Source organism: Myxocyprinus asiaticus, chromosome 8 (genome assembly GCF_019703515.2).
Source record: "Myxocyprinus asiaticus isolate MX2 ecotype Aquarium Trade chromosome 8, UBuf_Myxa_2, whole genome shotgun sequence".
Classification (NCBI taxonomy): Eukaryota; Metazoa; Chordata; class Actinopteri; order Cypriniformes; family Catostomidae; genus Myxocyprinus; species Myxocyprinus asiaticus.
The window spans coordinates 12,138,528-12,241,193 of NC_059351.1; the positions used below are offsets into that span (position 1 = coordinate 12,138,528).

General features: G+C 37.3%; 4 protein-coding genes across 8 annotated transcripts in view; 2 read left to right on the plus strand and 2 right to left on the minus strand.

The window, feature by feature from the left end:
- tspan5b (tetraspanin 5b) overlaps positions 1 to 1,398 on the minus strand; it is a 10,553-nt gene extending 9,155 nt beyond the window's left edge. For all 3 annotated transcript variants that reach the window (XM_051705162.1, XM_051705163.1, XM_051705164.1), the window contains exon 1: positions 1,058 to 1,398. In XM_051705162.1, coding sequence (XP_051561122.1) covers positions 1,058 to 1,138 — 81 coding nt within the window. In that variant the 5' untranslated portion in view covers positions 1,139 to 1,398. The remainder of the gene's footprint in view (positions 1 to 1,057) is intronic.
- A 6,048-nt stretch (positions 1,399 to 7,446) lies between these two features.
- On the plus strand, positions 7,447 to 56,963 carry grk4 (G protein-coupled receptor kinase 4). 2 transcript variants are annotated; one of them, XM_051705134.1, is made up of 16 exons: positions 7,447 to 7,755; positions 23,055 to 23,150; positions 28,671 to 28,783; positions 29,542 to 29,619; positions 29,773 to 29,873; positions 33,036 to 33,128; positions 33,996 to 34,059; positions 34,476 to 34,616; positions 43,695 to 43,885; positions 44,772 to 44,809; positions 45,076 to 45,165; positions 45,524 to 45,732; positions 46,250 to 46,387; positions 47,163 to 47,300; positions 47,719 to 47,850; positions 53,213 to 56,963. In XM_051705134.1, exons 1-16 carry the CDS (start codon positions 7,704 to 7,706, stop codon positions 53,258 to 53,260), a joined length of 1,722 nt encoding a protein of 573 aa, XP_051561094.1. In that variant the 5' UTR covers positions 7,447 to 7,703; the 3' UTR covers positions 53,261 to 56,963. The 2 variants fall into 2 exon arrangements, with proteins under 2 accessions (XP_051561094.1, XP_051561095.1); XM_051705135.1 differs by lacking the exon at positions 29,542 to 29,619.
- A 3,053-nt stretch (positions 56,964 to 60,016) lies between these two features.
- On the minus strand, positions 60,017 to 86,934 carry snx8b (sorting nexin 8b). Of its 2 annotated transcripts, XM_051705146.1 has the most exons (13): positions 86,916 to 86,934; positions 70,336 to 70,438; positions 69,866 to 69,936; positions 68,701 to 68,846; positions 67,841 to 67,961; positions 67,601 to 67,737; positions 66,749 to 66,829; positions 66,289 to 66,449; positions 64,608 to 64,737; positions 64,279 to 64,347; positions 63,640 to 63,771; positions 63,059 to 63,208; positions 60,018 to 61,562 (listed from the first exon to the last, which is right to left on the minus strand). In XM_051705146.1, the coding sequence occupies exons 4-13, from the start codon at positions 68,833 to 68,835 to the stop codon at positions 61,458 to 61,460; spliced, it is 1,221 nt and encodes a 406-aa protein (XP_051561106.1). In that variant the 5' UTR covers positions 68,836 to 68,846; positions 69,866 to 69,936; positions 70,336 to 70,438; positions 86,916 to 86,934; the 3' UTR covers positions 60,018 to 61,457. The 2 variants fall into 2 exon arrangements, with proteins under 2 accessions (XP_051561105.1, XP_051561106.1); XM_051705145.1 differs by lacking the exon at positions 86,916 to 86,934 and having other exon boundaries at positions 60,017 to 61,562; positions 67,544 to 67,737; positions 70,336 to 70,476.
- Positions 73,194 to 97,765, plus strand: iqce (IQ motif containing E). The gene is made up of 22 exons (XM_051705127.1): positions 73,194 to 73,647; positions 73,728 to 73,772; positions 76,969 to 77,014; positions 77,269 to 77,418; positions 77,883 to 78,017; positions 80,533 to 80,603; positions 81,065 to 81,178; positions 81,334 to 81,384; positions 81,501 to 81,571; positions 82,760 to 82,832; positions 82,935 to 82,975; positions 83,057 to 83,226; positions 83,523 to 83,578; positions 84,284 to 84,504; positions 85,301 to 85,408; positions 86,751 to 86,841; positions 86,982 to 87,122; positions 87,204 to 87,275; positions 89,376 to 89,479; positions 95,212 to 95,333; positions 95,420 to 95,506; positions 96,097 to 97,765. The coding sequence occupies exons 1-22, from the start codon at positions 73,597 to 73,599 to the stop codon at positions 96,213 to 96,215; spliced, it is 2,139 nt and encodes a 712-aa protein (XP_051561087.1). The 5' UTR covers positions 73,194 to 73,596; the 3' UTR covers positions 96,216 to 97,765.
- Positions 97,766 to 102,666: the final 4,901 nt, after the last annotated feature.

A 102,666-nucleotide genomic window follows, 5' to 3' on the forward strand; every position in this document is an offset into this window, starting at 1 on the left:
CTCAAACAATGAGTTTGAAATGTTCAATCAGCATTTTCTTTGCCATTATAAGTGCATTTGAACGTTCAAACAGTGTGCAACAAAAAATGTTGGTATCAGAAGTGAATTTGAAACATTGTTTGATCATCATAAACACGTTTGGAACGTTCAGACATAATTTTGGCAATCATAAAGCTGTTTAAATGTTCCATAGCAGTTTTGGCCAACACATGCTCATGAACATTCGAATAGAATTCGAATAGAACTCGAATAGGCCTCATAAATGAGTCTGAAATGTTCAAACAGCATTTTCTTAGTCATTACATGCACATTCGAACGTTCAAACAGCATTTTGAACATCATAAGTAGGCTAGGTTTGAACGTTCCACAGCACTTTGGGGCACCGTTAGTGTGCTAGAACATTAGAAAGCACCAGCATCATGATAAACATGTTTGGAACGACAGCATTTTGGGACATCGCACACGTTTACGATGTTTGACAAAGTTTTGGGGCATCAAAAGCGAATTTGATCGTCATAAGCACGTTTGGAACGTTCTAACAGAACTTAGGTCATTATAAAGCTGTTGAGCGGTGCAAAGCATTTTGGGTATGATAGGTGTGCGAACGTTCAGTTGCATTTTTAGGCATCAATGTTGAGTTAGAACGGTCAAAAGCATCGTAAACACATCATTGAGGCATCAAAATCGATTGTGAAAAGTTAGATCAGCATACTTTGGCCATCATAAGCGCGTTCATACATTCAACAACAATTTTTGGCCATCATAAGCGCGTTACAGCGACAGAATCGTAACGCGCCCCAAAATGCTATCTAGATAGTGAGCTCAATTGGTTTTAAGACACGGCCAATGTGTCAGACGACCAGATGTGGTTACAATGTACGCCCAATGTTGACATTAAAAGAAAGATACGAGTTTATTTCAGCAAACAAACCAAACTAGACATACTGACATAACGAATAGAATGAAGTATTAAGTTAATTTGACTTGACATAATTGACTTGACATGATAGGCTATATTCACAAAACACACATATATTGTTAAAAATGCATAACTCACCCAAAATATAATATTAAATCCGAATATGAAGTATTTGATACAACAGCCCACTTCGTGGACGTTGAAATGTTTTCCTGACATACTTGCGTTTTGATAAACCAGTGAGAATCTTTCCGATGATTGTTAATAATGGAGACAATTTTCGCCCACCGACTAGAAAACTGTTATCTCTATTTATATCATTTTTACGACATGTCGATATCTTGCCATGCAATGCCACACGGGGCTTTGCCTATTCCACCGAAACGATGATTTTCCCTCTTCTAGAAAACACAATTATTTTCGCTATTGACAATTAAAGCGAATAACGGGACGAGCGCTCCTTCAGATATGAGATAGAGAGTCACTTCCGGTTAAATTAATTATGTCATAGCACGAATTTTCAAAATACAGGTTCGACAATTAAACCTAAAATGGTTAAAAAAAAAAAAAAAAAAGTATATATATATATATATATATATATATATACATATATATACATATATATATATACATATATATACATATATATATATACATATATATATATATATATATATATATATATATATATATATATATATATATATATATCAGCATATGAGGCGGATACATCTTGTGTAAATATTTTTCTTAGGCTTTTCTTAATTGTGTGATGATGAGATTAGAAAAGTCTAATTCTCAGCTTTAAGCATTTTTCCTCATTTCCACATCCCTTTTCATTGTTGTTTTCTTGTTTTTATTGCTTTCTTTGACATGTGAAACACTTTGAGCTGCAGTTTATGTATAAACATGTGCTATATACATCAATTATTGTATAAATAATAATTATTATTGCTATTATTTTAACTATATATTGTTGTCAGAATTGTAATTATTATAGCTGCAGTTATAATTACTTAAATATCTTATTACACTCAAAATCAAACAGATGGTTTCATGGTTAAAAACCATCTGTACATGGTGAATACTGGACTGTCTGGACTGTCACTTTAACATATAATATGAATGTTCAATTAAACACAATTTAACAATGTAATTCCTATTATTAATATCACCAGCATTATTATTAGAAGAAATTAAATATTTCTAATTAGCATAAATAAAAAAAATTTTTTTTCTAAATTACCTTTTGAGACTCAAAATCACACAGCTGGTTTTGTAGTTAAAAAACTTCAATACATGGTGAATACAGAGGTAATGTAGTGTACATGTCGCAGTATAATCTCATTACAGCATCTGGACTGTCACTTTAAGATATAATATGAATATTCAATTAATCACAATTTAACTGTCACTGCCACTGTAATTAGTATAACTAAGGTAAGACATGAATTTCAAAATAAAAGTCACACAATACTAAAATTAATCCGAACTGTATTCTGATGTGATTGGAGCTAAAAACACTAAGACTGCTTCAATAGCCACATACGTTTTAAAACTGTGAGCATTTAGATTATACTAATCTCAAGAGATGTGTCAAGAGTTTGCCAAGAGGCATGATTCTGTCCTAAACACTTGTTAAACAGAACACTTTTTGTCCATCTTTGAAGAACCACTTAAACTATTTAGCTTGAGACACATAGAGATGGAGCACTGGTAGTAAAATTAATGGGAGAAATTAGAATGCCAGTATGGTAGAAAAGGACGTCCCGCCTAACAGGTAAAAGAGCCAAATTAGCCAATCATATTTCAGATACAGACATCGCCTATCAGTAAATGCGCATGCGATTTAGCTGAACCAGTCTGAAAAATAGTTTTTTGTGTGTGTGTGATCGGAGCTAAAGAAGCACAATTTATGATAACATTTTTGTCAGATTTAAATGCTGATTTTAAATATATTCTTTGATTGTAATCTTGACCAAATTGTAATCTTGCAGATTTCAGTCTTTCCCCATTTAAGCAGATATTAGCATTATTTTTATGCTGTCTGAATCCATGGAAAATAGCTGCCCCAGAAGTGCTCCAAAGATGGCTGCTGAGTGGAGTGACTTGCCTTGAGTGACCTGCCATAAGGAAATGCACTTTATTAGATAATTAAGGAAGGTCCCAGATTTGTGGGTCACTAAATGTACAGTACTAAATGAGAACACTACAATGCTCTTTAATGCTCTTTTCTCATTTGATGCTCAAAGTTGCTGTCTTCAGATTTTGTCTTGTGGCACTTTAATAACCTTTTTAAACCAACAGTACTTTGATGTGAACCTTAAATTAATGCTGAAAAATTGGATTACAGAATCACTCTGATGTAAGTAGGTGTGTTATCTCCGGCACATTTATTGGCTAAAGAGCTTTGCCTTCTATAATTATGAATTTTAAATAGATCAAACAAGGTTCACCCAAATTCCACCTCTTTTCTCCTTGAGCATCAATATTTCATTCACGGAAATCTTTAAAAAGCTTGTCAGGTATTAATTCCAAGTCCTTCTGAGACGCTAAATGCAACTGATCGTTTTTGGGTGTCTAGTGTCTTCTTAAAGGTGAAGTGTGCAATTTCTGTGACACTGGTTTCATCAAATGGAAGTGCAAAAAAATACTGACTATTTTCAAAGAGCTGTCCTTAACACTCCCCTTCTTTCATTGGTTGACAAACAGATAGTCCCACCCCAATCTCATGCCATTGGTTGAGCTTATGTTGCTGTGTGGGGCTGGTTGGGATCCTCAAAAAGAGTTTTGATTGCACAACAGAGCCACAGTGTTTACACTTTTCAGGTTTATTTTTTTATTTTTTATTTTACCATTCTCATACCAGAGGCGTAGCCAAGGATGGGCCAGGGTGGGCCCGGGCCTACCCAAATTAGACCCAGGCCCACCCAGAATATTAGAGATTATTCTTTGACTTCTTAAATAGTTTTCAAAAATGCAAGTATTCTGATTTCTGAAAGTGTGAAAGAACTGTTTGATTGTGCCGCTTCTTTGTTGTTAAGGAAAATTTGGTAAAAAAAACATTTAGGCAAAAACTTGGTCCATCCATTTTTATTGAGGCCCACCCAAAAGTAATTTCCTGGCTACGCCCACATGTGGTGTGTAAAAATGACACACGTCACCATTAATGTTGGCCTTCCAACTGCACATTTTCACTTTTTTCACAGTGAGTGTCTGCAGCCACAATGCTCCATGTAGATAATTTTGAGAGCAGTGCATTGTTTTGGTGTGCAGGGTTACTATATAAGTCGTTAGCTAATTTATGGATAAAGTCTTAACCAATTAATTGCAATATTAGCCTGTTGAGTGTGTGCAGTCTAGACAGACTGTAATGTGTGTGTGTCCTTGCGTAAGATTGAAGCAGGCTCTAATATGCCCAAGGGTGTTGGAAACCCAAGGCCCTGTGTCTACCTTACTGTTCTTCATTAAGGCCATCCACAATCACCTCCATGAGTCAGCAAATCACTGCAGTCATTGTATAGATACCCCCTCATCACTGTACAGTGATTGTACTGAGCATTTGTACTCATCTCGTTCATTATATAAAGCTCACTACAGGCAGTCAATAAATCATCCTTTTACATGAAATAAAATGGTCATATATTATTCTACAGATTATACTACTTTTCACAGATCAAGTTTAAACTGTTTTTTCAAGTATAAACTGTAACATTTTTTCAACCTGGGGTCCACGAAGGTATCTATTATATAAAAAATATAAACAATACTGTGGTGCAATGAATTCGGAACATGGCAAAAGACGGTAAATGTAAAACTGGATGTAAAAAGTAGACAAAAGTGGTGAATATTTAGAGAACACAAGTTAAGCATAATGTAATAATGTTTGTTAACATTTATTATACAGTGAAAATACAGCATTTTTATATTAGGGGGCCCCTGGCTTGGTTAAGAATTTGGGTAGGGGGTCCCAAAAGATGCAACCCTGTTACAACATCCCTACAGAAATTTCTCCTCCTTGCCCAATGCACAAAGAATGCAAATCACCAAAAACAGTTTGAAAGTGGAGATTTACAGTAAATAAAAAGACTTAAATATACTTTTATGCTGCTTTTAATTGTTTTGGGTTTTTTAGCTTTAAAGTTTTGGACCCCTGCTGACTTGCATTGCATTTGGGTGAACTATTCCTTTCATTTTATCCTGAAAAAAATACTGATACTAAGCAATACTAAGACCTTATTCACGCTAGTGCAGTCTTTGATTTTTACTGTGAATGACAACGAGGCAGTGAGGGATAGACTTACCATCTCTTCAATGGCAAGGACAGTATAAAGCTGTATAAAGATCACATCTGATTTTTTTACAACTCATGTTGTCTGGAGTTCTTTGTATACTGAATATTCTTGCACAGATATTTTATCAATGTTTTGTCCGTGGAACGATCCAAAAACACCTTAAACTGCAGTGCAGCCCATTGAAGAGACTTTAAGTCTATCCCTCACAGCCTCGTTGTCATTCCCATCAAAAATCAAAGATTGCGCTAGTGTGAATAAGGCCTTTAGGTGCAAAATATGTATAATGGTATATGTAGTTGATTCAGATATAATCTTATTCCCTGCAAATAATAATAATAATAATAATAATAATAGTAATATATATATATATATATATATATATATATATATATATATATATATATATATATAGATGTGTGTGTGTGTGTGTGTGTGTGTGTGTGTGTGTGTGTGTGTAAAATAACTAACCAAATACCACCTTTGGGAGGCAGAGGTACTCTGTTAGAATAGTTCTCAAAAAGTGGTTTGTGACCCCAAAATAGGGTCTGTTTTGATAGGATCGCAGACAGCAGGGAAAAACAATGCTAAACGCCAATGATAATATGTAACTAACCGTAGTGTACATAGTTAGGATTACAAACTATATAGGCTTGACAACTTTTGAAAGGGAGAAGGCAAATTCATCTGTCTCTTTGTCACTGTCTGTTACTGTAATGTAATATTAACACAACGTTTTTTTTGTTCCATGTCCTGTATTAGTCTGGTAAATCACACTTCTGCTGTTGTATATGCACGTACAAAATTTAAATTGAAAAAGACTTTCTATTAAGCCTGTGCTTTGCATTTTGTTGGGCCTATGAAACTCAATGTTTTACTTCAAGGATATTTTTGTTTGAATTTTGTATGACAAAAATTTTGGTTCCGGGAACTTGGATCGTCTACTGAAGTTCAATGTAAAATCTGAGTCCTGAGGTTCTAGAATCAGTAGCAAATTTAATTTATACTCAAGGATGTTTGCTATTTGAAGAAGAGCCTGTTCACTGTAATCTACCTGGCCTTTGGTAAAGGCAGAAAAAGATCAATGTGAGCATGTGTGTGTGTGTGTGTGTGTGTGTATGTGTGTGAGAGAGAGAGACAGAGATTTTTTAAAATACTTTTATTTCATTGTATTTCTTTTTAAACTGTGTGTATTGTGTGTAAGCATGTATGTAGCCTATGTATATTTAAAGGGATATTTCACCCAAAAATGAAAATTCTCTCATCATTTACTCACCCTCATGCCATCCCAGATGTGTATGACTTTCTTTCTTCTGCTAAACTCAAACAAAGATTTTTAGAAGAATATCTCAGCTCTGTTGGTCCTTACAATGCAAGTGACCAAAACTTTGAATTTCCAAAAAGCACATAAAGGCAGCATAAAAGTAATCCATATAATTTCAGTGGTTAAATCCATGTCGTCAGAAGCTATATGAAAGCAGTGGGTGAGAAACAGATCAATATTTAAGTCCTTTTTTTTAAAATTATAAATCTACTTTCACACAGCCCTCAGTCCATGTGAGTTCTTCTGTTTTTTTGCCAATTTGCATTTTTCATGCATATCGCCACCTACTGGGATGTTGTGCAAATATTATTTAATTACTCTTTTTCTTGGCTTTTTCCCTCCCTTTTTTTCATCCTCCTCCTTGCCCAGTAGGTGGCGATGTGCACAAAGAATGCAAATTGGCAAAAAACAAAAGAAGAACGCTGGAGGGCTGGCGAGAGTCTAGATTTATAGTTAACACAGACTAAAATATTGTTCTGTTTCTCACCCACTACTGTACCACATTGCCTCTGAGGACATGGATTTAACCACTGGAGTTGAATGGATTACTTTTATGCTGCCTTTATTTGCTTTTTGGAGTTTCACAGTTCTGGCCACCATTCAGTTGCATTGTATGGATCTACAGAGCTGAGATATTCTTTTAAAAATCTTCGTTTGTGTTCAGCAGAAGAAAGAAAGTCATTCACACCTGGGGTGGCATGAGGGTGAGTAAATGTTGAGAGAATTTAAATTTGGGGTGAATTATCCCTTACTATGCTTTGGCAATATAACGTTTCTTTTTAACCATGCCAATAAATCTATTTAAATCTTGAGAGAGAGAGAGAGAGAGAGAGAGAGAGAGAGAGAGAGGGAGGGGATACATTCTGGTTGTAAGACGATCCCTCCTACAGAGCTGACGGTGAATAGTGCTCGAGACAGGAAGGTGTGCTGAGCACTGAATGCTAACAAGGGGGAGAGTACATGTCCACGGCGAGCGGAAAGGTGGGGGGTTCAACAGCGAGATATGGAGAAAAACAATTAATCTGCAATGTGCCAACACCAAATTCACGCCGATCATAACCATTCTCGCCACCGATATAATAATCACCACCATCAACAGCGCGAGCGTCCTCATCTTTTTTCTCTTAAGTGAAATGTATCGGGACTGTATGGGATCCTTCTTCTGACAATGGAGATTGAGAATATCGTGGCCAACACCGTGCTGCTGAAGGCAAGGGAAGGTAAGAGCAAAGGAGGGAATGGCGCACTGAATTATCGGTGAAGCGTTTGGCATCTGGCAAGCGTCATGTCTCTAAATGAATCCCATAATAACTTTCTCATTGGCACACTGCTGGTGCGTCGATTGCTTCATGAAAACAGCAAATAATGCAGCTGAATTAATCCATAGGTGTGAAAAATGTAGGCCTTGCGGTTGTTACAATGTAACTATGTTGGGACGCGTCACAATAGCGTTACGCGCACCGATACAATGTTAGAATTGTTAATAAATCGCTAGACGCGTTAAATAGTCTGTGCCATTGTTATTGTACCGTTAAGCTTCGCCACATCTCGATCCAGTCTTAAATGAGATTAGAAGAGTCCCCTCTCTCTCATACATCGTTATATGGATTCGATCTTAGGGGCCGTTCAGACCGAACGCGTTCTTGCGCAAATAAATCTAGTCACGCAGCTCAACGATTAGAACAGAACGCAGGTATCTCGAGACGCGTTTTTTTTTTCGTTTCTACCTGACACGGCGTCTAATGTCCATCTAACGCATGTTTACATAGATAAACAGTTTAAAAAACGCGTTTGGTGTGAACGGCCCCTTCGTAATCGCCAACACGCACTTACTTTACCTTCCGTGTCAGACCCACAATGGGGGTTACAATGCATTTTTCTTAGAATTTATAACGGTGAGAACGCAGTGTACTCCCATCCCCGTCTCTTTATCTGAAAGGGAGGTTGAACTGCAGATGTAGGCCGCAAGGTTACCCCTCTGTCTGAGCGCAAAGTAGTGGGGATACTGAGGCTTGCTCCTTGCCTGACCAATAAATAGGATATTGTGTATCACTGGGAGATATGATATGATTGCACACCTTTACAAAAATGTCTGTTGCATTTCACTTAAAACCTCAATGAAAGTGTGAGAGTGTGTCAGGAATAATTTACTTTTCACATGGTCGGAATAATCAAGACTAACTAATGTTATTAGATTATATGAGAATAACTCTTTAAAAATAATAGTCTTTTTTTGTCCTCAGTTGTTCTCTTTTTGTCTGTACTTTTTTCCTTTTTTTTTTTTTTTTGTTAAAGTAAAAAACAGGTTGTGCACAGTTTTCTCAGAGGTGCTTTGGTTCTTTTGTCTGGTGGAATGGCAGAAATAGGATGATTCTTCAGGTAGCAGCATTTCCAAGGTTATCTTAACTGTTATTGAATTTAATAGTTTAAAAAATATGGATGCGTGTGTCGGGGTGGGATTTGATTGATAGGTTCTCTCTTCGTCTGAATGGGGGGGTTCCCCGTTCCCCTGCGCCTTCCGACCAGAGGTGGGTAGTAACACGCTACATTTACTCCGTTGCATTTACTTGAGTACATTTTTGGAGAAAACGTACTTTTAAGAGTAGGTTTAATAGTGGGTACTTTTTACTTTTACTCAAGTAAATTTTTTATGGAAAAAAATGTACTTCTACATCATTACAATGGGTGACGTTCCTGTTGTTACATTACTGTTTTTTATTAAATACATTTTAATAAATAAGTAATTTATTGATTGATTTTATGAATGGAACTTTTACGACAGCAGAACTTTATACAGTAATTGCGCATTGTCACTCGTTCCACCACTGCAGCAGCAGCAAGCGCTCTAAACAAACACTTTCTTTCATCACTCGATGCCTTCATTTTACACCAAGACAAGAGGATATTTCAAGATTAGAATTGCAGCTCCAACTTAAGAAAACTTGTTGCGGTGAGTTTTGGCGATTGTGATAATGTGAGCTTGTCTGTGTTGTGCCGATGGTCATTTTCAAGGTGATTCTATAACTATGGGCTCTTATGACCTCAGTTTTTAAGTGTACATTTTGATATCAGTGCCTACTGTATAAATCCGTGTAAAATACGCGGTAAGCGTAAATGCCTTTTGCTCTGCCTATCGCATGCGTGCACGACTACTGGAGCGCATCTCTGCGCGTGCACACTGCACAGCAACTTTGCGTTTGACAGATGCGGTGCGTTTTTCTCATGGACAACAGAGAACAAGCCCTGAACTTAAATAAGCCTTACACGCTTCCAAATGGAGAGATAAGGTGCAGTTTACCCTTACAGTACTTAACTAATGATCTAAATTATTTCTACACTGAAAATACTGTAACTACACTGAACTAAGAATCCATACAGAACTTTAAAAAGCTGTGGAATATCGAAGGTAGCCATTAATAAAGCATGATCTTGCTTAGTTTTATTAAGCATTATATATGATTGGGCCTGTGGAATATTGTTCTCATTTTTCACAGCAATAATTACTAGTAATTGTTTTCCAAACTTCTCTTCTAATTGACGGAGTCATCCAAATCTGACAAGCTTCCTTAAAGTGATAGTTCAGCCATAAATTAATATTCTGTCATCATTTCCCCATCCACATGTTGTTCCAAGCAAACCCGTGTGACTTTCTTTATTTTGTGGAACCCAAAAGATGTTAGACAGAATGTTAGAGACTGACAGTCACCATTCCCTTTTAAACTATGGAGGGAAAAAAAACATGCAGTGAAAGGAATTTGTCACGTGGCATCATTGTCCCATGTCTGTCTTGTGTTTCATTGTCTGTCTTTGTGTGAGCGCATGGTTTCGGTTGAATTCTCTGCATGCGCTCTTCGGTTTGTCTTGTTTCATGTCCGGAGCATGGTGTCTGGATCCTAACTTTCTGTCTGGTTCAGTGTCGGTCTGTGTCGGGATCCGGACATGCTCCATGTTCTGTCTTTTATTGACGTGGGTGCATCGCGCTTATGTAACCTTGGCAGCATGCACTTGCATCAGTAGTTTATGGCTGTCTCTCGCGAACACGGGTGCGCCTGGTGTTGGGCGAGCTGTCTTCACGTTGTGCTGAGGTTCGGTCACTTTGGACTGAGATTTTGGGTTTTTGTGTAGCCGAACTCTCCACTGGTGTCCTGTCTTGTTTTGGTCGCCTGTTTTTTTTGTCTTGTTTGTTGGTTGGCATGAGCATATATTGCCTTATTGTCTTGCCGATGTGTGCTCATGCCATTCGGGTGTTTTGTTGTCTTGTGAGAGCACGTGGCTTTGTTTTGTTTCTGTATCGCCATGTGTTTCTGTGTCTTACGTCATACCCCACCTCCTTGTTTGCTTATTATTCGTTCATTTGCCTCACCTGTCCCCTGTTAACCTGTTTGATTTCCCCTGCCACTGCTAGCATCTATGGCCACGGAGGCCGTTCCCCTGCCACCGCTAGCATCTATGGCCATGGAGGCCGTTCCCCTGATGCTGTCAGCGCTCATGGCCACAGAGATTGTTCCACTGCTGCTGCCAGTGCCCACGCCTCCCAAGGTCAATGAGCCAGCGCCTATGCCTGCCACTTTCAACGAGCCAGCGCCTACGCCTGCCATGGTCAACGAGCCAGCACCCATGCCTGCATGGTCAACGAGCCAGTTCCTGAAGCCTCATCTGTTCCAGAGCCAGCGCCTGAAGCCTTGGCTGTCCCAGTGCCAGCATCCTCGGTCATGAAGGCCATTCCCACAGCAGTGCTCCCGGTCCAGAAGAGGAGGAGGAGAAGGGCCCCTGCTCCCCAGTTGCTGCCAGCACTCCCGGCCACGCAGTCTGTTCTCCCGGACATGGAGGCTGTTCCCCAGTCGCTGCCTGCGCTCCTGGCCACGGAGATTGTTCCACTGCTGCTGCCAGTGCCCACGCCTCCCAAGGTCAATGAGCCAGCGCCTATGCCTGCCACGTTCAACGAGCCAGCGCCTACGCCTGCCACGGTCAACGAGCCAGCACCCATGCCTGCACGGTCAACGAGCCAGTTCCTGAAGCCTCATCTGTTCCAGAGCCAGCGCCTGAAGCCTTGGCTGTCCCAGTGCCAGCATCCTCGGTCATGAAGGCCATTCCCACAGCAGTGCTCCCGGTCCAGAAGAGGAGGAGGAGAAGGGCTCCTGCTCCCCAGTTGCTGACAGCACTCCCGGCCACGCAGTCTGTTCTCCCGGACATGGAGGCTGTTCCCCAGTCGCTGCCTGCGCTCCTGGCCACGGAGGCCATTCCCCAGTCCCTGCCAGCGCTCCCAGCCACAGAGGCCATTCCCCAGTCGCTGCCAGTGCCCACGACCATGGAGGCTGTTTCCCTGTCACTGCCAGTGCCCACAACCATGGAGGTCATTCCCCTGTCACTGCCAGTGCTCACGACCAAATGGGTCGTTCATCTGTCACTGCCAGTGCCCACGACCACAGAGGTCATTTCTCTTTCACCGCCAGTGTCCACGGCCACGGAGGCTGTTCCCCCTTCCCTGCCAGTTTTCACAGCCACGGAGGCCGTTCCCCAGTCTTTGTAAGTGTTCACGGCCACGGAGGCCGCTCCCCTGCCACGGCCAGTGCCCTAGCCTTCTATGGCTCCACCCCCTGAGCTGCTCCCTGCTGAACCCTGTCCAGCAGCCGCTATCCAGTTCATTACCCCCATCCAACAGCCGCCGTCCAGTTCACTGCCCCCTCTCCAGGGGCCGCCACCCAGTACTGTCCCACCTCTGCCCTGAGGCCTCCTCTCAGGCCGCCAGACCCTGCGTTTGCCCTGAGGCCTCCTCCCAGGCCGACAGACCCTGCCTTTGCCCTGAGGCCTCCTCCCAGGCCACCAGACCCTGCCTTTGCCCTGAGGCCTCCTCCCAGGCCACCAGACCTTGCCTTTGCCCTGAGGCCTCCTCCCAGGCCGCCTGAACCTTCCTCAGCCCTGAGGCCTCCTCCCAGGCTGCCAGAACCTGCCTCTGCAGATCTGTTTCATCTGTTTCATCTGTTTGATGTCCCCAGGCCGCCAGACCCTGCGTTTGCCCTGAGGCCTCCTCCCAGGCCACCAGACCCTGCCTTTGCCCTGAGGCCTCCTCCCAGGCCACCAGACCTTGCCTTTGCCCTGAGGCTTCCTCCCAGGCTGCCTGAACCTTCCTCAGCCCTGAGGCCTCCTCCCAGGCCACCAGACCCTGCCTTTGCCCTGAGGCCTCCTCCCAGGCCGCCTGAACCTTCCTCAGCCCTGAGGCCTCCTCCCAGGCTGCCAGAACCTGCCTCTGCAGATCTGTTTCATCTGTTTCATCTGTTTGATGTCCCCAGGCCGCCAGACCCTGCGTTTGCCCTGAGGCCTCCTCCCAGGCCACCAGACCCTGCCTTTACCCTGAGGCCTCCTCCCAGGCCACCAGACCTTGCCTTTGCCCTGAGGCTTCCTCCCAGGCTGCCTGAACCTTCCTCAGCCCTGAGGCCTCCTCCCAGGCCACCAGACCCTGCCTTTGCCCTGAGGCCTCCTCCCAGGCCGCCTGAACCTTCCTCAGCCCTGAGGCCTCCTCCCAGGCTGCCAGAACCTGCCTCTGCAGATCTGTTTCATCTGTTTCATCTGTTTGATGTCCCCGTTTTGGGATGGCAGGAGGTGTACCTTTGCTGGGGGGGGGGGGGGGTGGGGGGTAATGTCCTGTGTGAGCGCACGGTTTCGGTTGAATTCCCTGCCGTACGCTCTTTGGTCTGTCTTGTTTCAAGTCCAGAGCATGGTGTCTGGATCCTGACTTCCTATCTGGTTCGGTTTCTGTCTGTGTCGGGATCCGGACACTCATGCTCCATGTTTTGTCTTTTATTGACATGGGTGCATCGTGCTTATGTCATCTTGGCAGCATGCATTCACGTCAATAGTTTGTCTGTCTCTCACAAACACGGGTGCACCTCACGCTGCGCTCGCGTTGTGCTGCACACCTGGGTCACAAGCTATCTCTTGTTGTGCTGAGGTTTGGTCACTTCGGTCTGAGATTTCAGGTTTGTGTGTGGCCGAACTCTCGCACAGGTGTCCTGTCTTGTTCTTGTCGCCTGTTGTGTGCATTGCATGCCGTTTGCCTTGCGATGTATGCTCAGATATAGTTTAGTGTGAGAATTCGTGGCACCGCTTTGTTTGGTGTTGCTACATATTCTCTTGTCTTGTTTGTCAGTTGGCATGAGCGTATATTGTCTTATTGTCTTGCCGATGTGCGCTCACGCCATTCGGGTGTTTTATTGTCTTGTGAGAGCACGTGGCTTTGTTTTGTTTCTGTATCGCCGCGTGTCTCTCTCTGTCTTACGTCATACCCCGCCTCCTTGTTTGCTTATTATTATTTAATTTGCTTCACCTGTCCCCTGTTAACCCATTTGATTTCTCTCCCTATTTTAGCCTCCTCATGTGTGCTGTCCAGTGCCAGTTCATCTTGTTTGTTCCCCTATATTGGTCCTGTTTGTCGGTACTGTTTCGTCCCAGCTCGGTCCGGTCGGTCCTGTGCCCCGTTTTCCTCTGCCCCACCCTGGATTGTCTGTTTCCCCTACGGGGTAGTTTATGTTTGTTTTTTCCCTCTTGTGAGAGTTTATGTTGGATTTTGCCTTTGTTTTTCTGACATCGCCTTAATTGTGTTGCATTGAAGAAAGAAAGTCATATAGGTTTGGAACAACATGAGGGTGAATGATGAAAGAATTTACAATAATAATAATAATAATAATAAAAATTATTATTATTAAATTATTATTATTATTATTATGTAATACATGTTAAATGTATCAAATTATACAATGTATAAATCTATACAACTCCAGTTGTTAAATCCTTGTTCAGAAGTGACGATAGGTGTGGGTGACAAACAGATCAATATATAAATAATTTTTTACTCTCCACTTTCACTTGCACTTTCCTAAGTGCTCTCTTCCAGAGCCCTTCTAAGGGGAGCTTAAAAGCTTTGCATAAAATAGCATGATGCGGCGGTCCCATAGACATTCTATGGCGGGACACTGCCGAGGAAACAAGAGGCCGTTTTTTTGAATAGATGTCTTTGGAGGAGATGCTTCAGTGTAATGATAAACTGCTTTTGTGAGGAAACAGCTCATCACTTAATGAATTGACCACCTGTCCGCTAATCCTCAACATGTTTTACACTAAACAATCCTTTTGGAATTAACTATGTGTGGAGTTTACTATGATAAAATTGCTGTTTCATAAGAGAAGACAAAGACAATTTTGCGACAGGTAGGTGTCAGTTTACGGCTCTCCCCATTCATTTGTATGGTATCCGCAAACGGTGACTTACAGTCGCAATACGCTACTTGACCTTTACGCTCTCTCCTAAGTTAGAGCCGCAAATGTTGTTATCTCAGTAATTCAAATAATCTGTAGGTGCTCCCAAAACCGCACACTTCTGCACTATTTTATGCCATTTTGTTGTGTAAGTAGTGCAAGTAGTATGTTAACACTTAAAATGCAACAAAAAGAAGTGCACTTTAAGTACCCGGATGATGCACTTTTTCAACTGTCAAAACGGAGTGTGGAATGTTGGACACTTCATGCACTCAGCGCACACCACTTGCCATACATAGTGGAAGGGGCAGAGTTACCTGGCTGCGCTGCTTCAGTAGATACAGCACCTTGCAAATGTGAGTTGAATGCTTTACCATCACCCCAAGCTGTGTGAATATGAACAAGTTTTGAACTGAGTTTCAACACATCACGTGTGCTTGAAATGTCACTTCCATCAGCTGTTAAATGGCAAATGCTTCCGTGTAGTAAAACAACATTAAGTGTTCCATTTGGGATGATACTACACTTTGAAAATTCATACACTACATGGCTGAGTGCATATTATATTTTGTAAGTGCATAGTGTGTCGTTTGGGGCACAGCATCTGTCTCTTCTCTCCTAAGAGTTCTTCTTCTTTTGTTTTTGGCAATTTGCATTCTTCGTGCATATCGCCACCTACTGAGCATTTAGGAGAATTAATGGGAAAAAATTACTTAAATATTGATCTGTTTCATGTCCACACCTATCATATCTCATCTGAAGACATGGATGTAACCACTGGAGTCATGTGGATTACTTTTATGCTGCCTTTATGTGCTTTTTTGAGCTTCATAGTTTTGGACCCTTTTGACTTGCATTTTATGGACCTACAGAGCCGAGATATTCTTCTAAAAATCTTCATTTGTGTTCAGCGGAAGAAAGAAAGGTCATACTCATTTCACGAGGGTGAGTAAAGGATTAGATCATTTTTATCTTTGGGAGTACTATTCCTTTAACAAGCAATATTACCTTCTGTAATCGTCAATGTACCACATTTAAAAATTCCAGGTTGAAAACCAGGTTTCAATCTTGTGATGAAATTTCCCCATACAGCAACCATACAGCCTAAATCTTAACCGTTATGGTTTATAGCTCTTTATCATGTGTGAATTTAGAAAGGAAAAGTTAGAAATTTAGAGTGGTTTGCAAGTCCATCCAATGTGTGTAGTTGTTTTCTTTTCTCTTGGGTAAACTGGCCTGACTGAAAACAGCTGAGGAGTGACATAGTTTAAAACCGCACTGTGACGAATTACATAGGACAAACAAACACCAATTCAAACCATGTAATTGTTCTTGAAAAATATGCTCTAATGGATTACATGTTCCCTTTTTTTCTGTATTTCCCACCAGTCCCGATACTGGAGCCTTTATGCTTCTTAATTTGTGAGCATGCCACTGTTGCCTTTGTTGACAGTATTTTGGGGGTTTTGGCTCTTGATGATGTCTCCTACAAACTGGAGGAGCTTTCTGAACAGAGTATGTTTCCTAGGCTTTCTGTGATCCGGCCCCCATAAACACATCTGATTTCTCCCTCATGGTAAGCCTGTATAGACTTGCAGGCAGCTGTGGATGGCTGGCGGGGCAGAAGATTTGAATGTACATCGGCTTGAACGATTAATTAGTAATTACATTCTCTTCTAGCTTCTACATTAAAGACAAGCATGCCACAGAGGCCCACACAGAATGAAAAATTGGAATGCTGGTCATTCTAAAAACACATCGCAAGTAATCATATCAAACATGTGGTTAGAGTTGTGGCGCAGTGGCCTGTGCACAAGAGCTGTTGTTTCACAGGGATCCAGGTTTGACTCTAGCTGGCGTCATGTCTTGATCCCACTTCACCTCTTTTACCCCTACTTTTCTGTCTTACACCCTGAAAAAGGAATAATCAACCAATTAATACATTTGGAAAAGTCCATACATACTGTATATTAAATGCATAAAACCTCCCAGAACTTCTCTGGTTTGCATGACATCAGCACAGATCTGTGAAGCACATATACATTCGAAGTGCAGTTAAAGTGCAGGTACTTGATCAAAATAACAGAATATTCCATTTGAAACGTCATGTTTGCAGTGTGATTAAAATTGGGAAGCAACAGTGTGATGATATTTTGTGCTTTTTTGTACTTTTTTGCTGATCTTGTTCAGATCACATGAGAACGGTACTAACCATGTGTAAACAGGGCCTTTGCATTGTTTCTGCAACGGAATGAGGTACTTATTGAGTTAATAATTCTGTTTAAAATTGAGCTCAAAGAGGTTTTTAAAGTTTCATTTGCAGAATTATTTTAGTTGGAATCTTTCTTCAACTAGTCCATAGTCAAATTGTCCTACAAATCTTTTCAAGTAAACAGGTTTGGCGTGGTCTGTACACTGAACTATGCAGCTTGCTGAGACAGACATAGTGGAATGTTTCTGTGGTAGATCTGATCAGGAGTACATTTCTTGTAACTAAGACTGAAGTTAGTGCATTCAGAAGTGTTGTCTTTTAGGGTTCCCACAATCATAGAAACCGTTGAAATATAAGGGAATTTTAAAATAGTGTTTTCCAGGCCTGGAAAAGTCATGGAAATTAATAAAATCTTAAAAGTCATGGAAATTTTCATAGTGAATGCCCATTTTTGTAGTAATAGTGTGCTCTGAAATCTTTAATTACATTCATCATTACATCTCAAACTTGCAGTAAATTGTCAGAAACCCAGCTGTTTCTCTTTCTTCCATGGTACACAACATTAGAAGTCATATGTTTTGTACTATTTTGCTATCTCATACTATTCTTAAAGGGATAGTTCACCCAAAAATGAAGATTCTCTCATCAATTACTCACCCGCATGCCATCCCAGATGTGTATGACTTTCTTTCATCTGCAGAACACAAATGATTTTTTTTTTTTTTAAAGAATATCTTTTTACTTTTTTAACTGAAAATCTACACATTCACTTCCACATTCTGATATGGAAGTAACTTTCATATTCAGCCACCTACAGGTTTGGGCTGGTCAAATGTGGATATTGATAGCAATAAAAGGACTTAAATATTCATCTGTTTCTCACCTGCACCTATCATATTACTTCAGAAGACATGGATTAAACCACTGGAATAATACAGATTCCTTTTATGCTGCCTTTATGTCCTTTTTGAGTTCTGGTCACCATTCACCTGCATTGTGTGGACCAACAGAGCTGAAATATTCTTCTAAATATCTTTATTTGTGTTCTGCAGAAGAAAGAAAGTTATACACATCTGGGATGACATGAGGGTGAGTAAATGATGACAGAATTTACATTTTTTTGTGAACTATCCCTTCAAGACTTGTCATGAGGTTGGGTTGGACACCCCAAACATAAAACCTTGCACAAATCACCTCACATATACAAACAACTCTATCTCTGTCAATATCTGTCTATATCTGTAGATTTTAGAGTAGATTGTAAAGCTGTTTGTCATGTACGATGGTTTAACTGATCAAACAGCTCAATGGTTGCATGTTGTATGCACGTGCACGCACTCGTATGTTATTGCATTAGTAGTGGGTGAGCAAAATGTTTTGAATATATAATTAGATGTCAGTATGAACATGTTGCACTGTTTGCATGTGCAGTGTGAATGAACATAACAGACTTTAATTATTACTAAACATTTTAAGCAAAGAACTTCAGGGTATATAGATTTATCAAATGCAAACAATAAATTGGAATGCATATGAGATGACTAAGGACGTTTTAGGCTGGGTCTAAAATGAACTTTATGCTACACATGCAGTGGCTGGTGAATTAAGAAAAATGTCCCACCATAAATATTTCTTAACAGCCTTGAAACTCCATTTTGCATTATTTTATTTAAAAAATACAATTGTAGCCCTTTGGCAATGTAATAATTTAGCTTTTAGGCCTATTTCAGATACAAGATGACCTTGAAGACCCATCATGATTTTTGCTCCTTATGTGTAAGTGGAACCTGAATAAATTATAACACAGTTTGACATGTTAAATGAATTCAAATGAATCTTTTTCAGTGATTAACTATCTAGTACAGTGAGTGAGTGCTACTGTTGCATGCTAAATGCATGCTAATGGGAAACACTATGCTATGATAGCATAGCGTGCTAGCATAGCAATTGCTCAGTGAGCAAAGCTACAGTATATAGAGTACATTCTCAGTATATAGAGTACAGCTACAGTACATTCTCAACATATACCTGTCCTCAAACTAAGCTCAAGCTCCACAAATTGACTTAGTAAATCTTGAAAGCATTGAAACTTCTCAACAACAATTTTTGAGTAATATGAACAAGGGAGGATTCACTAAAACTGACAGCGGTTAAAGTAAACTTTTTTGAGTGTATAAAGCAAACAACCACAGTATGTTTTGTTTTTACTTGCCGTTTTGGGGTAGGTTTACAATATCTGAAATAGTTGATGTCACAATGATAGACCAATGTGGAAAAAACTCATACTATTCAGACTTTGTAATCAGAATTTCAGTTGTCCAAAAGTACTGATTACTTCACAGACATAACTCAGCACACAAACCAGAATATGCAATTCTGCTTGTCGATATATCTAGTTTACTTGCTACTAAGTGCCACAAAAAAACTAGTATTTTTCAAAGAGTTTCTTTGCTGGCTCTACGTACATTTTGGCCTTATGACTGCTAGCTTTTTATCACGCTTATGTATAGTTCTTGAGAGTGTCTTGCATTAAAAATTATGAGAAAACAGGGTCTTAATTGTCAAATCAAGTGATCTGACGAGTTTGACCCTTGCCAGTTGTCTATCAAAAGGCATTGTGCATTTGGGAATGTTAGCACTGATTTCCAGATGTATGCTAAAATATCGGTCTGCTCCAGTTAATCAGGGAAAACAATTGAAAGGGACCTTGGAGACGGAAAGAATGAATTCTGGAAAACGTCAGATTTTTGTGTGTGTGTTTTGTGACTGTCTGTAGTGGATTAAAATGCTTGATCTCTCATGTATATGGACCATATGTTTATTTTCCCTCTCTTTTTCCTGAGGATTGTTGAATGATGTGTTTCAAGCTTTTGTGGCAACGCTGTAGTAACGTTTGCATCAACAGGTTATTTCTGCCGTGACTACAGGTCACTGGTATGCAAGTTCCTTTGATGCCATTGCCAGTTTATACTTTGACTATTGAAATGGATTATAATAAATAAAACTTAGTTTACAGTAGTGTAATGTAATCTTAATCAGTACGGCTTTTGTTTAGTGGTTCAGGTCATCCATCATTTGTATAACATTGACCAAGTTTTAAAAAATACTGATAAACCATTGTCTGACTCTATGTTTGGCATTTCTTATATCAGTGCACAAAGTAAAAAAGCAACCTAGTCTCATAGAATGAACGTTACTATAACTACATGTTTGCAAACTGACTTTTACGTGCCGTGTTCTGTGTTTTGCTGCAGTTTACTGGTGAAATTAATTTAACTCTAAATTAGCGCTGTTGTGCGTTGTATTAATTTTCACACAAATCACGAGTACAGTGGCTGATTATGACTCTATAAACATTTATTTTTCGCACTATTACTCACACACTGCTATGTTATGATATCGAAACACTTGGAAGATTTCGTTTGGAAAACTATACATTTTAACACTTATTACAGACTGTCCTACGTTTGCACACTTATTCCAGCACGAAAAGCTTCTGCGGTAGCTCATCTGATTGAGCGTTGGACTTAGAACTCGGAAGAACACGGTTCGAAAATAGTCAAGCACGCAAGTGGACACGTGAGACAAAAGTGTCAGAAGCAACACAAAATGATGTGTTTGCTTCAGAAAATGTGCTTTTCATTTCTTATTTATTTTTGGAAACTATCGGTTAGGTTAAGGCCTTGGTTTAGGGTAAGGATGTCTGTTTCGTGAAACTCTCATTTTAATTTAGCTTACTATTGGTTAGGTTAAAGTTTTAGGTTTAAGTTTTAAATGTTTTACTCATTTAAACATCCATCTAATATTTACCTTAAGATCCTGAGACCCGAGCGTGACTGCTTTGTGAATTTTCCATTTTTCAATCCAATTTTTTGATTTGTAACTAGTAGCCCCTAATGAACATGCAAAAAAAAAGCAAGAGCAAGTTGTTACAGCTGAATTTCTGTAAAGCCGCTTTGGATCAATGTGTATTGTAAAAAGCACAAATAAAAAAACTATACAAATAAAAATGATTTGACATGATTTGACTTTTATTTTACAATGTTTTTTCTACTTTGGCAACAAAATCACAATGTTCTCTCTTTGCACAGTCAAACAAACTAATAATAGCCAGTCCTGAAGCATTTGACCAATTAGAAATTATTAATTGAATTCATTCCGATTCAAAGTGATGTCCAGTATCATCCAATCACTGCCAACCATGTTCAAATTTAGCATAATAAATTCTGAATCTATAGACTGATTACCATTGTACCATGTCTGCCAACCATGTTGAGTGGTCCAAACATCATCTGCAGCCTGAAACTGAACTTTTGACCGGAAGTTTGGAGTGAATTCACTTGGCTGCAAAGGAAAGCTATAGGATGCTCCCTTGCTCCCTGTTTAGTGAATGACTTAACCTCCAGTGTGCTGTCTGTCTGCACTGGTCTCACAACAGTTCGAAATGCACCTTAGTTTCATCCTAACTCCATATAAAGCCTCTGAAAGTAAAATGCTTTATCGTTTGGGTGAACCCATTGATTCTCAAAGCGATAATGCACAGTGAATATAGGATTTCTATGGAAAAATAGCCCTATAGTCCATGTCCATGGTCATTGTGTTTAACAGCTTGCCGTTTCGTGATTAAATCGATAAAATTATCAAAATGGGATAACGGATCAAATTTGAGACTCTAGTCTTTTGACTCAAACAGGTTTCAATGTAGAAACTTAATGGGGTTTCTTACCAGATGTAGTTATGTTGCCTTTTCTTGCAAAGAAAAACTCTGAGATCGGTGCTATGATGTTTTGTGACATGACTCGTGGATCAAAAGTTTAACCCTTTACTGACAGCTCAGAGTGACCTGAACGGAGATCAGCCGGTTTAAATGAAATGAAATTATGCATAGCGTATAGCGAGGACAAAACACAGTCCACGCATGACTAAGAGGGGTTGCACAAGTTCAAAACCTTGTCTGATTACAAAACCATTTCACTGGCTTTTGGCGCCATATAAAGCTATATAAATTGTGGCAAATAATGCATTTGATTTTATTAATATCAAGGCTTAAAAATGAAGTCTGATCTGATCTCAGTGTAATCATCACAGATATACAGATGTTGTTACATTCACATTTTCCATGAAATAGCCTGTAGTCAGTCAAAACGTATTGTCCGAGGATAATCGAATGAAAACACTAAACATTAGGACAATTCATTAGCCTTCTCTTTTGTTTTGAGACTGTTAAATGTGTCATTAAATAAGATTAAAATATATTTAGTCAAGCAGTATTAATCAATGAGGCCAAAAATAAAAAATAGCTAACAACAGACACAAAAAAGAGCTGCGTCAGACAGACTAATCAGATCAGTTTAACATGAGACTCATTAATGAATGGACACATTAATGCTAATTCAGAAAATGATAGAGTATACTGAAGCTGTTCCATCTCAACACACTTTTATCTCCTAATTTTGAATTCATAACTGATGGATATGACTGAATTATAGTCTCTGTCTATCCAAACGTTCATTTCTGCTCATGTTTCATGAATGAGGCAATTTGTGTGATGTTTACATATTTTTCCATGTCATTTAAAAAAAAACTTAAAGATAATATATCTCTGTTTTGAGGGTCTTGTTAATAGAAATATGTTGCATGTTCAATGATTGGTCAAGAAAGCAGCAGCTCATTTCTATTTTTCAGTGAAAAACATTTCCCTTAAAGATCTGTGTCTGATTGTTTTATGTGAACTGTGGGTACAAAAACATTGAAAAAAAACATGACAAACAGGTTTTGTACTCTTGATAAAGAATTTTTATGTGTGCATTGTGTTTGTTGCATGCAAATCATACACTGTACGTGTGAGACTCTGAAAACATGCATGTGATAACATTTAGCACTATTTAAAGCATATTTTAGCCTTTTTTATTTATGCCTTTTCTTTTTAGCCCTACTTTGTGACAGCAAAAATAAAAAATAAAAGATTGTGTATTTCAGTAAGAGCTGTATCAGCTACCTGATAGCATTTTTATTTGCATTGAGTTCACCTTAATTGTTCTCTCTCTCTCATAGGAGGAGGAGGGAAACGGAATGGGCGGAGCAAGAAATGGAAGGAGATGCTCAAACTGCCTCATATCAGTCAGTGTGAAGAATTGAGATGCACTATTGGTAAGATGGATGTGTATAAGAGAACATTCAGAAACTGCATCTGGCATAATATGGGTTTTGAGGTATAGAAAGAACAAATGCCACATGCCAATGTTTGTATGCGTATACAGCATTCCTTGTGGCACAGGAACTAGATGCTTTTTGGATATCATGCAGCCACATTCTGTTTTTGATCGTAATTGTTCTGAACAGTGAATGAAAGTTAAATGAACAGTTAAATTGTGTCTCATTTAATAGTGCATAATATTATTTAAGCATTGTCCATCCAACTGACACAAAGGAATTTCTTTAACTCTGTAAAGCCTGACATATGAAAGAAAAATTCTATTTTTTTTTTTTTTACATTAAACTCTTTTTAGTACCATTAGAAAAATATAAAAATAAATCCTAAAACATTTTTGCACATTTTTTTTTATGTATCATATTTGATACATTGGATACATCTGTTTTACTGTACATTATAATGTTATTATACCTATTTTCATCATGTAAAATTCTAGATTGGAGCTGTAGTTTTGTTGACATGGGATAAAATCTCTGATGTATCCCTAAATAATTTTTATTATTGTATCTTTATTTTAAAGTGCACCAAGGCACTAAGATTTGCTGGCTGATACAACAGCAGTCTTGGACGTCTTTTTGACACCCATTTGATGAATCTCACAAAACTTGTCAAGGAAATGTCCTGGTCATATATTTTTATTTTTCTCCCTTTTCTCTCCAATTTGGAATGCCCAATTCCCAATGCACTCTCGATGCAGTCCTCATGGTGGTGTAGTGACTTGCCTCAATCCGGGTAGCGGAGGACGACTCTCAGTTGCCTTCGTGTCTGAAACCGTCAATCTATGCATCTTATCACGTGGTTTGTTGAGCACGTTGCCGCTGAGACCTAGTGCGTGTGGAGGCTTCACACTATTCTCCGCGGCATCCACGCACAACTCACCACGTTCCCCACCGAGAACGAGAGCCACATTATAGCGACCACGAGGAGGTTAACCCAAAGTGACTCTACCCTCCCATGAAGCCTGACTGGAGTCACTCAGCACGCCCTGGATTCGAACTTGCGACTCCAGGTGTGGTAGTCAGTGTCTTTATTTGAGGAGCTACCCAGGCCCCCATCCTGGTCATATTTAACCTCAAATCAACACTAATAAAATATGAAATTATATATATATATATATATATATATATATATATATATATATATATATGCATAAAACATTTTTTTTTGCATCATTATCATTTTTTGCATTGTGACCATATTTTGTAGGAAACTTAAGAACTTTTTACCCCCAATTTTCATAATTGTATCACGTCCAAACTCTTTACTTTTCCTATTCCCATTGTTTTCAGTGATGATTCTCATTACCGTAACACAGTCATTTTTTTTACTGTATTACAGTAAAACTGCTGTTGTACAAATATTATTAAAAATGTTTTTTAAAGTAAAATCAGTGAAAAATGAAAGGTATTACAAAGAGAGTACTACTATAATGGATAAATACCTTTTAAATAACTACAATTTAAATAATATGTTATGTTTTTCAAATTGCATAAATGAGAATATCATAATGATTTTTTTTATGTGTTGTTGTAATGAGAATTGGGGGGTAAAATGTGCATAACTGTCATGAAAATAATGTTACAATGAAACAAATCTTAATGGCCCTAAAATAGGCTTAATTTTGTATATGAAATATATTATTTCTTACTTGTTTCTATGGATTTTAGAGTAAAATGGAACCAGGATATTTTCTTGACAGGTTTCCCCCATCGGCGTTGATAAAGAATCGCACAGAAATGTACATTTATTATATTTATGCATTTGGCAGATGCTTTTTATCCAAAGCAACTTACAGTCCATTTAAGGTATGCATTTTTTTATATACAGTATAGCCTATATCAGTTTGTCATTTCCCTGGGAATTGAACCCATGATCTTGGCATTGCTAGTGCCATGCTCTACCAGCTCTACCATTGTAGAAAGCCTTCATTGCAGCTGTATTTGTCACCCGACACTGTGTTTTTGAATAGTTTAATTACATCTTTTGTAACATATTTAACAAGTTTTATCGGTGGAAAACTTGTTTAAATGGAAAAAATTACTTAGTTCACCTTTGAATTGAATAAATATTAAAATATTTATAATTAACTTCCTAAAAAGGGATTGGTTTATTGTAGACTTACTAGACATACAGTCTGTTCCTCATTAAATGACAGGGTTTATACCATTCAGAATGCTGCTTTCAGTAAAAAATGCATGCTGGTGTGTGGGCAGGTGTTTGTGTGTTTGCGTCAGACAGCTGTAGACCTTGGCTCAGTGAGGAAGACCCGACAGAGGCTGTTTCCTCTTGGCCCAGAATGCACCAGGCCTGTAACGTTCCACAGAGTCCTGCAGCACGAGCTTGAGCTCAGCTTGAGCTCTCTGCTCACCTTACCGTGATTTACCGTTTTGGCTGTGACTGTGCAATGGATGCTGAGTGAAGGGTGATTCCTTTATTTTGCTGAGTAGCATTCCGCAAAGCTTTGCACTTTTGTGCATATGTGTGGAGGAAATATTTCAATAAAGGGGTCATGTCATGCATTTTTTGTCACTTTATTTATTTTCCCTGAGGTTCACAAAAATGTTAATCAAGGTTTTTTTTTTCCAACAAAACAGTCATATTTTAGTTTTTCATCAACAAAGGAATAGTTCACCCAAAAATGATATTGTCTCAACATTTACTTGCCCTTATGGCGTCTCTCTTAAACTCGTATGACTTTCTTTCTTCTGCGGAACACAAGCAAAGATATTTTCAAGGGTATATGATGTTTAAATCCATACAAGTCAGTGGGCTCCAAAAAGGACACAAAGGCAGCAGAAAGGTAATTGATACGACTCAATTTAATCCATGTGCGGACGGCGCTCTGCGCTTGTATAACGCACAAGGAAGTGTATTCGAGCTAAGGGCTGTCACGATTATTAAATCTGGTTGACGATTTATTGTCTGTTTTAGGGCTTTAGCGATTTTGACGATTAATTGTCATACAAGTTGTCATTCTTCTTTAGGTGTGTTTGTGCTTTGTACACCTTAAGGAGTCATTTAAAGGCCTATATATTACAATTAGAATCATAAATCCACCTTATGTTTCAGCGTGACTAAGGCGCTGCCATTATCCACCTTGAATGTGGACTTCTTCCGGTATAAGCCACCTCCAGCTATTTTAGCGATACAAAAATACTACATTATGTTGCTTAATATTGCAGGCTGGCAATATATGTCATCATATTATTACCATTAATCGTTATTTCCATAAACACATTGGTATAGCGCAAACAGTTTTACCATTTATCGCATTTTGCCATTGTTTCATCACACACTGTTGCACAGGCAGAATGAATGAGAGATCAGATCGCATTTTTGAAATACTGTAAATAAAGGCAACATCAGCAGGTTTTGCAGATGATGTGGTTTACATGTAGACATTAAAAAGCTGCATCGTCACGCTCTCGGTAGAGTAAGAAGCAGATTTTATTATGGTCTCTTCGATACAACACACAGCAACAAGTGAATGATCTACTTACTCTTTTACTATAAATGCTGAAGTTAGAAAATTATCTGACACTGGCATATTATTCTGCTGTACATCCTGTGGTTGTGGAATAGTTTATAAGCCCATATCACTCAATTCTAGTATTATTATCCTTATAGTTATTTACACTGCAGTCAGTGACTGTGGAACTCTGTCACACTTGCCGGAAATGCAGCCGCTTGCTTACTTCTGCGTTTCAAAATAAGGTGGATAGAATAGGGATAAATGATTTCCTTTAAAGTAATAGTTCACCCAAAAATGATAATCCTCTTATCATTTACTCACCCTCATCCCAGATTTGTATGACTTTCTTTCTTCTGCTGAACACACATGAAGATTTTTAGAAGAATATCTCAGCTCTGTAGGCTCATACAATGCAAGTTAACAGGGTCTGTGGTTTAATCCATGTCTTCAGAAGCGATATGATAGGTGTGCATGAGAAACTGGTCAATATTTAAATCTTGGTCCATTTTACATTTACACTTTTGGTTTTGAAATCAGGCAACCTGATTAGCTATTATATTATATTATATTATGCAATAGTAAAATATCTCCATCTTAAAATATTCACTTTTGTTTCACTTTGTTGCCTTATTCAGTTGAGTTTGGCATGAACCTCAGCAGACGGCGTGTGCATCAGAGCGCTCCAGAAGAAGTTTATCTTCATGCGCTCTTCAGGACCTGCTCTGAGTGCGATTCATGGTTCATTTAGAGTGCCCACATAATGCAATAAAACTGGAAAATGAGACACAAAAATGCGCCGTTCATGGCATTTCTATATTCGCTTAAAAGTCCTTATTTAAACAGTAAAATGGGATTGGAATTTGAAGTGCACAATAATCATGGTTGTCTTAAATAATCGCTGTTATATCAAGTAATTGCAATCAGATGATTTTTTAATCGCAACAGGCCTAATCAAGCTTCTCTCACGAATGCTGCAAGGAGACTGCTGATGTCAAGATTTATAGTGAATAAGAAGTTACATTTTGGTCTGTTTTTCATCCAAAAATGATCGTAGAGCTTCGGAAGACATGGTTTAAACTACTTGTATGGTCATAGTTGTATGGATTATCTTTATGCTGCTTTATATCCTTTTTGGAGCTTGAAAGTTTTGGATCCCATTGACTTGAATTGTATGGATATAAACACATCATATATCCTTGAAAATATCTTTGTTTATATTCCATAGAAGAAAGTCACACGAGTTTGAGACGGCATTAGGGTGAGTAAATGATAAGAGAATTTTGGGTGAACTATTCCTTTGAACGGTTTGTTTTTTGCTGCCATGCCTTTAAGTCTTTATGTATGTAAATGAATTTTTCGCATTGCTTTGCTGTGTTTACTCGCAGGCTGCGGGGTTGCTGACGGATCCAGTATAGTTTGTGTAGCCCTATCCATAAATAACAACCTCTTTGCAAGGCCTGCATTACCATTGTGACAGTTTCACAAAACAATTCTTGCTAAAACAGGCCACAAAATCATGATAGAATGATCAGGAACCTTGCTAAAAATAGGCTATAGCAACCTATGGTTGGAATTTTAAAGAATAATACTGTTAGTAACAACAAACTGGAATAATAGTCTTTTCTTCTTCTTCTCTTTTAGGAATAAGTTTCATTGCGACTCTCCCTTTATTACCTCATTGTGACTGGGTGACACAGAATAGGCATCGTTGACATATAAATGTTTTGCAGAAGGTTTTTACAGCTTAGTTTCATTAAATTGTCTTTTTAGACTGGGAAGAAAGTTTTGAGTTCTGAAAGTTACAGTATGATTTCATAGTACTTTGAACTCTTTTATTTTAAAACGACAAAAATATTTGATATTTAAAAATATGACCCCTTTTAAATCCCCCTTTTAAATGATTAGAGATCATGTATCGTAGAAAAAAATTTGTGTAGATAATCATTTTGACTTTCTCTCTCTCTCTTGTGTTTATCTTGCTCAGAAAGGGATTACACTAGCCTTTGTGAGAAGCAGCCAATTGGTCGGCAGTTGTTTCGGCAGTACTGTGACACACAGCCCAAACTGCGCCGTTGCATAGAGTTCCTGGATTCAGTGGTATGAAATCTCAGCACACACACTCAAACACACACATACTGGACTATGAGAAACCCTCCTGACATTCACTCCCTCTCTAAACACACACACACACACACATGTTGGTACTCCTATCATTATGAGGACTCTCCATAGACATTATGATTTTTATACTGTACAAACTATCTATTCTATCCCCTAACCCTACCCCTAAACCTAACCCTTTTTTACATTTAAAAAAAAAAACATTGTTTAGTATGTTTTTTATGTCGTTTGAATTACGGGAACACTAGGAATTTCCTCATAAACCACATTTATAGCATAAAACCCTCGTAGCTACTAGTGTATAACCTAAATAAATGTCCTCTTAAACCACCAAAACCAAAACACACACACACACACACACACACACACACATACACACTCACACATCATTTCACAGTCTCTATAAAGTCAAACATGGGTGATTCTGTAACTTCAGGCAATTTGCAGTCCATGCTATGAAAACATTGTCGTGTTTTTCGTTATATTAATAGCAGATAGCTGAAAAAATGTACTATGGAAAATAATGGGCTGTGTGTGACATTTGTTTATGCCATTTATGGGAAAAGTTAACCGTTTTTGCCATGTTCCCACACTAGTATTTACATTTTACAATTGAATTACAGAGTAGAAATCTCACATAGCAAATTTCTTTTTTAACCATAATTACACTTGTCCCCAATTATAAGATTTGCAGTATCTATGTGTCATTTCAGTGTGTATGTGTGTTTGTTTAGGCAATGTATCAGGTGGCTCCAGATGAGAAAAGGAGAGACGTCGGTTTAAATATTTTAGACACATATTTTAATAATGGGGTAAATATTTGTTCCATTTTTTTTGCCCTCACGCACCTGCCCTGACAATCTCCAACATGCACATGTGCATTGAAAGAATTCCATAACACCATATTTTCTGTCGACCCCTTCCTGTTTTTTTCTCCCTCTTGTCACACTTTCTTCCTCATGTAGTCGGCAGCTCATCTACCAGAGATGGCTCAGGACGTGGTGGGGGAATGCAGACAGAAACTGGAACAGACTCCCTGTAAAGAGCTGTTTCAGGAGTGTACCAGGTAACAACAGTTAAAAGTGCTTTTAAAACAAGTCCGTTCACTTGACTGTGAACTTTGTGATGCCTCCAGACAACTTTTTCTAGTCAGCCAGCTCCTGCCTATTTAAAAAAAATAGTTTCAAAACAACACAACTTCTCATGTGAACAGTGTAAGTTCTTGGGTGAACACAGAGCCAATGAGTGTGTTTACATGCACACCAATACGCTAATAATGGCCAAAAATCAGACAACCCGACAACAGTTTAAACAAGCATGTGCACAACACAAGCTGGTAAAAATGCCGGTAAAGGTGTTTACATGCAGAGTGAAATCGGGGCAATGGGCAAAAATCTACTTGTGTCAACCGGTTACCCTGGGAAAGGAATGTCGTTTAAGGCTTTTACATGACCACACATGTTGTCTGTTTTATTAAACATAATCGGTGAATGATCGCACACGCTAACACGCTCATTGTGAACAAGGTTGTGAGGGAGTCAGAGGACCTGAAAATTTTTTTACGAGCCTTCAAGGCAAAAAAGGTTGAGACAGTAGAGTTGTAGAAAGGACTGAGCGTTGCAATTTCACCAGCTTTGTTCGGAATGGAAGACAAGTGTACAGCTTACTAAGTATTAAGGCCTCAGCACACTCACGTGAAATGCTTTTTCGTTCTTCGCTCAGAGCCAAAATGACGTTCGAAACAGCTGAGCAACGATATACTGTTTGCGAACATTCAGACACCAGCCATGCTGCTGTGGGAGGCATTTAGAAGTACATTTAAATATGAGGACGCTCAAGACTACATGTAAAAAATCAACTTATATGCCATTGAAATGTGTTGTTAATGACTGCATGCCTCATTCTAGAATTTACACGAGATCAGTAAAAAATCTGTATTAACTACTCGATAGTCATTTAAAGTAATATATAAGCAATAGATAATGTGTAATTTGTCATGTTTACCTTGTGCATTCATGGCGCTAACACGCTATACGTGACCATAAGATGCTCCGATTACACTCAGTTATTGTAATTTATAATGACACTGTTACTACTGCAAATATGGAAGAGTGTAAATGGGTAGAATACAGACAAAGAATTATGATGATAGGCATATCTTACTTTTGGCAGATGATGAATGGCTTTCGGCTGCAGGTGGCACATGAGTGAATGGGCACTTAAGAGTATTTGAATAGATTTGATTTCTTTCGTTGACAAATTAAACAAATAAATCGCATGACATTTTCTTGGAAAATGTCTCTATATGAATGATCGCACAGATGTGGGTAAGTTTGCACCAGCTCGCTAATAACCCTATACATCGGTGTGTTGACTGATCTTAACTGACTGAACAGGAATTGGATGTCGGCCTTAAAGTCCAGGCCACACCTTCCGGTGACATGGACCAATGGCAGTAAGAAGGTGTTTAGCAGCCGGTACAAAGTTTTCCTGAAAGATCGCCCTGGCACTTTATGGCCAGATTGTGATCTAAATGACGTCATGTGTGATGCATATCATATCTAATAATACTATTGCAATACTTTGTTATATTATCCTTAAGAACAATTACAATATTAATGCTAATATATGAATCTGCAATTAGGGAAAGTGCAGGGCTCCCGTTAGGAAATGAGCAGGAACAGTTGACTCTCATGGAGGACATGGAGATCCAGATTGTTCATTAAGGCTTTTTTTTTCCCTTCATTTTTGTATTTTAAAGTTGTGTAGTTTTGTGTATCTGTATTCAAACTAAATGTTCAGAATTGTTTGAATAAATAAAACAGGCTACAAATACTGACAAAAAGAACTAATAAAAAATCAGAATACTTGTTGTGACTCTTTTATCTGGGGAATTAAAATAGTTGTTTTGCATTTTTTGTTCAAGCAAAAACGAGTCAATACAAAGATGCTAAAAATTGCAAATATATTAAATGGAAGGTCAAGTCGAGCACGTTGCATTTTGGCATACAATATTCCATACAGTATGCTCTGTTTTGGTCATTCGAGTATCCCATGCATACAAGAAATACCCATACTGCACACACTATACTGTACATACAAATAGTATGAATAGTGTGGCAGTATGCTATTCTGAACATAACTTCCCATAAATTTTCTACAAGTTGTCTGTCTCCTCCTTATACTGTCTCTGGTAACGCACCCACTTGCACATCCATGTATTCATATGCCATCACGCATACACTCACAAAGTCTCAAAGACAGACAGTTTGCACTCCTGCATAAAGTCTGACGTAAATGTTGCATAGTTGTATTCTTTAGTTTATTATTTTTTGGTTGTTAAGCCTGAAGATTATACAGTAAGCTTGTCCATGTCTTAACACGTGTTCTTTAAATTGTTTGTTTATGTTGAATTGTCATGACTGTGAAGTACGTAGACTCATGGGTGTGGATCTCAGTTTGTGGTTTTAAGATTTTGGGGTTTAATGAAGGTTTACACTAGTGTGAAGGCTTATGGTTTTGGAGTGAACCGTTAGCAGTATTTGCGCTGTTGCTCTGAATAATGTAAACGTGACATTGAATCCAAACAGAGTTTTGTGTGTTTGCTGCTGATTTGCCTCAGTCTGTCTTTTAGTTCTGCTTAGTTTAAATTTCCTTTCTTTTGAGAGGGGGTGAGGTGGAGTACTTTAAACCTTCCTGTTAAATCTCTATGGGACTGTTCACATTTTGGGTGAACTATTCCTTTAAATAGTTTGTCTTTAGATAATTGTAGTTGGAGGTAGCTAATCTTTGTTAGTAACTTGTGTTGCTCACTTTTTTTGTTTGGGTTTTTTTCAAAAGGGTAGCTTGACTGTAGTTTAACTGTGTTACTTAAGTAGCTTGTAGCTCATAAAGCTGTAGTTTTAAAGTAGCTTCCCCATCATTGGATAGTTCACACCAGTCTTTTCCTACATAGTTACAGTCAGTTGCATTCTTTTTGAGTCCATGTCTCTCTACTTAAGGTTCATTCGCATAGTCTCTGCTCTCAAGCCAGATTCCACGAGGAAATCTGCAGTTTCCTCATTTTATTTCGTGCCCAACTCCCCTGGAGCTATTTAGATAGACTCAAGTTTTACGTTTTCTGACGGTGTGTCATTTTGTATTGAAATCATAAAGGCACTGGTGTCTATTTCAACTGAGCCTCCACACATCATTCTTATTCAGGCTTTCTTTCTTTCTCACTTTTCAGGATAGTTCGTGAATATTTAGGTGGGGCTCCGTTCTCAGCATATCAGGAGACAATGTACTTTTCCCGCTTTCTCCAGTGGAAGTGGTTGGAGAGGTGAGTGTCATCTCCATCAACTTTTCTGATTGGTGGATTCTGATCACCTCTCACTCTGATAAACAACCTTAATGGAACTCAATCCCTCATTCTCATTCAAAGCTCTATTCAAGTGGGGACTTTATATAAGATCTGCATTCCTACTTTATGGTCAGCATTTGTTGTTGAATTGTATTTTTCATACCATTGACATAGCTTTGCGGTTTATAGTTAAGACCACTTGTCACATTTGTATTTACATTGCATAATTATAAATCAGATAAATAAAAATGAACCTGTAAGCATGTACGTCCTATTGTGTCCTGAATGGACAAACCTCAAAATGACACATTGCTTTAGGTACAAATTAAAAAAGGGTCAGGCCTCATCTTAGTCAATAATCCATATGCAAAAAGAAGCCTGCACACTATTTATAGGGGAAAGACATAAATCACTACATGCGAGATAAGTATAATTTTACTTAAGGTAAGCAAACATTTTGGTCAAAGATGATCTTCCTCAGTGCTTGATTGCCACACCAAACATAGGAGCCATTTTAAGTCATACAAGTCACATGGTAACATGGTTACATGACACAACATGACAGTCAAACTCCCACAATACATACCAACACCAGTACACCTTACGCAATACAAAAACGAATTGATACAAGGTTAGGCAGTACAGCAGACAACAGAAGTATATATATATATATATATATATATATATATATATATATATATATAAAGAGATGTCAGGCCTCATCTTAAACACATGCAGTATCAACTTTGATTCACAACACAGGCAGTAATGAATTATTTGGTAATGAAACACTGAAATTATTGAAATTGGTGCAGTGAAATGATTTAAACTGTATTTCATTTGCAGGCAACCAGTAACCAAAAACACATTCAGACTCTACAGGGTATTGGGAAAGGGCGGATTTGGTGAGGTGGGTAGTTTCATTAGTTGCAGGTTTTATGACCTCATATTACTTGCATGAAGTATTTTTACTTTTAAAAATTAATTTGTCTCATCTTAGTAGTATTTAAGTGAACTGTAAAATGCTAAAAGGTTATTTTAATGTTGAGAAACAAAAAAGGGTGACCGGTCATAACATCCTAACATACACTTTCACTTATACGTTCATATTTTTTTTAACCAAAAATATAAATGTTGAAGAAATTTGTATTTAATTTGTATTTACTCAGTTACCTTTCAAAAGATAATGCATTATCATTTGAGAGCGCAGAAGCCCAATGTCACAACAAGCAAAAAGGCATTTTTACCTTCCTGTCTAATTTTCCCTCTGTCCTTTTACTTTCCCTCTTTCATTCTATTTATCTTCTCCACCATATGTGTCTTCAGGTTTGTGCCTGCCAGGTTCGTGCCACTGGTAAGATGTACGCCTGTAAAAAGCTGGAGAAGAAACGGGTGAAGAAAAGAAAAGGTGAAGCAATGGCATTAAATGAAAAACGCATTTTAGAAAAAGTTAACAGTAGTTTTGTAGTAAGTACTACTTTCTTTTTATTCCTCATTTTTTACCTTTAACCTGACGGTCACAGTTGCATGTTGGTCTTGTCTGTATTATTTGTGCATTAAGAGTTTGACACTCTCTCTGTGATTCAGTTTCCTTGAGGAGTTTTTCCAGCTGTATAAGAAGCAAATCTTTTATTCAGATGCTTTTATTATGGGTAACTTATCGCTAAATACAGTACTGTCAAAAGTAGAAGTTAACAACTAATTGCTGGGTGTTTCTTCAAATATTGGCACTTTTTGACCCTGTGAACTTAATATAAACTTTAAATAAACTCTCTTAAAATATACGTCATACTGTCACTAGTTCATGTAATTTGTCCACTGAAAATGTCCAACTGTAGACATGCATGCATCTCAGGAGAATCCTGTTATTTATGTGATTTTTCTGAAATGACATGAACCCTATCTTAACACCACATCTAAAATTATGGATTGTTTTTTTTTAGCATTCTGTGGTGGAAATAACACTTACATTTTTTTAATGAAATGGCAGACATTTGTCTTAAGGCAAATTTCATAGCTAGCATTTTATGTATCCTAAATACACACAATTAATATTTTTACACATTGTGCATAACTTGACAAAATTCAAATTTTCTTTTCACAAGTGATATTTTCTTCCCACCTGACCTGTCTCATATGTCATCTCAGGCATGCTCTTCACTGATATTTTTGTCTATTTGGTAACACACCTTTGTTAAAACTTTATTAGTGGCAAAATTGTTGGTTGCAATGGAAATGAAGTTATGCCAAAATTTGTGTAAAGATTTATAGTTCTCTAATTTTCACCATAAATATTTAAAAGCTTTAGAGAAAGATTATTTCACTCTTTGTTTAGATTATCATGGTATTTATTTTTATTTGTAATTTGTTTTTCCTTTTTCACCCAATTTGGAATGCCCAATTCCCAGTGTGCTTTTAAGTCCTTGTGGTCATGTAGTGATTCACTTCAATTTGGGTGGTGGAGGACGAATCCCAGTTGCCTCTGCGTCTGAGACCATCAACCCACACATCTTATCACGTGGCTTGTTGAGTGTGTTGCCACAGAGACATAGCACATGTGGAGGCTTCACACCATCCACCGCAGCATCCGTGCTCAACTCACCACACACCCCACTGAGAACGAACCACATTATAGCGACCATGAGGAGGTTACCCCATGTGACTCTGGGCCAATTTGGTTGCTTAGGAGACCTGGCTGGAGTCACTCAGCACGCCCTGGGATTCAAACTAGCAAACTAGCAAACTCCAGGGGTGGTAGCCAGCATCTTTTACCACTGAGCTACCCAAGCCCCGATTATCATGGTATTTTAATATTGAACAACTGGGTCTGGTTCAAGGATAAAACAAGAAAATCTATTTTTAAAAATGCATTTGAAAAGTAGTTGAAAATATATGAAGACTTGGTAATAGTTTCCAGGTCCGTTTTAAAATGACCTTATAATAATAATAATAATAAATCTGTTGGTTGAAATATGTTAGTTTCCTGTGACATTAAATTGCTCAAAGTTGATGAAACACCCTGCTATAAATTGAATTATTTTCTTACCTCCTCACTAGCTTAATCGCAAAGAGATGCCTCTGCTTTATGATCTCCAATGTCAGTCATAAACTTTCCTTTAATATTACTGTTTAAAAAGAAGAATTTGGAGATATTTAAACAGTATAAAGATTTTCAAATAAAACGTATATCACCCAGCAGCCCTAAAACAACCTTAAAATAGCCTCAACAAACTTTGAAAAAGGTGACATTTTAACAACTTCCCTGATACTGTTGATCTGCTATGAGTTGTTTCTTGGTCTTTGTTGTATTCTATAGAAATAAAGTAGTGCTTTCAAAGAATTAGCACTGTCAGTGAATGCTGAAACTATTCCAAGGTTGTTTAAACATTGCTTTGTGATATTTCAAAAAAACACAGAAACTATTTCACTGTATGAATAGGGTTCTGAGAGACCACGGTTGCCCCATGGCATTTACCCATTTAGTAGAGCGCAACTTTGACCAGCCACTTTTTTTAGTTGCCTAGGTTCTGGAAGCATTTTTCCCATTCATTTTCTCCAGAGGTCTAAGCCTTGAACCAAATCAACCAGCTCTCAGATTGATCACATCATTACAACATTTCATTCAAAGCAAAAATGTCCTAAAATAAGAAATAAAGACAAGCATGAAAGAAGGTGTATTTGTGGAAGAATGAATGAACTGCTCAACCCACACTGAAAACAAACAAACAAAGTGTTACGCGGTTCAAGGATGGGAAAGCAGGAGGCGGGAACCAGCTGAGCAGTCAACGTAAACTTTAATGATACAAAGGAACTTAAACATAACATAAAACACACAGCAGCCGCGTACGTATCTCTCTCTCTCTCTGGTGTCCCCGGCTCCTCCTTTATCTCGTGCATCCTCTCGGCCCCTCCTCCTCGTCACACACACAGCGGCAGCGTGTGTCTCTCTCTCTCTGGTGTCCCCGGCTCCTCCTTTATCTCGTGCATCCTCTCGGCCCCTCCTCCTCGTCACACACACAGCGGCCGCGTGCGTCTCTCTCTCTCTCTCTCTCTCTCTCTCTGGTGTCCCCGGCTCCTCCTTTATCTCATGCATCCTCTCGGCCCCTCCTCCTCGCCACACATACAGCGGCTGCATGCATCTCTCTCTCTCTCTCTCTGGTGTCCCCGGCTCCTCCTTTATCTCATGCATCCTCTCGGCCCCTCCTCCTCGTCACACACACACAGCGGCCGCGTGCATCTCTCTCTCTCTCTCTCTGGTGTCCCCGGCTCCTCCTTTATCTCGTGCATCCTCTCGGACCCTCCTCCTCGTCACACACACAGCAGCCACGTGCGTCTCTCTCTCTCTCTCTGGTGTCCCCGGCTCCTCCTTTATCTCGTGCATCCTCTCGGCCCCCCCTCCTCATCACACACACAGCGGCCGCGTGCGTCTCTCTCGCTCTCTCTCTCTCTCTCTGATGTCCCCGGCTCCTCCTTTATCTCTCTTCCGCTGATATGTCACCTCAGCGCCGGGCGTGCATCCTCTCGGCCCCTCTTCCTTGTCACACACACAAAAAACAACAACGATTTGTTGGCTCAACAACCATAATGTTTAAATAAATAGCTTCTACACAGAAGTGTACATATTTATAAAATGTTTAGCTTAATTTTTTATTAATGTGTACAACACAAAATTTTAATTTTAAGGTGAACTTAGAGAGTTACATAAAGTAAATGAATATCCGTGAGCTCCTTAAACTTCTTTAGCTTACAAATGCATAACATTAAGGTTTTAAGTACTACTAACTTAAGCAATCAAGTACAGAACCGAGGCTGTGGGGAATACACATAAGCCCTTGCGCTTGAATAATTTAAGCATGTTTGTTTGGTCAAAAGGAACTTTTGTGGGCATTTAATTAGTTGTTATTAAGAATTAATAGAGATTTTAGCAATTTTATAGTATTGTTAATGTTGTTTTACTGTAAATTACTGTTTCGTGTAAAGCCACCATTAGGGTGATTATAGTGTTTGCATAAGTAGTTAACTTGGATCCTCTTCAATCCATGTAATGTTTTCTTTGCACATGTGAATATGCATAGCTGAAGTGCATCTTTATGTGCACTTCTTTGTGGAATCAAGTTTAATGCCTGACCTCAGTTATTATTTTCCTTAGTGCCAAGTAAATTAAGTAGATATAATGATATAAATGCTGATTTGAAACAACTTGCTGTAAGTTGCTAAATCTTATTCATGCGACATACTCTTTTTAAGTAAAAAAAGTTTAATGATCTGATACATTTGTGTATATCTTACGGATTTCTAGTTGTGCTGACATAAAATGACAATAAGTTGAATTTACTTAAAAAGCGTGATTCAAAAATGCTACAGATATATTTTAAGTAAATCCAGCACAAAATTTTTTTTCAGTGCATAAAGCATTGTAAAAAGTGTATATTGAATAAGTCAGGATTCAGTTTTTTGTCTTTTTAATGTATTTTCTTATCAGAAAACTCACTCCTGAATTTTATGCTCTAACACTACAGTTTTTGACAGGTAACTATCTAAGTAGTTCTCTAACGTTACTTAGCTTGCTTCTGCCATGTTTTAAAACCTCATCACAACCCTGCTTGCTGCAATTCCTGTTTACACGGTAATCACTTTACGCTTCTTTCCAAATTCTGGAATTATACATGATTTTTTTAAAATCACGTGGTCGGTCTGTCTTAAAAAGTTTATACCTCATCGCTAAAAACAATTTCTCTGTGGAGATTTTGAATGGGATTTTTGTTTCAAGAACCCACATTTGCACTCTAAAGATATAAATGTTTTTATTAAAATATTTACTTTGTTGATTAAATGAACTGAAGGGTTATACTGTAGTACTATGTAGTAGAAAACCAATACATAAGGACACTTAAAGAGAATGGCAGAATTCATTGATACGATGCACTGCTGTTGTAGAGAATACATTTCTCTATTACTGGTGTGTGTAATGCTCGTGCCATTTTGTGATTCTTAAAGAATTTTTTCATCCTAATATAATTTCAAACCTGTATTCGTTTCTTTTTTCTGTGGAACACACAGGGAAGATGTTCGGCAAATATCCTGGCTTTTCTTTGCTATACAGTGGAAGTGAATGACGATGCTGTAAATGTCCAAATTTGACACAAAAGGCACTATAAAATGGTCCACATGACTTCTGTGTTGTACTGCAAGTCTTTGCTGAAACATTTGCCCTCTGCCGTAGCTCTCAGATCTCATTCGTGCCATTTTTTAATTAACGTGAAAGCAGTAATTTCCATCAATTAATAATTCTGTGAATTTAATTGTATGGCTTTAAAGGAAGTGGTATATAGCACAGGAGTTGCATAGACCACTTTTATGATACATTTACAGTATAGTAATTTTCTTTTGTTATATTTGGAGCTTGACAGCCGCAGTCATGGAGAAAAAAAATTCTCCCCATGAATTACATGTAAGAAAGAAAATCATACAAGTTCACAATGACAAGAGGGCGAGTGTAAATGAAAATTGGTCACTAAAACCGAGATGAAAATAATGGAGAATTTTTAATAGAGACCAGCCAAGTGAACATGTCCACACACACTCATAGCACACAGCACCTGCAGTGTAGTGTCAACCTCTGATTCATTCCACTACAGCTGTAGAGCACCCAATCCTCTGTCCACCCACCCACACACTGACACACACACGTTCACAGCCAAATACACATACAGGTGTGTTGTGCTTAGTACTGCTGTGATGTGCAAGTGTCTGTTAGATATGTCATGTTTGTAAGAGAATACGTGTGTTCTCGTATGCAAGAGCATATATGCGTTTATTTGTGTGTTTGTGTGTGTGTGTGTGTGTGTTTGTGCATTCACACTGAACGATTGTTCCTCATGAACTACTTCACAAATGAGAACATCTCTGTTGCCTAGCAACGCTGACCAAACAGCAGCGGAGTCAAGTGCTCTAAAACCTAAACCCACACACACACACATACACACACACACCTCTCTCTCTCTCTCTCCAGCTGCAGAGCTTATTCAGTATAAGTATAAACAGACTCGTGTTTAAAGTTGGGGGATGTCAAGTAAACTCCAACAGTATAAAGTGGTATAATTCCATGACTAATGTGAGCTGTGTATGATGGGAAACAGATTTTTTGTCTCTTTGATTATGTCTACAGTATACATTACTTCCCTTTCAAAGCTAAAATGCACCTACACAGAAACTGAGAAATTAAATATTTTTTGATTGTACTATTATAAAAAAAATGAATCTGAGCATAGTTGAGCCAATTTGACACAGTAGACATTCTGTATACAGTAGGTATATATATATATACACACACCAATCAGCCACAACATTAAAACCACCTGAATAATATTGTGCAGGTCCCCCTCGTGCCACCAAAACAGCGCCATCCCGCATCTCAGAATAGCTTTCTGAGATGATATTCTTCTCACCACAGTTGTACAGAGCGGTTATCTGAGTTACCATAGACTTTTCAGTTCAAACCAGTCTGGCCATTCTCTGTTGACCTCCCTCATCAACAAGGCATTTCCGTCCACAGAACTGCCCCTCACTGGATGTTTTTTGTTTTTGGCACAATTCGTAAATTGTAAATTCTAGAGTAAATTCTAGAGACTGTTGTGTGTGAAAATCCCAGGAGATCAGCAGTTACAGAAATACTCAAACCAGCCCATCTGGCACCAACAATCATCCATGTGATTATCTAATCAGCCAATCATGTGGCAGCTGTGCAGTGCATAAAATCATGCAGATATGGGTCAGGAGCTTCAGTTAATGTTCACAACAACCATCAGAATGGGGGAAAAAATGTGATCTCAGTGATTTGGACCGTGGCATGATTGTTGGTGCCAGACGGGCTGGTTTGAGTATTTCTGTAACTGCTGATCTCCTGGGATTTTCACACACAACAGGTGCCTGAAACAAAAAATATCTAGTGAGGGGCAGTTCTGTGGATGGAAATGCCTTACAGGTTGCCGCTGTTTTGGCGGCACAAGGGGTGAGCAGAATAGCATCTCAGAATGCCCAACTTGTCGAACCTTTAGGCGGATGGGCTACAACAGCAGAAGACCATGTCAGGTTCCACTTCTGTCAACAAAGAATAGAAAACAGAGGCTACAGTGGGCCTACCATTTGTGTACATCAGCAGAAATACAGATTTGTCAGACCAGGCCATGTTTTTCCAATCGTCTACTGTCCAGTTTTGGTGAACCTGTGCCCACTGCAGCCTCAGTTTCCTGTTCTAAGCTAACAGTTGTGGTACCCGGAGAGGTCTTCTGCTGCTGTAGCCCATCCGCCTCAATGTTCGACATGTTGTAAGTTCAGAAATGCTTTTCTGCATAGCACTGTTGTAATGCGTGTTTATTTGGGTTACTGTCACCTTCTTGTCAGCTTGTACCAGTCTGGTCATTCTCCTCTGACCTCTGTCATTAACAAGCCATTTTCGCCTACAGAACTACCTCTCGCTGGATGTTTTTTTGTTTTTCACACCATTCTCTTTACACTCTAGAGACTGTTGTGTGTGAAAATCCCAGGAGATCAGCAGTTACAAAAATACTCAAACCAGCCAGACTGGCACCAACAATCATGCCATGGTCTAAATCACTGAGATCACATTTTTCCCCAATCTGATGGTTGATGTGAACATTAACTGAAGCTCCTGACCCATATCTGCATGATTGTATACATTACAGTGCTGCCACATGATTGACTGATTAGATAATCGCATGAATAAGTAGATGTACAGGTGTACCTAATAAAGTGGCTGGTGAGTGTATACATATATATATGCATTTTTTTCTTGTAGGCTATGTAAGATATGTATACAGTATATATATATATATATATATATATATATATATATATATATATACAAAAGTCTGAAACCACATTGAATGTCTAGGATTTTCAAATCTAATTTAATCCTTGAATTAAACAAAGTTTTAGGAATTGAAACATTTTAAACAAAGCAACATTATGACATAAAATTAATTTGATTGCCACGTCCACTCAAATACATTGTTGGTTAAAAAAAAGAAGAAAAAGATTCTGCTACATTTACGCCTCTCATTCACACTCGAACAGTGTTTTCCTCAACTGAAAACAGAGACTTTCAAAAACACTCTCGTGTTGCATACTTTGGAAAATGACTATGTTAGGAAACTGGAAATTCAAATTAAAATGGATTAGTGTGGATGAGGCCTCAGTTTCTGCATTATTTGTGACATTCTCAAATAATGCTGGGTAAACATGGATCACCAGGTGTCGCACAAACTTACTTAAAGCTGAAATATTTTACTTTTTCTGTGTTAAAATACTTTCTCCTATCCTACCTTAATATGCAGAGACAACTATAAGGAAGCCATTCATAGATTAATTTTCTCGTAAACTATAAGCACTTTGTCTCTGTGGCACTCTGAAAATCTTCTGTTTCATTTGAGTGACTCATCTATGCAAAGACAATGACATTGACTAGACCAGTCCCGTGAGTTGGTGGCGGAACTATCTCTTTGCTTGACCAACGGCAGATGGGAGGCGTATTCGGAAAGTATATTTTTGCAGTTCTATTTGATGGTGCTAGTGGCACAGAAATTACGTACTTCAGCTTTAACCTAATGCACCAAATATTATGAAATTCATATTATCAAATCAGCTTTATACTCAAATGCTAATAATTAATGTTAATTATAATACACTGAAGCCTTTTCAGTTGTGGTCTCAGGCTTTTGGACCCCACTCTACATATATAGATATATATAGATTATTATTTTACATTGAGACCACTCTGATTGGGTCCCATCAGTGTCCCGTTGGTATTACGCTTTACATAATGTGCTAAAAGGTCCTTTGATTGCCCTCATTGTCTTGTTAAGCTGCAGGTTCCCACAGTTTCATCAACTTCTTGTTTAAGTTCACAGCCTGTTCCCACATCTGTATACTTCTGAAACCCGACCAGCTAAAATTATGGTTGTAACACCTAAAGGGTGAAAACCCCTCCTTAGCACTGTGGTTTTCAACTTCTGCAGCAGTTCTCATGACATGCCACTCAACAGATCATAGTGAACATGCTGGTGAGAAATTATAGTACACTGCAGTGATACTGAGATGTAGCACTGGCTGGTCAACTTCGAGTGTACTTCTGAGGAATTGGCCTTATGATTTTTGGAAAAAACATCTCATAGACTCACACTGAAGGGGAGACCCAAGCCATATCTAGAGACCAGCATTTTATTAAGACTTACGAGTGGGTTTTTACTAATAACACCCTAGTAATTGCATAGCAATGCCCTGGCAACCACCCAGAACATCCTAGGATCCTGGTGGCGAATTTTGTATGGGCAAGCACAACTCATATTTTCTCCTGAAAATTTTTTAATCTAGTTTAATTGCCTTTTCTGCACACAAATGCAGTCACAATTTCAGTATAGCAACATTTATACTGTTTTACATGCATCACAATGTTTGTATCCTGCCTTAATTCGTGAATAGATAACAATGCACCTCTCTCTCTCTCTCTCATATTTTCTTTCCTAGGTTAGTTTGGCATATGCATATGAGACTAAGGATGCGCTATGTTTGGTGCTGACTATAATGAATGGTGGTGACCTGAAGTTTCATATCTATAACATGGGAAACTCTGGCTTTGATGAGCAGCGTGCAGTCTTTTATGCAGCAGAGATCTGCTGTGGCTTAGAGGACCTACATCGAGAAAGGATCATCTATAGGTGTGTGTGTGTGTGTATGTGTTCTTTTTGTCTGCATGTATTCATACTGTCCACAGAAAAAAACAGGACCTGTTGTGAAAGCCATGCGTGGACATATGCATGATAAATATTGCAGATTCTGATGATGCCACATTTTGGCATTGGTAAAGCAATTTTTTATGTCACTTCACATTTGAATATATCTTGATTTTGAATCTATTTCGAATAAAGCAGAAAAAAACTGCACACTGCTTTAGCTTGCAAGAAATCCAATATTTATTGAGATGGCAAATTTGGCAGCCCAGATCATTAAATGTTATACTACCACCCCCATATACAGTGGCCCCAAAAAGTAATGTCAAAATATCAAACCAAGTGGAAATTATTTTTAAACAAATGAGTTTATGTACTCTAAACTCTAAATGGCATGGCACAAGCTGATAGATCCTTTGAGCATGTAATTTATTAGCCGATCAACTTGCATACTTCATGGCCCAAGCTGATATGTCCACTGACATGCAGTCTGTTAGCAAGTCAACTTGCATATCTCTTTGTCTAACATTTACATTTCCTCAGTTGTTTGCAAGTAAGCCAGGTTCACTGCCATACGTTATGAGAGGTTTCTCTCTGAAACCCTCCTCCTCCCCAGCACCACTTGTCTAGATCTGTTTAAAGGTGATTTTATGTACAATATGTCTTATTGTTCTGCAGCGGTATGTCTTACAGAATTTCTTATTTATGTCTAATTGTGCGGCAGCATGTCTAACTTAGTTGTGTTAAGAGGTCTAGCATCATTTGTTTTGCATATTGCTATTTGTTTGACATTTTGTTATCTAATGCCATGAAATTACCACTATAATTATTATTATTAGAGTTATATTCTATAAATTACTTTACTTTTTTACAGGGACCTGAAACCTGAGAATATTCTCCTAGATGACTGTGGTAAGCAGCTTTTATTCACACATTACCTGTATTATATAGTTTGTTTCTGCTGTGCTTTTCCTTGTTTGTCTTCCACCTTAATTTGTACTCTTGAACTCTTATTACACCTTATTAACACCCTGATGTTCAACATCAACATTTTGAATTATTGTTACTTCTTTTATCAGAGCATTTATCTCTATGAGAATGCCTGGAGTGTATGGAAGTGTCATGTTTGGGCTTGTTAGGACCAATTCTGAATGTTTTAACGGGATGTTAATCTCCAGGGCACATCCGTATATCAGATCTGGGATTGGCCGTCCAGATTCCAGAAGGAGAGACGATACGAGGGCGTGTTGGCACAGTGGGATATATGGGTAAGAGCCAATCACATTCTGTATCTCTTCACCCGTGCTTGTCAGTGTTGTAGATCAGTGGTTCTCAACTAGTGGGTAGCGACCCAAAAATGGGATGCAGGTCTGTTATTATAGAGTTGCAGACAGCAGGAAAATACAATGGCAAATGCAAGAATTAAAGTGCAGTTAACCATATAATTTTGAATAGGTAAGCAAAATAAATAGGTTTGTAAATATATAGTTCAGTGTTTGTTCCATGTGTTAAGTTGATACAGTAAATCAGACTTCTGCTGTTGTTTATTCCTTTACAAAATTGGCAGTTTTTCTATTCAGCCTATGTCATTTTAATAATTTTGCATGTCTTTGTGTGTGTTTTCAGCTCCAGAGGTCATTCAGAACGAGAGCTACACCTTCAGTCCTGACTGGTGGGGTTTGGGCTGTCTCATTTACGAGATGATTCAGGGTCAGTCTCCGTTCCGCCGTCGTAAAGAGCGGGTGAAGAGAGAGGAGGTGGACCACCGTGTGTGCGAGGACCAGGAGGAATACTCAGACAAATTCTCTGAAGATGCTAAAGACATCTGCCGACAGGTGGACACTTTATACTCTGTAGTACTGTTGAAGAAATAGTTCACCCAAATATAAACCCAATTTGATTTTCATTCTTCTAAGAAACAAAAGAGGAGATGTAAGGCAGAATGTACGAACAGCTCTTTTTCATACAATGAAAGGAAATAGTTATTTTTGCTGCCAAAAGGATTTAAAAAAAGCACCATCACCTCTGCCATAGCTCCCAAAGTTCATTCAGATCATTTTAAACTAAATGAATAGTTCACCCAAATATGTAAATTCTCTCATCAGTTACTCACCCTCATGCCATCCCGGATGTTTGTGACTTTCTTCTGCTGAACACAAATGAAGATTTTTAGTAGAATATTTCAGCTCTGTAGGTCCATACAATGCAAGTGAATGGTGGCCAGAACTTTGAAGCTCAAAACTGCATATAAAGAAAGCATAAGAAGCACTCTTTTGGGTGCTTTTTTTTCATTGTTTAACATGATTTCCTCTGTCTGAGATCACTTACCCTCTCTTTTCCTGGACTCTACAGTTGTTATGTAAAGATCCAAAGGAGCGCTTGGGATGCAAAGGTTGCGGAGCTGCAGAAGTCAAACTGCATCCCATATTCCGCAACATCAACTTCAAGCGATTGGAGGCCAACATGCTGGACCCGCCCTTCTGTCCTGATGTGAGTTATATATTGACCCATTTCATGCTCAGATTTTCCCATTGGTCTAAGTATGCAAATTAGATGCTATGGTGTTTTTGTCAAGGAAAGCATGCAGGAGTTTGGCTGAAGTTCACATCTCAATTCACATACTTACACTACACACTAAAATTATACACTAGTTTGGTGATTAGAACGCACATTCTTTTCAGTAGTAAAAAGACAGTACTCCGATGCATCTTGATACCACAGGCCCCTTTGTGGCATACTGTTTGCGTTTGCATTTAAGCATTAGCATCTAGCTAAATTAATTACCATAAATGTTATTATTACTTCATTTTTACGTTCATATATGTATTTACAAACTGGCATACTATCTTAAATGTACTAAGACATGTGCTCCAGACACGTTGAGAACTGGTGCTTATCTGAGAGGTGCTGGTTCAAATCTGGCTCACTTTTGTTATCAGGGACAGTAAGGGACAGTAAAACAGCTCATAGAGAGTTGTAGTACATTATGTATACTGTCTATTCTTTTATGCTGCATGCATATGCTTATGAGTTTATAGAGTGTTTTGTATCTAATGCAATAATTTTCAGACATTTTTAAGTGTCCAAATACTTTTTGGGCCACTTTATATACATCTCACATGTTTTGAAGTGATGCATATGAAAATGCTATGATGTATAGTATATTGTATGTTTATATTTGATTTCCTCTCTGCTGTAGTATTGCAGTCTGACTAGATCATCAGGGTGCAAGTTTGTTTATACATGTCTTATCTGCTGTTTCTAGCCACGTGCAGTGTACTGCAAGGATGTTCTGGACATTGAGCAGTTTTCCACAGTCAAAGGTGTAAACCTCGATCCTACAGATGATGACTTCTACCACAAGTTTGTAACAGGGAGTGTCTCCATCCCCTGGCAGAATGAGGTACTGCACTCTGGTCAGTTCATAACAGTAACAATTTTTTGTAAATACACGGCTGTGAAGTAGTTCAAGCTTCGATGACCACAGCGCAGTTGCTTATCACTTTGCCACCTTCTAACCGAATAGAAACTTTTGAATTAGTAACAGTTGTTCGGGCTGTTTCTGAGCTAGATAGTTAATCGGTGACAGTAGTACGGGCATGCACATTTTAAGGACTGAACCTGAAAAATGTCTCGTGATAATCACAAATGAGAAAGAATTTTAGACATAACTGAGAAATCCATTAAGTATCATAAGCTACAAAAGCGTCAACTCTGAGCAATATCCTAGGTGGTAATGTGGCCATGATGTGAAGCAGAAAACAGGGCTAGAATGACTAGAACAAAGTGTGTACAATCGTGTGCTTGTGTGTGTATTTCAGATGATTGAGATGGAGTGCTTTAAGGAGATTAATGTATTCGAGATGGACGGTGCACTGTGTTCTGATCTGGATGTGAACCGGCCAAACCCCGCACCCAAGCGAGGATTCTTCTACCGCTTATTCCACAGAGAGGCAAGTGCTAGTGCGCCACCCGCTGTGGTCTGAGGGGGTGGGGCTTGAGGTATTTCTGGCTCTTTCCAAACAGACTGTTCCCACCTTCGTCAATTGGTTTTGGTCCCTATGTACACTTGTTTACCATTTATGAACTTCAATGATAAAACATCCTCTGCTTGACCGTACTTTTCTATCTCATTGGTGATAGTCACAGAACAGGGTGAAAGTGTCCCAAATTAAATTTTTTGGTTTACATAGCACATAGAGAAATATTTTGAATCTTATTGTTCAGCTCTGTGATGTGAATGTAGCCTGTATCTCGTTCTCTCTCATTTTTGTGTTTATACGGTGGACACAAATCTAATATACTCTTTTAAACTAAGCTTAATTTAGCTTTACTCTTACTAATTCTAACCAGAGTTCAGTCATGACAACTCTTGGAAAGATTTAGCATGGTAATGTGGGGATGACATATTGATAGGATATTGGTCTTGGAGGTCTCTTGGAGGACTTGGAGACTCGTTCTCTCACCGCGTTATTAAGCGATGTGGAGGCGCAGTCAGGTGCTGAGGTGATGCGGCCAATGGGTTACTCCACTTGACATTAGCTTATCACAACACACCGCTGTTACTTTGCACACTCGCCAAACAGAAAAATGACAAATTATCAGAAAGAGCGAGGAGCGCCAACAAAGTGTTGTGGGCAAGTTCAAAGTATCGAGTCGCTCTAAATAAGATGACATCTCCTCACGCGGCACCTGCAGGTCGAGAGAAATTTGTCAGAACAAGACGAAAAGTTAAAGTAAGCCAGGAAAATATAAGCAGAAATACGTGAGTATTGTCTGTCTAAGTGGGATAAGTGAGTTGCTTACAAACAATCGCTCTGTACTGTTGTGTCTTGCAGTTACTTTTCATAGTTTTCCATAATTTTTCAATCCTAAATAAATAAAAAGACATCAGTATGACGAATAATGGTCAGCTTAACACTAATATTCTCTGTTCTGTTGAAGCTATTATTCACAAAGGTATGAACCATTTACCATAGCAACCAATATTTTCTGCCAAAATAACATAGTTACAGCAATTATTGTTACCAGGCCTACTATAAAACTTTTTTTTCATATGGTAAATTCATATGGAATCACTTTCAAACTGTGTGTAATCTTTTCATGACTAAAAGATCCCACCAGTTTTGTTTATCTGTTTTTTTTTTTTTTTTTTTTTTTTTTGTATTTTTGTTACAAAAAATAAATAAATAACAAATTATCATGATAATGGGTCATTATCAAAATATGTGACAAACATGTCCCTTGACTTTTCAGTCATGTAAAAGATTTAAAACAGTCAAAAAAAAAAAACACACACACACACACACACAAAACAACAACAAACAAAAAACAAAACAAAAAACATATAAAAGGCATCATTCTATAAATTAACCTTTTATTAAATAAAAAAAAAATGGTTTTACTCTATATGTTTTACATACAGTTTTTTAGAAATTATATTTGAATTTGGCAATTGCCTGAAAACCTGCTTGTCTCCTGCATCTGGTTAAGCAAGCACTTCTATGACATATTTTTACTCTTTTTGTTTTCTTAGGTTAAATGAATAGTTCACCCAAAAATGAAAATTTTCTCATCATTTACTCACCTTCATGCCATCACAAATGTGTATGACTTTCTTTTTGAAATTATGATTTTTTGAAGAATATTTCAGCTCTGCAGGTCCATACAATGCAAGTGAATGAGAGCCAAAATGTTTACTCTCCAAAAAGCACATAAAGGCATCATAAAAGTAATCCATACAACCCCAGTAGTTAAATCCCTATATTCAGAAGTGATAGGTGTGGGTGAGAAACAGATCAAAATGTAAGTAATTTTTTGCTAGAAATTCTTCTCCCTGCCCAGTACGGGGTGGTATGCATGAAGAATGTGAATCACCAAAAACACAAGAAGAAAAATGTGATCTGTATCTCACCCAAAACTTGTATTTTCATAATACAAAAATTATAGAAAAGAACTTCCAAGGTTCAGAGGAAGAAGAGGCTGCTCAAATGTGCATATAGTGATTTTCCCACCATGTTGAAAAAAATAATAATTTACATTTTAACTGTATTTTTTCCACTTGGTTCATTTAATATGTCATTGGTGTTACATTGTTTAATGTTCATGTGAAAGATTTTTATTGAGAAAAAAAAATGCTTCATTTTGACTTTATTTGACATTGATTTATTGACTTTAGTCTGATCAGTGGTGTATGTTTTCATCACTGGTGTTACAACCCTTGCTTAATTCATTAAACTAAATTAAATACAACAGTCCTTTATGAATAAAAATAATATCAAGATGTTAAAAGTTTTTTAACCCTCAGCTTTTATGGGCAAAAACTAAACTGAACTGAATTGAAAATTTCAATATTTCAGTAAGTCGGAATGTCAAAATTTTTCGATAATTACTCACCTGTAGTACCTATGGTATTTCTGGCAAAAATAAGGTTGCCATGGAACTTGTTTGTGGGGGTTACAAAATATGATGCTTTCCAGTTCAAACTGGATGCAATTGATTTTATCAGTTCCAACAAGAAATTTCTTTTTTAACTTAATTTCTACAGTTGAGAGTGTGCATGTTTGTGTGCATGTTCAAATGTTTACATTTTTTTAGTCTGTGAAAGGATAAAAATGATTACTGTAAGAGTCTGTCTATATAACAATTGCATATTGCATGGTTTTGTAAATGTGGGTCCCAGGTAAACACAACATTTCTAATTTGGGTCCTGGGCCGAGAAAGTTTAAGAACACCTGATTTAATCTAATGACCGAAGATAGCAATGTCTGCCAGTGCCTGATTTAGCTACGGCTTACTTTGATAAAGGCGTGCTTTAATGTACTGTATGTTGTTTACCTGATTTGCTGGCTAAATGTAAGGTTTTCCCTGGGACTAAAACACTTGTTTACGGAAAAATTTAATAATCTATATATATAAAAATAAATATAGCTGCAAGTAGCGATGACGGGCCCAAGCACAACTGGTCCATTTCCACCCGGTGGCTTTCGGAAAACAATGCAAGGTGGACACATGCATTTGACATTACTCTAAACAATTTTTGAAGCAATTTGGGTAAATATAAGAGGACTATTTTAAAGTCTGTTGTAGGAGCCACACTTCCTGCTGCCAGGTGTTGGCACTATGACCGTGACCCAAAATAGTCAAATCATACATTGCATACAGAAGATATGATACACTTCCTGTTTCCCATTTCTTGCCATTCATTTAATGCCTCACCATGGCAACACTGTTCGATATATCAAAATCTGTTTGCAATTTAGCATTTTCAATGTCTTGGCATGATGTTGTCTAAATTTGATGATAGCCTCATGAATCACCTAGGAGGAGTATTTAAAAGTTCAGAGACTGCAATATTATAAAAATCCAAAATGGCTGACTTCCTGTTGGGTTGACCAAATGACTATAATTATGAAAGTTGTCCGGCTTAATGAGAACTATATATATATACCAATTTTGGTGACTGTAGGTGAAAATGTGTGTGCTACAGAGGCCGTCTTACACACCCATTTTAAAGTGGGCGCTACTAAGCCCCCACACACCCATGCCTGAACTTTTGCCCAGGCCATGGCGACACTGTTCAAAATATCAAAAATCTGTTTGCAATTTTGCATCTACAGTGTTTTGGCATGATGTTGACAAATTTGGTGCCAGTCACATGAATCACCTAGGAGGAGTATTTAAAAGTTCAGAACTTGCGATTTTTAGAAAATCCCAAATAGCCGACTTCCTTTTGGGCGGAGCTAATGACTATAATTATGAAAGTTGTCTGGCTTGATGAGAACATATATGTACCAATTTTGGTGACTGTAGGTGAAAATGGGGGTGCAACAAAGGCCGTCTTACACACCCATTTTAAAAGGGCCGCTACAGAGCCTAAATTTGGTGACAATCACATTAATCCCATAGGAAGAGTATTTAGAAGTTCAGGGCCTGCAGTTTTCAAAAAATGCATAGTCAGTCCAAAATGGCTGGCTTCCTGTTGGGCAGAGCTAATGACTATAAATTTGAAAGTTGTCCGGCTTGATGAGAACAAAATATGTAGCAAGTTTGGTGACTGTAGAAGAAACTGACCCCACCACTTTTGTCAAAAGGTGGTGCTACAGAGCTCCCCAGTCACGCAAATGTGTTAACTTTTGACCAGGTGTAATGGCCGACAACTCTGTGTGCATAATATCATGAAAATTCAAGCAGGCCAAGTACCTCAAAAACATTTGAATATACATAAAAAGGAATAAGACATTTAATGCATTGCCATGGCAACACTATTTAAGATATCAAGAATCCCTTCAGAATTTGAAATCTGCTCTGTCTTGACATTATTCAAAAAAAAATTGAAGCAATTCAGGAAAACATAAGAGAGATATTTCAAAGTCTGTTTAAAGTGCCACACTTACTTCCGCCAGTTGGTGGCACTACGAATGTGACCCACAATAGCCACATTAATGTGATCAGCCTGCAAGGCCAAACGTACGGCTAAATTTGATGTAAATCACACGATGCACACAGAAGATATGAGACACTTCCTTTTTCCCATTTTTTTTACGTTAATTTATCGCGTTGCCATGACAACAACGTTCGATATATCAAAAATCTGTTCACAATTTAGCATCGTCAATGTCTTGGCATGATGTCACCCACATTTGCTACCTGTAACATGAAATCCCTAGGAGGAGTATTTCAAATTCCAGAGCATGCATTTTTCAAACAATCCAAAATGGCTGACTTCCTGTTGGGTAGAGCTTATGACTGTCAGTATGAAAGTTGTCTGGCTTGATAAGATCTATATGTGTACAAAATTTGGTGATGGTAGCTCAAAAGGGATGTGCTAAAGAGCCCCCCGAACATGCCCATCTTCTAGGTGGTACTACAGAGGCCCCCCTTCAACTTTGCCAAGCCCTAATGGCTGACGAATCTGATGTGTGTGCAAACTTTCAAGAGTTTTCATGCATGTTAAGTACCCCAAAAGTACTGAAAACTTTGAAAAGAAGAAAAAGTATAATCCTAAACGATAGGGTCTTGGCACTTTCAGTGCTTGGGCCCTAATAATCCTTAGAAGAACAATAGCGCTTCCGCACCTTGCCCTTTTTTTTTATTAACCCCTCCCCTCTAACCACCTGACTCCGTTCTGGTTTGTAATGCCTGTAAAAGTTTGATTTTAAGGATATTTTTGTTTACTTTTGTATGATAAACAGTTTTGGTACTGTGTTGGGTCTCCACTTGATGTCCACCACTGGGTCCAGAAGAAAAATCAGTTAAGAATCACTGCCTTCTCCACATTCGACATAACTTGTCACTGTGTTCCTCCATTTGCAGGTTTGTTTTAGAAGTGCCATCAGTGAGGAGGAGGAGAAGCCATCTTGACTTTTTAAACCACTCCCACTTCCTATCAGCTGCCAATCAGAATGCTAAACGTTTGAATGTTCAACTGTATTTATGAACTGTATTAAACTGTATCATAACTAAAGTAAAGGGTATGAGTTTAAAGAATTTTGTACATTTGTACTTGAACTGTGTAAATGTATATTTTCACTAAAGGTTGTATTGTACAAAAAGCCATTGAAATACCACTTGAATGCATATATATAATGTTTTTATTGTTATTATTTTTCATCTGTAATGAATATGAAATGTGTATTTTTTTTAAGCACAATATCTACATTCAGGTTTTAACGTCCTGTCTGCAATGGCTTTGTTTGTTCAATTGTTTGGCTGGTCAGATTTGGTGCACTTGTGTGCAGTGGGGTTAGAAAAAGCTAACTGTCATAATGTCATTACAACCAGTATGTGTTTTTAAAAAGCCAATGCCGATGTTTAGAGAGCAGGGTGGCTGATGGCTTATGGCTGATGTAATGCCAATATACAGTATACAATTTAATGAAGATAGTAAATACCTTCAAGACCTACACAATTTTTACTCAAAATCCATACAAAAAATTTGAAAACGGAAAGCAGTAGATTTTGGATCTGACACAAGAGGGAGCAGATCAGGCAAATGCCAAATGGCCAAATATCAGTTGAATAATTAGCCTGACTGATATATTGGTCTATCAATTGTCATTATCACCATTCCCAAGATCGATGGTGATTACCAATGTATTTTAAAACAGTTAAACTGTCAGTGCATGAAGTAACCCCAAAATCCTGGACCTCTTTGTTTCAGGTGGCTAACCCCTGTCTTATTTATGTGCACTAGCTGCTTGTTTAAAAAGGCATAAACACCTTTACACTCCTTTGTAGTTATTTCCAGACTGCTCTGTGTGAATGTTAAATGCTGTCACGTAAACATTACTTTCTAATGCAGAAGAAACAGTGACACGGACAGGAACTTGTACTTTATACATACGTATGTTATGTTACAAGTAGTAGTCGACCGAAGTCTTTTTTTGTTTTTTTTGTTTTTTGTTTTTTGCTTGAGAAAAGAAATAAATAGTACTTTAAAAAAGAATGCTTAAAATAATGCAAACTTACATGAAATTAAGACTACGTAAGGTGAGTCGCCCCAATTTGGCAGCCACCATTTTTAGATCACATTACCAACCGAATGCTACTCACCTTATTTTAGTAACTTTCCTGTAATCGGACAATAGATGTTTATTCAGAACTATTTTGTAAAGGAATTGCAAATTGTATTGTAATTGTATTTGAAATATCTAATTTTCTGTTTGTGGTTGCATACATGGAAAAAATGTAAATGCAACCACAAAATGGTATGTGCTAAATCTAACATATAATTACTTGTACACCTTTAACAGGGCTGTTGGTAGATTTTTGAATGGACATACAGAGTAACTAATGATTCTTTTAATTAGTCGAGTAAGCATGGTTATTTGCCAAAGCAGATAATCTTAAAATGAACAAATATTGGCCAAATATTAGGTCTTGTCAATACAGATCACTCAATCAAGGTTTCAGTTTTGATGGGAGGAATTAGGACTGCTATTTAGGGCATTACGAGTGTAAGTTGTTGTTTGCTAATTTCCACTGCGTTCAGCTCAGTTATCCTGACATTTACCCAAAACTTCATTGTGACCTTTAGTGCCATCGGGAAGCTTTACAGTGGTTTTAACCAGGCCAGTATAAACTACCTAAATATAAATAATATTTAATCTTTACATTTGCTCACAGGACAGCTCTTAAATGAGCTGTTGATGTTGCCTTAGGTGTCATATCTTCAATGAATATTCCAAATTGAGTGTGAGTGTGAGAGTGTGTGTATGCCTACCTGTATGGCAGTGAGTTAAAGGGCATGATTTTTTCCATATTTAAGCCTCAGGCCATGAGACACATATGGTGTCTGATTGATCTGTTAATGCACACTGTGCAATTTGTTTGTCATCGACGTGCATATAAACTTCACATTATCTTTATGTTCCATGTTATTGCTTTTTTGTTGCCTTTTGTTTGTAATGAGTTATTTTTTTGTTTGTATTTAAATGCCATTATTTGAATCACAAAATTAATGCTTCCATCCTAAGTTGGAAAACTAGTCTCACATTTACCTCTACCATCATTCCAAAACTAGTAAACAGACAAAAACAGAATATATTCTTAATCCTCTTGACTTTTCCTCAAATGCCTTTATAAACAACATTTTGTTTTCATGCAATTCTGTAAAGCTGAAGTGTGTCATTTTCAGTGTTGAAATACTTTCTCATATCCCAGCTTAATATACAGAGATAATTACAAGTAAGCCATTCGTAGGTTAGCCATTAGATTTTCCCTGAAAAGTGTAAATTCTGTGGCTCTGTGGTGCCATCATTAGAGTGTTTGTTTAAAATGAAAATTATCTCATCATTTACCTACCCTCATGCCATCCCAGATGTGTATGACTTTCTTTCTTCTTCTGAACACAAACCAATTTTTTTAGAAGAAGAAGATTTCAGCTGTGTTGGTCCATACAATGCAAGTGAATGGTGGCCAGAACTTTTAAGCTCCAAAAAGCACATAAAGGCAGCATAAAAGTAATCTATTTGACTCCAGTTGTTAAATCCAGTCTTCTGATGTGATATGATAGACCTGGGTGAAAAGCAGATCAATATCTAAGTCCTTTTTACTATAAATTCTCCACCCTTCCCAGTAGGTGGTGATATGCAAAAGAATGTGAATCACTAAAAACAAAACAAGAAGAACACTTAGGAGAGAGTAGGGCATTTAGAAGGTCTGGTGAAAGTTGACAATTATGGTAAAAAAAAGATTTCTCACCCACACCTATCAAATCACTTCTGAAGACATGGATTTAACTACTAGAGTGGTATTGATTACTTTTATTCTGCCTAAATGTGTTTTTTGGAGCTTCCAAGTTCTGGCCACCATTCACTTGCATTGAATGGACTGACAGAGCTAAGATATTTTTCTAAAAATCTTCGTTTGTTTTTAGCAGAAGAAAGAAAGTCAAACATTTCTGAGATGATATGAGGGTGAGTAACTCATGAGAGCATTTTCATTTTGGGGTGAACTGTTCCTTTAAGAATCCCGACCAGCCTGTCACAGTAAAATTGGCTCATCTAATGGTGTGAGTTTTAGGCGTGAATATCTGACTGTTTGACCAATAGCAGTTGGGAGATTTTTGAAAAACCTTTTTGAAAACCTGTCATTATTTATGCAGTTCTGTTCAATAATGACATTAGTGGCGCAGAAATTACACACTTCAGCTTTAACATCTTTGACAGTAAATTTTAAATAGGAATCACTGTTTGCTGTTCACTGACATTACCTCTAACTAGTTTTCACCCATGCTATTTCTCTCTTTATAAGGATAAAAGGAGCTTTATGGTCCCTTTTACAAAGCTGTGAACTCTTCTTCTTTTATTCCCATATGTGTGCATGTTCTACTGTATGTTCTACCATGGTTTGACAAGATGACAAGCATCCACTTTAGTCGACAATAAAAATATGTGGTGACTAAAGGCCCTTAAGAACTTATGATTTCTGTAAAATTCACAAGAAGCTTATATATTTAAAAATGATGCTGCATTTTTCACTAATGCCCTAATCTGTTTTTTTCTTCTGTGTAGTCACATCTTTGATTCAGATACTCTGTAAAATATTAAATGAATTAAACCTACTCTTTTTGTGCATCTATAAAGATAAACAAGTGCCAAAACAAGCCATTGTCTGTATATTGGATCGATTTGTGCATTCAAGTTAAAGGTGAATTGTGTAATTTTGTTGAATGTTAAAACACTTTGTCCTGTCCCGGCTTTATATGTTGTGGCTCTTAAACACTGTGGCACTATCCGAACATTGTTCTGTTTGTTTGAGCATCCCAACCACCCCGACATTGACTCGGCCAATTCAGTAAGTTTGTGGCAGGACTATCTGTCCAACCAATGGCAGAAAAGGAAACGTCGAGGAAACAAACAAATGTGTGAGTGAAGATGGAGTTTTGGCCTGTACACAAATGAGTTCTTTATGAAAATAGTTTGACTATCTTAACCTGTTCTCCACTGTTCCTGCACATTCATTTTAAATTCTATTACACTGTTAATTTTTAGTTAATGCCTCTTTCTGGTTTATATAAATCCAGCTTAAATATCTGCACAAAGAACAATTATTTTTAAATTATTTTATGCACTGATTAGTTGATATTAAGCATCTACTAACTGCAAGCTTTAGTTGCATGCCAACTGGTGCCAACAAGGCAGATACTGGATGCCATGATGTAAGATTTATGATGTACAGATCTGTCTTTCAAGCCACTGATGCCAACAGAACTGTGAAAGCTCTGTCTGGTCTTGTACCATTCCTGACATCTGGAATTATTAAATGATACACTGCCATTTGTATAAATCTTACCAGTCCTGTCATGTGTAACTGTGAAGGCTGTGGATAGATTTTAAGAACATAATGCTTTCTCACCAATAAACTGAGTCAGTTGATCTATCTACACTGTAAAAAAATCCAACTTCCATTTTGTCAGGCAAATTCTATTTTAAAAGCTGATTGAACTATCTAAATTTGGAAAAAGTTGAGATTACTTAAAAAAATCAGTAAGATTAACTTTTATGCCTTTCAGTGTGATCAACTTAAAATTTTAAACAGCAAGAACATACAATGTCAAGTTTTGTCTTGAAGGTGGAACTTGCAGGCTTTTGAGCATGCTCAGTCTGATCACTGAGGAAGCCATTTGTGGCAGATTAATTCCATCTGCCTATCATTGCTACTAGTATGCAATCACTGCTAGTTTGGCTCGATACTTTGACAAGGAATATTGTCTTATTTAATATAATCTATTTTTGTTATGTAAATATTGATTAGTGCCATTTTGATGTTGGATTTTTTTGATTGACCTTAATAGTTGGCGACAATGCACTATTGTGCACTAAATATACTGCATAGGATTGTTTATTTAGTGGATTTTCTGTAGAAACTTTGTGACTACTGTGCAGTGAAAACTTAATGTTTACTGTAGTAAGTCAGTTAAGACCAGGGCTCCTGCTGTAAAATCAGGAATTATTAGGCAATTTAAAATTTTAGATTTTTGATTCCTAAGAATATTCTCCCGTAGTCATGGTAAAATCCTGAAAATGCATGGGCCAAAAGACTTGTAAACTTTATATTGTTGCATCTGCCACTGAGCATGCCAATTGGAGAAGCAATTTGTGTGGAGGCAATACCCATAATCCCTTGCGCTTAAATTTATTTGTGTCTTTGTTCAAAGCATGGTGATATATGAGTACAAGTAACTTATTATTATTTCGAATTTATACAGTAGAGGTTTCTTGCTTTGGGTTTTTGGGTTTTAATGATGTCTTGCTGCAAAAAGTTGTGTTTTATTTGAAGTGACCATCAGGGTGATTAGCACTCCTTTTAGTGAAGTTTCTTCAGTTTTCAAGTTAATTTAACTTTATAAAAGTTTTAGTGATAATTACTGGCACTGCTGTTTAACTCAGCCTTACTAAACAATATTTTGGTGGGGCTGACACATGAACTGTAGTGGAAATGAAAAGCTGCTTAACAAAGAAGTTCATGCTCCAAACTTAAAAATATAAGCTTGTTGAACTTGGGTGAACATGTAGAAATCACTGTTATTTTTGAGTGTGTTGGATGTAATTTATTTAGTTAACTGAAAGCACAGACAAACTTAATTGTTAAGTTGATACAACTAATTTGCCCTTGAGTTGAGAAAACTTAAAGTCCTGAAGCTGGTTGCCTTAATTTTTTAAGTTTTCTCAACTTTTTATTTTTACAGTGTATCTATCTAGCTATCTAGCTATCTATCCATCCATCCAACCAGAACACTCAAACAACCACTTAACATCACCCTAGCAATAGACAGAACGCTTTTGAATCTTTGAATATTTTCTTCAAAAAATTTCATAAATTAAAAAATTCATAAACCTCATAATATGTCCTAACAAAATGAAATCACATTTTGGTTGAATGAAAAAGTGTGAGATGCATGTTGTTACAGTTTTTCTCAATCGCTTTGGCTCATTTCTCGAATGAGAATGTTTTTTTTTTTTGTTTTTTTTCAAAACAATAAGTCCAAATCTCTGAACAATTAAATTCTTGTTCACACCAGATTTGAATATCTTATTCATTTAAGCAAAATGCACGTGTTTTGGCACGTGTGCAAAAGAGTAAGTACAATTGTCTACAACTTGCACAATAACTAAATGCACATGGCTTGCTGATCAAAACTGATGAGTTGATTCTCAGTGCAGTGGTCATACTCTTCACAACTTCTAAACATTCTTTCATCGTATGAGCCATCACATGCAAAATTATCCATTCAATTATCAAAATCTGTCAGACATACATGTACATTCCATAAATATCTATGACATGGAATGTTTGTGGTGTCTGCTAAATCTCTGGCCAGACCAACAAGAGCGACAGGATGTCCACCAAAAAGATGGGAACTTGTAGTGTTACGTACTGTGAGGAGGTACAATGTATTTTTTTTTTTTTTTTACAGAACTACCGCAGGTTTTTTCATTGTTGCTGTTTTTTTGCTTGTTTTTTCATGGATTTCATTTTTTGGCAATTTTCTGTTCACTATATATGACTATATGACATGTAAGAAATGTTTAAAAATGGACATGCAAATGTGAATTTTTTGTTTACATGTAACACATTGCTACAAATATAAATTTACTGTATACATACAAATGTGCATATCCTTTTTCTGTGTACTACAGTATTGTACAGTATTGACTTTTCCCAGTAAACTTTTATCTACATTTGAAATCGGTATCTAAAAAGCCCAGTGTGATACACAATAGCATTCAGCTAGACAAAACTGACATTCTTGTATAGTACAGTAAGCAGTCAGTGTCAACAAAAATGTAGAACAACAATGAAATTTGTATATTACAAACATTTCCAGAGTTGACTGCCATGGTGAAAAAACATCGAAACATTTTGACCAGTACGGCTCACACAATGACAAAAAAAAAAACAAAATTCATTTTGGTGTCATTGGCCAATTTACTGACACAATAACTAGGTTTTGAAGCATGAATTCAATGTTTTGGGTGAGTTACTACATTTAGCAGACATGCAATAGAGTTGTGATGTCCCATAAAACAGTTGTGACAATTGCACTTACAGTTTAGAGAATGTTAAGACTGTTTCAAAAAATGAGCCAAAGCGATCTGAGAAAAACTAATATGGATGGACTGACCACAGGTTTTAAAAGATCTGGGATTATTTATTTGAATGTGTGCACGCATATTGCATCAAAACAAATGAGTGTGGTTCACATTTTTAAAAGAAAGAAAACTAAATAAGAATTATTACAGTAAATGAAAAGGTTGAACAGCAGTGCAGACATTGGCATGTTGCTATCAAAGGATGCTTTTCTACTGGACATTTAGAAAATAAATAAACTCTATAATCTCTTTTTATATTGTATAATTGTCTCCAAAAAGTATTTAGACACTAAGCCATAATACAAATGTATGAATGTCATTGCATTACATCAAATATAAAGCAGCGAAAGGGGCATGTATACAGTAAAGAAAGAAAGCACAAGCAAAGCATTTCACAAGAAGAAATACATTATGTGGTTTTAAGTTATAAGACAATAGATACACTGTTCAAAATTAAGACAAAAAAAGTATTTTGACACTTTTTGGTTGGCAGACTTAGTGGAACATGTTCATAGTTAATGTGATTACTACATCTGAGGTTACTTTGCTACCTGTGTAAACATGAGGGCTATGGGATCAGATGGTTAGAAAAGTTATTGCAAAAAATGTCTAAGGAATATGAAGTTAGATAGGAAAAGGTTTAGGACCATTTGTTTGCATATGGTTTGATATTTTGCATATCATATAGTGAAATGTTATACATTTTTAAAAGTGGCTTAAATGTCCAAATACTTTTTGTAGTCACTATGTTCTGTTTGTATAGGCTATATATTTGGAAAAGCCATCAACAAATGTGTTAAAGTATATACAGTACAATTAATTAAGAGAAAGAAAACATTAACCAAAACATTACACTGTAAAATAGTCAGGGATATTGGGTAAAACCTGGGAATTTTCTGGTTGGGTGTCACCTCATCCTCATTTTCTGGTTATGAAAGGGCAACAACAGTGCAGTTCTTTAATCATCTGGAGGTATGTGTTTGAGAAGAGGAACGAGACGAGACTTCATTAGCGTTTTCAAACAGAGACTTCAGTTTTGGATGCAGGTCACCCCACACATCACCCATCTATGTGGAGTTAAAACAGTAGTAGGCTATTAATAAACATAATAGTATTACTAATCAGCTAAAGCCTTGAATGAATAGTACACCCAAATACATTTGTTAATTTAATCATTTACATCTCGTTCTAAACCCATATTAGTTTTTTTCTTCTGCTGAACACAAAAGATGAAGTTTAGCAGAATACAGTGAAAGCATGTAATGATCAAGCTCCAAAATAACAAAAAACATAAAGTACCATAAAAAGCCTGATCTCATGAAAATTATGTGACTGTGGTGACACAGTCAAAATGACATTACGTGGTTCATTACAAGTATCGTGGCACTTCAAATGTCCATTTGAAATGTCCATTGTGTGGTGCTAAAAGTGAGTTACTGTAAATGGTCTCCCAAACAGATTAGTTTTTTAAAGGAATAGTTAACCCCAAAACCCTTGTGCCATTCCAGATGTGTATGACTGTCTTCCTTCTGCAGAACACAAACAAAGATTTTTAGAAGAATATCTGAGCTCTGTAGGTCCATACAATGCAAGTGAATGGTGGCCAGAACTTTGAAGCTCCAAAAAGCACATAAAGGCAGCATAAAAGTAATCCATATGACTCTAGTGGTTAAATCCATGTCTTCAGATATGGCGATATGATAGGTGTAGGAGAGAAAAAGATCAATAATTAAGTCCTTTTTTTTTTTTTTTACTGTTAATCTCCACTTTCACTTTCACATTCTTTTTCTTTTGTATTTGGCTATAGACATTCTTTGTGCATATCGCCATCTACTGGGCAGGGAGGAGAATTTGTAGTAAAAAAGGACTTAAATATTGATCTGTTTCTTACCCACACCTATTATATTGCTTTAGAAGACATGTATTAAACAAATAGAGTCGTATGGATTACTTTTATGCTGCCTTTATGTCCTTTTTTGGTGCTTCAAAGTTCTGGCCACCATTCACTTGCTTTGAATGGGCCAACAGAGCTGAGATATTCTTCTAAAAATCTGTGTTTGTGTTCAGCATAAGAAAAAAAGTCACAAACATTTGGGATGGCATGAAGGTGAGTAAATGATGAGAGAATTTTCATTTTTGGGTGAACTATCCCTTTAAGGCTAATGCTTTATTTAGGTTTAAATCAATAAAACCTAGCTCCCTACCTTAAACCTAAGGTTAAACCTACACCTTAAACCTTAACCTAACCAATAATGTCATAAAGAGCAAATGTGACATAAAAAGATGAGGATTTTCAGATTAATGTGCTATCGCTTTAACAAAATCAACAGAACCTACCTCCCTACCCTAAACCGTATCACTTTCAGCTCACATGTCAATTTGCGTGCTCTTCTTCAGGACTCATAACCCTGTCCTTTGTGTTGCAAGTGCAAAACGCTATCACTTGAGCTACTGCGCAATTTGATCACACTTGAAAAAGCTTATGAATGTAGTTGGTTATGTAATGTACTTGTCAAATGTATCGCTTTACAAGTCGTGCGATTTTGTGTTAGTGTAAACACACCTCTTTGTGTCCTTGTATCTGTGAGTGGACAAATGTCCCCAGAATGGAAGTTACAAGTGGCAGATGAGTGAAAATCAGTTGAGTTTCTTGATGAAGACACAAAAGGGAGAAATAGCTCCTCATCTCCATGGTGATTATTGTGTTTTCTTGCTGTAAGATAACACATGAAGTTAAGAAATATAATCCCTTTCCTTTTTGTGCATACTTACAAGGTACCATGATATGTTCATGTTTTATTGACTCTATCATGATAGTAATACCATGGTATTTGTTAAGTACCTTGGAGGACCATGTACATGCCATGATACGGTGTATATGGTAATATGATAGATGGTATATGAATATTCTAATAATAAACAGTAAATTGGTTAGAGCCAATATAAAAATTAAAACTGAATAATAATAATAATATTAATAATTCTGCTGGTGTTTCTTAAGCCACTTAGGCTATTTGATGATGTTAACTGCCACTATTCAAGTTCCAATCAATTCCAGATTCCCTACATTATTTTCTCATTTAATATCCGATTTCGTTATGGAAGCAATATAAAGCTTGTATTTGTGTGTCTTAAATTTATTACCTGTGTAAGTCTAGACTCTGGCTGCTCCGAGAAGCTCTGCCTCTTTAAATGTGTCGCCACAGGCCCGTTGCGCTTTTCAAATGCTCTCTGATGCTCTAACAGCACACCATTGTCATGGCGATCACAGAGGTCCTATACACAAAATACATTAAAATACAATGTATAGTAGGATGCTGATGACAAACTGTTCAATTGTTAAAAGTGTAAAACCTTGGCCTATTCGCAGATATCAGTTACAGCATACATGTAAAATGACTTCACTACACAGAGTTAATTACTTCAAATGCTGTTTTTTAATACTTCTTATGGGGTATATGTATATACAACAGGCATCGGCATCTCTTTATATTCTCCTGCTATAAAAACCACGTTTTGGTGGTCGAATTGGTTTTTGCTGGTCTTTCGATGGCAACTGCTTTTTTGCCTATCCAAAGTGGTCTATCAGTTCTACACCAATGATCTAGGTTTATCTTGAACAACCATCTAGAGCAGCCTGGACCCTCTAATGACCATAAATGACCACTTTGGACCAGCTTAGACCATGAAAAACTAGCTAGCAACTAGATTTGGCTGAATTTTTTAGCAGAGTAATAATACCACAAATAGCCTACACACTCAGTTCTTACTGTCATTACTTACTTTATACGACTGCAGCTGTTCAAGGAAAAGATTCAGTTTCTCGACGACCTCGTCCTCCTCTCTGCAGCCCTGATGAAAAGAATGCTGATTTTTTTATTTTTTATTTTTTTTTATTTTTATATATATATATATATATATATATTCAGTTTAATTTGTATTCAACCAGACCAAAATTTGCTCCATAATATTGTGTCGTGATGACATTGCGGTGTTAATTTGTGTTTAGGATCTTTTTGTCCAGTGAAAGAGAAAATGGGTCTAGTAGCTACAATTCAGTGATGTGAATCATATTAGTCAATGTTCAGTAATGATGGATTTTTGTTCAATACCTGGTGTGCTGCTTTGTCTGCAAGTAGACCAAATTCTCCTGACAGTTCCACAAGTGACTTCCTCTGAGTCTTCCATGCTTTGCCCAATGTGGCACTATCAGGCAGATCTGATGTGTCCGAGCCCAGTTCACTACAGAGGGAATCATGCAATTGGGTTATTTTACAATAAATGCTGCAAAACCTATCTGAAATTAAATATACAATTATTTACATTAAACATTGATGGAGATGTAATTGATTACACTTTTAAAGGGATAGTTCACCCAAAAATGAAAATTCTCTCATCATTTACTCACCCTCATGTCATCCCAGATGTGTGACTTTCTTTCTTCTGCTGAACACAAAAATGTTTTTTAGAAGAATATCTCAGCCCTATTGGTCCATTCAATGCAAGTGAATGGTGGCTAGAACTTTGATGGTCCAAAAAACATAAAAGTAATCCATACTAGAGTCCAGTTGTTAAATCCATGTCTTCTGAAGCAATTTGATTGGTGTGGGTGAGAAACAGATCAATAGTTAAGTCCTTTTTTACTGCAAATTCTCGTCCCTGCCCAGAAGGTGGCGATAGGCACGAAGAATGCGAATCGCCAATACAAAAGAAGAAGAATGAGAAAGTGAAGGTAAAAGTGGAGATGTTTAGTAAAAAAGGACTTAAATATTGATCTGTTTCTCACCCACACCTATCATATCACCTCAGAAGATATGAATTAATCCACTGGAGTCATATGGATTACTCTTATGCTGCCTTTATATGCTTTTGGAGCTTCAAAGTTCTGGCTACCATTCACTTGCATTTTAGGAACCAACAGAGCTGAGATATTCTTCTAAAAATCTTTGTTTGTGTTCTGCAGAAGAAAGAAAGTCACACATCTGGGATGGCATGAGGGTGAGTAAATGATGAGAGAATTTTCATTTTTGGGTGAACTTTCCCTTTAATATTAGGGAACAGAAAAAATAAATAAAAATAATCTAATTTTAACATAATAAAGCTTTTAATATCAACAGATCATAAAAACCTGGATGTTTGTAGCTACACATCTGGAGTACATTGAAAATGTACTGCAACCATATAATAATACTTAATATTAAATAAATGAATATAGACATTTAAAATGAACATGATCACATTTATATTTGACTTTTTGGCTAAAATAACAGAAAATTTACATATAGTATTTATTTATTATAGATCATTAATAAATAATACTATACAAATCTTTTAAACTTTGTCTGAAGATTTAACGTCAGTGGTGTTACTTTCTTATGAATTTATGTCTCTTTTGAATTAATCAGAAAGAGGTTTTGAGCTATTTCTTATCTGAAGGGGTTATACAAATTGGTGGGAACCTGACCACTTTTACTTTCTTTCTTTTTCTTTTCTTTCTTTTTTTTTTTTGTTGTTGTACTTTTTCTCAGCTGGTCTGTAACATTTAGCTATTGCTAAGAATTACTTCTACTGTATCTTGTGTGCTAATAATTTTGATGGTTTATAGGTTTGCAAACAATTACATTTAAATTCACAATACTAAACAATTATAGAAAACTAAAAAGCTTCATTGATTTTTGACCATAAACAAACATACATTCCATATGTTTCATCATTGTTAATAATGGATAGATGTTACGATAAGTAAATGGCACGTAAATTGTGCCATGATGTCGTAATCTCCCTCCTGTATACCTCAGGTCTTTGCCAAACATAAATAGATCTGTGGAGTTCTCCCGTGAGCGATGTGCCATCCGCTCGGCTACATCTCTGAGTTTATAAAAACTGCTGTGGATATTTGCAATGACTTCTCGATTAGCGGCAGCCTGGCTCTGTATGTCTTCAGGAAGGTACACCTTAAAAAAAAAAAAAAACTTTTTTTAATTTCCAGACAAAAAAGAACTAGGGTTATACAATAATACAGTAATTTGTATATCATATGATAATATCATGGTATACTTTAATATATAGCCTACCAAATGACTACCATATTCATATGCCATTGTATTTACATGGTACTCCAAGGTGTTTTGATAAATACCATGTCCAAAAATCCCATGGTACTATTCACACTTTAAACTATTTTTGTATTGCCCCACAGATGTGTATGAAAAATAAGCAAATTCAAGTAAAAACATATGCAGGTTTTACCTACCTTGCCATGCAAGGCCATTTGTGAGGTCAGGAACTCATCACCTGTTTTTTTAAATGATTCGCGCAGCTTGTTTTGAACATCCTGTAACAGTAATTAAAATTACATTTGATTAACTATTTAGCTTTCTACTGATTTGCTACACTATTCATGTGATTCATAAGACTGGTGACCCCTAGTAATGAGGTTCCCCCACAAGATAACACAACGTAATAACATAATACTAACATCACCTATACTTACAGTACAATGGCTATTTTTAGACAGGTATAGTTCCAAGACATTATTTATTTTCTATTGATCACTTAACTTATTTCATTGTTTAAACCAAACATATATTTTTACAATTGTTCGTGACACAAAATACTTTCACAATACTAATTAAATGGATAGTTTCAGTCCTGGATGCTGATTGGTCAATACAGCTTGCCATATATAACATATGTTTACATTTTACAGGATATATCTTCTAAATCTACTATATATCTTCTAGTGGAAAGATGGCACTATGAATTTGCTTAATAAAATAATATTTTTTAAGAACATTTGTGACCTTTTTTAAAATTGAATAATCTTTTTAAAAAGTAGTACGACACTCAAGGCTGCCCTATATTGTGTCTTACAATGCCCTTTATTTGAGAGCAAACATCCTTTTTTTTTTTTATTATTGTAATACATTTTTATTTGTTTAGGATAAAATCTCACAAAACCTCAGATGCCAATAGATATACATCCTTTCAACAAATCACCCCCCCCCCCCACTCGACCGAAAAAATGCTTTTTCACAAATACACTTACTGTATATTGTCTACTGTATATCAGATTTACTGCCTTCAGCTGGTTTCCAGGACTTACTGTGCTGCTTGCTGAGAGGAAGATGTTGACCAATTCATCTCCTGCTAGCACTGGATGTCTAATCACCAGGGTCATGAACCTTTGTAAGCCACGGCGACGACTGTCATTAAACTCTCGGTCTGATATTGAGTTCAAAACTGAGAGTGTGTGGGAGGGGGAGAAGAAAAGAGAGAGTTTTAGTTACATAACAACCTGGCATAAGAAACAAGTCAATTTCCAGACAATTTTCTTAAATCTCACCGCCTTTAAGGATGCGTTTGGGGGGCAGGGGTGGAACCATCCTGTAAATAAACTTTTGGAGTAGCAGACTGTGGAACACCTCAAAATCACTGTACCTGCGTTGAACTGGGACCTGGAAACACTATAGAAACAATTAATACATTTAGGAGTTTTACAATTCTGTAGGAAGTGTAGGAATTCATATTGGATGGATTAAAGTGGATAGATAGTGTTTTAAAGGGAAAGTTCACCCAAAAAAAATGAAAATTCTCTCATTATTTACTCACTCTCATGCCATCCCAGATGTGTATGACTTTCTTTCTTCTGATGAACACAAACCAAGATATTTAGACAAATATCTCAGCTCTGTAGGTCCATACAATGCAAGTGAATGGTGGCATTCGTATGGATTACTTTTATGCTGCCTTTCATGTGCTTTTGGAGCTTCAAAATGTTGGTACCCATTCACTTTCATTGTATGGACCTACAGAGCTGAAATATTCTACTAAAAAATCTCTGTTTGTGTTCAGCAGAAGAAAGAATGTCATACACATTTGGAATGGCATGAGGGTGAGTAAATAAAGAGATAGTTTTCTTTTTGGGTGAGCTTTCCCTATAAGTTAGTGTTTGTGGGTCACAAGTATGTTCTAATAGGGTTGCGGACAGAAGGGAAAAACAATACAAAATGCAAATAATAAAATTCAACTAACCATATACTTATGCATTATTATTATTAGCATTATTTTCGCTTGGTAGAAACCAAATTGGACATATGCTAACAAGGACAGGGTGTGAGACATGCCCTCATCCTCAAAAACCAACAAACACATCTTGTACTAAAACTTTGTTTAGGTTTATGTATAGATAACAATTGTATTTACCTTGCTAATAATACGGTACTCCACATGTTTGAGAAAGGGCAGTCCTTTCCGCTGGGGTTCTATCTCCACTAACACACTATCTCCTAGCTCTTTTAGAGATAGCCCATCCAATGGGATTTTTTGACCCAGATGCATCTTATTTGCACCTGACAACAAACGTACAGCACTGTCAGATAACAAAAAGATGAATATCTGTTGAAACAAGATTGGATCATTTATACCATCCTATGGTTCAACAACCAAACAACACTATCTATTGTCATTGTCTGTTGTCAACTATAAGTCATTGTTTCCATTCCGCAATTACTCAAAGTTGTGTAAAATGGAAGCCGATTTTGCATTTGAAATCATTTTGGTTGAATGACAGAAAATTAAATATCCATTTTGTATTATATAATGCTCTTGCAACTGGCAAAAACATACTGGGAGTATTGTAATGGATTTACAGTCATCAAATGGATTAAGTGAAGCGTTTTAATCTTCTGTTGAACAAAGTGACCTGTTTTAGATCAGATAACACAAGCTATGTTTCAACAGAGTATCCAAACCACCTTTTCAAGTAAATAATACTGTGATGATTTACAATGTTCACCATGTTTGCCGATTAGAAGGACATTTAAATGCATGGGTACATGCCATAATGTTGACTTGTGGGTTTGCGATTCAGCATCTTTCAACAGGATTTTTGAGTAGTTTACATGTCTTGAGGTGTGACATGCTATAGTCAATCTAAAACTACTTTAAACAGCATTTTGCTATAAATTCTTTTATAATTATAAATCATGCAGCTTTTATGACCTCAGTATTAATTCAGAGACTTCATGGAATACATGCATTTATCAGGCAAAAGGTGATGGTAAAAAAGCTAAATGTAAAAAATTTTGAAAAACTAAGGAACTAAGATGTACAACACATTCATATTTAAAAAAAAAAAAAAGAAAAAAAGAAAAGAAAAAGAAAGTCCATGGACACTTATGTTTGTAATTTACACATGTTTCTAAATGTAAATAAGATCTTGTATTTACATTTTGTAATTTTGCAGATGCTTGCATTCAAAGCGACTTAAGACATAAGCAATTTGTCTTACACATTGTATGCTGTCTGTCGGTGCATGTCTCTGCGTGTACTTAGGTTCTGTGAGCTTTGTAAAAATAGAATTTGTTACCTTGTCACTGGGGCAATGGGTGATCTCAGGTGATCCTCAAATTTTGATTTATCTGTGCAACACTGATACGTCTGTGAGTGAGAGAAAAGATTGAAAGAGAATTTACAGATTTCATTTGAATACAGCCATATCTAATAAATGACAAATGAAAAAGTAGTAAGCAAGTTTAACATATTTCTTACTTGTCCTCTTATGCTTTCATCAAATATTCAAAAACATTACACTTACTTGGCTGTTCAATAAAATTAAGCAATGAACACATACATACCATTTTGCCTAAGATGCAAAATGCAAACAATACTTCGATATAATGTATCACTAAATAATAAAATCTACAAAGCAATAGAACTGAATATAAATATTGAACATTGTAAAAAAGAACAATACAATTCCTCTCTGCATGAAATGCACAAGCTCATTGAGGACGTTTGTTTTTCTTGAGTGAAACTGTTTTATGATTGTTTCCTTACCTGAATTGCCTGTGTGTACGATTCGTAGGCTTCACTCTGCAGTCCCTATAAGACGTTCAGCTGCACCTAAACTGCCCTCTTCATGCATAACGCCTGACTGTGGCTAGACAAAAAACAACAACAGATCAGATAACTTCTCTTCTCCTTCTACCTCCCTTTCTCTATTGCTTTTCTCTGTCCCTCCCCTTCTCTCTGCATCCCATCAACACACACATATTACCATTAATCACCTTAAGAGGATAGGACCTCTTTAAAAAACATCACAGCCTCTTGGGAGGCGAGCTGGAATTACAGCTTATATAACTGGGTTGTAATAATGAGAGTGGCCCTGCAAAAGATTTAGAGTATTTGTTTAGACTTCAAAAGCTTTGCAATAGAGCTGCTTGACAACCAGAAGGGGGCAAGTCAGGTCATTCCACACATTCACACACCACTATTACAATTCATTGAAAAAATAGACAATTATTAAATAATAAAATCCTGAAATAATTAAATATTTTTTGAGAAGCAATGGGACAGTATTAACCGGTGGCTTTTAATACGTAATCCCTAAACCAAATCCATCTATGAGATGTCCATTATCACGTGTGGGTAATGTGATGTGGTACTAAATAACCAAAAGGTCATAGTCAATGTCTTTTCCGTACAATTACTGCTCAATTTTAAATTAAAGCAGCGGAGCAGGATTATGTCTCCTAATCCCAAAGCAGTACATTATTTCACAGTAAATTTGGAACACATATACTTTCTATATTACATTTACGTTTTTGAATAGATAACTAAATTCTAAATAATTAAAGCTACTGCAATTAGTAATAATAATAAATTCTGGTAATATCTTGTAATAAATTATACATTAAATGTATACGATATATCTTCTGTATATCTACTGCTTTATCTACTATCTCTTGCTTCTACTGTATATCTAATTGAGATGAGGAGGAGGGTGTGGCCGGGCCGTGAGGATGCACACCTGGTGCTGAGTTGCTCCAATCAGCGGGAGAGAGATAAGAAGCAGCCGGTGACACCAGTGAGGGGGAGAGAGATGCACGCAGCTGCTGTGTGTGTGCGTCAATGTTTTGTGTTCTGCTGAAAAGCAAAGTTTTATGTTGTGTTTGTTTATTAAAAGTCTTTTTGGTTGATAACCCGGTTCTGTTGTGGAGCGTCGAAAACTTTTCTTCCCACTCAGTAAGAAAACTCTCGAAGTCAGGAATTCCAAGTGTCAAAGGTTAGAGTTTATTGAGCCGACCAACGAACCCGAGATGTCAGCTGAGATCTGATTCTCTTGGTCCAGACCCTCATCTTTTATACAGTTTCTTATCTAGCATTACCTCATGCACACCCCTCCTGTTATCTTAGCCAATAAGCGTGCTTCTCCACCCTCCTTGTTCACCACCATTATTTCACAGACTCTCTGACTTCTTTTTAATGGTGGAATTCTGGCAGTTAGTCTATTTTTAAAAATAACCTTTTAAATTCATTTATTATGAAAGAATACATTTTCCATAATACAATAACTTTGACTAATGGCTGTGGTAATCTTTAACTATTGTCTGTGCCATTCAGTGCTTTGAAGAGTACTCTCTCCCTAGTACTTTTCTGTCATGGCTGAGTGCCCAGGTTTCTCTCAGCAAGGTCACGAAGACCTTACAGACTCATCCTTATTTTCCTGGATTAAAATAATGCTCAAACTATTCTATATAAGCACTTTTTCTATGTTTGATATATAAAAATATACTATAGTTCCCGCTTCCTCCTTTCCGATGAACAAGAGGCTTGTCTGCCACAGTGGTGCCGAAACCAGGGAATGGAGGAAGACGCATCGTCAGAGAGTCCTCGCCGCTGACAGAGGATACATGATCAGGTGGTACTGGAGCAGTTCACCTGGAGTCGGAGGAGCCCGCTGCCATCCGCCAGGAGGTGAAGTCCATTGCCATCGTCCTGCGTCGTGGAGGACCGCTGCACAGCTGGCTGAGGACTGAATGGTGGTGTGATCGGGAACCGGAGTTTGTTTTTTTTTCCACTGTCTCCCGCTCTCTTTCTCTCTCCCCTCTCCCTCCCCTCATCCTACTCAGGTTCCCAGGAGGCGGGGAAGTCTAGCCTGCGGCGGAACGGCTGAAGGGGCAACTCCTCCTCTCCAGGAAGGCCGGTTGGTTCCTCGTCCTGAATCGGGCGTTGGGGGTATGTGACGAGGAGGAGGGCGTGGCCAGGCTGTGAAACATTGACGCACACACACAGCGGCTGTGTGTGTCTCTCTCTCCTCCTCACTGGCATCTCCGGCTCCTCCTTATCTCTATCCTGCTGATTGGGGCAACACAGCTCCAGGCGTGCATCCTCACGGCCTGGCCACGCCCTCCTTCTCCTCACACTTATGCTTTATTTTGTTTTTATTTTGCAATATATAAAGACAAAAGTGACACAAAAAGCCTGTTTGCTGTTCCTAATTCAAGTCAATAATCAATTTACTTTCTGCATTTAGATAATTTCGACTCGCATATAATTTGAATAATGTAGTAAATAATTTCAACTCTTCCCTACTTTTCATTAAAAAAAAGCAAAAATCAAGGTTACAGTTAGGCACATACAATGGAAGTGAATGGGGAGGGTTTGAAAGCAGAATTGTGGAGCTAATAATTTTATAAAACCATTTACATTCATTCTTCTGTTAAAACTTGTGTATTATTTAAGCTGTAAAGTTGTTAAAATCATCATTTTTACTGTAATTTTAGGGTGTCAGAATATTCCTTTAATGCCGCTGTTTTTCCACACAGCCTCAGACGCTGCTTCACAGTGCTATGCGCAAGTGGTGCGCAGTGCTGACGCACATGAACTCATTGAATTTCCCGACTATTATTGTCTTGTTTAACATTTTCGGTTGCTAGACGACAATAATGCACATGATATTCCTACAGCGCAAACAGACGCGAAAAAACGATGCTGAGCAATATTATAGCTCAAAATCTGTAGCTCTGACACAAAATCGAGAAACGCTGACATCAGGAAACATCTACACCTTGGGAACTTCTTAAAAAACCCTACCAGTTTCAATGCTCTTGATATACTGGTGGCTGGATATGCAAACATGGACTTCTCTACATTTAGAGACATATGCTTTCCTGCTGTATAGCTAATAATAATCCGACGCTAAAGGTTAAACCTGCTTAGCTCATCTGAGAGAATATTATGGTTATGTTGTTGCTCATAAGACGCACTGCAATAAGTGATAATATAATAACATTGGTAATCACATAGACTATAATAATGTCTGTAGTAGCTGGTGAACTGGTCACTGAAGAAGAGGTGCAAGATCTGGTAAGTACTAAGCATTAACTGTAACACTTACCAAAAATTATAATGGTTTTTAATACTAGTGTATACTTTTTGTCCTATAGGCAGAGGACAGTCTCTGTAGCAGCTATGTGTCCGACACTGAACAGGTGGGATATACATACATACATACATATATATATATATATATATATATATATATATATATATATATATATATATATACATACACACACACACACACACATATATATATATATATATATATATATATATATATATATATATATGTATATATAAGGCAGTGTTTCCCAACCACTATGCCGTGGAAAATGAGCAGATTCCACAAAATAAATCAGGGCTCCAGACTGCGACTAATTTTGCGACCATTTTTCCTAAGAGTGCGATTAAACTTTGCAAAATTTGGCCCTCACTCTGATTGTGCACTGTCGTTTTTTGTTGCTTACGAGAAATATCAAATGGCAAACGTTAAAAGAAACAGCTCTAGCCAATGACAGATCAGCGCAGAGACGTGGATTAACACGTGGACAGGTGTTCATCGCTGATTCGGGATTGATTATTTGTTTAAAACCTCTATGAAAGCCCATAATGTGTCGATGATTAAACTAGTTTAAAATCGTATTAAACGGCCCCAACATTCTAAACAACATTGAAAAGGAATAAAGGAGAAATCTGCACAATGAACAGACAGAAATGGTAAGGTTTCAATCCACATATCACAGATATTAAATTATTATTATTATTATTTATTTTTTTACCATGAACTTATATCAGTAAGCTATATCAATAAATCGGGGTAGTGAGGGAATAATACAATTTAATTTCTGGATGGGTTTTTCTAACGAAAAATGCCATAATTTAGGGTGACCATATTCTGGTTTTCCAAAAAGAATGTTACTATGAATGCAAACTTTAATATAGTGAAAAAGACACTCTATTAGCATAACATAAATATACATATAAATAAATAAAAATGTCCAACATTCTTTTGAATGTCCATGTACTGTAATAAAATATTTGATGCCATGAGTGTACCTTCATTTACTATTACTATTATTTTGAATGGCCATGGAAAATGAAGCAATGTGATAACAATTTTACCTGGTCGCAAAAAGTAGTCCGTTAATTTACATGATGAACTTTCACCTTTTGCTGACCCTTTATGCTTTGCAGAGCTAATGTGTGCTTCTAAATCACTTGCACCTTTATTAGCAACTGACACATAAGTGCCAGCTTTACATGTCATACATTCTGCTTCCCACGGATCTCGACCTGGACGAAAGCATGGGAATTTTTTATGCAAATCTTCTGTAAATTTGCACTTTCGTTTGGGCATTGTTTCCACTCAGCTGTCATTTGCTGCTACTGTCAAGCAACTGTTTGATGCTGAACACAACAGGGCTTTGCTGGTTTGAGGAATTTGGCCAATAATTGCTGCAAGCCTCTTATAATCGACCAATTGGTGTGCGAGAAGGTGGGACTTACAAAGAGGGTTTAAAGCAATGCAAATATGTGTGCACACAAAATGAATATTAGACCAGATGCACATCATAATGCAACTAAAGCCGAATCCTGGACATATTCGCAAATTTAGAAATCCTGGCTGGACGCTTTAAGGTCCGAAAAAGAGAACATGTCCGGGAAAAAGAGGACGTATGGTTACCGTACCATAATTTGTTTTATGGTTACTGCTAATCATGGTTTTACTTTTTGGTTACTGTGATCTTGTTGCAAATACAATGGAACTTTCCTTCTGTGTAAAATCTTTTCTAATGCCCTCTGATGGTAGAAAAAGGCGTTTTTTGTCTTCAGATGACTATTTTAATCAGCAAGACCCTGATAAAAAGAAAGAAACCCTTAAAGAGACCTCAAGTCTTTTTGGGAATGATGCGACAAGCTTTTGGGGATTTGGGGATTTTCTGCCATTTTTCTCTGCAGATCCTCTCAAGCTCTGTCAGGTTGGTTGGGGACCGTTGGTGGGCAGCCATTTTCAGGTCTCTCCAGAGATGTTCGATTGGGTTCAAGTCCGGGCTCTGGCTGGGCCACTCAAGGACATTCACAGAGTTGTCCCTAAGCCACTATTGCATTGTCTTGGCTGTGTGCTTAGGGTCATTGTCCTGTTGGAAGGTGAACCTTCAGCCCAATCTGCGGTCCTGAGTGCTCTTGACCAGATTTTCAATAAGGATATGCCTGTGTTTTGCTGCATTCAGCTTTTCTTCAACTCTGACCAGTCCACCAGTCCCTGCCGCTGAAAAACACCCCCACAGCGTGATGCTACCACCACCATGCTTCACTGTTGGGATGGTATTGCGCAGGTGATGAGCGATGCCTGGTTTCCTAGCAGACATGATGCTTTGAATTGAGGCCAAACAGTTCAATCTTCATTTCATCAAACCAGAGAGTCCTTTAGGTGCTTTTTTGCAAATTCCAAGCAGGCTTTCATGTGTCTTGCACTGAGGAGAGGCTTCCGTCTGGCTACTCTATCATATAGCTCAGATTGGTGGAGTGTTGCAGTGATGGTTGTCCTTCTGCAAGTTTCTCCCATCTCCACACATGATCTCTGGAGCTCAACCAGAGTGACCATCGGGTTCTTGTTCACTTCTCTTACCAAGGCCCTTCTCCCCCAATTGCTCAGTTTGGCTCTAGGAAGAGACCTGGTTGTTCCAAACTTATTCCATTTAAGAATTACATAGGCTACTGTGCACTTGGGATCCTTCAATGCAGCCAAAAAATTTTGTAGCCTTCCCCAGATCTGTGCCTCGACACAATCCTGTCTCTGAGCTCTGCAGGCAGTTTCTTTGACCTCATGGCTTGGTTTTTGCTCTGATATGCATTTCCAGCTGTGAGACCTTTTATTGACAGGTGTGTGCCTTTCCAAATCATGTCCAATCAATTGAATTTGCCACAGGTGGACTCCAATCAAAGTGTAGAAACATCTCAAAGATGATCCAGAGAAATGGGATGCACCTGAGCTAAATTTCAATTGTCATAGCAATGGGTCTGAATACTTATGTCAATGTGATATTTCAGTTTTTTCTTTTTAATACATTTGCAAAGATATAAAAAATCTGGTTTTTGCTTTGTCATTATGGGGTATGGAGTGTAGATTGATGTAAAAGTTTTAAAGCATTTTAGCATAAGGCTGCAATATATAAAAATGTGAAAAAAAATGAAGGGGTCTGAATACTTTATGAATGTACTGTATGTTAGCAATAGCGGAAATGTATAGTACATGTAAAGTGCAGCAAAAAAAAAAAAAAAAAAATGGATTGGTTGTAATTTCACTGTAAATTACAATTGCCTGATTTTTCCCATTTTTATCAGAAATCAAGAAAAAAGAAAGTTTCTGGCAGACCACCTCATTCTCCTAGTAAGTGAAAAGCTTCTACTAAGAAGAAATAAAGTGACAAACCTTTCTGTCTGTCTGTTTTCATTACTTGTACTTGTTTTAATGATTTTCTGAATCAACACTTGTGTAGCTATGATCAGGTTTTTTTATGCATGCCACACACATTACCACCTTTTTTTCAGTGTTGTATCGAACATATGAACAAAGAGAAAATCTATTTGTTTTATTATGGAGTACTTCATGCAACTATGTAGTCTCCGTTTCTGTCTCTAAAGAGTCACCATACCTGAACAGTGCAAACTTGCATCTGAACAGAAGTCCAGCAGCATCTTGGAAGACAGTAAGGACACAACTCCATAACTGTGAAACCCCTCCGGCCAGCACACCCAGAGACGTCTGGTTGCATTTACAGAAGGAAGGACATGGTCTGAGATTTTTATTAATAATGCGACAAATATGTTGCTCAGTGATGTGCATTGGCAGTGCAGCATCAAGTTATATTTAGACTAAATGACAAATATACACTACCACTACTCTTCTTATTCTGATATGTTATGCCATTATGCGAGTACTGTATGTTTTATGATACCCAGAGAGCAGTAGAAAGTTTCATTTGCATAAAAACTAAGAGGAAACACCCTTGGGGCTAGGACCCAAATCAAGGGAAGATATATCGTGACCAGGAATGAAACGCCTGTGACAATTATTTGAAACAAAGAAAGGTCTATATTTCCTGGGGAACTTCATAACCGCACAAATCAAATTCAAAGCGAATTAGTTTCTCTGTAATAGTTTGATCATTATCTGACAAACACTAGCTCAGGATGATTGTGTAACTATTAAAAATTTATAAGGCATGAAAATATAATTGAAATGTTCTTTACTTCAGGGACATTGTCAAAGTCTCCAAAGGGAGCTGATTACAGTGGCGCACAGACTAGCATTTCGCAGAGCAGCACACCTGAATATTTGAAGGAAGCCTTTGGAATGAAAAAGCCTAAATACTCTCGCTCGGCATCTAATGGTGAGACAAAAATGTGTAAGAGACATTGTTTTGACCACAATATATAGTAATCTTGAGTGTTGTGTTTGTAAAAAGTTTTTTAATTCTTTAAAGGTGAAGTGTTGTCATTTTGATTTTAAAATACTTTTTCCTATCCCACTTTAATGTGTAGAGCAGTGGTTCCCAACCCTGTTCCTGGAGGCCCCCCAACACTTAACATTTTGTATATCTCCCTTTTCTGACACTGCCAATTCAGGTCTTGGAGTGTCCACTAACGAGCTCATGAGTTGAATCAGGTGTGTTTGATTAGGGAAATTTCCAAAATGTGTAGTGTTGGGGGGCCTCCAGGAACAAGGTTGGGGACCACTGGTGTAGAGGGAAAGTAAACTATAAGTATTTATATATTGACTTCCAGGAAGAGTGTAAAGGTTATGGCTTTGCACTTTAAAACATTGCTATGCTTTTTTTGATAGCCCAATATTTTGGGTGTCAATATCTGGCTCAACCAGTGGTGTGAGTTTAGGGTGGGGCTACCTGTTGTAACCAAAAAACGGAAGATGGGAGAGAGTGGAAAACCCATTTGGAAACAATTGGGACTGGGTAAAAATAAAGATTTTACGATGCATCGCAATCTTCATATGAACGATCTCGATATCGATTCTTAAATCCCAAGATCGATCTTTTACTCTGTGAGGCAACCCAAAACAATGCAAGTAAATCACGCGCATATGCGACCAAATTTCACGTTGTGCGACTATAAACTTCTGTGGTTAGCCACTGGCTGGTAAACTTTAGGATTTCACTCACCAGTGATTAAGTAGTGCAGTGGCAAAAAAGTTAATCCATGAGCCTTTCACTGCGTGTTGAGAGTAAACATTTGGTTTGACTTGTTCTGTGTGTCCAAAGACAAGATCCACGCAATCCATACGTCATTGAATAAAGTCTCTTTTAATACCTTTTTTGTTCTATACAGTCAGTTGTTGATTCAAAACAACAAAAAAAGAAAAATGTATTGTAATCACACATGGATGCGCTAAAGAAACTGTGCACGTCCTCTCTTGTTATATTCGCTCACTGGCTGATGCCGGTAGTCTTAAACTACAGTACCGATCTGGCATGCGTTCAACATTTGAATGTAAATATTTGTAAATAGTACAAATTATGCAAGTAAACAACAAACATGTCACAAATATATGCAACATACGTAATATATGCAATTTCAAGACATTGATAGATGGAACATACTGTACTGAGTTTAAACATTTTTTAAAAGCTAAATTGTGACCAATATGATGAAAAACTAATGATAAAATATAATTTTTTTAATTAATATTTTCGAATTGTACCTAGAGAGGCTACCTTAGAAAGTCCCTTTATAATTAAGAGCATTAACTGAGAGATAATCTTTTTCATGTGTAAGCAAAATGGACATTGTAATAGAAATATACCCAAATGCATTGATATCGAATCAAATCGAGAGCTTGTGAATCGGAATTGAATCAAATCTGGAAATCTGTATCAATACCCAGCCCTAGAAACAATCGCTATGTTGGCTTGACAAAGTAACTCCGTAACTCCTCCTAGAGCTTTCAGGCTACATCCACCAAACTTGGCACAAACTTTCTGACTGTTCTGACTCACATTGCTATATCTTTTCTATCTGATCGAAATTATGCTTACAAATTGAATGTAAACAAACACTCAAGGCTGGCCATTTCATGGCTTTAGTCAGAGACTATTTATTAATCAGAGATGGACCACTTCTATTAAAATGAATGGGTGAAGTTGGAATGCCCAACCAAGGAGCTCTAGCGCCCAACGCCTGGTGGAAGGTGAAAGAGCCATTCACCATTTAGATGCAGACATCGCCTGTCAATCAACTTGAGATTGCGCATTAGCTATTCAAGCTGAGAAAATTGCACCTTTTAGAGTAATATGAGGTAAAGAAGCACAATTTATGAGACCAGTGTTGTCAGATTTTACTGCTGATTTGAAATATGCCATTTAAACGTAAGCTTTGCAAACAGTTTTTGAGATTTCGGTGTTCCTCCATTCAAGTAGATAGGAGCTGCACTGACATTACTGGAAATAGTCTCCCGGGAGCGTTCCAAAGATGGCCGACAGTGGACTGACTTGCTAGAAAGACTTTGCTTTGGGCCACATCCACACTAATACATTTTCATTTGAAAATGCATACATTACGCTGTTTATGCTCAGAACATAAACCTAGAACGTCCACACTAGAACGTTGTTCTAGGCGTTAGGTAACTGAAAAAGGAGGTTTCAAACTTAAACAGATAAGTGTGAACGTGGCCTTATTGATAGGCTACGTCTACATTGAGTGACCTATCTAGTTATTTTGGCAATTCCATTTGGTGCCACTTGACACATAAATTACATACTTCACCTTTAATTCTTAAATGTGTAGATACATTTCTTTATATTAGGTAGCATAAATATAAAACCCTTGTTATTTCTCTTTTTTGTTCTCCATCTTATTATAATCTTATTTTATTTATTTGCATTTCTGTATCAGGTTATGTTCCAGGAACCCCAGACTACAAAGAGAAGGAGGATATGTACGATGAAATAATTGATCTTAAAAAGGTGAATGTTGGCTAATGTATATTTTCACAGATTTCAGTTAGAAATGGTAGAATTCATCCCAATTTGCACACTATATGCTATATAGTATGTAGTAGTAAGGATTAGTAGTTAAGATTTGTGTGTCCCAGATCATGGTATGTAAAAAAAAAAAAAAAAGAATGTAAAAATGTAAACATTGGATAATGTACTATTTCTGGTGAATTTTTGGAATTATGGATCTGTCCATGCTTTTTGCATAAATATTGCCCACAGCCCTTTTACACTGTAAATGTAGAGTATCAAGACAAAATTTAATGATGCGGTAGTAGGTCTTAATATTTCAACACTGTCTTGCTGCTACATACTCAGAAGTGCTTAATTTTCCATCACCTGCCCAGTACATTGTGTTCATAATTAGTATTCAGCCATGCTTTTAGAATACATGTGTCCATGTGTTTACTCTCTCTTTTCTGTCTCATCAGACCATCCAGGCCCAAAAGACTGAATCTGATAAGATGAAAGCCAAGCTGCGGCATCTTGAAGAGGACAACACTAAGAAAGACAGACAGATCGAACAACTGCTGGATCCAGCTAAGGTGAAAAGCTTATTAGTAAACCTTAATGGGCTTGATATGTTTGTTTGAGTGATTTCATTATTTTGTGACCCCTAGTTAATTGTTACTAACTTTTATCTGCAGGGCTGAGTGTATTTCTGTTAGACGTAAATTGAACTTTTGCTTTGATCATACAGGACTCAGAGTATGCTAGGGGTTTAGTGGACAAGAAAACTGATCATAGATCGGTGAGCATGCAATTATGAAAACCTCACACAACCTTTCATTCACAATCAATTCATTTGGTGAATTGACCTGATACAAATATAAACAATTTCTCTTTCTCTTTAAACATGCACTCCAGATTATTAATGGACTGAAACAGAAGATTCTGCGATTGGAGCAGCAGTACAAAGAAAAAGAGAATGCCTTGAGGTCTGATGCATTTCATTCATTTTCTGATACATTCACATTATTATGTATGGTCAGTAAGTACTATATGAAAGAAGGCTTCTGCAGTATAACATCTTGTCCTAACCAGGCAGTTTTGAGTGTCAGGTAATATTTCTGTACTGTTAAAGCGAAATGTTGCATGAAGTGACACAATCACAGCTAAGCATGTTGATTGACCAATGAGATTTAACTGTGGGTGGGGCTACCCAGTGCAATATGATGATAAAGGAGCCATGTGACTGACAAAATGTCAAACTGTCTTGTAGCATAATGCTTGTGGCGGTCGCAGCTGGTTAGGACCAAAACTTGTGAGATTTCTCACATGACACTTTGTTAAAATGAACATCTACTGTAAATGGGTAAATGAGTTAATGAGTTCAGTGGCAATAGAATGTTTTCAATCATTCTGGTCAGGATACAATATTTGGCACCTTTTTTTTTTTCCTCAAAAGCAACTGGCTTTTTTTCCATTCCATACAACTCCAGTGGTTGAATCCATATCTTCAGGAGCGATGTGATCGGTGAGAAACAGATCAGTATTTAAGCCCTTTTTTTACTATAAATCTCCACTTTCACTTTCACCATCTTCTTCTTGTGTTTTTGGTAATTTGCATTCTTCATGCATATCGCCACCTACTGGGCAGAAAGAAGAATTTGTAGTAAAAAGGACTTAAATATTTATCTTTTTCTCACCCACACCTATCATATCACTTCTGAAGGCATGGATTTAACCACTGGAGTCATATGGATTACTTTTATTCTGCCTTTATGCACATTTTGGAGCTTACAAATTTTGGTACCGATTCACTTACATTGTATGGACCTACAGAGCTGAAATATTCATCTAAAAATCTTGGTTTGTGTTCTGGAGAAGAAAGAAAGTCATACACATCTGGGATGGCATGAGGGTGAGAAAATAATGAGAGAATTTTCACTTTTGGGTGAACTATTTAGTTGTAGTTGTCAGTCAGATTGCTTTAACAAAAAAAGTAACACATGTTTTGAGCATAGATGAATGGCACTCTTTTCATTTTTTAATGTACAGTAGATGTTACTGAGGGTTTTTTCAATAATTTAGTGAAAGACCTGTTCATTTGTTTACCTCTGTGAGTAGTTTAACACTGGAACATACATGAACAAAACTGACAAGTGGTATATTTCTCTTCACAGTCAGCTTCAGAGTGACCTTAAAACCACTAACATGCAGGAAATGAAGATCACTGTAGAAACCTACTATAAAGAGGTAGCTTACATTTTTTTGTATAGCACTATATTTATATTACTGTACATGACTTTTTGTATTTTGTTGGCTAGTTTGAGTGATACAGACTCTTTTTGTGTGTAGGTTCACAGGTTGCGAGCATTGTTAGAGTCAACAGAGAAAAGGTACCAACATTATTAATTATGCTTTAATTTGATGATCCTTTTAGATCCCATATGATTATATATCTTTCTCTCTCTTTTTAGTAATAAGGCAGAGAGCAAAGACAGCAAGCGGCAGAACAAAGTTCTCAGTGCGACAGTTCTGAAACTCACAAAGGCAGTCAAACAGCTGGAGGATGAGAACCAGGAGCTAAAAAAGGACTTGGTACAGGAAGAGATCAGCATGATGGACAACACTGCGTGCCGGGCCAAGGGTACTTACATTTGGGCACATCGTAACCAGACTTAAACCCAGAGTTAAAACGCACTTATGCCAATAAGTTATCACAGACAGTTTACAGAAAAGGTTTACTACAACTTTCAGATTGCAGATTCATATAGAATTCATCTGATGTGCGGTCACGGGTGTATGTATTTTATAATAATGGTGTAAATTTAAGAATTTAATGGATAGAATAACTTGGATACATATGAGACAAATAAGTGAATAAAAAATAATATTTAAGGTTCTTTTCAGGTCCAACCCTGTGTGATGTATTGCTGTTTACAGGTTATCTGGATTGGAGTAAACAAAGGCTGGTGCGACGAATACTGGAACTTGAAAAGGTACTTTATTAATTTTATTGGTGTACGCACACTAGTACACTGCAAAAAAATTATAAAAAAAAAAAAAATAATAATTCTTAGTATTTTTGTCTTGTTTTTCAGTAAAAGAATTTAAAAATCCTTAAAACAAAATGAATTTACTTGAGAAGCAAAATTACATGACATATACTGTCTTGTTTTCTGAGAAATCTAATTAAAAATGCTTAAAAACAAGAAAAAACGATTTTATTCAAAAGAGGAACATGTTTATGTTACGAACCCCATTGGCACATAGGTTTTTCTTGTTTTAGAATAAACCTCACTAAATTCTGTTAGATCTCTTTGAAAGCAAGATTTAATATACTTTGTCATTTTGCTTGTCAAGTAAATGTGTCTTGTTTTAAATATGTTTTTATATTTTCACTAAAAAACAAGACAGAAATGCTTATTTTTTCTTTTGCAGTATAGAGAGATTTTTCTATTGGTGTGTTGAAGACAGTGAGTTTTTGAAGTGTACTGGTATCTTATATGTATTAGACACTGTCTGAACTATGGAATTGTATGTATAGTGTTACTCATGTAATCTGCTTGTGTCTGGTTCTGTAGTTTTGTGATCTCCCTTTCAGTATCTCATGTATTATAAATCAATTAGATGGACTTGTATTTGAAGAATGTATTTTCAAAAGTGTATTATGTGAATGCAGTTTATTTGTCATGTTTTCACAGAGAGTAGAGCAGATGAGGAATATTCAGGTCGCCAAAGCATCAGACTCACGGAAGAGCCCAGAGGAAAAAGTCACTGGGTCAGAATCAGCCAATCAGAGAGATTCTGTCGACACAGAAATGGATCCATCAGTGACTACTGAGAATGACGTGGATTTTAGGGGAACAGTTAAGAAACTTGGAGAGGAGAAAAAGGATCTACAGGAAAAACTAAACCAGCGAGAGTGAGTAGAAACATAGCATGCATCAGTAAACTGTACAACACCAGGCATTAACTACATCACTGAAACAAAAATACTGTCGTAGTGCCACTGTATTCTTCAAAGTTTCTTGGCATACCATGTTAATACCATGGTACATGAAAATGGTAATCATTCAGTACCATGATATACATCCAAGTACATCCAAGTATGTAAGATTATTTCTTATAAAAACAGTATACCACAGTTTTTCTGACCAACCAATGGGCGGCACCATGATGATTCTGATTGCCGCTGGATTGATTTCTGGTTCCGGTCTTCTTAAGTAGCAATGTAAAAACTACCAAAATGTGTGATCCAGATGGAGAACAATGGTTATTTTAAGTGTTAGTCGAAGCTTAAATGAGTTCAGGCTCAACTTGAGCAGTTGTTAACTGTCATAATAACTAGATTATCAACATAACCAACGTCGGGCCATCGCTTAACATCATCTACCCACACTGGTGAGGCACTGTCAAAAGATGGTCATCATTTAAAGTAAAGTATCGGCAATATGGAGCCACAAGTTTTTTATTTTATGGGCAATTTTTTCCAATTCAATATACTAAAAACATATGCAGATGCAAAACTGTAGAGACCAGAAAACAAAAACAGGCTTCCATTGTGAATCGAGGAAAGCCCCATGTTAAGGAAAAAGGTGGATGCTAACTGTGTCCCATGTATCATACATTTCTATAATTGTAAATGTTCCTTTTTTGACTGTATTCATTTACTCGTGAGTAATTCTAATTGTAAATATTTGTTTGTTTTGTTTCGTCAGGGAGGAGATAAAACAATTATCTGCTGAGAAGAACGAAAGGATGAAAGATGTTGAAAAAGTGCTGAAAGAACAAATCAGGGAGCATGAAAGACTGATGCAAACACACAGGTTTCTACTTTAAATAAATGTAACAAATAATTTGATCGTGAAATGTTAGGCTCTAATATTATTTTATCACTGTCCACATAACCCTTGTTTATGTCAGCAGAAAAGAAAAAGTGTTTTATAGAAAGTTTGATGAAAAGATTATTTATAAAAAAACATTCTTTAAAATAACACAAATCATGCACTGTTAGACCAGGGACATTTATTAAAGGGATAGTTCACCTAAAAATGAAAATTCTCTCATCGTTTACTCACCCTCATGCCATCCCAGATGTGTGTGACTTTATTTCTACTTTCTGCAGAACATAAAGATTTTTAAAAGAATATCTCAGCTCTGTAGGTCCTTACAGTGCAAGTCAACTGGAAGCTCAAAAAGCACATAAAGGCAGCATAAAAGTAATCCATACTACTCCAGTGGTTTAATCCATGTCTTCAGAAGAAATATGATAGGTGTAGGTGAGAAACAGATCAATATTTAAGTAATTGTTTTTACCATAAATTCTCCTCCCTGCCCAGGAGGTGTGATATGCACAAAGCATGTGTATCACCAAAGACAAAAGAAGGATAGAAGAGCCAGAGATCTTTTATACTGAGATAACCACCTCCGCATTTTTTAACATAAGAAAGAGCGTAACGGTCAACCAGCCTGTTATGACAGTAAGTCACAGTTTGCGAATATCATACAAATGAATGTGGAGAGCCGTAAACGTACTCCTACTTGTTTGTGTCTTCTCTTATAAAACAGCAATTTATAGTTAACTTCATACATTTTTTTGTGTAAAGCATGTTGAAGATTAGCGGACAGGTGGTCAGTTCATTAAGTAATGAGCTGTTTCCTCACAAAAACGTTTATTCAGCACCTCCTCCATACGCATCCATTAAAAAAAGAAATGGCCTCTGGTCTCCTTGCCAGTGTACCGCCATAGAATATCTATAGGACCGCCGCATTATGCATTTTGTTGCAAACCTTGTAGATTTCCCTTGGTAGAAGGGCTCCGGAAGAGCTCTTAGGAGAGCTGTTTGAAAGTAGAGATTTATAGTAAAAAAGTTTCTCACCCACACCTATCATATCACTTCTAAAGACAAGGATTTAACCACTGGAGTCATATGGATTACTTGTATGCTGCCTTTATGTGCTTTTTGGGCACATTCACTTGCATTGTATGGACCTACAGAGCTGAAATATTCTTCTAAAAATCTTTGTTTATGTTCAGCAGAAGAAAGAAAGTTACACATCTGGGATGGCATGAGGGTGAGTAAATTATGAAAGAATTTTCATTTTTGGGTGAACTATCCCTTTAAGAAAGTAATTGAGGTCGATTTTGATTTCATGTTGTGCTTAAAGGCAGGAGATGGGGGCACTGACCATAGAAATCAATTGTTTAAAGGAGAAACTCGAGGAGGAGAGAAAACTCAGATTACAAAATTACAGTCAGGTAACACATTTTAAAATACTTCTCTTTCTGTAACTTTCTCACACAGTTATGCTAGAATCAATAATGTTACTTACACGTTTTGCAGTATGATGATTCATATACAGTGAAAACGACGACTCATCACGCATCTTATCTCACAGGTTCCAGACAGTTGTTTGTCAGTTACACTCACAGAACCAACGTCATTGTCAATGTTGGCGCCGAAACAGAGTCTGGAGCAGATGGAGAGAAACAAAGCAGCTAAGATCATCCAGATGCACTGGCGCTTACACCAAACACGGGTTGGTACAACACATCACAACATGTAGATTATTCATGTTCCCCTTTATACCAACTTTTCTTCTTTCTTGTTTCTCTCTTAGGATCTGGTTCTCTTGCAGTCTTGTCTCAGAGGGTATCAAACCAGGCAGAGGCAGTTGGATAAACAGACAAAGGTAGACGGAGGTGTCTAGAAGGGATCCCTCTCTCTTCAGGTTCTCGCGCACGTGCATTCTATTATGATGCTATGGTGCTTTTTCCGCTCGCCGCAGTGTATTAATGATGGAGAGCAAACGTAAATAATATCAATAATATAACATTATTACTATTATTATGGAGTGACTATTTATACTTGTTGTACATACCTAACAGACAGTGCAACTATTTGTGCTCAAATAGTCTGATGGAAACAAAGAAATTATAGACAAACTGCATCCTGAAGTGTCGCCGCAGTGGCTTAGTGTGTAAAAACGGTATGGATGTGTTTATTTCCATGTGGACGACCTGGGTTCAAATCTGCCTTTTGACCCAGTTTTCTCCATTCTTTTACCTGCCTCCACTCTTAATATATATTTTTTTCTCTGCTTTTCTCCCCAATTTGGAATGCCCAATACCCAATGTGCTCTAAGTCCTCCTGGTGGCGTAGTGACTCGCCTCAATCCGGGTGGCAGAGGACGAATCTCAGTTGCCTCCGCGTCTGAGACCGTCAATCCACGCATCTTATCACGTGGCTTGTTCAGCGCATCACCGCGGAGACGTAGTGCGTGTGGAGGCCCACGCTATTCTCTGTGACATCCACGCACAACTCACCATGCACCCCACCGAGAGCGAACCACATTATAGCGACCATGAGGAGGTTACCCCATGTGACTCTACCCTCCCTAGCAACCAGGCCAATTTGGTTGCTTAGGAGACCCGGCTGGAATCCCTTCGAACTCGCGACTCCAGGGGTGGTAGTCAGCGTCAATACTTGCTGAGCTACCCAGGCCCCCATGTCTTAATATTTTTCTTTAATATAATATAATATAATAATAAATAAAATGAATATAAAGTTGACTTCCTCGCAGTGCTTTGGTCACGATGAAGGGGAATGCCCAATTCCCAATGTGCTCTAAGTCCTCATGGTTGCGTAGTGATTCGCCTCAATCCGGAGGATGAATCTCAGTTGCCTCCACGTCTGAGACCGTCAACCCGCGCATCTTATCACGTGGCTTGTTGAGCACGTTGCCACGGAGACATAGCGTGTGTGGAGACTTCACGCCATCCACCGCGGCATCCACGCTCAATGAACTGCTTTTAATTTTAAAAACATCATATCCGTTAATTATACAGGAATAAGAAGATGGCAACAAATGTGCCGCAGTGATGTACTTGTGGAAACGAGAATGGGTGGCGAGACCTCCTTTTTGCTGTGAGTTCTGCAGATCGCGCTCCTTTCCAGTCGAATCGCAAAGAAAAATGCAAACAAATGTGTCCCCACTCAAGATATACTGTACGTCGACTGAGGTGTGGTTGCAGTCTTTGTTTATTAAAATGTAAAGTTCCATTCCATATAGGTGGATTAGAACCTGGAGCCTCTAAAGCAAGGGGCGAATTAGTTACCACTCGACCACCCAGTCATGCTTATTAGCAGAACTAATTGATGTACTTCTCCACTGACCAACAATATCTCATGACTGACACTTAACAGATGTAGAGCTGAAGTTATCAAATTTGTTAAATATTTATTTTAGAGCTTGAATTGGTCATCAAGAATGACTGTTCATCAAAACAGACAATTTAAAAGAATCTTTTACGAGCGCTCGTTGCTGGGCGACTTCAAATTAACGCAGTGTAAGAATCTCGCGAGATTGACGTGGGAGGGATCCCTTCTAGACATGACCCAGGTAGACCCAAGAAACATCTCTGTTGCCATGGCATCTAATTGGGTTTTTTTTTTTTTTTTTTACAGGATGTTTACAGTGTGTTACATTTAGGCAAAGATGTTGTTAATAAGCAAACTTAAAAGATTAAATATTAAGCCAAACCTGGCTGGTTGCAAACCCTTTCAAAAACGTAATGTGGTGATACCATGGTAGAGGGATGGCTTCAGATAATAATACCATGGTCATTTGGTGTATGCCTTGATACTGAATGAGTGAGTACCATAATCATATACCATGGTATTTACATGGCATTTCAAACAATACCATGGAATCACTATAGTACATGTCCAAAACCCATGGCATTACCATGGCAACATGTCTGAAAAACATGACAACACATTTTTTTTTCAGAGCCAATCAGGTTTGAACACTCTGGCTCTACAGGAAGAGTATGTGACCCTGATGCAGTCTGTCTTTAGGGCTCATCTCAAACGCTGCTCTTTGAAGATGGAAAGGTGATATTCTTAAGATGCATAGACATACTTTATAGAGTCCCAGGAGAAATTCACAAATACTACCAAGTACACTTAATACACTGCAAACTAATGAGATTAAAGATGAAAGATTATGAAAAAAAAAAAAAGTTTCTTTAAAATAATAATGATTATAATTAATCATGCACACTTAGTCCAGGGACATTTATTAAAGGAATAGTTCACCCAAAAATGAAAATTCTCTCATCACCTACTCACCCTCATGCCATTCCAGATATGTATGACTTTATTTCTTCTGCAGAACATAAATGAAATTTTTTAGAAGAATATTTCAGCTCTGTGGTTCCTCACAATGCAATTCAACAGGGTCCAAAACTTTGAAGCTCATAAAGCACACAATGGTAGCATAAAAGTCATCCACAACCTCCAGTGGTTAAATCCATATCTTCAGAAGTGATATAATAGGTGTGGTTGACAAACTATTTAAGTAATTTTTTACCTTAAATTCTCCTCCCTGCCCAGGATGTGTGAAATGCATGAAGAATACGTATCACCAAAGACAAGACAAGAGAAGGTTAGAAGACCTTTTAAAACCGAGATAACCACCTCCGCATTTTTTACTATAAGAACGTTCAACTAGATTGTTACGACAGTAAGTCGCTGTTTGTGGTTATCATAAAAATGAATGTGGAGAGCCGTAAACTGACTCCTACCTGTCGCAATCTTGTTCCTGTCTTCTCTTATAAAACAGCAATTCGTAGTTAACTTCACACATTTTTTTTGTGTAAAACATGTTGAAGATTAACGGACAGGTGGTCAGTTCATTAAGTGATGAGCTTCCTCACAAAAGCAGTTTATTTTTCACAAATTTTACCAAGTACACGTAATACACTGCAAACTAATGAGATCTATATTAGTTACGTCAGTACATCAACCTAAAAAATAAATGTTGTGAATCTATTATGAAGGTGCAGTTAGTAAATAATTTTTTATATGTTTAGATGGCTGACTGATTTTAAACATATTTGTCAAACAACTTTGCACAACTTTTGTTAATTGAGAAATAAATGTAACAGTGCACCTTTTAAATTTCAATAAATCATTATGTAAGCTAAAATAAAGTCTTGCATACTTTTTGAACGTGCTGCATTTTGAAATCGCTTGTTCTGATTAGTGTTAAGGTATAGTTTACCCAAAAATAAAAATTCTCTCATCATTTACAACCCACTGCGGACATATTGGAGAAAGAATTGCCATTGGCTTGTACATTTTTGTTTTTACTTGCCAGACTTTTGATGACATGTAAGCGTAATGCAGTTGAAAACTGAAAAAGATATTAAACAAACCAAGTGGGTGCATCTTCACACACACACACACATATATGAATACTAATATATATATATATATATTAGTATTCATATAATTTCAAAATTTCAAAATTAGATTATAATTTACAAATTTACAAATTTCACATTTTGTCAATTTATATGATGTCATGAAATTGCATTTGTAATAATGAGACAAGCTGTTGCCTCTATTTAAAATTAACAAAATAATTACAAGGTTAGAATCTAATAGTTAACATAGAATTACACGCATAACAATTAGGCTATAAATGTATTATTACAATTTATAATTACATTATAAGAATTATAATTTAATTGCTACTATATCAAAACTACTATGCAGAACAAACTACTTTTTTTTTTTTTTTTTTTACCAAACCCTTGCATATATGCAACATGAGCCTATTTGTTAAATTCTTTAATATTTACAGTGTTTTCTGAAGTTAAAATATTTCATAATGTATGATTGTGCCCTTAAATATTTATGTATTTACACATTTATTACACTTACTACATTACTACATTTTGTTGAATGTTTTTACATGCACTTGTGTGATTTACATTGAGTTTACAATGATATGTAGGTCATGCGCTAAATTGGTACTGTCTCTTTAAGACAATGGTGGCTCCACGAGCAAGTGTTTACAGTGGAATGAGCGCAGCATACATTAACGAGAGAGAAGCTGCAGTTGTTTTTTTTACCTCATCCGTGCAATTTGTTACTAGAATTAATGTTTATATCTTTTTGATCACCAGTTGACTGTAAATAACCGAAGGGATATTAAAAGAGACATGAAATGAAAATGGGGTGCGTGGATCTTGTCTTTGGTCACAAAATATATGGAACGAGCCAAAAGAAAACTTTTACGTGATTAATAAGTATTGACTTGCTTGTACAAATATTTATTGTACAAGTTCTCCGATTTAAATCTATAAGCTCTTGTTCTTGTCCTCATTTTTACCTTCCAACAGCCATTCAGCAGGGCAGGTGCGCTACTGGTCTGTGTACAGACAGTTCGTAAAATGGTGCTGCCAAATAAGGTCAATTTCCTTCAGAGTGTGCGCTTATGAGACACAACACACTGTAAAAGATTAAACTGAATCCAGCTTCATGATCGCCAGCTTCTTATTCAGTAAATGGATTTCGGTGCTTCGCCACTACACAACTCAGTAACTGGCGAGTAAAATCTTAATATTTACTTGCCATTGGCTAATAACAGACATTTTTTAGTCGCATAGTGCGGAATTTATACGAAGATGTGAGTGATTTACTCGCTGTGTAAAAGGCTGAATGTACAGTACTTACCCTCATGCCACCCCAGAAGTTTCTGACTTTCTTTCTTTTGCAGAACAAAAACGAAGAATATTTCAGCTCTGTAGGTCCATACAATGCAAGTCAACTGTGGCCAGAAGTGATATGATAGGTGTGGGTGAAAAACTGATCAATATTTGAATCCTTTTTTACTGTAAATCTACACTTTCACTCTCCTAAGCACTCTTCTCTCCAAGAGTTCTTCTTTTTTCTTTTTTTTTGGTAATTCACATTCTTTGTGCATATCGCCACCTACTGGGCAAAGAGGAGAATTTATAGTAAAAAAGGACTTAAATATTGATCTGTTTCTCACCCACACCTATCATATTGCTTCTGAAGACATGGATTAAACCACTGGAGTTGTATGTACAGTTGAAGTCAGAAGTTTACATACACTTAGGTTGAAGTCATTAAAACTAATTTTTTAACCACTCCACAGATTTCATATTAGGAAACCATAGTTTTGGCAAGTCATTTAGGACATCTACTTTGTGCATGGCACGAGTAATTTTTCCAACAGTTGTTTACAGACAGATTGTTTCATGTTTAATTGACTATAACACAATTCCAGTGGGTCAGAAGATTACATACACTATGTTAACTGTGCCTTTTAAGCAGCTTGGAAAATTCCAGAAAATGATGTCAAGCCTTTAGACAATTAGCTTCTGATAGGCTAATTGGAGTCAGTTGGAGGTGTACCTATGGATGCATTTTAAGGCCTACCTTCAAACCCAGTGCCTCTTTGTTTGAGATCATGGGAAAATCAAAAGAAATCAGCCAAGACCTCAGAAAAAAAATTGTGGACCTCCACAAGTCTGGTTCATCCTTGGGAGCAATTTCCAAATGCCTAAATGTACCACGTTCATCTGTACAAGCAGTAGCACGCAAGTATAAACACCATGGGACCACGCAGCCATCATACCACTCAGGAAGGAGACGCATTCTGTCTCCTAGAGATTAATGTAGTTTGGTGCGAAAAGTGTAAATGAATCCCAGAACAACAGCAAAGGACCCTGGAGGAAACAGGTTGACAAGTATCTATAACCACAGTAAAACAAGCCCTTTATCGACATAACCTGAAAGGCTGCTCAACAAGGAAGAAACCACTACTCCAAAACCGCCATAAAAAAGCCAGACTACAGTTTGCAAGTGCACATGGGGACAAAGATCTTACTTTTTGGAGAAATGTCCTCTGGTCTGATGAAACAAATTGAACTGTTTGGCCATAATGACCATTGTTATGTTTGGAGGAAAAAGTTTGAGGCTTGCAAGCCGAAGATCACCATCCCAACCGTGAAGCATGGGGGTGGCAGCATCATGTTGTGGGGGTGCTTTCCTGCCGGAAGGACTAATATACTTCACAAAATAGATGGCATCATGAGGAAGGAAAATTATGTGGATATATCAAAGCAACATCTCAAGACATCAGCCAGGAAGTTAAAGCTTGGTCGCAAATGGGTCTTCCAAATGGACAATGACCATACCTCCAAAGTTGTGGCAAAATGGCTTAAGGACAAGAAAGTCAAGGTATTGGAGTGGCCATCACAAAGCCCTGACCTCAATCTGATAGAAAATTTGTGGGCAGAACTGAAAAAGCATGTGCGAACAAGGAGGCCTACAAACCTGACTCGGTTACACCAGTTCTGTCTGGAGGAATGGGCCAAAATTCCAGCAACTTATAGTGAAAAGCTTGTGGAAGGCTACCCAAAAAGTTTGACCCAAGTTAAACAATTTAAAGGCAATGCTGCCAAATAATAACAAAGTGTATGTAAACTACTGACCCACTGGGAATGTGATGAAAGAAATAAAATCTGAAATAAATCATTCTCTCTACTATTATTCTGACATTTCACATTCTTAAAATAAAGTAGTGATCCTACCTAAGACAGGGAATGTTTTCTGTGATTAAATGTCAGGAATTGTGAAAAACTGAGTTTAAATGTGTTTGGCTAAGGTGTATGTAAACTTCTGACTTCAACTGTATTACTTTTATGCTGCCTTTATGTGCTTTTTGGAGATTCAAAATTCTGGCCACTAGTAATGTGCATGGATAGTCGACATTCAGTTAACCATTTGATATGCCACTATTCGAATATCAAAATCACAATTTGGTTATTCTACACGTGCAGTAGTCTTTTTTTTCAAGTATAGGGCGAGTAGGGCAAGTATACTGTATCTGCGCTGTTTTTCTTTTGTAGATCAGTGATACTGACTGACATGCGCTGGACGGGCATCTTTGATTGTTGCGCTGGCTGAATCTCACTTTTTTCTTTCAGCGCCTAACGCAGTTAAAAGACTTTAATTTTTATAAATGCATCTCGAAACACCTACAATGTGTTTCTTTGGTTGTGCTGCATTCTGAAGTAGAAGTTTATTACACCTTTAAACATGAATCCTGTTTATTTTTCACCATGCAGCGTTTCAGCACTTGATAAACGGTAAGACAGTGTTTTCCCCTTTTGCTCTGGTGTGCATATTTAGTACAATTATTAGACAAGTTTAATTTAATTTGATTTTAAACCATTTAAAAATCAAAGCACCCTGAAGAGGCTATTTAACAGCAGCAGTGGGACTCCACGCACATGATAATATTTGTGTTCGCTCCCTAACGGAAATGTGAAGCTGCCCGTGGAGACCGCATACAGTATACTGGAAGTGACAAATTGATTATATTTGTTTGACTTTAATGTGAAAATTCATTTCAATCATTTGAAGATATATGTATTGTGCTGTTTTAGACTCATATAGCTCACTGTGCACTTTATTTGCTGCTGTTTTGAGTAGTGTTTAAGGAAATTCCATTACAATAAACATCTTTTATTCCTGCATCCCGACTCCAGACGAAAAACTGTTCATGAAACCTCACGGTTAACCGAATTTAAAAATGGTAACCGTGCACATCCCTAGTATGAACTTTCAGAGCTGAGATATTCTTCTATAAATCTTTGTTTGTGAAAGTCGTACTCATCTGGGATGGCATGAGGGTAAGTAAATGATTAGAGAATTTTCATTTTTGGGTGAACTATTTCTTTAAGTCTCAACTGTCAGTTTATTAGTCTCTTTACCATTGGTCATATGTTGATTTGACTTTGCAGGGCATCTACAGTGACAGAATCTGTCTTTTCCACACATCAGAAAAAAAATGATCCCTCCACTCTTCCACTGCTGCCCAGGGGCTCTTCACAGGCCACGTTCAGGAACAAAACACAAATCTCAGGTAAAGAGACCAGTCACCCAAACTCTTATACAGATCTCGCTTTAAAACTGCTGTTTTATCGGATATTTTTCTTTATATTCCTTTAGGTGTGATTCAGAATAATATTAAGGTGATTACAAAAGAAGTCAGTCCTGCTTCTAATGTTGTGCTATTCCACCAACAATCAATAACAGGTTAGAATACAGCAGGGGTCTTCAACAGGGGATCCATGCCAATTATTGTTTGATCTCAAAGTAATTTTCAACCAAAGCTAAAAGTTCAGCATAATTTTGAAATGTCCTTTCTACATTCAAATGTATCAAATAAAATTAAAATGTAATGTACAAGTATATGATTCTGTACATTACATGTATTGTAGGCACCATAGCAAAGTATGTAATACATTAATATGGTACTATACCCATGTTATTATAAGACAGGTTTAAAAAAGTTGAAGACCCCTAACTACCCACAAAAAAGGTTTAACACCCCTAATTACACATGTTTTTTCAAACTAAATTTTTGACCAAAATCGGTTTTCTTAGACTGACGGTTTTTGGCTCAACTATGCTCAGATTCAAAGAAAACATGTGAGACTATTTTATAAACCACTTTTAAAAACTAACAAAATTAGTGTTTGCGTAGTTACTTTGTTTTGGCTTTGTGGGACAATATAGCACACAGACCATTCACATTATATCTCTGAGAACACCAGGATATATATTTAAATAAATCCTTTCAAGTATTTATTGTATTGACATGATTCATTTTTTATTGTTGCTAGTCGACACGAAGATCAACCAACAGCTACCAACCACAGAAATTCCAAAGACAGTTGATTCAGATGACTCTGATGACTTCATTGTATCTCCTTCAAAGCCAATGAGAAAAAGAGAATCATAAGTCCGTTCAACCCTAATGACTTGATTTAGTTCTGTTGCTTTTCTATTTGAATCTCAAAGGTTTTAGGAAAGATGTTTCTTAATATTTCTTCTCTAGATCAGGCCTCAACATTTCACATGGTGTGTTCTTTTTTGTGGCCTTTTTGTTGGCATAGAAAGTCAGCAACTATAGGCCATTCTTAAGCACATCTTATTACCTGCAATTACCTACCAAAGGGAATTATCACAACAGAAACATACAGTATGGTGTAAGACTGCATATTATGAACATACCATCTAGATGGTCATTTGTATGGGCAATACCAATTATGTGGCTCATGGATGGTGGATCATTATTAAAATAACCTATTGCTTTTTTATTATTCAGATAAGGTCACATTGTTTTGACTTCAAGAATCCAAGTCTTCAAATAATGGATGAATTTGTCTTCACACTTCAAAGTGCCTTGTATTGAACATAGATCTTTAAATGAGGATCAGGGATTCAATAATTTTCATTCACTTCTTACTGTAGATCAATTAGATATACACATTACATTAAGCTTGATGAACAGCATATCTTATTAAGAATATTTAAGCCATTGTGTGCATTTGAAGTACATCTTTGATTAAGACAAATTCCAGGTACTGTGAAGCTCCACAAATGTGGAAGATTTATTTAACATATTGCTGTATAAGACAGATTTGTTAAGTTTTCATTTCACTTTAACCTTCCAGTGCTACTGCAGGACAAATTGCAAAACAATTTGGACAGTAAATGCTGTTTAATTAAATGTTAATGTCAATGTCAAGTTTATTTATAAAGCACATTTTAAAACAACCGAAGTTGACCAAAGTGCTATACAATGTAATGCATGAGAAAAGCAGATACACTAGACAATAAAAAAACCAACTAGGAAAAAGAAAAAGTAAAAAAAAAAATAAATAAATAAAAAAACAGCAAAACAAAGGATTCACGGTTGATTAAAAGCCAATGAAAATACAGACAGAGAGTTCTGATATGTACCGGCAGGCTGTTCCAGAGCTTAGGGCCAGCTATGGCAAAAGCACGATCACCTCTTTGCTTCAATCTGGATCTGGGAACAGAGACCAATCCAAGATCCCCAGATCTAAGAGATCTAGACGGATTGTGTGGGCGCAGTAAATCAGAGAGATATTGTGGCGCCTGGATATTTAATGATTTAAAAACAATTTAAAATCAATTCTGTATCTAACCGTCATCCAGTGCAGTGAAGCTAAAATTGGAGTGATGTGTTCATATTTGCGTCTGCCCTTCAGAAGTCTGGCTGCAGCGATTTGGACCATTTGAAGACGAGAGAGATGACTGATTTACTCTGATATAGAGGGAATGTGGACTGTGTTTTTCAGAGTTTGTCATTATAGATGTTCTATATCTATATTTTGCCAATAATGAACATAGCACTGCAAACTTAAAATTATTTTCTGTGTTATTGTTTCAATGCCTTGTTTAATCTGTCCTTGCTCTAAGAGCACATTTATTGTTTGTGCCATTGTGCTTGAATTTGTTTCAGTTTTATTAAAGACTTGTTTTCTCTGGTACGATGGAAGTGTTATATACATTGTCTTTGGACATGAATAGATGCAAGAGAGAAAAGACCCATAACATATCAGTATGCAAATTTAACAATAGCACCATCAATGTAGATTATATTTTCAATTAACAATGCAATTCAAAGGGATATTTTTAAACTTTAAAGGAATATTCCGGGTCCAATACAAGTTAAGCTCAACTGATTTGTGGTATGATGTTCATTAGCAAAAAAATTATTTCAACTCGTCCCTCCTTTTCTTTAAAAAAAGCAAAAATTGAGGTTACAGTGAGACACTTACAATGGACGTGAATGGGGACAAGTTTTGAAGAGTTTAGAAATGTGTTATCTCATAATCTGATAAAAGCACTTGCATTCATTTTTCGGTTAAAACTCGTGTATTTGAGCTGTCAAGTTGTTTAAATCATATTTACAGTCTTTTTAGGGATTTGGGATTTACAACATTGTGTCGTCATGGCAACACAGAAAAGGTTAGTAAGTGATTTAATCACACTAAATAGGTTTTAACATGTAAATTGTTTATGTCTTGTGGCTATACTTCTGAAACTGAGTATTTTAACGTTTACAAATTGGCCCCATTCACTTCCATTGTAAGTGCCTCAGTCACTGTAACACAGCTTTTTGCTTTTTTTAAGGGAAAAGGAGCGAAAAGTCGAAATGAAATTTGGTGGTAATCAACATGCCACAAATGCTGTCAACTGAGCTTAACTTGTATCAGATTAAAATACATAGTGGAACGACTTGGGGGTGAATAATAATGTCAGTATTATTATTATTGTGTAAAATTCCTTTTAAGTATGATTATAATGCAAGAACTATGGTGTCAAACTGGGGTCCAGTTGTCCATAGAAAATGTCAGAGATGAAAAGTGTATTTTTTATATATATATATATATATATATATATATATATACACATATACACAGTTGTGCTCAAAAGTTTGCATACCCTGGCAGAAATTGTGAAATTTTTGCATTGATTTTGAAAATATGACTGATCATGCAAAAAAACTGTCTTTTATTTAAGGATAGTGATCATATGAAGCCATTTATTATCACATAGTTGTTTGGCTCCTTTTTAAATCATAATGATAACAGAAATCACCCAAATGGCCCTGATCAAAAGTTTAAATACCCTTGAATGTTTGGCCTTGTTACAGACACACAGGCTGACATACACAGGTTTAAATGGCAGTTAAAGGTTAATTTCCCACACCTGTGGCTTTTTAAATTGCAATAAGTGTCGGTGTATAAATAGTCAATGAGTTTGTTAGCTCTCACGTGGATGCACTGAGCAGTGGGGTAGCAGAAAAGAACTGTGTAATAAGGTAATGGAACTTTATAAAGATGGAAAAGGATATAAAAAGATATCCAAAGCCTTGAAAATGCCAGTCAGTACTGTTCAATCACTTATTAAGAAGTGGAAAATTTGGGGATCCCTTGATACCAAGCCAAGGTCAGGTAGACCAAGAAAGATTTCAGCCACAACTGCCAGAAGAATTGTTTGGGATACAAGTAAAAACCCACAGGTAACCTCAGGAGAAATACAGGCTGCTCTGGAAAAAGATGGTGTGGTTGTTTCAAGGAGCACAATACTTGTTGACCCCTCTCCAAACATAGCGCTTATGGTTGTGACCATAAAGCTCTATTTTGGTCTCATCACTCCAAATTACAGTGTGCCAGAAGCTGTGAGGCGTGTCAAGGTGTTGTCGGGCATATTATAACCGGGCTTTTTTGTGGCATTGGCTTCTTTCTGGCAACTCGACCATGCAGCTCATTTTTATTCGTGTCGTCGTATTTTGCTCCTTGAAACAACCATACCATCTTTTTCCAGAGCAGCCTGTATTTCTACCGAGGTTACCTGTGGGTTTTTCTTTGTATCCTAAACAATTCTTCTGGCAGTTGTGGCTGAAATCTTTCTTGGTTTACCTGACCTTGGCTTGGTATCGAGATCTCCAAATTTTCCACTTCTTAATAAGTGATTGAACAGTACTGACTGGCATTTTCAAGGCTTTAGATATATTTTTATATCCTTTTCCATCTTTATAAAGTTCCATTACCTTGTTACGCAGGTCTTTTGACAGTACTTTTCTGCTCCCCATGGCTCAGTATCTAGCCTGCTCAGTGCATCCACATGAGAGCTAACAAACTCATTGACTATTTATACACAGACACTAATTGCAGTTTAAAAAGCCACAGGTGTGGGAAATTAACCTTTAATTGCCATTTAAACCTGTGTGTGTCACCTTGTGTGTCTGTTACAAGGCCAAACATTCAAGGGTATGTAAACTTTTGATCAGGGCCATTTGGGTGATTTCTGTTATCATTATGATTTAAAAAGGAGCCAAATAACAGTTTTTTTTTTTTTTTGCATGATCAATCATATTTTCAAAATCAATATATATATTATATTTTATACACACACACACACATATATACTGTAGGGGATTTTACAGTTAAGACCCAAGGACCAGATATGATGAATGAAGACCAGGAGTCAGAGATGCAAGCAATTGAAGAAGATTTTACTGAAGAATAGTTTGCAGTTTCATCAAGCAGAAGTCAGCTTCACACTCACGTAGAGTTTGTAGGCTGCTCTACCTACATTCTCATTACAGCAGCAATTATACTCTCACACAAGTCACTAAGCTACATCATCATGTCAGGTTGAATGATTCTGATTGGTTTCACAGATAAACTTTAAAAATGTCCACATATGGGCTGTTAGCCAGAAGAATATCTCCATTGATTATCAGGACATCAGTCAAATCCCGGTTTAGGTACAAAGTGACCTTCTAAGGTCACCAATCTGAGGTACTAGATGCCAGTTTGTCCCGTCAGATGTTCATCTCACCTCCCCTGCATGCCAGTTTTTCACGTCAGGTCCTGTGACAAAAGAGTAGCAGATACACAACTTCTTCAAGGTTGGATTTGGTTGAGCTCTAGCTCTCACCATGAAACTTTCCCAAAACATACTGATTAGATATGCTTTCTCTCAGTAAGAGGTTCATACAATATTTGTCATTACTCTTTAGTGATTGAAGATGAAAAATAAAGTAAATGCTTTAACTAAGAATTGTCGTAGGCAACAGGCCTGAGTGACCCACAGTGACCTAGGCTGTCAGGGTCAGCTAGAAGAGTAAATATAGGTTTTAACAGGTGTTAGGTGCTTTTCTTATAAACATACAAAGAGAGAGCACATTTCAGACATATAATTTAATAACTAGTAAATCTCATAAGCTTGAAGAAGTAATTCAAATCATTTGATATTTAGAAGGATAAATATTGATTAATAACTCATTACAAATCACTCAAAGGAGATATATATATATATATATATATATATATATATATATATAGGCAGGTGATTCAAGAAGCAGGGATTCCCCCCCCCCCAATATATATATATATATATATATATATATATATATATATATATATATATATATATCATATATATATACACACACTGGCAGCCAAAAGTTTGGAATAATGTAAGAATAATCAGAAGGACATTGGTAATTTAATTCACCAAAATGGCATTCAACTGATCACAAAGTATAGTTAGGACATTACTGATGTGAAAAACAGCACCATCACTATTTGAAAAAGTCATTTTTGATCAAATCAAGACAGGCCCCATTTCCAGCAGCCATCACTCCAACACCTTATCCTTGAGTCATCATGCTAAATTGCTAATTTGGTACTAGAAAATCACTTGCCATTATATCAAACACTGCTGAAAGCTATTTGGTTCGTTAAATGAAGCTTAACATTGTCTTTGTGTTTGTTTTTGTGTTGCCACACTATGCAATAGTCTGGCATGTCTTAAGGTCAATATTAGGTCAAAAATGGCAAAAAAAAGAAACAGCTTTCTCTAGAAACTTGTCAGTCAATCATTGTTTTGAGGAATGAAGGCTATACAATGCTTGAAATTGCCAAAAAACTGAAGATTTCATACAAAGGTGTACAATACAGTCTTCAAAGACAAAGGACAACTGGCACTAACAAGGACAGAAAGAGATGTGGAAGGCCAGATGTACAACTAAACAAGAGGATAAGTACATCAGAGTCTCTAGTTTGAGAAATAGACGCCTCACATGTCCTCAACTGACAGCTTCATTGAATTCTACCCGCTCAACACCAGTTTCATGTACATCAGTAAAGAGAAGACTCAGAGGTGCAGGCCTTATGGGAAGAATTGCAAAGAAAAAGCCACTTTTGAAACAGAAAAATAAAAAGAAAAGGTTAGAGTGGGCAAAGAAACACAGACACTGGACGACAGGTAATTGGAAAAGAGTGTTATGGATCTTAACCCCATTGAGCTTTTGTGGGATCAGATAGACTGTAAGGTGCGTGAGAAGTGCCCGACAAGACAGCCACATCTATGGCAAGTGCTACAGGAAGCGTGGGGTGAAATGTCACCTGAGTATCTGGACAAACTGACAGCTAGAATGCCAAGGATCTGCAAAGCTGTCATTGCTGCACGTGGAGGATGTTTTGATGAGAACTCTTTGAAGTAGTTTTAAGAAGTTCTGAACATTTTTTTCAAATTGTAATAGTCATTTTTCACATTATTAATGTCCTGACTATACATTGTGATCAACTGAATGCCACTTTGGTGAATAAAAGTACCAATTTATTTCCATAAGAGCAAAATCTGTACATTATTCCAAACTTCTGGCTGCCAGTGTGTCTATATATATAAACAAATGTAACATTTTTACCTTTTTATTCTACTTTCTACAGTTTACAAATATATTTTTTAATTGAATTACAAATATTTCTGTTTATATTTAATACTACTCTAATAGTGGGCACTGGGCAGAAAAAGATAAATTGTCAACTTAATACAAAGTAAATATTTTCCAGATATATTTCTTC

Bases quoted from the DNA above. Each gene is read 5' to 3' on its own strand.
- snx8b (XM_051705145.1), bottom strand. From the start codon at position 68,835: ATGCATCTGGGTCAAAAAATCCCATTGGATGGGCTATCTCTAAAAGAG. The intron at 67,962-68,700 runs GTAAATACAATT...TTGTTTCTATAG, and splicing joins AGTACCGTATTATTAGCAAG to TGTTTCCAGGTCCCAGTTCA. The intron at 61,563-63,058 runs GTGTGTTTACAC...AACTCCACATAG, and splicing joins AGATACAAGGACACAAAGAG to ATGGGTGATGTGTGGGGTGA.
- grk4 (XM_051705134.1), top strand. From the start codon at position 7,704: ATGGAGATTGAGAATATCGTGGCCAACACCGTGCTGCTGAAGGCAAGG. The intron at 28,784-29,541 runs GTATGAAATCTC...GTGTTTGTTTAG, and splicing joins TAGAGTTCCTGGATTCAGTG to GCAATGTATCAGGTGGCTCC. The intron at 47,851-53,212 runs GCAAGTGCTAGT...CTCCATTTGCAG, and splicing joins ACCGCTTATTCCACAGAGAG to GTTTGTTTTAGAAGTGCCAT.
- iqce (XM_051705127.1), top strand. From the start codon at position 73,597: ATGTCTGTAGTAGCTGGTGAACTGGTCACTGAAGAAGAGGTGCAAGAT. The intron at 83,227-83,522 runs GTACTTACATTT...TGCTGTTTACAG, and splicing joins CACTGCGTGCCGGGCCAAGG to GTTATCTGGATTGGAGTAAA. The intron at 89,480-95,211 runs GTGATATTCTTA...TTGACTTTGCAG, and splicing joins TGCTCTTTGAAGATGGAAAG to GGCATCTACAGTGACAGAAT.